The sequence below is a fragment of the Pteronotus mesoamericanus genome, unplaced genomic scaffold (genome assembly GCF_021234165.1).
Source record: "Pteronotus mesoamericanus isolate MK-2021 breed Mesoamerican mustached bat unplaced genomic scaffold, CSHL_Meso_final scaffold_128, whole genome shotgun sequence".
Classification (NCBI taxonomy): domain Eukaryota; kingdom Metazoa; phylum Chordata; class Mammalia; order Chiroptera; family Mormoopidae; genus Pteronotus; species Pteronotus mesoamericanus.
In genome coordinates this window covers 83,141-226,438 of record NW_026555305.1, presented here as the reverse complement: position 1 = coordinate 226,438, position 143,298 = coordinate 83,141, and the positions used below count along the sequence as shown (strand labels likewise).

Sequence of the window (143,298 nt, the reverse complement as noted above, 5' to 3'; positions counted from 1 at the left end):
CAGAGAACAGGGAAGCCCTAATTGGTAGTACATAAAGGACACTTAGTTCTAAGAATGACAGAACTAATTTGAGCTACTTCTCTTCTGGAAACGTGGCTACCCGGAATATCTTCTTTCTACAAAGCATCTACAAAGCATGGATCCTTTTCATTCAGGAGAACTTGAGGAAAAACAGGTGGGAAAGATATACTAAGGTGTGAGCCGAGAAACTTAGAAGAGGTAAAGGAAAACCATGACATCATGTTTCATTTCTTCAATAATCATTTAGTAATTATCTCAGCTGTTTCAGAGGCTCACCTAGGTCTCAGGGAAGTCTTGGCTAATGTAGTTTGACTCTATAGCTGGGTTGCAGGGCAAATTGAAGAAATTAGCCTTCATCCAGTAGGACTCCATGGCCCTCCCACTCAGTGTCAAGAGAGGTAAGACCTGACTGAATGGCAATGTCTGAGGAATACAGGGAGTGGATGCAGCTCATCAGTGAGGCCAGATTGCTCCTGATGGCCAAGGTATTGCTCTAGATACTCACCAGCTTTCGGATGACAGGGTCCTCTGTTGTGTTGAATGTGTGGAAGACACTCTTGAAGCTCCACAGAGACTTCTTGCTTCTCTTGAGTTAATCTCAATAGTTAACATAATATTCTGGCCACACATCATTTGATGTCCTGTGGCTCTGACACTTCCACGCAGAGCAACTTCATTAATTGAGTAGAGTCCATTTCTGTTTTCCCTCCCAGACCCAAAGAATTTCAGAGTCTCATTGTTTTTGTTACGTTTGGTCCCTTTTGTGCATCACCCTAAATTGCCTCAGGCCTTCTGGTCAAGATGGCGGCTCAGACAGACATGGCTCACCTCTTTGCACAACCACATCAAAATTACAACTAAAATATAGAACAACCATCACTGAGTACTGTGAAATACCAAGTTGAATGGAAGTCTGAGAGCAACAAAAGTAAAAAAACCACATCCATCCAGACTGTTAGGTGGTAACAGATAAGGAATGGGCTGCTGCCTCACCCACATATGGTATATAAAAACTCAGGGGAACAAGAAATCCAGCCCCACACCAGGCCCCCAGCCCAGGCTTTCAGTGCCAGGAATATAAATCCCCATAACTTCTGTCTATCAAAACAAGTGGGGATTCCTTTGGTGGAAGAAACTTTTGGTGTCCCAAGCAGTTTCTCTTAAAGACCCCACATACAGACTCACCTGCTAAGACTCATTCCCTCTGAGCTCCAGCACTGGCATAGCAGCTTGAAAGTCAATATTGGTGTACACGGAGAAACTGAAGTGTCTGTTATTAAGGTGAGCTGAGACCATGGTCCCTTTTCTACACCTTCCCACCCACATGCACCCCAGACCCAGCAAGCTGATGCGGTACCTGATACTCCATCAATCTGGCTGGCATTGTTTTACCTCCCTTACAGATCCCTAAAGACTAACCCATTCAACTTATGGTCCCAACCAAGCCGCTTTTCCATATGAATAGCTGGTCTTGACTCATGCTTCACAACTTTCTAAATTCTGTCAAACAAACAGCAGCTGCCCTCAGTTATCCCCAGGCCCAGTACTAGCAGTGTCCTGCCTCTATTCATAGCATGGCTTTGCCTGGAAATCTCCAAGCCTAGCACAAGCAGCAGCCATCTCAGAGATTCCTTTATAGTTCAGGCTGGGTGGCCGAGGCAAAAGACAGGTGGGAGCTAACCTTGGCCTGTAACACCTGGGAAACTCCAGGGACAAAGCACCCAGTGGACAGCTACAGTCCATGTCAGACCACCACCATGCTGCCCCTGCATCGCTCATCTTCCATATATGACTAAAATTGGTGGTCAGTGGTCACAGCCAACCTCACCTCTGATTGGCTGGGGTAAACCCCTCCTTTTGACCTACCACATCAACCAAGGATCAGCTACAACAGGAAGCTGTGAGTCCACATACAACGCAAACTCGAGTAGCCAACTTGGGTGATAGATGTTCTGCTTCTGGACCCTATAGGACAACTACTACATTAGGCCACACTATGAAGACACAGAGTCAGAGCAGCTCTACTTAATAACTGGAAACACTGGGAGGCTGCCAGAATGAGGAGACAAAGAAACATGGCACCAACGAAAGAACAGAGCAAAACTCCAGAAAAAGAGCTAAATGAAGTGGAGATTAGCAGTCAGTCAATGGAGATTTCACAACTCTTTATTCGGATGATCAAGGAACTTAGTGAGGACGTCAACAATATAAAAATGATCCAGTCAAAAACAAAGGATACACTACCTGAAATAAAGAATAGTTTATAGGGATCTTTAACACAGCCGAGAACATACTCAATGATAACGGTACACAGCCAAGAATATACTCAATGATATGGTACAGAAGGAAGCAAACAACAACCTATCAAAACAACAAGAAGAAAAAAGAATCCAAAAAAATGAGGATAGCATAAGCAGTCTCGGGGACAACTTCAAGAGGTCTGGCATTTGCATCATAAGGGTGCCAGAAGGAAAAGAGAAAAAACAAGAAGTTGGAAATCTATTTTTAAAACAGGAAAATTGCCCTGGAAGGTGTGGCTCAGCAGATTGTCAGCTACGAACCAACTGACGATTTAGGGTCGCTGGTTTGATTCTCAGCCAGGGCACATGCCTAGGTTGTGGGCCAGGTACCCAGTAGGCTGTGCACAAGAGGCAATCACACATTGATGTTTCTCTCCCTCTCTTAATCCTTCCCTTCCCCTCTCTCTAAAAAGAAAAATATAAAATCTTTAAAAAAAAGAGGAAGATGGAAATGGAAGTTTAAGATACAGGGAACAATATGTTATGTCACTGAGTTTGTGTTATATTCCATAATCCAAAGTTAGGAATGCAGGTCACCTCACAGAAGAGGAAGGTTAAGGGAGCGGGGGGAACCCAAAGGTTAAAGGTAAAGAGAGAATCTTAAACGCAGCATAGGAAAAAAAGTTAGTTACCTACGGGAGAATTCTCATAAGACTGTCAGGTGATATCTCAAAAGAAACTGAAGGCCAGAAGGGATTGGCAAGAAATATTCAAAGTTTTGAGAAGCAGTGACCTATGGCCAAGACTGCTCTCCCCAGCAAAGATATCGTTCAGAATCAAAGAGCAGAAAAAGAGCTCCCCAGGCAAGAAAATACTAAAGGAGTTCATCATGACCTAACCATTATTATATGAAATATTAAAGGGACTTATAGAAGAAAATGAAGAAGATGAAATTAATGAACAATAAAATGGCTAAAGAAATGACTATCAACAACTAAATCTAAAGAAAACTAAGCGACAAGAACAGAGATAGAGTCATGGATATGGAGAGCATTTTGATGGTTGCCATATGGGAGGAGGGGTGTGGGGGAATGGCTGAAGAGGTGAGGAGACTGAGTACAACTTGGTAGTTACAAAATAGCCATGGGGATATAAAGTACAGTGTAGGAAGTGAATTAGACAAAGAATTTATATGCATGATCCATAGACATGAAGAACTGTTGGGGGATTACCTGAGGGAGTGGGGGTTGCTGGGTGGAGGAGAGTAAAAAGGGAAAAGTAGGACAGCTGTAATAGCATAATCAATAAAATTTTTTTAATTAAATAAATAAATGAAGTAAATGAGGTCTATGAAAAATAACTTCTGGAATTTCTTTCCACAGGCATGTGCATTCACTAGCTCTATTCTTGGTGCTTTTAGGCAGCACCTGCAGCTTCAACTACTGTCTGTTTTTTCGATCTTTAGGCTGAGGATCTGCTGTGAAAGTTTCATCTCAATCAGATGGTAGTCTGTCTTCTGTGTGTTTACTGTGCCCATTATCTGGATACAGTTTCACCCTGCTCCTGGACATAAATGTGCTGACTTCACTACCAAACAGAGACGGCTACTGATGCCTGCCTTGGTATGTACGACCCATCCAGTCTGTAGCCTTTGTTAGTGGAGATCTCCTTAGCTGAATGACTGGTAGGGCTTATTTGGAATGTGCTCAGTATTTCCAAAGGGACTCCACGTAGCCTGAGGGAACATCCTCTTTGATCAAGGTGGACAAAAACTTTGCAGTGTTTTAAGACCTGCAGTGACCTCTTCTGGTCCAGATTTGAAAGATACTATGAGACAGAGACATCAACAGCTAGTGCAATCAGAAACTGGAAAAAAGGCACTTTAAATTTTTAAATAGGAAAAGAAACTCTTACAGATCTTCTATTGATTTTAAATTTTTATGACATGTGCACATACTCATTATTTTAAAAAATTTATTCATTTTAAGAAAGAGAGAAAAGGATAAAGAGAAACATTGATTTGTTGTTGTACTTGTTTGTGCATTCATTGGTTAATTGCTATAGGTGCCGTGATCAGTGATCAAACCGAGAACAGTGGTGTTAGTGTCAACCTCCAATCCACTGAGCTACCGGGCCAGGGCCCAAACTTTCCTGTGCATTATAACATTTCATGTAATGTAAAAGAATTCTCAGCTAAACATAGATCAACTTTCACTTGTAGATATGCATTTCTTTATTTACTCTAAATATAATTCTTGAATATGTTCCTAAGTTATTGAATTGACAATGCCATAGTAATCATCATCTCACTTATAAATCTTTATTTATGTGTGTTCCTCACAGGCTCTCTTTCATTATGATAATTACATTACCATTTTCACACTGACAAAAATACTAAGAACTTTGTCAGAATTTACTTCTCCCAATTTTCCAGCAATTAATTTACTTTAATTGATATTGACATTACAAGTAGGTTCCCATTTATGTTCATATCATTCTTTTCATTTCTCAAAGATTTGTCCTATGTTCCTGTGACATTTTTGTCATATGTATGATGGGGTAACTAGGTTATTAGTCTCTTTCCCGGGTTCAGTAATGTGGGCACAACCCCCTTTATTGCAATGTGCTGTCTTGAGCTTCAGAGTATTCACTTTCAACCACAGGAAGACAGACTCTCTACCAGCAAAATAATGCATGCAACTCAAGGAGGGCCGACATAATGGTTTTCATTTATTAATCAATATGATATTTTTAAATTAAGATATGTAGCCTTAGCCGGTATGGCACAGTGGATTGAGTGCCACCCTGTGAACCAAAGGGTCACCGGTTCTATTTTCCGTCAGGGTAACTGCCTGGGTTGTTTGCAAGATCCCCAGTAGTGGGCCTGTGAGAGGCAACCTCCCACTGATACTTTTCTCCTTCTCTTTCTCCCTCCCTTTCATTCTTCAAAAATAAATTTAAAAAATCATTTAAAAGAACAAATTAAGGTATGTATATTGTTATTTTTCACCGATGTTATTGCTTATTTCATAGACTACAATGTGCACTTTGTTACAAACAAGTTAGTGGCACTAACTTTAGTAGGATATTCAGTTGTTTGGTCTGGAACTTTACCTATACTTTATGGGCTAAATTCCTGTAATAGCATGTCTTTGATGTCTTCAATATGCACTCCATTGTTTGAAAAAAAAAATGTAATTTACATTAGAGGCATTAGCAGAACAAATCAGTGGGGAATCCAGTCACACTGCTGCCCAGGCAGAGCAGAGACTCCTGGCTGCATCAGGCAAAGATGTACGTAAGTATGAGTGTATTATTTATTGCAGTTATTTGCATTGTAGGTCCTACTGATGCAGGAGAGACAGCTTTAGGGACTACAGCTATGTCCCCCAACCACATTCAGCCTGAAGGAGGCACTTGTGCCATGGTAAGATTCAAAGCAGGTATACCAGGCACTTCCTTGTCCTACATATCGCGTCCACGGAGCGGCTATAAGGCGGGGTCACTAATCTTAGGGTATTGTCGGAGTGTAAACCTGTAAATTCACTCCTGGAGTCCGCTGGCGAAATGCAGTGTCGCACTGAGTTTACAGCCTACGTTACCCAGAAGGCAAGTGTGTATTATCGCAACTATGAGTCAACAAAGCCTCAGAAACTGCATTTCCGTTTGGGCCCTACTGCGGGGCGGGACTTCCTGCGTCTCCTGGCGGGCGTTTCCTCTTCGCAGTTCCCGTTCAGCCGGTCAGGGTGCTGTGGTCGCGGAATCGGTTGGAGACGGCGCCAGCGGGCTGCTCCCCGCAGGCGGTGCGAGGCCAAGTAAGCAGCCCAGGATTCCGGCTTCAGGGCCGGGACAGGCGCCTTTATACCAGGGACACGCTCCTCAAACCTCCGCTCGCTCCTCGATCTGCTCAGACAGACCGATGGCGGCGACCGCGCAGAGAAGCTCCGCAGAGGTGAGTGCCCGTCCCCGAACCCGTCCCTGTACCTTCCCTTCCCTTCATCCCGCTGACCCCTCAGCCCAGATGCCGGGCGCCCGGCACTTTCTGCAGCCCAGGTCCCGGCCTCCGGGATGGTTCGGCGCTCGGAGGTGGAAACGGTGTGACGCGGAGGGTGAGGGTGAGCGGCTGAGCTTCCTCCTCCTGAACACGTGCGGGAGTCGTGGACCCGGAAAGGCCCGCAGCCCTGCCTGGGCCTTCCGTCAGCCCCCAACGGTCTGAGGGGGACTCGCGTCCTGACTGGGAGCTGAGGGGTGGCACCTTCTTCCTGATGGTCTTGGGAGCCCTGGATGGTCGTGAGGCCTGAGAGACACAGAAAACCGACAGGAGTGGGGTGCTGAGGACAGAGAGGCACAGGAAGAGGAGCCCCTGTTCAAGGTCACGGGGCCGGTGAGCGGCAGCTCTGAGGAGACGCTTGTCCGGAGGTCACCAGACTCCGGGGCCGGGCGGAGATGCAGCTGAGACGTGCTTACCTGGAGCTGAAGGTGGTTGACTGCTTCTTCCCACAGGTTCTGACGTTGAACATCATTATGAAAGTAGACAAGGAAGGAAAGGGTGTCCCGGTGTCTATGGTGCGGTGACATTACCTTGTAGTGTCTAAAGACTTTTCCCCTGGTAATTTTCCAACTTCCAAATGAGACCTTGGGGATATGCCATTCCCGAGTGCAGGTCACAGGTGATACCAAGGTGCTCCCATTTGTGGTGTCAACGAAAGTAACATTCAGACTGTAGGGACTCTCGAAAATGTTTCTTTAAGCCAAACTGAGGACGATTTGCAGGAAACAAACTCGCAAGGGAGTGTGAGAATTCTTTGGGACGTGGTAATGTCACCACTTCTTTATTACATCAGGAAAAAAGAAAGAAAGGTTTGTAAGTTGGGAACTTGAAATCCATTGGTGATGGGTTAGGGAAGTGAGGGAAGATAAAGCGGGAAGCCCCTGATAATAAAGAAAAGGTGAAGATGAGTAGACACAATTCTTTTACATTACAGAAGATAAGATCGTTACTATTTAGTTAATTAGGACAATAATAACACTGAGGGGTTTTTTGGTCTCTGCTCTCCTGCGCTGTCTGTGTCCTGAAGGGTAAGACACAAGGAAATTACCCTGCCATTCCCAAGGTATGTTAACAAAGATGGGCTGGGTGAAGGTGAAAATGGACTCTCCTCAGGAATATAGAGGCCTAGGAAGTGGCTGCTAGCCATGACTCAATTTTGGTTACAAAGTTTTAATGTCAGACCGTACAGAGGGGTCCTTTCAGTCTCCAATGTGGGTGATAAACGGGACTGTGATAACACAGCAGGCAGCTCTGGCTCCAGGCATTGGTGTTGTCTGTGAACGAGGGGGGGCGGGGGGGGGGGGTGGGGACGCGGGAGGGAGGCTGCAAGGGGTTGGGCGTGGGGAAGAGTAGAACTCTGGGTCTCAGACTGTTCCAGATTCATTTTTATTATTTCTGACAGGTGGTTGTGACCTTTGAGGATGTTGCCGTGTATTTCTCTAGGAGAGAATGGCACCTCCTGGTGGAGGCTCAGAGACGCCTGTATCTCGATGTGATGCTGGAGAACTATGCTCTTCTGTCATCACTGGGTAAGACACCGACTCTCCCTGTACACTCTTTGGCTTGCCCTGTACTGCCTTTCCTCAGGGTTGCAGTTTGCTGCTTCTGTCCTAAGCTCTCAGGGTCCTGACCAGACTTGTTCCCAGGGAACGATGGGACGCAGCAACTGGTCTCAGTCTTACCCCTCATCATGCCTGCAGGGGTGTTTTTTCTGTTTTTGTTTTTGTTTTAATTTTCCAGTTCATTGCCCCAAATGTTAATAAACTAACTCACAGTCTCAAAACAAAAGACCTTCTGCCTCTCTGGTGACCTGGCCTAGTCTCTGCATTTCCCCCATACCCTTCATTCCTCTGGGGTTGCTCTTGTCCTGTGTGGATTGTGGGAGCTATTTGCTTCCCTAGTATTCTGGGTAGATCCTGGATTGGCAGAGCTGGTTTGCTTGCACTGCGCTTTTCTCTCCCTGCTGCCCCGGTACCTGCTGTACAGAACCCTCCTAGGGCAGGATTTGACCTCAGGAGTGTTGCCAGAAGGCTAACAGATTTCACATTGAGTAGTGAGAAAAAGCATGTTTTATAATCTGGAATGTTTCTACAGCTCTCTATAGTTTTTGTCCTCACTGTAAAACATCTCTCTAGATTGTTAGAGTAAGGAGGGAGGGAGAAGGGGAAGTATCAGTGTGAGCAAGAAGTATCCTTTGGTTTCCTCCCGTCCATACCCAAACCAGTATCGAGCCAACAGCCTATGTTTATGCCCAGATCAGGACTCAAAACGCACAACCTTTTGGTGCACGGGACAATGCTCTAATTCACTGAGCCACCTGGCCAGGGCTGGATAAAATACTGTGCGTGTATTTATTAGTTCTGTTTTCTAAGTAGTGTTTTCAATCTCCAATAATTCCGTACTGTTTTCAAAATGGAAGTTCTACCTATTGTTGGAAGGGGAATATTCAAGTTGTCTACTAGTGTTGTGTTGACTTTCCACTTTTGGATCTCATGCTGTTTGCTTATGTACTTAGGTGCTCTGTGGTTGGGCACATAATAATTGCAATTGTTGTCCTCCTGCTCTCTGTGTTATCTGCATGGAATATTTTTCACATCTTTTCATGTGCAGTGTATTTGTGTCCATAAAGTTTCATTGGGTCTCTCGGGCAGTGTATATTGTATCTGGGGGACTCATATTGGGGTTTTCTTGACATACACGTTAAGCCCAACCGGGCCTCAATTTATTTATTTATTTATTCCTTCATTTTTTTAAGTAAACTTTTGTATTTTTATATTCAATTTACATACATTATTATATTAGTTTCATGATGAGACATTGTATAACTTCCTAAGTGATTATCTCCGTAGACCTCACACCCATCTGGCACATACATTATTACTATGATGTTATTGATTCTGTTTCCTACTCTGTACTTGACATCCCCGTGACTATTCTGTAACTGTCATTTTGTACTTTTTAATCTCTTCGCTTTTGTCGCCCATCACGAGAGTTCTTATCAGTGTTTATTCGAGCAAAACTTATGACGATGGCCCGGACGCAAGATCTCAAATGCTTCTGTGTCTTGTGTTTGTTATCACTTCACCCACTCCATATCGTTGATTGGAGGATTCCTGAAGAACCTACTGTTGTCACCTTGTCATGTGTTCTGACTCTTTATAGTTCCTTTTTTGTTTGTTTGTTTTTCTATCTTGCTATTGGCGGGGCCGGGGGGCGTGTGTGGTGGGGTGTGTGTGTGTGTTGATTCCTTTCTCTGTGTGTGTGTGTGTGTGTGTGTGTGTGTGTGTGTTGATTCTTTTCTGTTTTGTGCCTGCACTCAGGATTGTGCTTGTGATTTGTTTTTATTAGATTACATCAAATCCACACTCTTAATAGTTTGTTGTAACCAGAAAAAAGGTTCATTGCATGTAAAAATTATATGCTTTGACCCAGACACACTACCCCTGTACGTGTATTGATGGCAAAGTTCACATCTTTCTATATTGTGCATCTATCTGCAAATATTCTCACCATTGTTATTCTTTTTTTAAAAAGATTTTATCTATCTATCTCAAATGCTTCTGTGTCTTGTGTTTGTTATCACTTCACCCACTCCATATCGTTGATTGGAGAATTCCTGAAGAACCTACTGTTGTCACCTTGTCATGTGTTCTGACTCTTTATAGTTCCTTTTTTGTTTGTTTGTTTTTCTATCTTGCTATTGGCGGGGCCTGGGGGCGTGTGTGGTGGGGTGTGTGTGTGTGTTGATTCCTCTCTCTGTGTGTGTGTGTGTGTGTGTGTGTGTGTGTGTGTGTGTTGATTCCTTTCTGTTTTGTGCCTGCACTCAGGATTGTGCTTGTGGTTTGTTTTTATTAGATTACATCAAATCCACACTCTTAATAGTTTGTTGTAACCAGAAAAAAGGTTCATTGCATGTAAAAATTATACGCTTTGACCCAGACACACTACCCCTGTACGTGTATTGATGGCAAAGTTCACATCTTTCTATATTGTGCATCTCTCTGCAAATATTCTCACCATTGTTATTCTTTTTTTAAAAAGATTTTATCTATCTATCTTTAGACAGAGGGAGAGGAAGGGAAAAATGGAGAGAAACATCAGTGTGTGACTGCCTATGTTGTGCCCCCTACTGGGGACCTGGCCCACAACTTAAGCATGTGTCCTGACTGGTAACCAGACTGGAAACCCTTGACTCAGAGGCCTGCGCTCAGTCCACTGCGCCACACAAGCCAGGGCTGTAATTCTTAGTACACTTAATTTTTGTCCTTTACAATAGAGTTTAGTAAAGTATACTCTGCGAATGAACTCTGTCAGTATTGTGAACCTGAAAGTATCCTGTCCTTACCAGACAGTTTGACAGTTTTACGTTTCTCTGTAGTATGCCTTTATTTCAGCTGAAAGATACACACACACACACACACACATTTCTTGGCATTTCTAGTAAGAGGGTGTGTAGAAATTAATTTCTTCAAAGTTTGCGTTTCAGGGAAAGTTTTTCTTCCTGTTATTTCTGAGGAGGAGGTTTGGGCATAAACTATTGTTCTTTGCAGATATTTTTTCTTAGTGCTTGGAATATATCATTTGATATTCTCCAGGCTGCAAGGTTTCTTTAGAGAACTCTATTGTTTTGGCCTTATGGGAATGTTGTCCTTACATGAGGAGTTTGTATTCCCTTTGATCTTCCAATGTTTTTCTCGGCTTTGATTTTTGGCACTTTTATTATAAAATGTCATGCTGAAATCCTGTTTGCATGAAATCTGTTCAGGGATCTGGGAGGATCTATTCACATTTGTTTGTCATATTTTGAAGGCAGTATTTAGTTTGTTTTTTAAAATAAAATTTTTACACTTCTCATTTCCCTGCCATTTCTTCCTTCTCATATTCTCTCTTTTTCTCCTCCTCTGGGACTCCCATGATGCAAATATAGGTTATTTATGGTGTTCCAAAATTCACCTTGGCTGTGCTCACATTTTTGTTCTTACGTGGAGGATTTTCAATCACCTGACTCCGAGGTGAAGTGTTCATTTTACTCCTTGATCTTGTCTGCTGTGGACTCTTTTGCCTTTTTCATTTTATTCATTGTTTTCTTCAACATCAAATTTTTGTTTCATCCTTTTTTACAATTTCCGTCTCACTGATCCTCATGTTTTATTCCCATTTTTGTTCATTATGTTGAGTTGCATGTATATTCGTTTATACCTCACTGAAGTTTTTAGAAATTATTATTTAAATTATATTTTGTCAATTGATAGGCAACCATACTTTGGCTTAATTCACTTTCACATTGTGAAGTTCCTTTTGATATTTTTCTTGTTCTCTTTGTCTTAGTGTGGATGTCTGATACTTAATGAAGCAATTACTTTTTGGACTCATGGAACCAATTCTCTTTAGAGGAGTAGTTGATGTGCATGTGCATACAAGGGTGCTTGCCAGGTGGTGTGTTGTGTTTTGGGCTGATGAGAAGCTTCACTTCCCATTCTTCTTGCTGCCCCATAACCAACATCAGCATTTTGAAGACTGAAGTGGCCCTCAGAGGCCAGGGCTGCACTTGTGCAAACAGTTAGCGATCTCTTGGAGCCTTTGGTGGCAGAGAGGCCACTAGAGTCAATGGTAGCATAAGCTCAGTGTCTCCTAGAAGTTCTTACCCTTGTGTTTTGAATCTAACCCTGTTTGCTGAGCCCGTCTTTCCTGCTAATCTTTTGTGTAGTTCTTTTTAATTACGCTTCACCTTGTAGCTGTTTGAAAGAACTGGTCTCTAAAGCCTCTTCCCCTTTCCTGAAGGGATGCTGTTTTTCATGGATAATTGTCTAATTATTCTTGAAGGGGGTTGAACACTTGCATTTCTAAACTGCCATCTTGCAGTGGTAACTCATTAGAACTTTTTCTTGGTTTTTTGGTGTAGAGGTATTCAATAACAGTGTTGGTTATTCATGTATCACGCTTTCTCTTTGGAGCTGCACTCTCAGCATTCCACATGATTTCTCTTAAGTGGAGGGAACGGAACAGTCCCTCGCATATTCCAAGAGGGACAGGCATCCAACCATGACAGGATGGGCTCACAGGGGGTCTGCCATTGCTGAATGGCAGTGGGGGAGAATCTGATTCCAAGTTTTGGTTAAAACAGAATGAGGAACCTGTTCTCTTGAACTGTGTTTTTGTCACCATCGCCAGTGGCCACACTTTAAAAATACCCTTATGGTTTCCCAGTGTTGGCAATTGCCAGTTTGTTACTTTTAATGATTTTCCTTTGCACTCTTGACTTCCAGCCATGGGTAATCTCTGCCTTCATAACATCTGCATCGCAACTTTTCTCCCGAGGTGTCTTCTTGATGTGCTCTCCCATTTTGACCAATGCCTGCTGGACATTGAAATGTACACATTTTGCTGTACAAGCCTAGCCCAGAATCTGCCCTGCTGTGGTTGATTTTCATGGTTTGGGGCACATTCATATCCTCTACACAAGCTGACATCACCAGCAGGAAGGGTTTTGGAGGGAGCCCGTATGGGAGGAATTACTTGTGAAGCCAGCCTCTCTTCCTGATGTCCCAGTGTGTGCTGATATCCTTCGATTAATGAGTTACTTATCATTACAACCCTGAGGGGCTTTTTTTGAGTCTCTCATTTGTCTTGGAAATCATCACATAGAATCGTGTCAGATGTTACAGATAGAAATTAATAATGAGGAAAAAAACGCTCCCTCTAGGTTGCTGTGTACTTCACTCATGTTCTTTTTTTGTTCAGGTTGCTGCTGTGGAGCAGAAGATGTGGAGGCACCCAGTGAACAGAATATCAGTGTGAGAATCTCAAAGGCTATGAATCTGAAGTCAGCTCTGCCTTCCCAGAATAGCCACCCCTGTGAGAGTTGTGGGCGTGTCTTGAGAGACATTTTCCTCTTAACTAACCAGCAGGGAACCCAACAGGGCCCAACACTGCTGAGGTGCGGGGCATGTGCAAAACCATTTCACTTCAGTGCACAGAGTCACCAGCACCAGGATCAGGACACAAGGCAGAATAGTTTCATAAGCAGTGTGGACAGGGTCTCACTTGCAGAGAGCTGCGATTACCATCTGACGTGGAATGCTTATACCTGTAGTCAGGTTGGAAAATGCTTTGTTATCAGCACCGGGCATCCTGAGCAGCAGGGTGCTAATGCCATGCATAGGGAAAATGAAATCTCCAAGTCAGGAATGACTTTTCAATGTGCACAGTATTATACCTCAAGAGAATGCAAGAATGCCATTGGCTGTGATGACACACTTGTTGAGGACCAGAGATTCCTTATTCGAAGAAAGTGCTTTTTGTGTTGTGAATGTGGGAAGTCTTTTACCAGAATTTCTGCCTTCCGTGTTCATCAGAGAGTTCATACTGGGGAAAGGCCTTATGAGTGCACTCTATGTGGGAAGTCTTTTAAACAAAAAGATACATTTACTTCTCATCAGAGAGTTCATACTGGAGAAAGGCCTTATAAGTGTGGTGAATGTGGGAAAGCTTTCAACAGGAGCTTTGTCCTTCGTATTCATCAGAGAGTTCACACTGGAGAAAGACCTCATAAGTGCACTGAATGTGGAAAATCTTACACCACTAGATCTACCCTCCATAAACATCACAGTGTACACACTGGGGTCAGGCCTTTCAAGTGTGGTGAATGTGGAAAATCTTTCAACAGGAGCTTTGTCCTCCGTATTCATCAGAGAGTTCACACTGGAGAAAGGCCTTATAAGTGCAATGTATGTGGAAAATCTTTCGTGTCAAGTGCAATCCTCTATATTCATCAGAGATTTCACACTGGAGAAAGACCTCATAAGTGCAGTGAATGTGGAAAATCTTACACCTATAGCTCTGAGCTCCGTGTTCACCAGAGAAGTCACACTGGAGAAAAGCCTTATACGTGCACTGAATGTGGGAAGTCTTTTAAGGAAAAAGATAGCTTTAATTGTCATCAGAGGGTTCACACTGGAGAAAGGCCTTATAAGTGTGATGAATGTGGAAAATCTTATACCCGTCACTCCAGTCTCCGTTATCATCAGAAGCTTCACTCTGGAGAATGGCCTTATGAGTGCACTGAATGTGGGAAATTATTTAAGCAAAAAGATATCTTTATTCGTCATCAGAGAGTTCACACTGCAGAAAGGCCTTTTGAGTGCAATGAATGTGGGAAATCATTTAAGCAAAAACATTCTTTGATTCGTCATCAGAGAGTTCACACTGGAGAAAGGCCGTATAAGTGTGGTGAATGTGGGAAATCTTACGCGTGTTCCTCTGGTCTCCTTCATCATCGGAAAGTTCACACTGGAGAAAGACCTTATGAGTGCACTGAATGTGGGAAATCATTTAAACAAAAAGAAAACTTTATTTGTCATCAGAGACTTCACACTGGAGAGAGGCCTTATAAGTGTGGTGAATGTGCGAAATCTTACACATGTTCCTCTAGTCTGCTTCATCATCAGAAAGTTCACACTGGAGAAAGGCCTCATGAGTGTGTTGAATGCGGAAAATCTTTTACCACTAGGTCTGAGCTTCGTAAACATCACAGAGTTCACACTGGAGAAAGGCCTTATGGGTGTACTGAATGTGGCAAATATTTCAGAACTAGCTCTAACCTCCAAAAACATAAGAGAGTTCACACAGTCTAAGGCCCAAGTGTGGTGAATGTAGAAAATCTTATACTAGTCACTCTGGGCTCCGTCATCAGTAGAAAGTGCACACTGTAGAAAGGCCTTATGAGTGCAGTGAACATGGGAAATCTTGTACCTGTAGCTCTTCCTTCTATTTTCATCAAAGTGTTCACACTGGATAAAATACTTCTGAGTGCACTAAATGGGGAAATCCTTTGTGTATATCAGTTACCTCCATTATCGTGATAGTTCACAGCAAAGGAACGCGTATGAGTGTGGTGAATGTGGGAAATCTCTTACCTGTTGCCTTAACTATCATGTTACAGAGGCTACACACAGGAACAAAGTTCTGTGGCAGCAGGGAATGTGGTAAATGTTTTATGAGTAACCTTTGTTATCCTTGGAGACTTCACTGGGGGAAAATGCCTCGGGTGCAGTGAAAGTGGGAAATCTTTCTGTAGCAGTCTACTCTGTTGTCATCGAAGAGTTCACCCTGGAGAATGGTCTTACACCTTCAGTGAATTTGTGAAATATTTTTCTTCTATCAGTGATTTCTCCTACTAAGACTTTATACTTCTGAAATGCAATTGGAGTGATGTGAATACCAGAAATGTTTTTATACTTTATCACTCTAGCAAAATGTTGATATGTTTAAATTTTATAGTTTTCTCTTTTCATATACTTGTCATGCTCTTTATGTTGTTTTAGTTGCATTTCTTAAAGGATTTATGATGAGCATTTTTCAGGAGTGTGTGTAATCGGTAGGTTCTTAGTACATTATGTGCTCAAATCCTATTCTAAAATTTTGGTCTACTTTAAAAAATAGGAGAGTGAAACAACCAAGATGTTGTAGTGTGTCACCCATTTTCACTCTTTGAATAAGTTCTTGTTTTGTGGAATTATTGTAAAAATAATGGAAAACATTCACATTATTTGGATTTTATTTTCTGTACACAATGTAGCCAGGTATATGTTATATACTTTAAAGAATAATCTGCCTCATTAATACATTTCATCGCTTTTGTAAATTCAAACACTAAGTAATATAATAGTTTTTGCTTTTTAGTTTTCACCCTCTCTGTACTGTTTCATCTGGGGTTTACTGGGCTACGGTGGGACTTGAAGGTGTTCAAGGTGCTAAGAGATGAATGGGTGTTACTTGAGTCTGAAAGCTCTCCAAGATTCTAAAGACAAGAGAATACTGATTAGCTTCCCCATGTCTTGGCCATGAAACCGGGATTTAAATCTGAGATTGTAGACCATAGTTACGGTTACAGGGAAGGTATTCACCTTATAGGCCTCAGTATTTTTGTGTTTAAATGTGGGTAAAAAACAACCTTTCCCTGGGTTGAGTAGCACACTGGGTTGAATGCTGTCCTGCAAACCAGAAGGTCACATGTCCATTTCCTAGTCAGGGCAGATACATGTGTTTTAGTCCAGTTTCCAAGACAGGAGAGTGAGAGAGGCAAACAATGAATGTTTTTGCACTTCAAATTTTCCTCCCTTTCTTGCTCCCTTACTCCCTCTAAAAACCAAAGAATAAAATATTTTCAGGAATGAGCAGCCTTTATCCCTGAATGAAAATTTTCAAAGGCTTGCTCTTTGATAATCTTTATTTTTTTTCAATCCTAACAGCACACTGGGAATTAGTAACAATGTATTTTTGGGGAAAATAGGATGGAGAAGGAGGGAGTGGTTTTTCCAAGGACACAGGAGAGATAAGTGGCCAGATTGGAACATGTGAGTCTGATTCCAGAGCTGGGGACAACCTCTACCATAACACATTAGACCCCCAGTGCAAGGCAGGACAGCAAAGGCCACAGACATAAACTCAGCTTGCTACTGTTTTCATTATTCTAATTATCCCGAGTTTTCCCCATTTTTCTGGCGTCTTCAGTCTTCATGGGAACCCTATCTGTCATTTCCAGCGGTCTATCCAGGGGAAATGACGTCCAGCTGTAGCCGCATTTTGTCTACCTCTTTTTTGAACTTAGCACATAGCTCAGCACTAATGAGACGCCAGTGATTCACAGCTGGGTCTTTTCTGGACATTCACTTATACTTTGCATGATGGAGTACGGTATTACCCACTGCTGTAAATATCATCCACTCCATTAGACCCTTCAAATGTTTTTTGTAAATGTTGCTAGCATCCTCCCTGCAGTACTGAGAACAGCTGTACATGATACCTGAGATGTATTCAGAACTGATGCTGGAGATGTGCAGTATTATTATCTTCCTAGCAGGGTGTTCACTTCACACAGGAAACTACTCTCGATCCTGTACTACACAGGTGTCCTGCCAGTGGACTGAGCCGCATGCAGCACAGGTGGCTATGAGTGCAACCCAACACAGAATCGTAAATTTTCTGAAATTATTGAGGTTTTTTGTGATTACCCATTGTAATGAATTTAATATGTGGCCCAACACAACTTTACTTCTCCCAGAGTGCCCAGAGACACCAAAAGATTAGACACCCCACCTCCTCTGTCAAGTAGTGGCTGGATGAGGACATGGGGCTCACCATGTTTTCTCTGCAGCCCTGAAAATGTTCAGCAACCACATCCCCCTTACAGCTTCCCCATGTCTGTGCCAGAGATGTTTCAGTGTGAAGGATTCCTTCTGAACAAACTGAGATTCCTAGTCCTGATTGCTCAAGATGGGCCAATCAGCCAAATCAGGTTGGGTCTATATCTTCACGGCCCTATTAGCAGTGTTATGGCTGATTGCTTTTTCAGAGAACAGGATGAGTCTGCAGCATCCCTGGTGATGTTTGCAATCTAGTCTTATGATAGGTTCCTAAAGAAAACAGGCCATTTAAAGACCCCAGGTGATATGTGTACACACTGAAAATCTGCCTCTCCCTGTGTTCTTTCCTCCTCACTGTCATTAGAATGCTTTGGATTAGTACTGAATCTCTAAAGCCCTTCTAAGGGTTTCTGATTATCCATTTTCAACACGGAGCACCCCTCAGCAGCCCTTGTAAGCATCTGGGACATGAATATTATTTTGATGCCATTGCTTTTTCATGGGAACCTATCACAAGTCATAAATCACACCAATTATCCCAGTTATTGGAGAGATTACAAGTACACTTTTTAGGATGCAGTGTTGACATGGAAACTTGAGTAGATCGTGTTAAAGAGAGCCCCCTGCATCCAGTACCCCTTTCAACAAGCAGTCCCTCCACCCTAGTTGATGTCTATGGGGCACGCATGTATGTTCTTTGGCTTCATTTTCTACACTGTTGTTAATCTTCTGTCTACTTTGTACCTACCAATTAATTTTTTAATCCCTGCATCTTTTCCCCCCATTTTCCCCTTCCCTGCCCCATTTGATAACCTTCCAAATTATCTCCATAGCTATGATTTTGGTTGTTTGCTTACTTTTTTTGTTTTAGCTTCAGTTGATGGTTCTGAATTTGTTGCCTTTTTAGTATTCATAGTTTTGGTCTTTATCTTAAATTCATTATCTTAAAGTGTCACTTTAACACTCCATGTAATCTGGGCTTATGGAAGAGGAACTCCTTAAGCCTTCCTCTTTCTGGGCAGCAATATATCAGACCTTGTATTCTGAATGACAGCTTTGCCGCTTGCACCAATCCTGGTTGTAGGTCCTTTTCATCACTTGGAATACTTCTTGCCAGTCTCTTCTTGCCTGCAAAGTGTGTTTTGAGAAATCAGCTTATTGTCTTATGGGTACTCCTTTGGAGGTAACACTTTGCTTTTCTCCTGCTGCTTTTAAGTGTCTCATTATCTTTTGACATTTTAATTATGATATGTCTTGGTATGGTCTGTGGGTCCAACTTGTTTTCGGACTCCATGTGATACCTGGACTTCTATGTCTATTTCCTTCACCAAACTAAGGAAATTTATAAGTTACTTGTAAGGTTTCAATTTCTTGCTCTTCCTCTTCTCTTTCTGGCATCCCTATTTTTCAAGTGTTGGCATGATTGAATATGTCTTAGAGACTTCTTATAGAATCCCTGTTTTTTTGAATTCTTGTTTCTTTTTATCCTGTTGGATATTTATTTCTTCCATGTGTTCTAAATCCTAGATTTCAACCCTGGCTTTCTTCCCTGCACTGTTGATTCCTTGTTGATTTTTCTTTATTTCACTTAGTATAGCCATCATTTCTTCCCTTATGTTGTTGCTGTACTCAGTGAGTTCTTTAGCATCCTGACTACCAATGTATTGAACTCTGTATCTGACGGGTCTGCTATCTCCTTTTCATTTAGTTATTTTTTCTGGTGTTTTGTTCTATTCTTTCATTTGGGCCATATTTCTTTGTCTCCTCAATTTGGCAGGTTCCTGATTTTGTTCCTGTGTATTAGATGGAGCTGCTTTGAATCCTTGTAAAAGGACCCCATTAGGATGAATATGGCTTCTTTAAACCCTTGGTTGTTGGACTTCCGTACAGCTCGATGTTCTGACAGTTGTGAGTTTTATTTGTTTTAATATATATTTGTAATTCTCTGTGTTTGCCTAAGAGGTGAGGCATGTCTACCTATGCCTGGATCTTTACCAGAAGCCTCATTAGTTCTTTATTGCTTTGAACCAGTACATGTATGTACCCATTGTTAAAGGGGGAATATTTAAGTTATTTACTGTCGTCGTGTTGCATTTTCTGTCTTCAAATCTTATATTGAAAATGCTACCTCACCAGTTCCGGAAATCTCGAGCAACTGGCTGCTTACTCCATGCAAAGAGCAAAGGAAATCTCTAAGTTAGAATGACTCTCCAAAGTATACAGTATTATTTTATCTCAAGAGAATGCAAGAAAGCCATAGGCAGTGATCATACCCAAGTTGAGGACATTGTTTTGTGTGCGGTGAATGTTGGAAATGTGTAACTAGGAAACTTCCCTTCACAATCGTCAAAAGATTCATATTGGAGAAAGGCCTTATGAGTGCAGTGACTGTGAGATATGCTTTATGCAAAGATCGCCCTACATCAACACTATGGAGTTAATTTTGCAGAAAAACAATATGAGTGCAGTCAATGTGGAAAAACTTATATGAGTAACTCTGCCTTTTTCTTCTTTGAATTGTTCAGAATGGGTGTAGGCTTTTTCACTGCAGTGGAACTGGGAAATTTTTCACAATGACCTCTACTCTGTTACTATCAGTTCAGAAAGGAGATAGGCTTCATGAGTGCAGTGAAAGTAGGAAGTCCCTTTTCTGCCTCCATCACCTCCTTTGTCATCAGAGTTCACCCTGGAGAGTGGCCTTAAGCCTGCTGTGAATGTGTGAAATCTTTTCCCTGTGTCAATACATTATTATGAGAGAGTTTACACTGTGGAAATGCCTTTTGTTTGCCTCACTATGGGAAATAATTGTCCCAGTAGCTATGGTTTTCATGTTAGGAGAATTCATGAGGATTAATTTCTTACAGGTTTAGAAAACTAGGGAAATCATTTGCTTCATGTGCCTGCACCTGGACTGGGTATAACCTGTCACCTGGGTATGTGCCCTGACCCAAAATCAAATTCTCATCCTTTTGGGTACTGGATGACTCTCCTCCCACAGATCGGCACTGGCCACGGTTCTCTCCCTCTTCCCTCCATTTCCCCTCTCTCTAGAAATAATTGAGAGAATAAATAAATAAGAAAATAAATAAATGAATAAATTTTTAAAAACATTTATTCAGTGTCTGAATCAGACTATTTCATTTAGCATTAAACAGCATGGGTACAAAAACGGCATTAAAACACTTTGTTGGAATGCTTTACACTTTCCTAAGAATAGGAATGAAAATACACACTAATCCAGTCCTCAAGTCTTTTGCACACTCACATTCTTTTTGCCTAAAATAGGTCTATTGTAGCATCCTGGCCCTGCAGCAACCATCCTTGGCTGAGTTCACAGATCTGTTGTAACTTGTAGCATGCCTGGTTTTCATCTCCGGCTAAGCTTTGTGGACAGTATTTATAGCCTCTGCCATGGTTGGCACTGCTGCTGCTGCTGCTAGAACCACCACACCAATTTAGATTCCTGGATTGGCCAAGAGTTGGCCTCCATCACCATAAGGCAAGAGCTTCTGCCTCCAAAGTTTCCTTCCTTCATGGGCCCAGAAGTTGACGATTGATTGTTGTAATTGCCAGTATCATCATGCCTTTCACCACCTCCACACTTGCTTCCTTCACTCCCAAATGCATTATAGCCATCCCTACTGCCACCCTGTTCAACAGCGCCACCGCAGCAGCCACCAAAATCACCTCAACCAATGAGGTTTCCTCCACGACCAGTGTTGTCATCTGCATCAAAATCACTTCTTCGTCTGGCTGAATAACACAGTAACCATCTCTTGCTTCAATAGGGCTTTTATCCCCTCACAGTTGTGGCCATTCACAGTGTGGGACTTGTAAGTGACAACCTTTTCCACTCAGGCACGGTCATTTAAGTTACAAAAGCAAAACCTCTTTTTGCCACTGCCTTGGTCAGTCACAACTTCGGTCACTTCAATTTTCCACATTGTCAAAATAATCTGTTACGTAAAGCTTTTCAGTGTCTCTAATACCGTCAATGAAAATTTCACAATTAAGTGGGCACCAGGTCTCTGAAAATCACTTTTAAATAAAGTTTCACTTAATTTGAGAGACAGGGTAAGGTAGGGAGAAAGGGAGAGAAACATAGATCTATTGCCTCTCACATGATCCCAACTGGGGACCTGGCACACAATCCAGACATGTGTCCTGACAGGAATCAAACCAGCAATATTTGGATTCCCAGACCAGCGTGCAGTTCACTGAGCCACACCTAATCAGGACTAGGGAATTTTCTCTTGAGAAGGCTCTTTGGTTCCACAACCTTTCCACCCACTTCATATGGCCATGCATACGTGGCTGCATCCCCCTCCTCTACAGTGGCATGTGTGACAAACCACAAGCCTCTGGAGCACTCGGTGTTTGGCTCTCTCATCACACTGTGTGCGTCCCCCATTGCTCAACATGGCTCCTCAGACGCTCATCACATGTTTCAAAGCTCAAACTTCCCATAAAGAGCTTCTTTCCCTGTCTGAGCTCTTTGGGAGACTGACTTAGGCATGACGAGTTCAGGAGGGAAACTTCAACAATGCTTACTGAGCAGTATCCACCAGCACAAAGGGTCAGCATTTGTTTTCCCGCTGCTGAAAGTAATTGTGTTATTTAAAATTTTATTTATTTTTTATGTAGAGGGGGAGGAAGAAAGTGAGGGAGAGAAAGAACCATGTGTAAGAACGTTGATCAATTGCCTCTCACACCATTAGAACTGGGGACCTGGCCCACAGCCCAGGTACATTCCCTGACAAGGAAGCGAACTGGTGACCTTTCAGTTCACAGGCTGGCATTCATTCCACTGAGCCCACCTGCCAGTGCCAAAAATAATTATTTTTGCACATGAAAATTCTCCCCGAGTTTTTGAGATAAGATGCACTTTTAACATCTGTGAAGAATTACATGTACCTGGAAATGGTGGTTATGTACAAAATTTACATATTGCCCCAAAATGGCTGCAATATTGCCATCCACGAAGGTTTGGAAAGTGAGCATGTGAATGTGAGAAAGATATTTTGGATTGTATTTGTCCACCTGGCTGGGAAATGATCATCACTTTACGTGTAAATGCAGTGACGTTTCTGCATGAGAACTGCAAATTATTTGCGTAAAAGAGTTATGGAGTGAATGAACTACAGAGAGGTATTGATGTTGATGAATGGAGTTATACAATGAGCATTACTTAAATAGCTGTAAGAGGAAATATTCCATAATGCACGAAACCAGGCAAGTCCCAATGGGTTGTCCATAAACGCCCCTTTGTTCTAATAATGAAAGAACTATCTTTAGCTACAGCTCTGCTAGAAACGTGGCTACCCTGATTTTCTTCTTTCTACAAAGCATGGGTCCTTTTCATTCCTGAGACCTTGAAGAAAAAAATGGTGAAGAGAGAAATATATAGTAAGATGTGAGCGGTGAAATTTAGAAGAGTAAAGGAAAGCCATGACATCACGTTTCATTTCTTCAATAATCATTTACTGATCATATGACATATTTCCAAGGCTCACCTAGGTCTCAGGGAAACTTTGGCTGATGTAGTTGGACTCCGTGGCCAGGTTGCAGGGTAATTTGAAGAAACTACCTTCATCCAGTTGGGCTCATTGGTTGCTCCTCTCAGCGTCAGGACGTCTGCGCCAGGATTGTACCTTTTGTCAAAGAAGAGGTCAGATCTGACTCTGGACGGCAACGTCCCAGGAATATAGGGTGTGGAGGCAGCTCATCAGTGTGGCCCGATTGCCGCCCATGGCCAACATACTGCTCTAGATGTTCACCAGCTTTCATAGGTCATGGTCATCTGCTGTGCTGATGTGTAGAAGATATTCATGAAGCTCTACAGGGGCTTGTCACTTTTCTGCAGATGACCTCAAAGGCTTTATCATCACATTCTAAGACCACATATCACTTGGTGTCCTGTGGCTCTGACATGTCCACATCAAGCAACTTCATTAACTGAGAAGAGTTGATTTCTGCTTTCCCTCCCGGCACCTAAGAATTTCAGAGTCTCATGGTTTTTATTATGTTTGGTACCATTTGTGCCTCACTCTAAATTGCCTCTGGACTTCTGGTCAAGATGGTGACATAGGTGGACATGGGTCACCTCCTTGTACAACCACATCAAAATTACAAGTAAAATATAGCACAGCCATCACTCAAAGTCATCAGGTACTGAGATGAATGGAAGTCTGAGAACAAAGAATTAATGAAACCATATCCATCCAGACTGGTTGGAGAGGCACAGATAAGGAACAGTTTAGTCCCTCACCTACATGTGGTAGATCAAAATTCAGGAGGGATAGCTAGGGAGCAGGGAGTGCAGCCCCACATCAGGCCCCCAGCCCAGGGTCTCAGTGAAAGGAGGATATGTCCCCATAGCTTCTGTCGGCAAAAGCAAGTGGGGATTCAGTTAGTGCAAGAAGATAATGGAGTCCGAAGCAGTTTCACATAAGGACCCCACACAGAGACTCACTTACTCAGACTCATTCCCGCTGAGGTTCAAGCACCGGCAGAGTAGCTTGAAAGGCACTGCTGGTGTACAGGGAGGGACTGACGTGTCTGGCATAAAGATGAGGTTAGGCCATCATCCCTTTTCTAAACCCTCCCAACTGCCCCCAAGAGACGGCAAGCAGGTGCCATATCTATGACTCCATCAACCTAACAGTGTTTGACCTCCCTTAGAGATCCTTGGAGACTCCTCCCCACCCAACTTCTGGGCCCAGCCAAGATGCTTTTCCATATGAATAGCTGGTTTTGCCTCTTGCTTCACCACTTAATAAATTCTATCAAACAAACAACAGTGAGCCACAGTGAGCCTCAGTGAGCCCTAGGCCGGACAGTTGCTGTGGCCTGCCTAGATTCATAACATGGCTTTGCCTGAGAACCTCAAGTTGCCATCTCAGGTTGTTTTATAGTTCAGGCAGGGTTGTTAAGGGAAAAAGACAGGTAGGAGCTGACCCTGGCCTGCACTACCTGGGAAACCCCAGGACAGGGCACCTAGTGGACAGTCACAGACCACATCAGAGCTCCACCAACCTGATCCTGCATAGCTGATCCTCCACAGATGGCGGTAGTTGGTGGTCAGTGGTCACAGCCAACTGTTGCCTCTGACTGGTCTAGGTTAATCCCTCCCAGTGATCTGCTAACAGCAACCAAGTCTCCACTACAAGAAGAGTGTGTACTCAGCCCACACAAAGGGCGCACCTCAAGTACCCAGCTTGGGTGATAGGGGATGTTGTGTCAGTGGACCATATAGGATACCTAGTACATTAGGCCACACTACCAAGGCACAGAGTAAAGCAGCCTTACATAACACATAGAATCCAACACAGGGAGGCTGCCAAAATGAGGAGAGAAAGAAACATGGCCCCAATAAAAGAACAGATCAAAACAGAAAAAGAGCCAAACAAAATGGAGATTAGCAATCAATCAGATGCAGACTTCAAAGCTCTATTTATTCAGATGCTCAAGAAAATTAGCAAGGACCTCAACAACATAAAAAGATCCAGCCAGAAACAAAGGATACAGTAATTGAAATAAAGAATAATTTATGGGGAATGAACAGTATAGCTGATAAAGCCAAGAATCAAATCAATGATATGAAAGAGAAGGAAGCAAACAACAAGCAATCAGAACAACAAAAAAGAATCCAAAACAAATGAGGATAGAATAAGCAGTCTTGGGGACAACTTCAAGGGGTACAACATTCACATAATAGAGGTACCAGGAGGAAAAAAAGAAGAATGAGAAGCTGGAAATCTATTTTTAAAATACAGTGAAAGAAAAGTGTTCTAATTTTGTTACGTTGACATGCAAGTGCAGGAAGCACAGAGAGTTTCAAACAACATGGAAGCAAACAACAGGGAAGAGGCCCACTCCCAGACACATCATAGTTACAATGCCTGGGTGCTGTGGCTCAGTGGATTGATTGCCACCCTGCGAACTGTAAGGTCACAAGTTCGGTTCCCAGTCAGGGCACATGCCTGGATTGGGGGTCCGGTCCCCAGTTTCAGGCAGCAAGAGGCAGCCAATCAATGTATCTTTCGCACACTGATGTTTCTCTCTGTCTCTCTGCTCTTTCCCTTCCCCTCTCTCTCAAAATAAATAAAATCTTTCAAAAAAGGAGGGGATGAAATAGAAGTTTAAGATGCAGGCAACAATATATTATCTCACTGAGTTTGTATTATATTCTATAATCCAGAGTGAAGAATGCAGATCACCTCTCAAAAGAGGGAGGTTAAGGTTAAGAAAAAAATAATAAAATGCCTAAGTTTAAAGATAAAAAGAGAATCTTAAAAGCAGAATAAGAAAAGGAGTTAGTAACCTACAGGAGAATTTCAATAAGACTGTCAGCTGATATTTCAAAAGAAACTTTGCAGGCTAGAAGAGATTTGCAAAAAATTCAAAGTCATGAACAGCAGACGCCTATTTCCAAGCTTGCTCTACCCAGCAAAGATGTCATTTAGAATCCAAAGGCAAATAAAGAGCTATCCAGACAAGGAAATGCTAGAGGAGTTCATCATGACCAAACCATTATTATACGAAATGTAAAGGGACTTATTTAAGAAAAAGATGATAACTATGAACAACAAAATGGCAAAAAAGGCAATCTATCAACAATTGAATCTAAAGAAGAAACTAAGCAACAAGAACAGAGGCAGAGTCATGAACATGGAGAGCATTTTGATGGGTGCCATATGAGATGAGGGGTGTGAGGGAATGGCTGAAGAGGTGAGATTAAGAAATACAACTTGGTAGTTACAGAATAGTTATGGGGATAGAAAGTACAGTGTAGGAACTGAATTAGACAAAGAATTTATATGCATGATCCATGGACATGAAAAACTGTTGGGGGAATGCCTGAGGGAGAGGGGGTTGTTGGGTGGAGGAGAGTAAAAGGAGGAAAAGTAGGACAACTGTAATAGCATAATCAATAAAATAAAATAAATAAATAAAAAAGAAGTAATAAGGTATATGAAAAAAATAACTTGTCTCTGGAATATTTCCCACAGGCATGTGCATTCACACTCTTTATCCTTGGTGCTTTTAGGCAGCACCTGCAGCTTCGACTACTGTCTGTTTTTTTCGACATTTGTCTGTGCTGAGGATCTGCTGTGAAAGTTTCATCTAAATCACTTAGTAGGCTGTCTGTATGTCTACTGTGCCCATTATCTGGAACTGTATCCAGATATTTCCAGTTTCATCCTGCTCCTGGACATAAATGTGCTGACTTCACTACCAAACAGAGACAGCTACTGATGCCCATCTCGGTATGTGCCATCCATCCAGCCTGTAGCCTTTGTTAGTGGAGATCTCCTTAGTTGAATGACTGGTTGGGCTTATTTGGAATGTGCTCAGTATTTCCAAAGGGATTCCAATTAGCCTGAGGGAATGATGTCTTGGATCAAGGTGGTCCAAGGTTTGCAATGTTTTAATTTGCAAAATTAAAAATTTTGCAATGTTTTAAGACCTGCAGTGACCTCAGCTGGTCCAGGTTTGAAAGATACTATGAGACAGAGACATCAACAACTAGTGCAATCAGAAACGGGGATAAAGCCACGTTAAATTTTTAAGTAGAAAAAGAAACTCTTACAGATCTTCTATTGATTTTTAAATTTTTATGACATGTACACATACCCGTTATTTTTAAATGCTTATTATTTATTTATTTTAAGAAAGAGATAGAAAGGGAGAGACAAACGTTGATTTGTTGTTCCACTGGTATATGCATTCATTGGTTAATTGCTATAGGTGCCCTGATTAGGGATCAAACCCCAAATCATGGTGTTAGTGTCGACCTCCAATCCACTGAGCTACCGGGCCAGGGCCCATACTTTCTTGTGTATTATAAAACTTTATTTAATGTAAAAGAATTCTCAGCTAAACATCAGTCAACTGTCATTTATAGATATGTATTTCTTTATTTACTCTAAATATAATTCTTGAATACGTTCCTACGTTATTGAATTGACAATGCCATAGTAATCATCATCTCACTTATAAATCTTTATTTATATGTGTCCCTCACAGGCTCTTTCATTATGATAATTACAATACCATTTTCACACTGACAAAAATACCAAGAACTTTGTCAGAATTGACTTCTCCCAATTTTCCAGCAATTAATTTACTTTAATTGATATTGACATTACAAGTAGGTTCCCATTTATGTTCATATCATTCTTTTCATTTCTCAAAGATTTGTCCTATGTTCCTGTGACATTTTTGTCATATGTATGATGGGGTAACTAGGTTATTAGTCTCTTTCCCGGGTTCAGTAATGTGGGCACAGCCCCCTTTATTGCAACGTGCTGTCTTGAGCTTCAGAGTATTCACTTTCAACCACAGGAAGACAGACTCTCTACCAGCAAAATAATGCATGCAACTCAAGGAGGGCCGACATAATGGTTTTCATTTATTAATCAATATGATATTTTTAAATTAAGGTATGTAGCCCTAGCCAGTATGGCACAGTGGATTGAGTGCCACCCTGTGAACCAAAGGGTCGCCGGTTCTATTCTGCGTCAGGGCAACTGCCTGGGTTATTTGCAAGATCCCCAGTAGTGGGCCTGTGAGAGTCAACCTCCCACTGATATTTTTCTCCTTCTCTTTCTCCCTCCCTTTCATTCTTCAAAAATAAATTTAAAAAATCATTTAAAAGAACAAATTAAGGTATGTATATTGTTATTTTTCACCCATGTTATTGCAAATTTCATAGACTACAATGTGCACTTTGTTAGAAGCAAGTTAGTGTCACTAGCTTTAGTAGGATATTCAGTTGTTTGGTCTGGAACTTTACCTGTACTTTCTGGGATAAATTCCTGTAATAGCATGTCTTTGATATTTTCAATATGGACTCCATTGTTTGGGGGAAAAAAAAAGTTGTTTACATTAGAGGCATCAGCAGATCAAATCAGTGAGGAATCCAGTCACACTGCTGCCCAGGCAGAGCAGACTCCTGGCTGCATCAGGCACAGATGTACATAAGTATGAGTGTATTAATTATTGCAGTTATTTGCATTGTGGGTCCTAGTGATGCAGGAGAGACAGCAGTAGGGACCAGAACAATGTCCCCCAACCTCATTCGGCCTGAAGGAGGCACGTGCCCCTGAATCCAAGGCCTGAATCCAAGGCCTAGCAGGCGTAACAGTCACTTCCTTGTCCAAGAAATCATGTCCCGGGGGGGCGGCTACAGGGCGGATTCACTATTCTCAGGGTATTGTCGGGGTGTAAACCATCAAATTCACTCCTGGAGTCCGCTGGCGAAATACAGGATCCCGGCCTTGGACTTTACAACCTACATTACTGAGAAGGCAGGTTTGGAATGTCACAGGGCTGAGGCAACAAAGCCTCAGAAAAGGCGTTTCCGTTCGGGCCCTACTGCGGGGTGGGACTTCCATGCGCCTCCTGGCGGGCAATTCCTCTGCTCTCCGTTCCCTTCTCACCTGGTCACCGTGTGTGGTCACAGAATCGAATGCAGACGGCGCCAGCGTGCTGCGCCCCCGAGGAGGTGCGAGGCCAGATACCTCCTGCCCGGGAGTCCGGCGTCAGGGTCGGCACAGGCGCCCCCGTGCCCAGGGACACGCTCCCCACTGGCAGCTCGACCCCCCGAGTCGACGGCGGCGGTCGCACGGGGGCGCCCGGCGAAGGTGAGTGCGCGTCCCCCGACCCTCCCTCTCAGCCCGGGTGCGGGGCGCCCGGCACGTCTTTCAGGCCAGGTCCGGGAGCCCGGATCGTGGGTGACACGTAGTGTGACGGGGTGAGCAATGGTGTCCGTCCGCCGTGCCACCTTCTAAACACGCGCAGGTGTCGTTGACCCGGAAAGACCTGCAAACCTCGCTTCCGATCAGCATCTGTTTTAAACAGTCAGAGTCGGACTCTCATCCTGACTGGGAGCTGAGGGGTTGCACTTTCTAATGGTCTTGGATGGTCGTGAACCCGGAGAGACACAGTTTGTGTCATGATTTTGAAAGCCTTTTAGGATCCTGCCGAGATAGAAAACCGACAGGAGCGGGGTGATGAGGACAGAGAGACACAGGAAGAGGAGCCCTTGTCCAAGGTCACGGGCCGATGAGCGGCAGCTCTGAGGAGACACTTGTCCCGAGGTCACCAGACCCCAGGGCTTGGCCGAGACCCAGCTGAGACGTGCTTACTGGGAGCTGAAGGTGGTTGGTTGCTTCTTCCCACAGGTTCTGACGTTGAACGTCATTATCAAGCTAGAGCAGGAAGTAAAGGATGTCCCAGTCCCTACCTGGCGATGATATTACCTTACAGGGTCAAAATGTCCCTTGGTAATTTTCCGGCTTTCTAATGAGGAGACCCTGGGGATCCCAATCCTGCGTTCAGGTCACAGGTGATACCAAGATGCTCTCTCTGCGCACTCTTCTTTGGCTGGCCCTCCACCCACTTTCCTCAGGTTTTTCTATCCTAAGCTCTATGAGTCCTGACCAGACTTGTACCCACGTAGACATGGACACCAGCAGGTGGTCTCCTGGCTTACCCCTATCATATCTCTTTTGTGTCTATTTCTGGCATCAATGTAAGAAACATTGAAACTGTGGTCACTTCTAAAAATGTTTATTTGTGCCAGACAAGGGATGATTTCCAGGAAAGAAAATTTCAATGGAATGTGAAAAAGGTTTGGAAAATGGCAGTTTTATGATTTATTTTATACATCAGAATAAAAAGTAAGATATATAAGTTGGGAACTTGAAATCCATTGGTGATGGGTTAGGGAGCTGGGAGAAAACAAAGCAGGAAAATCCCTGATATTAAATAAAAGGTAAAGATAAATAGACACACAGCTCTTTGACATTACTGGGCATAAGGTCATTAATATTTAACTAGTTAATACAATAATAACGCTGAGCGGTTTTGGGGGTTGTTTTTTTTCTTTTTTTTGGTCTCTAATGCAACATTTGTGCCCTGCGGGGTAAGAAAAAGGAAATTATCCTGATAGTACAAAGGTATGTTAATAAAGGAGCAAAAATATAAAGATGGGCTCAGTTAAGGAAAAATTGACCTTTCTCAGGGAAGATAAAGGCCTAAAACATTACTACTTGCCTTCACTCACTTTTAGTTGGAATGTTTTAATTTCAGACCATATATAGGGTTTTTTTCAGTCTTTCAGTTTGTAAAGCCATCAAGGACCCCCCCCCCTTAGCTGGTCAGTTTAATATGTGCCCCAAGTCTCTTTTTGGGGGGGACGGTCCACAGAGCCAGCTAGTGTAAGCATTTGAGGCAGGCCATCTGGGAAGGGACAGATACACTATATGATGCCTGGAGATGCCACAGACCTGGGAATAAATCCCGCAGGTCTCCTTTGTGTTAAAAACAGGGCTCAAGAATCAGACTTGTGAAGTGGCCAAATCGTACTTTGGGTGCGTATTAGGGAGATAGTGGGACATTTGCATAAGAGAAAGGAGTTGGTCTCTCCTGGGTGTAACAGGCTCCCTGTGGCTGCCATAGTGCAAGACAGGTTCTGGAGATTAATGGAGGCGAAGGGAGCACTGGACCAGGCGAGTTCTGTGACCCAGAGGAGAGCTGATGGACAGGAGTTGGGCCTCGGAGGAAGGAGAAAGGGTTGGATTCTTGGTCCATCTTTTATTTTTTTATTGTATTTTTTCCCATTACCATTTATCCCCCCCATACTTTCTTCCACCTCCATAGACCTGACTCTCCTTTACATTTTTGAAGAAGGGCAAGTATAGTTTCAGATTTTGTAGTTGCAGAATGAAAGGAAAGGGTTCAAAACACCCCAGCATTTTCGGTCCTAGTAGGTGAAGCAATGGAGGTTCCATCAACTGGGCTTGGGAAAATGGTAGAAGGTTAATTCTCTTTGGGAATCTCCGAAGGTTGTTTTGGTTCACACTTTATAAGTTACATATATTGCTGAGTGGAAACGTCTTATGAGCAGCTCACACGTGGGTCTGGAAATTTGTGGAAGGGCCAAGGATGGAGTCATACAAATGCAGTGGCTCTTTTGTGCCTGAGGGTGAAGGGGGCAGAGCTGAGGGAGTCACCTTGGGTGGAAGCTGTGAAGCAGGTAGAGATCACACCGAGGTGTGCACAGCTAGAGGAAGCGTGAGCTGATGGCCCTGGGTTTTTGGTGTTTGGATTTAAGGGTGAAGCATAAGCCCGTACATGGCTGTGTTTTGGAGGCATGATCAGGGAGACTCAGTGGAAGTGTTTAGCAGGAATAATGAGGCACTGCAGATACAACCCTGCGTTTAGATGGCATTTGTAGCCCCACTTCCTGTTGTTCTGCCTGCCTGTGCTGAAGGCGATGTGAGAGATTAATGGATCTGTGGTGAGAAAGCAGGCAGCTCTGGCACCAGGCACAGTGTCTTTTGTGCACAGGGGCCCTATAAGTGGTTTGGTGTGGGGAAGAGTAGGATATGAGGTCTCAGACAGTCTGTTCCAGATATATTTGTATTAATTCTGACAGGTGGTTGTGATCTTTGAGGATGTTGTCGTGTATCTGTCTAGGACAGAATGGCTCCTCCTGGATGAGGCTCAGAGATACCTGTACCTCAGTGTGATGCTGGAGAACTATGGTCTTATGTTATCACTGGGTAAGATACTGACTCTCCCTCCACACTCCTCTTTTGCTTCTCTGTGCCCCTCTTTCCTCAGGGTTGCAGTTTGCTGCTTCTATCCTAAGCTCTAAGTGTCCTGACCAGACTTGCACCTAAGCAGAAATGGATAGCAGCAGCTGGCCTTGGGTTTACCCCTGATGATATCTGAAGTGGTGTGTTGTTGTTGTCGTCGTCGTCGTCGTTGTCGTCGTCCATTGCCCCAAATTTTAATAAACTAACTCATAGCTTAAAAAAAAAAAAAAAAGACCCTCTGTCTCACCAGGGACCTGGCCTAGTCTCTGCATTTCCCCCCTACCCTTCATTCCTCAGGGGTTGCTCTCTCCTCCCATGTGGACTGTGGGAGCTCTTTGCTCCCCTAGTATTCTGGGTAGGTCCTGGATTGGCAGGGCTGGTTTGTTTACACTGCCCTAATACCTGCTGTACAGAACCCTCATAGGGAAGGATTTGACCCAGTTGTATTGCCAGAAGCCTAGTAGACTTCACATTGCTTAGTGGGAAAAAGCATTTTTTATATTCTCATACATTTCTATAGCTATATATATTTTTTTACCTCACTGCAAAATATTTTTATTGATCGTTAGAGAAAGAAGGGAAGGAGAAGGAGAAATATCAATGTGAGACAGTAGCATCTATTGATTTCCTCCTGTATGTGCGTATAACTTAGAATCAAACCCACACCTTACATTTCTGCTCTGACCAAGGAATCTAATCTGCAACCTGATGGTGCACAGGACAATACTCTAACTGAGCCATGTAGCCAGGGCTGGATAAAATACTGTAAATACTGTACATATATTTATGAGTTCTGTTTTCTCAGTAGTGTATTCAAACTTCAGTAATTCCTTACTGCTTTCAAACCCATTGTTGGAAGAGAAATATGCAAGTTGTATCCTCTGGCTCTCTTTGGTGTTATTTGCATGGAGTATTATTTACATCTCTTTTTTTTTTTTTTTAGTGTATTTGTATCCATAAAGATTTAGTGAGTCTCTTGGAAGCAGCATATGTTGTTTCATGGGGACTTTTTCTTTTTGGAACACAGGGTAAGCCCAACCTCGTCTCAGTTTATGTATTTATTCTATTATTTATTTATTTAAACAGGAAGAGTTTGCATGCAGCCCCTAAGAGAGGACTAACTTGTAAAGCCAGCGTCTCTCTCTACCTTGTGTCCTATTGGGTCCAGTCTTCTTCGATTAATGAGCTGCCCATTATTACAGACCTGTGGGACTTTTTTTGGGTCTCTTGTTTGTCTTGGAAATCATCACATAGAATCAGGCCAGATGTTACAGATGCAAATTTGTGGTGAGAAAACCCTCTCCCTTTAGGTCAGTATGTACTACAGTAGTGTTTGTTTTTGTTCAGCTTGCTGCTGTGGAGCAGAGGATGTGGTGCTGCCCACTGAACAGAATAGCACTGTAAGAGTCTCAAAGGCTATGAATCTGAAGTCAGCACTGTCTTCCCAGAAGGGCAACCCCTGTGAGAGTTGTGGGCGTGTCTTGAGAGACACTTTCCTCTTGGTTGACCAGCAGGGACCCCAACAGGGCCCAACACTGCTGAGGTGCGGGGCATGTGCAAAACTGTTTCACTTCAGTGCACAGAGTCACCAGCACCAGGAGCAGGAAACAATACAGAATAGTTTCATAAGCAGTGTGGACAGGGTCTCACTTGCAAAAAGCTGCAATTTCCAGATTTCATGGAATCCTTGTACCTCCAGTCAAGCTGGAAAATGCTTGCTCATCAGCTCGAGATATCCAGAGCAACTGGCTGCTTATACCATGCACAGGGGAAACAAAATCTCTAAGTCTGGAATGATTTTTTAAACTAAAAAATATTACACCCGAAAAGAATGCAAGAAAGCCATTGGCTGTATTGACACACATGTTGAAGACCAGAGATTCCTTACTGGACGACAGTGTTTTTCGTGTTGTGAATATGGGAAGTCTTTTACTATAATTTCTACCTCCGTGTTCATCAGAGAGTTCACACTGGAGAAAGACCTTATAAGTGTCATGAATGTGGCAAATCTTTTTCCACTAGCTCTGCCCTCTGTAAACATCAAAGAGTTCACACTGGAGAAAGGCCTTATGAGTGCAGTGAATGTGGGAAATCTTTTAAGCAAAAAGATAACTTTCATGTTCATCAGAGAGTGCATACTGAAGAAATGCCTTATAAGTGTGGTAAATGCGGAAAATCTTTCAGCAGTACCTCTGCTGTCCGTGTTCATCAGAGAGTTCACACTGGAGAAAAACCTCATAAGTGCGGTCAGTGTGGAAAATTTTTCACCAGTAGTTCTGCCCTCTGTTCATCTGAGAGTTCACACGGGCGAAAGGCTTCATGAGTGCAGGGAATGTGGGAAATCTTATACTAGTAGCTCTGTCCTCCGTAAACATCAGAGAATTCACACTGGAGAAAGACCTTATGAGTGCATTGAATGTGGAAAATCTTTTAAGCAAAAAGAAAACTTTAAATCGCACTACAGAGTTCACACTGGAGAGAGGCCTCATGAGTGCAGTGAATGTGGAAAATCTTTTACCAGTAGCTCTGTTCTCCGTGTTCATTACAGAGTTCACACTGGAGAAAGACCTCATAAGTGTGGTGAATGTGGGAAATCTTTCACTAGTAGGTCTGGTCTCCGTCATCATCTGAACGTTCACACTGTATAAAGATCCTATGAGTGCACTGAATGTGGAAAATCTTTTAAGCAGAAAGATAACTTTAATTATCATCAGACAGTTCACACCAGAGAAAGTCCTTAGACGTAGAGTAAATGTGTGAAATTTCATCAGTAGCTCTACCTTCCATCGTCATCAGAGAGTTTACACTGTAGAAAGAACTTATAAGTTCAGTGAATATGGGAAATCTTGTACCTATAGCTCTGCCCTCTGTTTTCATCAAACTCTTCTCACCAGGTAAAGTATTTATGAGTGCACGAAATGGGGAATTCTTTTACGTGTACCAGTTATGTCTGTTACCATCGAAGTGATCACATCCAAGAAACGGTTATGAGTGTGATCGATGTGGCCAATTTTTTATCTGTTGCATTAACCTATCATTGCTATCAGAGACTACACACAGGAGCAAATTTTTCTGGCTGCAGGGAATGTGGGAAATGTTTTCTTTCTGTCCGTGATTTACACTAGTACAATAGGGTTTATACTGTTGAAAGGCAGTTTGAGTGATGTGAATAAGAGAAATGTTTTAACTGTAGCCATTCCCTTCATGGTCATTAGAGAATTTACCATGTCTAAGTTCTTATGACGTAAGAAAATTTGGGAAATCTTTTATTATTTATCCATTGTGTTTGTTATCTTCTGAGAAGTCACACAGGAAAAATGGTTTTATATTTCGCATGCAATATGAGTTGGGTTTTTGGGTTTTTTGTTTTGTTTTGTTTTGTTTTTTTGTAGCACAATCCACCCTTTTATTCCCAGTTTCACTCTGGTGAAAGGGCCCATGAGTACAGGGAATGTGGGAAAATATTTTTTGATTCTCCTTTCTTATCAGAGAGTTTACAGAGGAGAGAATCCTTATGATGACATGAAATATGGGGAACCTTTCTCCTGGTTTCCATAGCCTCCTTAATCATAGTTCACACTGGTTGAAGGTTCAAGCATGAAAGGAACATGGGAAATCTTTAGCCATAAATCTGTAGCCTTTTGACATAGGAGGGTTCTCACTTTGTAAATGGTTAGGTGGTAAGAAATGAATTATCTTTTTTTACAAAAAACTAACCCTTCTAAAGTCCTTCTAAATGTTACTAATTTTCCATTTTCACATGGATCAGCCCTCAGCAGCCCTTGTAAGTTACCTGGAACTTGAGCACTATTTTGATGACATTGAATCTTCATGCTCACCTATCACTAGTCATAAGTCACACTGATTATCCCAGTTATTGGAGAGATACAAGTAACACTTTTTAGGATGTAGTGTTTACAAGAAAAATTGTGTAAGTCTTGTTAAAGAGAATAATAACCATGGGCACAATTGTGGTCCGCTAAGCAGAGATCAGGTATCAGGTCATTTGTAAGCACAGTTCAATTTCCTCCTACTGAACGCTAAGGTCATCCCCCGCACTTAGGTTTAAGTTTCTTTATATGGTTGTTTGTATTGCTAGTTGTATTTAACAATCTTTTATTGACATATTTTTCAAGTGTGTCCTAGTATCTTGCTAAATCCTACAGAAAGTTTGTATTTTTTTATTTTTTAATGTATATTTTATTGATTGTATTACTACAGTTGTTCCAATTATTCTACCTTTGCCCCGCTGAGTCCAGTACCCCTTCCATTGAGCAATGCCCCTACCCCCTTATTTCATATCCATGGGTCATACATATAAGTTTGGCTTCTCCATTTTCTATTCTTAATCTCCCCCTGTCTATTTTATACTTACCAATTTTGCTATTGAGTCCCTGCATCTTTTCCCCCTTTTTCCTCCTTCCTTCTCCCATCTGATAACCCTCCAAATGATCTCCATAGCTATGATCCTATTCCTGTTCTGGTTGTTTGCTTAGATTTGTGTTGTTTTGTTTTGTTTTAGATTTGGTTGTTGAGAATTCTGAATTTGTTGCCTTTTTAGTGTTCATAGTTTTTATCTTCTTTTTCTTAAATAAGTCCCTTTAACATTTCGTATAATAATGGCTCAGTGATGATGAACTCCTTTAGCTTTACTCTGGGAAGCACTTTTATCGGTCCTTCTATTCTAAACGATAGCTTTGCTAGATTGAGTAATGCAGGTTGTAGGTCATTGCTTTTCATCACTTTGAATACTTCTTGCCAGTCTCTTCGTGCCTGCATAGTGTGTTTTGAGAAATCAGCTCATTATCTTATGGGTACTCCTTTGTAGGTACCTCTTTGCTTTTCTCTTGCTGATTTTAAGTTTCTCTCCTTATCTTTACATTTTGCCATTTTAATTGTGATGTGTCTTGTTTTGGTCTGCTGCGGGTCCAACTTGGTTGGGACTCTTATGTGCTTCCTGGACTTGTATGTCTATTTCTTTCACCAAACCAAGGAAGTTTTCTTTCAATATTTTTTCCCCCAAAGTTTTCAAGTTCTTGCTCTTCTTCTCTTTCTAGCATCCCTATTATTCAGATGTTGACACATTTGGAGATGTCATAGAGACTTCTTATACTATCTTGTTTTTTTGAATTCTTGTTTCTTCTTTTTGTTCCAGTTGGATATTTATTTCTCCCTTGTGTTCCAAATCCTTGATTTGAATCCCAGCTTCCTTCCCTGCACTGTTGTCTCCCTGTTGATTTTTTTTTTAATTTCACTTAGTGTAGACACAGTTTCTTCCTTTATGTTGTTGCTGTACTCATTCAGTTTGTTAGCATCTTGATTAGCAATGTATTGAACACTGCATCAGACTGGTTGGCTATGTCCATTTCATTTAGTTCTTTTTCTGTTTGTTCATTTGGGCCATATTTCTTTGTCTCCTCAATTTGGCAGCCTCCCTGTGTTTGTTTCTCTGTATTAGGTGGAACTGTTTTGAATCCCCATAAAAGGCACTCATCGGGATGAATGTCGCTGCTTTAAATCTTTGGTTGTTGGACTTCCATACAGCTTGATTTTCTGACAGTTCTGGTTTTCATTTCTTTTGTGATATAGTTGTAATTCTCTTTGTGATTGCCTGAGAGGCAAAGTATGTCTATCTGTGCCTCTATCTTGACCAGAAGTCTCATTAGTTCTTTTTTGCTTTCAACCCGTTACATCTATTCATGGTTGAAAGGGGAATATTTAAGTTGTTTACTATCATTGTATTGCATTTTCTGGCTTGAGATCTTAAATTGTTTGCTCAACATACTTAGGTGTCTGTGGTTGGATGCACAGTAATTAAAATTGATATCTTCTTGATGAATCGACTCCTTTTTCATTTTTACCTTTTTCTCCTGTGACAGTGAGGTTGTGTTTTTGTTTAATAGAATTTTAGCTACTCCTGCTCTCTTAGTTTTGATCTGTATGGAATATGTTTTACATCTCAATATTTCAACTTATTAGTGTTCATAAACTTTTTTTTAAAACATATTTATTTTTAGTGAGGGGGAAAGGATGGAGAAACAGAAGGAAGGAAACATTGATGTACAAGAGAAGTATTGATTGGTTTCCTCGTGCATACCACCACCTAGAGATCTGGCCCATACCCAGGCATGTGCCAGGACTGAGTTTTGGTGCTCAACGTACTGATCCACACCAGTCAGGGTTAGAAGTAGTTTTATTTGCATGTGAATAGAAGAGTACTTGGTAGATGATGTGATTTGTCTTCAAAAAAAGTTTTAATTACCATTCTTCTTGCTGCTGCATGAGCTGCAGTCAGAATACTAAAGATTGTGGGGTTCAGTGGGCAGGGCAGGTGTTTTTAAAATATTTAGGGACCTGTATTGAAGTGTTTGATGGCAGATTGCTGGAGATATACTGATGTTATTCCGTTCCTACATGATGTTGTGGCCCAGGGCATTCCTCTTGGTATCCATGCAGACAAACTGTACAGATTCCTTTGAGATGAAATTATGGGAAGTTGCAGATATTACTGAAAATCCTGAAATTCTCAGAAGTTATGGTTGCCATGGTCATTCACAAACCAGGCCGCTAGAGTTCAATGTAGCACATGCACACTGGCTTGGAGTGGAAATTTTCATTCTTGTCTTTTGAATCTAACCATCTTTGATAAGGCATTCCCTCCTGCAATTCTTTTTGTGTAGTTCTTTTATAATCCACTTATAGCTCTTCGGAAAATGTGGTGTCCTAAGCATTTCCTCCTCTCCTCAAGGGATGTTTTTTATCATAGATAATTGTCTAATTATTTTGAAAGGGGGTTGAATAGTTGCATTTCTTTATTCTGCCAGCCCTCTGTCATCAGTCACAAATATCGTTTTTCTTTGGTCTCTTTGTGCTGAGTTGTATTGTGACAGTGCTGGTTTTTCACCTCCTCTGTATTCCTTTAAGAGTAGAATCATCAGAATTTCATGTAATTGCTTAATTGGGAAGGAATTGGAAGAGTCCTTTGGGTATCACAATAGGGACATTAGTCCAGCCATCACAGGATGAACTCACAGAGGGTGTGGTATTTCTGAATGGCACTTGGTGCCAAGGCTTTTCAAAACAATGACAAACACGTTCTCTTTAATTCTGTTACCATTGCCAGTGGCCACACCTTAAATTTGGGTCCCTTCCCAGTGTTGGCACTTTCCCAGTTCCTTAGCTCTAATAGGTGTCATTTCTAATCTGACTTCCAGCCAGGCCTAACCTCTGCCTCTCTAACCTCTACAACAGTTTTTCTGAGTAGCCCTTTAGGTGCGCTCTCCAACTTCGGTCAATGCCCGTGTTGCCTTGAAGTGTGAATGTGTTTGTATATGAACCTTGCACAGCATTTTCTCTGCTGCTGTTGACTTTCATGGTTTGGGGCACATTCACTGTCCTCTACATGGACTGACATCACCAGCAGGATGGCTTTTGCTGGCAGCCCTCAGCAGTGGGACAACGTCTGCGCCCTGCCAGTCTTCCTTGTGTCCCATCCTATCCTAGTGTCCTTTTTTTAATGAGATACCCATTATTTACAGTTGTTAGTGGCCTAGTAATGCACAACCACCACTTTTTCAGAGTCAATCTCAGTTTCATGAAAATTGTCACAGAGTATTCTGCCTTGATGTGACAGATGCGCATCTGTGATGAGAAAACCCGCTGCCCTGGCTGGTGCCGTTCAGTGGACTGAGTGGAGACATGCAAACCAAAAGGTCATTGGTTCACTTTCCTGTCTGGGGTCATGCCTGGTTGCAGGCTGACTCTCCAGTTGGGGGTGTCAGAGGCATCCGATTGATGTTTCTCTTGCACACGGATGTTTTTCTCATGACCTTCCCCTCTCTCTAAAAGCAAATTTAAAAAATCATTTTTAAAAAACCTACCCTGAGACCACTATGTATTTCACCAGCATTTGTTTGTGTTCAGGTTGCTGCTGTGGAGCAGAGGATGTGGTGGGACCCATTGAATAGGGTGTTTCTGTAAGAGTCTCACAGGCTGACACTCCCAGCTCAGCTTTGTCTTCCCAAAAGGGCCACCCTTGTGAGACTTGAGGACTGATCCTGAGCAACATTTTCCTGTTCTTTGAGCAGCAGAGAACAAAACATAGGCTGACCCTGCTGAGCTGTGGGGCACTTTCAAAACCATTTTATCTTAGAGCACAGTGTCACCAGCACCAGATGGGGACACAAGAAAGAACGGTTTCACAAGCACTGTGCTCAGGGTCTCACTTCAAAGAGCTGCAGTGTGCTTGTGTCCCGGAGTCCTTGTACCTCTAGTCAGGTGGAAGAAGGCTTCCTCTTCAGCTCAGGACACCTCGAGCAACTGGCTGCTCATACCACGCAAAAGGCAAAGGCAATGTGTAAGTTAGAATGACTAAAGTATAAAGTATTATTACACCCCAAGGGAATGAAAGAAAGCCATTGCCTGTAACTAGACACAAGTTGAGGAGAGTGTTTTGTGTGTGGTGCATGTTGTAAATCTTTAACCAAGGGCCCTTCCCTTCTTGATCACCAGAAGGTTGACACTGAGGAAAGGCCTTATGAGTGCAATGAATGTGGGAAATGCTTTATGCAAAGATCCACCCTTCTTCAACACTATCCAGTTCTTTCTGCCGAAAAGCCAAATGAGTGTGGTAAATGTGGAAAAACTTACATGAGTAGCTGTGCCTTTTTCATCTTTGAATTGTTCAGAATGAATGTAGGCTTTACCAGTGCAGTGAAATTGGGAAATTTTTCACAATGAGCTGTGCCCTGTGTTATTAACAGAGGGTTCACAAAGGAGACAGAGTTTGTGAGTGCAGTGAACGTGGGAAATCCCTTTTCTGTCTCAGTCACCTCCTTTGTCATCAGAGAGTTCACCCTGGAGAATGGCCTCATGCCTACTATCAATGAGGGAAGTCTTTGCCCTGTGTCAGTAATTTTCATTATTATGAGAAAGATTACACTGTAAAATGCCTTTTGAATGCTCTGAGCATGGGAAACCTTTTACAAGTAGCTATGAGTTTCATGTAAGAGAGAATTCACAAGGATTAATTTCTTAAAAACTTAGAATATTTGGGAAATCATTTGTTTCATGCACCTGCACCTGGATTGGGGATGACCAGTAACCTAGGTCTGTGCCCTGACCTGGAGTCAAATTCGCATTGTTTTGGGTACTGGATGACGCTCCTCGGTGATCCACACTGGCGACAGCCTCTCCCTCTTTTCCTCTCTCCCTTTCCCCTCTGTCTAGAAATAAATAAGCAAAAAATAGATAAATAATTTTTTAGGACCCCATTTATTCAGTATCAGACTCTATTTCATTTAGCATTCAACAGCATGGGTGCAAAAACAATGATGTTAAAACACTTTGTCGGAATGCTTTACATTTTCCACAGAAGAGGAACTAAAATACAAACACAGTCCTCGAGGGGTTTTTTTGCCCATTCACCTGAGTTTTGTCTCACTCATGTCTTCCTTGTCCCAGTCTAGCGCTGCCACCACTGTATCCAAGTCCACAAACCTGTTGTTGCCTGTTGCTTCTCTGGCTCTCCCCTCCTGCTAAGCTTTGTTTCCCGGGGGGGGGGGGGGCGCTTACAGCCTTGGCCGGCCATGGCCGCTGCTGCTGCTGGAACTGCCGCAGCCCCCGTGGATTCTCTAAATAAAGTCTTTAAAAAAGAAAAGATTGCCCTGTTCTTATTCAATACTGTCAAGTTCACTTTGGAGAAATGCCTTATAAGTGTGGCGAGGGTGAATGAATATATCAACCTTTCTTTATCCATTAATTTTCCCATGGTCATTGGGTTATTTCTAATCTTTGACTTTTGAAAATAAAGCTGGTAGAAGCATTAGTGTATAAGGATTTATATGGATATATGTTTCATTTACCTCTGTGAATACCTCTGTGTGTCGTCTGAGTCATAAACTAAGTGAATGTTTAACTTAAAGAGATTAGCAAGTTGTGATCTAACCTGATTGTACCTGTTTTCATTCTTCCAGCAGTGTATGAGACATTCACTTCCTCCACATCCTAGACACTATTTGCTTTAGTCAGTTGTTTTTCATTTAAACTTTTAAAAATAACTTTTCCTGCTACCTCGATATTGTTTGGTTGCATTTGCTTATGGCTTTATGGAAAGCGTTTCTCAGATGTGTATTTGCTATTTCTGTATCTTTCATAAAATGTCTGATGATATGTTCTGACAAATCTATTATGAATTTTTTCAATTTTCTTTAACAAAAGGACTGTAAAACAACAAAGATGCATGTTGGAATTTCAGTCCTTTTGTGGCTTTTTGTTTATGGAACAATCGTGTTTTCTTTCTTTTTTTTTTTTTTTTGATTTTGTAAAAGACTTTATTTAGTTTTAGAGAGATGGGAAGGGAGGGAGAAAGAGAGGGAGAGAAACATCGATGTATGAGAGATCCATTGATGGGTTGCCTCTCACAGCCCCCAAATGGGGACCCAGCCTGCAACCCAGGCAAGTGCCGTGATGGGTATTGAGCTTGCGACACTTTGGTTCTAGGCCGTCACTCAATCCACTGAGCCATACAGGCCAGGGTTGGTACAATTGTGTTTCATATTGGAATTACATGTTGTCATATTTTTCACTCTTTAAATACTATGCACAAAGTAATGGACACAAAATTTTGACCCGCATTGTTAACACTCTGCATCACATTTGGAAGATTAGACACTGGAAAATACAATAAGCTTTTGCTCTGTAATATTCTTCCATTTTCCTGAGGTGCTCTCCTGAGGAATACTGGGTTGGAACAAAACTCTCAGGATATGAGATGGCAAGCAGATGGGCAGGGTGTTTTGAAGTCCCAAAGGTCAGTGCAGTGGGAAAGGGAGGGCAGTTATTAGACTCCATGTGCCCTGAGTCAGGCACCCTGGGTTTGCATCTTTGATTTCTGAATTTTACAGGGACTCACAGGAATATGAACTCTTCCCATAACCTGGGAATCAGTTTTCTGCTTTGTCCAGTTTGTAAAAGGTTTGTTGTTGGGAGACACCCTGCCTGGTTTCAGGAGCTGTAACCCTGCTGACAGGCTGGAGGGCCCCAAGGCTGGAAATAATCAGGAGGCCTTGGAAAAACCGGCTCCTCAGATGTGGCCTGATCCCCCGGGCAGGGGCGTAGCTCCTGCCTCTCTGCTCTGCCTTTTGATGGTCCTTGTTAATGACAGGTAAGACCCCTCGGGGCAGGGACAACCTAAGCCAGGCATTGACCGATTATAGACAGCAGACAAGAAATTGGGGGGCACGGAGAAGGGGCAAAAAGGACCCCACACCGCTCAGCTTGGCTTGGACATGGCCCAAGGCCTCATTGCAGCCGAGAAGCAGTCTCCTTATCTCTTGGTGTTTCCCTCCCTCTTGCCTGGTTCAGGCTTGAAACAGTGCAGAACCAGCCCTGAATCAGGTCTGGCAGGTCCTGGGGAAATCAGGCCTAAAAGTAAATTCTTTAAAGTGTGCCTTGTTCTTTCCTCAAAACTCTGGTCAGCTCATGCTGTGAAGGACATTTACATTATTTATATTCCTTACCCTGTTTTGTTAGGCGCCTTTGTGTCTCTAACTTGTTTATTCTAGTCTCCTCTCGGACCCATGTAAATCAGTGTATTTCTATCACTTGTCTTCCTAAAAGCATCATATATTATTTGTGAAACTTAACATACTAATGTAATGAGATAACGTATGCATTCCTGTTACCTAGCCCCACTGATAAGATTTTCAATAAAAGCCTTGGAACAAAGGGCAGCGGGGCCTTCTCCACTACGGGAGAAGTGCCCCCTTCTGCTCTCCCAGCAAACAGAAAAGTGTTTGCCACCATTTGTGTTTTTTCCCCTCATCTGACAGCCCCGGGATGGGCTCTGCATGATTCAGAGCCCTGCTCCCATCTCAGCTGGCCCCCCGCCGCTTTCTCTCAGATTCAAGGAGCAGCTTCTCCCCACCCCCGCCCCCGGCACAGTGGTTGCTGCTGGGGTGGGGGAAGCTGTGACCCCAGCAGCCCCCTCCCCAGCAGCGGTGAGCCGCATCTAGCCGGGGCGCAGGGCCACAGTTTGTCTCCATCCCTGAGCTGTTGGAGGGGGTCAAGAGCTACGGTGCCCATTTGCTGCGCGGCAGCTGTGCCTATCGCCTGCCGGGACTCCAGCTACTCCGGCCTCTCAGTACAGAGACATTTCTGTGCCAGGAACTTCTTACTTCTTCCATGTGCACAAGGCCCTTGGGTTTGGGTGTTTTTGAGAAAAAAGTTGCATGAACCTGTTGAGTCACCTGTTGAAGGCAGGTGCTACTGGGCACTGGGGCCTCAGTGTGGGGTCTCCATCTGGATTTTTCTTTTTAAAAGATTTTATTTATTTATTTATTTTTTAGAGATGGGAAGGGAAGGAGAAAGAGTGAGGGAAACATTGTTTGGTTGCCTCTCGTGAGCCCCTACTGGGAACCTAGCTCAAAACCCATGTGCCCTGACTGGGAATCGAACTGGTCACCCCGTGGTTCACAGGCCCGTGCTCAATCCACTGAGCCACACCTGTCAGGGCTCCATCTGGAAATTTTTAAGTGACTCACTAAATCTCCCTGAATGTCAGTCGGCTCAACGTGACCTGCAAGTGGTGATGGCACTTACCTTGGCCTCCGAGGATCAATAAAAGTAACAAATGAGTACTTGTCAGTCCCAGCATTTTGAAACCTGGGAAGTGAAGTAAATTTTGAATTGCTGAGAAAATTCAGAATTAGAGAAATGAAGTAGGTTCTTTAACTTTACATAACAGAGAAGTGTCAGATACGAGAGGCTGGATTTTAATCCGGATTCTGACTCCTGAGCCAGGGACAATCCCCAGCACTGTTTTCGAAGCCCTCACTGAAGCAGCCACACTGTATAATAACCTGGACGCTCAGGTGAAGGTGCTGTTTGCATTGTTGCAGTTATGATTCTCCTCCCCCCGCCCATCTCTCTAGCACTCCAAAGCACTTACCTTATGCCCCCAGTCTTAATGGTAACTCCATCATCTGTCAGCTCTGGTGGTTTTTCAAAGAGAGCATTTGAATGTGAGCTGCAATTTGTCTGCCTCCTCTTTGAGCTGAGCATGGAGTGTGACCCTTAGGAGACTGGGGTAATTTGGGTTAGGTTTCTGCATTTTCACCCACCTTTTGGGTAATGGGCTATGATACCATTCATTGAGGTGAATCATACCTGAGTCTCTTAGGGTGATTTTGGTACATGGCTCTGACATTCACTCTGCAATATAGGGACAATAGGATGTGAATGTTGGAACCTCATGTTCAGAAGTGATGCTGGAGATCTCAGTATCTGCGTGAGTGGTCACCTCTCTCCATGCAAGTGTCCTCCTGCTTATGTTATTCTGTCCTCTAGGTTCAGAGTGGATTTATAGACAGTGGTGCTCACCATGTCTTCCATGAAGCCCTGACCATGTTAGGAGCCCACATCATCCTTTGTGGTCTCCCTCTGTTTGCACCAGAGATCTTTGTTTTGGGACATTGATTTTCTTGAACACAAACCCTGACCCCATCTCCCAACACCCTCTGGCCACAACTAAAATCCTTACTGCAGACTCCAGTTAGCAGAGAGATTCAAATACACTTTTCAGAATATAAAGTATCTAAGAAAAATTCCCTCTGGCCAGCGTGGTTCAGCTGGTCATAGAATCATGTTGTACATGCACAGGTTTCTTTTCTACTTAGGGCCCATTTCTGGCTGTGGGTTTGGTCCTCTCAGGGTACATGTGGGAGGCAGTGGATTGGTGTCTCTCAGTCTCTCATTCCTCTTCTTCAGACTCAATATTAAGAAATAGGAAAAATTAAATGTAGGTCACGTTAAAGAAAATAATAAGTATATTCACAGCACATAACTGGTGTCAGGTCAGTTGTAAACAGTTTAAGTTTCAGTCATTGAATTTTAATGTCACTCCCATTTATTACCTTTTGAGATTATTAACATGATTGATTATCTTGCTATTTGTTTTTACAAAGTCTCGTCCTGTTTAACTATGTCTTGGTGTCACTAAACCCAGTAGAAATTTTTAACACCCATGTTCATCATAGGCATGTAAGTAAAATAGTGTTACAGAATCCATTTGTTATTTATGCATTGAAAATGTCAGAAATGTACATGCAACTACTGCTACAAATACATTAAGGTTTACTCAAATGCTGAAAAAAGATAATCTTCCTAGTCTTCATGGGCAGCAAAGCTCTCTGAATGAATATCAGGAGGCTAGGTGTGTTAACCCAGAGGTGAGAGCAAAAATACTTTAGGCACATGTGGAGAAATTGTGGAGGGGAGATATTAGGCTGCTCTAAAACTGCTGAATTGTGTGACAACACACCTTGTGGGGGACCTCATCCTGCGAAGTCCCCCAGGGCCGCAGATGAAATCAATCTACCAACACATGATTTGCATGGGGAGAAAAGGCTGGCCAATCCCTCAGAGGAGAAGGGCTCTGATCTCCTTTTTCCCTGGACTTTTATTGAGTTCAGCAAGTAAGAGAGCACAGCATGCGCATATAGCTCATCAATCAATGTCACATAGCATTTGACCAAAGGAGAATAGACATTGTTCAGAAATAACAATTCCAAGAACATAGGGGTCTCTTTAAATCAGGGTCTGTTAGTGTGATGCTAGATGGTCAGAACAACCTTGTGCTTTGAACCTAAACATCCAGTGTACATTAACTCAATTCACTAGAAGACATTATTCTTAGCAGGAGAGGCTTCAAAGGAAACAATGCATTCTTCTTCAGGCCTGATTTCCCCCGGGGGCCACCTGTGCCCGCATCTGTTCATGCCTGCCGGCCAGCATTCCTGGTTTCCCAGTTGAGACTTAGAGGTCAGACCCTGCTCATGCAGGTCCCCGATACCAGGCAGGGCGGTTCCCTACAATACCTTTTACTTCCTCAGAATTTATATTTTCTGGCTCTCTGTCTTTGTGTTCCAATTGCAGAAATTTTTTTTTCACCATAACAATTCTTTAAAAACTTTCTGAGGCATTGTTTATTGTTTTCTAAGTATATGACATATATCTGGGAATATTGTTAAATAGCCAATTTACATTTTTTTGGACATCCACTAAGGTGTGGAAAAATGGGAATCTGAACCTGAGAAAAAGGTTTTAGATTCAAAGACCTAATCCCCTTGTCAGGGAATATTGACCAATTCACCTGTTCTTGTCCCATGATATTTTTTTTACGGAGTGTTTTCAGATATGGTCTATTCCAAACTTCTAAGAATGTGACATGTATCTGGGAATACTGGTTATGCCAATTTTATATTCGCTGCCAGAATGGGGGCAGTGTTGGCATCCATGATTATGTGGAAAGTGGGCACCTGGACCTCAGGTGAAGGTTTTGAATTTGAGATTTTATCACTATCCTGGACATGATGATCATTTCAGCTGTAAATGCCTTGACAGTGTCTGCACGGGGACTGCAGATTATTCCTGAAAGAGAATTAGATCAAACTAGAGCAAGGTATTCCTGTTGATTAATGGAGTTTTACAATGAGAATTGCCTATGTTGGTAGACAAGAAAAGGCTCTATTAAGCCTGAGAACATGTAAGACACAATGTGTGGCAAATAAAGGACACTGACTTCTAAGAAGGAAGAATTTAAGCTGAGCAGCGACTGTGCTGGAAACTTGGCTACCATCAAATTGTTGTTTCTACAAAGGGTGAGTCCTTTTAAATCATGAGAACTTGAGGAAAAAATAGGTGACAAAGATAGCAAGCTATAGCAGAAAAATTGAGTCAAAGAAAAGACATGGTATTGTATTTTCATTTCTTCAACAATCATTTAGTAATTATTATATTTCATCTGATTCAGAGGCTCTTCTAGTTCTATGGTATATACCAATGAGTAAATAATGGTACTTGCAATTTGGCTTCCTTAAAGCCTCTCTTGAAGGCTATCTAAGAAGTAAAAAAGAAAATATTTTGTCATAGTAAATTTTATTTATTTATTTATTTTTAGAGCGAGGGGAAGGGAGGGAGAAAGAGAGGGAGAGAAATATCAATGCATGGTTGCCTCTTGCTGCACTCCCCCCCAGAGATGCTGCCCACAACCCAGGCATGTGCCCTGACTGGGAATCGAACCAGAGACCCTTTGTTTCACAGGCCCATGCTCAATCCACTGAGCCACACCAGCCAGGGCTGTTACAGTAAATTTTAAAATGATAGGTGCTATTGAGACATGCAAGAAGCAGCACACCAAAGTGACAAGTATGTGGACTAGTTTTTTTTTTTTTAATATTTTATTTATTTATTTTTAGAGAAAGTGAAGGGAAGAAGAAAGAGAGGGGGAGAAACATCAGTGTATGGTTGCCTCTCACCACTCCCCTTACTGGGGACCTGGCCTGCAACCCAGGCATGTGCCTGCACTAGGAATGGAATCTGCAACCCTTTGTTAAGCAGGTTGACACTCAGTCCACTAAGCCACACCAGCCAGGGTAGATCCTGAGCATTTTAAGAGCTCTCATTGAAATAGGGAGAAGTGCTCCAGCTGGTGTGGATCACTGGATTGGGTGCAAGCCTGAGAAGCTAGCTGTCACTGGTTCAATTCCTAGTCAGGGCATATACCTGGGTTGCAGGCCTGGTTCCTGACTGGTGCGCTGGAGGCAATCATATGTTAATGTTTCTTTCCCTTACCAAAGATGAATCATAACTTTTTTAATAAAAGGGGAGAAGGATTTGTTTAGATCAGGATGCTGTTCAATGGACAATAAGCATGTAGTACAATTTTCCCGTATTTGCAACTTGGCTGGAGTGTCAGATCATTTCTAAGACCATTGTATCAGTTGCATGGTCCTGGAAATACTGTTTTTATTTTTTTTGAAAAGTGATTTTTAAATAATATCTGGTAAGTTTCTAGACTTTTTCAATTTCTCTCTTATGTTACTTAGTTTTAATGTATTTCAAGTCTTATGTTTTAGTGTGATTTGCTCTAAATTTTTAAATAACGGGCTTCTTACAGAATTATTGATTTTTGATATTATTACATATATGCCCTTATTTTGATTAATTCAAACATTTTATGTGCTTTTTAAGTTTCTGAGAAATACATATGTTGAGTATGAATATGTACTTAATTTATACTTAATATAATTTACAAATATGTTCTTTATTGTATTAATGCAAGAAACATGTGACTTCTTAAATATGTCTGGAGAGCACAAAATATATTTCCTTATGATAATTACAATGGCATTTAGAAATTAAAATAATGCGAATAGCAGTCAGAATTCAATTCTCCCACTTTGTCATAAATTTGTTTCTTAATTGATGTGTATAACTAAACAATTTACTTCCATTTGTTCATATCTTATATCATAGTTCTTTTTTATATTAAACGTTTATCTTACTTTCTTGTGTTATCTCTGTATATACGTGATGCTGTAAGGAGGTCATTTCTCTGATAAAATTTTCCAGACCCTGTGATGCAGGAGACCCTCCTTTTATTACGGTGACTGGCTGTGTGGAGTTGCAGCGATAATGCCTGTTCATCATTGTGCACGCGAGACCCGTCACCAGAAACAAATTTTTTATTATTTTCGAGATCTCCTTTGGACCAGGACGTGTTAGGTCTCAGTAGCTTTCCGGGTGAGTCTGGGTCTTTTCTCTCGGAACCAGGTGGGAAACCCCTTTTCACAGCCCTGGACCCCGGAAACCGCCGTACCCAGAAGGCTGGTCAGGCCCGAGCCAATGACGGCTCAGAAAAGGCTTTTCCCTTGGGCTCAACGCGTGTGGGCGGGACTTCCTCCTCCTGCTGGCGGGCATTTCACCCTCTTTGAATCGCTGGTTAGAGGAAGATGATGGCCGGGCCGCACGGGCGATGCGGTGACAAGGAATTGGAGAGACCTGGTCGCTGCATCAGAAACGCGACTGTGAGGCTCCGTGACTCCGCCCGGGTGACCCGCTCCTGGTCCGGGATGGGGCCCGGGGGGCCCAGCGCCCCCTCCTCGCTCTCCTTCCCGGCCCCGTTCCGCCCAGGGTCCTCCGGGGAGGGCTGCGCTGAGGCGCCCGCCCGTCTGAGGTGAGTACGCGGCCCCGGGCCCTCCCCCTGCGGCCCGGGTGCGGGGTGCCGGTCACGTCCCGCAGCCCAGACCCCGGTCTCTGGGACCGTGAGGCGCTCGTGGGTGACACACGATGTAGTGGAGGTGGGAGAGGGCGATAGGCTGCGGGGCAGCCGTGTGAACGTGCCCAGGTGCTGCTGACCCGGAAAGACCCCCAAACCTCGCCTCGGCCCTCCATCTGCTTCAGTCTGCGGCGGAGTCACGACCTGACTGGGAGGCAGGGGGGCCCCACCTCCATTGTAGTGGTTCTGGGAGCCCTGATGGCCGTGAATCCAGAGAGACACAGTTTGTGTCCTGGTTTTGAAAGCCTTTTAGGATCCTGCTGAGATAGAAAACCGGCGGGGGTGGGGTGACGAGGACCGAGAGGCACAGGAAGAGGAGCCCTAGTTCAAGGCCGCTGGGCCGGTGAGCGGCAGCTCTGAGGAGCCGCTTGCGCGGAGGTCACCAGACTCCGGGGCCGGGGCGGGATACAGCTGAGACCTTCTTACCTGGAGCTGTGAGGTAGTTGATGGCGTTCCCACAGGTTCTGAAGTTGAAAATAATTTTGTGAACCAGACAAGGAAAGACGGGGTGTCCCGGTCCTACCATGGTAGTGACACTACGTTAAAGTGTCTGAAGACTCTTCGCTGGTTTTTTCCCCTGCTCTTGGGTGTTCGAACCCTAGGGATACCACAATCCTGAGTGCAGGTCACAGGAAATATCCAGGTGCTGCCATTTCTGGTGTCCATTAAAATTTTAAATCTTTAGAGAATTGTTTTTAACTTTTATTATCTATTTCCCATTACCATTTAGTTCCCTTATACCCCTTAGAGACTTTTTTAAGTATTTATTTTAGTCAAACTGACAATGAAACAAAATCTCAACAGTGAGAAAAATGCTTCGGAAAGTGGCGTTTTTACCACTTCTTTTATACATCAGAAAGAAAAGAGAAGACGTAAGTGGGGAACTTGACCTCCATTAGTGATAGGTTAGAGAGGCAGGGGTATACAAAGAAGGAAACTCTCTGATATTAGATAAAAAGTAAAAATGTCTATTTACATTGGTGTGTATAAGACAGTTAATATTTAATTAACGGTAATAACACTGAAGGGTTTTTTGGTCTCTTTTTTTGGTGAAGTTTTGTGTTTTGAGGGGTAAGAAAAAAGGAAATTATCCTGATATTCCAAAGGTATGTTAACATAGGTGCAAATATAAAAAGATAAGCTCAGTTAAGGTAAAAATTGACCTACCCCAGGAAAGATACTGACTACTTACCATGACTGTGACTCTCTTTTAGTGAGAAAGTTTTAATTTCAGACCATATATAGAGGTATTTTCAATCTCTCAGTTTGTAACTCCTCTAAGCTGGTCAGGTTTAGTTTGTGCCCTCCTTTTTTCTTTTTTCTTTCAGTCCACGCAGGCAGCCAGTGTAAGCAGTTAAGGCAGGATGTCCAGGAACGGACACCTGCACCTGCAAATGCTTGGAGATGCCAAGTGCTGGGAATAGGTACTCAGGTCTCCTTTGTGTAAAAAACAAGGAGCAAGGGGGTTAAGAATTAGACTTGTAAACTGGCCAAATTAGAATTAGGGTATCCATTATGGAGATATTGGGACATTTGCATAAGAGAAAGGAGTTGGTCTCTCCTGGATTTAGTAGGCTCCTTGTGGGTGCATACTGGAAGTACATTTTATGGGGGTTAATGGAGGAGGCAGGGAGCGCTGATTTAGGCAAGTTCTGTGATCCAGAGAGGAGTTGATGGACCCAAAGGAGAGCTAATTAACCAGATATTGGCCTCAGATGTAGGAGAAAAGGTTGGATTCTTGGTCCTTTTTTTTTTTTATTGTATTTTTTTCTCCATTACCCTTTATCGCCCTCATACCCTCTTCCCCCTCAATCCACACCCTCCCCCTTCCATTTTTTAAGAAGGGCAAGTATAGTTTCAGATTTCGCAGTTGCAGGAAGAAAGGAAGTGGTTCAAAACCACCCAAGCGTTTTTGATCCTAGCAGCTGAAGCAGTGGAGGCTCCATCAGCTGGGCTGGGGAGGATGGTGGTAGGTTAATTTTCTTTGAGTATATCAGAAGACTGTTTTGGTTCACACTTTATAAGTTACAAAGAACAGTGAATGGAAACATCTAGTGTGCAGCTGAACATATGGGTCTGGGAGTCTGTGGAAGGGACAGGGTAGGAGTCATTCAAAACTGGTGGCTCTTTTCTGGTGAGGACTAAGTTGGTAGAGCTGGTGGGGAACCCCGTCCTATGAAGTCCTGCGGTTGGCCACGGATGAAATAACAAGTCGTTCCAGACATCTTTGCCTGTCAAGGGGCTGGTGATTTCCTCTAGTGGTGAATGCCCCAAGCCCTTCCCTGAAATGGCTTTTATTGACAATGATGTGCAGGGGTATACAGCATACGTACAAAACGTATCAGTCCTCATCAGAGACCATAGAGAGCAATACAAGGAATACATAGATCAGTCAGTCTTGGGTTAGGGTCTGTTAGACATACTAACATCACATGATCATTAAGCTAAGGTTCTGGGGCTCAGGAATCCTTCTCCTACTTTGAGACTAAACACTTGGTTTTTCCTTACCAAGGCAGTGCAAAGCAGAGCAAGCTTCAGTGAATATAATGCACTCTTTAGGCTAGATTTCCCATGGGAACCCTCAGTGCTTTATCTGTCTGGTTGAGACTTAAAGCCACTTTCAAGCTCTGGCTCACATGGGGCTACAGTTCCTGATACCACACAAAGTGGTCCCCAACAAGACCTGAGGGTGTGAACCTGGGAGTGAAGATGTGAAGGAGATGGAGATGATCACACAGTGGTGCGTACAGCTAGCGGTAGTGTGAGCTCATGGCCCTGGGTACCTGGTGTTGGGACTTAAGGATAAAGCATAACCCATGTTTGGCTGTGTCTTGGAGGTATGATCTGGGAGACTCAGTGGAATTGCTTGTTGGTAGGATGTGGCCCTACAGGCATGACCCTAAGTTTAGATGGCATTTATCTGCCCCACTTCTATTATCCTGCCTGTATTTTTTTAGGGCAATGTGAGTGATTAATGCAACTTCGATGAGACAGTAGTCATCCATGGCACCAGGGGCTGGTGTCTTTCCCCAACTAAGGTCCCTGCAGAGGGTTGAGCATGGGTAAGAGTAGGATTGTGAGGTCTCAGACACACTTTTTCAGATTTATTCTGTTAATTCTGACAGGTAGTTGTGATCATTGAGGATGTTGCCGTGTACTTCTCCAGGACAGAGTGGCACCTCCTTGGTGAGGCTCAGAGATGCCTGTACCTCGATGCGATGCTGGAGAACTGTACTCTTATATCATCACTGGGTAAGACACTCACTCTCCCAGTTCGCTCTTCTTTGGCTTGCCTTCGACCCCCTTTCTTCAAGGTTGCAATTTGGTTCTATTCTTAGGGTCCTGACCAAACTTATACCCAGGGAGGAATGGAAAGCAGCAGCTGGTCTTTGGCATGTTACAGGAAACTCAGTTCTTTCCAACACAGTAAAGAATTGCAGATTAGCAAAAGTCTACTAGCATGTAAGCAGAATTTATTAATGATACCTTTCCTTGGAAGAGAATGGGTCTTCCCAAGTTGGAGTTGGGGGTGAAAGGCATAGGTTCAGGACAGTTCGAGGCAAGGGCGGCAAAAATCATCAGGTCTTTGTCCTTAGGACTTACGTAGTTGGTGGGTTGGAGGTGAAGGAGTTATATATTGATTGATGGGTAGAGGTGGTACCAGCTTTCCCTGGGGGGACGTGACTACCCAAAAGTCGGTATGTGATCAGGGGTTGTTAGCCTGAATTCTTGTCTTGATCTAGACCTTATTTGGTGATCTTGTTATAAAACAAATACATGCAAGGAGACACTTCGTTAAAGTTGATGTGGTTACCCAAAGTTATTTATGGGCTCTTTCTGTAAGCACTAGGGACTCCCTCATAAAACAGATAGTGACCAGAGACAGGAAATTAACCAAAGTTGTTTTATGAACCTTCTTTGGGCACTGTGAACCCCCTCCCACCTTCCAGGCCTTGGGATGAAAGCAGTTTCAAAGGCCTTCTTTGCAAGATAGTGGAAATAGTACATAGAATTTCAAGGACTGCCCCCGTCCCATCCTAGCATGGTGTTTTTTGTGATATTTGGAACACCTGGCAGTATTATTCGACCAGGCTTAGGACTGCTAAGATACCTGGTGAGACATACCTCCCTCCTCCTCCTTCCTGCCTTTACTATCTATTCTGCCTGACAGGCCCACCTTTAATACTGTTTCCAGGGGCCCTTCTTTTTGCTTCATTGCCCCTAACTTAAATAAACTAACTCACATTTTCAAAAGACAATAAAAACCCTCTCGTCCCTGTGCCCTCTGTCCTCATATGTGGACTGTGGGCACTACTTGCTTCCCCAGTGTTTTAGGTAAATACTGGGCTTGGCAGGGCTGGTTTGCTTTGCTGCCCCCTTCTCTTTCTGCAGTCCCAATGCCTTCTGTACCGAACCCTCATAGGGAAGGATTCGAGGTCAGTAGTGTTGCCAGACGCCTAATGGATTTCTCATTGGTTAATGAAGAAATGCATTTTTTATATTTCTTTTGATCATTTCTACAACTATATATTTTTCTATCCTCACTGGAAAGTATTTTTATTAATTGTTAGAAGAATGAAGGGAGAAGCAGAAACATCAATGTGAAAAAAAAGCATGGATAAGTTTGCCTCCCTAAATGCCTTTTGAAAGGGGGTTCAAATGCGCAATCTATTTGTGCATGGACCAGTGCTCTAACTCAGCCATTGGACCAATGCTGGATAAAATACTATGCATGTAATATTAGTTCTGTTTTCTCAATAGTGTTTTCAAACTTCCATAATTCCTTATTGATTTCAGACGGGATGATCTACCCATTGTCGAAAGGGTGATACTTAAGTTGTCTGTAGTGTTGCATTGCATTTTCTGCCTTCAGATCTCTTGCTGTCTTAATGTACTTAGGTGCTCTGTGGTTGGGTGCATAGTAATTACAATTGTTATCCTCCTGATCTCTTTGGTGTTATTTACATGGGATATTTTTTTACATCTCTGTATTTTCAGTGTTTTTGTGTCCATAAATATTTAGTGAGCCTCTTAGAAGCAGCATATAATGTGTTTTAGGGGGAATTTTTCTTTTTCTTTTTCTTTTCTTTTTTTTTTTTTTTTTTTTGAATACAAGGAAAGCCAGCCAGGCCTCAATTAATTAATTAATTTATTTCTATAAAATTTTTTATTTTTAATATAGTTAACATACATTATTATATTAGTTTCATGATTAGACATTGCATTACTTACTAAGTGATCATCTCAATAATCTTACACCCATCCTAATGTGTCTTGCTGAAGTCCTGTTGGCATTGAATCTGTACAGGGACCTGGGAGGATCTTGAACATGGCTATTCCCACTTCTTTTTCATATTTTGAAGTCAATATGTAGCTCATTTAAAAAAAATACTATGTTTCTCCTTCCCCTTCCATTTTTCTATCTCTCATTTTCTCTCTTTTTCCCCTCCTCTGGGACTCCCATTATGGAAATATAAGTTATCTCTACGGTGATCCAAAATTCACACAGGCTCTTTACATTTTTTGTTACATGAATGTTTTTAAATCACCTGTCTTTGAGGTAATGTACTCATTTCAGTCCTTGTCTGCTTAAGAAACTCTTTTGCATTTTTCATTTTAATCATTGTATTCTTCAACTCCCAAACTTATGTTGTTACATTCTTTCTTACGATTTTTGTCTCTCTGAATCCCATGTTTTTGTTCCCATATTTGTTTGTTCATTATGTTGAGTTCCATGTGTATTCGCTTGTACCACACTGAAGTTTTTAGAAATGATTATTTAAATTATTTTTTGTCAATTTATATGTCTCTGTACTTTGGCTTAATTCACTTTCACATTGTGAAGTTCCTTTTGTGATTTTTTTCTTACTTCCTTTTGTATTAGTGTCTATGTCTAATACTTGATGAAGCAGTTACTTTTTGGGACTTCAGGAACCAATTCTGCTTAGAGCAGTAGTTGATGTGCATATGCATACAAGGGTGCTTGCCAGGTGGTGTGTTTGTTTTGGGCTGATGGGAAGCTTCACTTCCCATTCTTCTTGCTGCCCTATAAGATAGGTCAGTGTAGTGAAGATTGAAGGGGCCCTCAGTGGCCAGGGCTCTGGTTTTCCAAGTATTTAACGATCTCTTTTGGAGTGTTTGGTGGCACAAAGCAGACCACTAGAGTCAATGATAGCACAAGCACAGTGTCTCAGAGAAGTACTTAACCCTTGTGTTTTGAATCTTACCATTTTTGCTAAGCCATTCTTTCGTGCTATTCCTTTGTGTAGCTCTTTTTATTAATCCTGCACTTTGTAGTTCCTTGGATTAACTGATCTCTTAAGCCTCTCCCTGCTTTCTGAAGGGATCTGTTTATTATGGGTAATTATCTAATAATTCTTGAAGTGGCTTGAATATTTGTATTTTTTCTTTTGCCATCTTGCTGTCGTCACTCACAGAGATCGTTTTCTTTTGGTTTTTTGGTGCAGAGCCATTCTGCGACACTGTTGGTTATTCATCTCTTCCACTTTCTCTTTGGAGTTGCATCATCAGTATTCCACATAATTGTTCAGTGAAGAGGGGCGGGGGGCGAGTCCATTCTGTATCACAATAGGGACAGAGTTCAGCCATGACAGATTGGGCTCACAGGGGGTCTGGCACTGGGGTAGAATTTGATTCCAAGGCTTTGTTAAAGCATAATGAGGAACCTGTTCTCTTTAACAGTATTTTGTCACCATTGCCAGTGGCCACACCTTAATCTACTTATCCTTTCCTAGTGTTGGCACATTGCCAGTTTGTTACTGTTAATAGTTTTTATTTCTACTCTTACTTCCTGCCAAGGATAATCTCTGCCTGTCTAACCTCTACACCACAAATATCTCTGAGGAGTCTTTTTGGTGTGCTTTCCCATTTTGAGTAATGCCTGTTGCACCTTGAAGTGTGTGTATTTCCATACAAACCTAGCATAGCATCTGCTCTGCTTTGGTTCATTTTCATAATTTTGCACACATTCACATCATCTACACAACCTTATATCACAGAAACAACTAGTATACCCAGCCTCTCTTACTTGTGTCCATCATGTCCTAGTGTCCTTCAATTAATGAGGTAGCCAGTATTACTTACCTGAGGGGCTGCTTCACTCTCTATCTCATTTGTCTTGGAAATCATCACATAAATCATGTCAGATGTTACAGATGCAAATTTGTGATGAGAAAACCCTCTCCCTGTAGTTCAGTATATACTTCACTAGCATTTGTTTTTCTTCAGGTTGCTGCTGTGGACCAGAGGATGTGGTGGCACCCACTGAACAGAATATCTCTATAAGAGTCCCGAAGGCTAAGAATCGTATGTTAGCACCATCTTTCCAGAACAGCCACCCCTGTGAGATTTGTGGGCCTGCCTTCAAAAACAGTTTCCTCTTCGTTGACCAGCAGGAAACACAACAGAGGCTGACAGTGCTAAGCTGTGAGGCATGTGCAAAACCATTTTATTTCAGTGCACAGTCACTAGCACCAGGAGCAGGACACAACACAGAATTTTTTCATCAGCAGTGTGGACAGGGTCTCATTTGCAAAGAGCTGCCATTTCCATGTGTCATGGAATCCTTGTACCTCCAGTCAGGTTGGAAAACGCTTCCTCTTCAGCTTCAGGCATTGTGAGCAACTGGCTGCTCACACCATGTACAAGGGAAACAAAATCTCTAAGTCTGTAATGACTTTTCAAAGAACAAAATATTACACTGCAAGAGAATGCAAAAAGCCATTGGCTGTGATGAGTCACTTGTTGAGGACCAGGGATTCCTTACAGGAAGACAATATTTATTTCTTGTGAATGTGGAAAATCTTTTTCCAGTGGCTTGTCCCTCCATTATCATCTGAGAGTTCACACTGGAGAAAGGCTTTAAAAGTGTAGTGAATGCAAAAATCTTTTACTGATAGCTATGACCTTTGTAAACATTGCAGAGTTCACACTGGATAAAGGCCTTATTTGTGCACTGAATGTGGGAAGTCTTTTATGAGAAAAGATCATTTTAATTCTCATCAGAGACTTCACACTGGAGAAAGGCTTTATGAGTGTAGAGACTGTGGGCATTCTTACCTATTCCTCTACTGTATGTATTCATCAGAAAGTTCATACAGGAGAAAGGCCTTTGAGTGCAGTGAATGTGGAGAATCTTTTACCCGTAGCTCTGCCCTCCATTTTCATCATAGAGTTCACACTAGAGGAGGACCTTATGAGTACGATGAGTGTAGGAAATCTTACGCCTGGATCCCTGTCCTTCATTGTATTCACAGTGGTCACATTGGATAAAGGCCTTAAGAGTTTACTCAACATGGGAAAGCCTTTACCTGTGGCAGTCACCTCCATTACCATCAAAGAGTTCACACCAAAGAAACACCTATGATTCTGGTGAACATGGGAAGTCTTTTTTCTGTAGCTTTAACCTTCATTATTATCAGAGACTACACACAGGAGAAAATTTTTATGGTTGCAAGGAATGTGAAAAATTTCATTTAATCAGTAACCTTCATTATCCTAAGAGACTTCACACTGGAGGGATGCATTGTGCCTGCAATGAATATGGGAAATGTTTTTCTTGTATCAGTGATTTCCACTATTATGATAGTTTATACTGTAGAAAACTGCAATTTGACTTCTGCAAATATGGGATATCTTTTAACTGTAGCCATTCCTTTTGTTGTTGTTGGAGAGTTCACAATGTCTAAGTTCTTATAACTTAAAGTCTGAGAAATTTCTGTCCATTGCCTTTCTTATTTTTTGACAAGTCATACAGGAAAAAGCTTTTATATATATACATGCATTGTGGGAAATGTTTTTTTCTAGCACTAACCTCCATTATATTGAGTTTTACTCAGTAAAGACCTAGTGAGTACAGTGAATGTGGGAAATTCTTTTCTGATCTTTTCTTTTTTTATATCATCAGGAGTTTATGCAGGAGATAGGCCTTACAGGGGCATCAAATGTGGGAAATCTTTTACCTCATAGTCACAGCTGCCTTAAACATAGTTCGCACTGGTTAAAGGCTTCAAGTATGAAGTGAACATGGGAAATATTTAGCTATAAGTCTGTACCCTTTTGACTTCGGAGAGTTCTCACTATGTAAATGGTTAGATTTTAGGAACTATATTGTAATCTTGCAGTGTAATGAAACTGTTGAAAACATTCTGAGGAAACGTCTGAGTTAAATTTTATATGTTCACATGTCACAGGAGGTTAATGTTTAAATTTTGAAGATTCTAACAAATATGATCAAAACTGATTATGCCTTGAGTCTGTGAGGATTGCATTTCTCTACTCTTTAACAAAATCTTGATTTGTTTAATTTTTATAATTTTACCACTTTTTGTGTGTTTGTCATATTCTCTCTGTTCTTTTGGTTGCATTTCCCTAAGGCTTTATGATGAGAATTTTTATAGGAGTGTATGTACTAGTGATATGTTTTTACAAAATGTGTGCCCACATAATTTACCTATTCTTTTATTAATTTGGGCTACTTTCCTTTACAAATAGACAGTGAAAGACTGAAGATCTATGTTGTAATGTCACCTATTTTCACACCTTGAATAACGTAATTTTAATTTTATGGAATTTTTTTTGGAATACTTGTTCTTAATAGTAGGAAACATAGCCAAATTGTTTGGATTTAACTAGCTGCACACAGTGTGCTGTAAGTACATATACACTTCAAAGACTAATCTGCATTATTAACACACTTCACCACTGTTGTAAATTCAAACATTTAGTAATATAATAAAAAGCCTTGCTTTTTAGTTTTCACCCATTTTTATGGCCTGTCATCTGGGGTTTGCTGACCTCTGCAGGACCTGAAAGTGTGCAAGGTGATATGAGTATAAACAGGTATTTGTTGAGCCTCATAGCCTCCCAGAATTCCAAAGAAGAGATCAGTGATTAGACTCCTCCTACCCTGGGCCATGCCACCTGGCTTTAAATCTTAGATTATTGACCATAGTTATGATTACAGAAAAGTGGTGCATTGTGCTATGGCCTCAGTATTTTCTTGTGTACAATAGGGATTAAAAGGAACCTTGCCCTGGCTGGAATGGCACAGTGGGTTGAGTCTTGTCACAGACCAAAAGGCTGCAGGTTCAGTTCCTGGTCAGGGTATGCGTGGAACAGGTCCCCAGTTAGGGGAGTGCTAAAGCCAAAGAATTGATGTTTCTCTTGCACATTGATTTTTCTCTCCTTTTTCTCCCTCCCTTACCCCCTCTAAAAATAAGTGAATAAAATGCTTTTTAAAAAGAGTAGACTTCATCCGTGAAAGGACAAAATGGCTGTGACTGTTTGGAAGATAGTCTTGATTCTCCACAGGCACTTGTCACTTACTGTGGGGATGTCATCAAAGGCTTTATCATAGTATTTCAGGGCCACACATCACTGGGTGTCCAGTGGCTTCTACACTTACAAGTAGAGCATTTTCATTAACTGAGGAACATCCATTTCTGTATGCTCACAATTCTTATGAACTTCAGAGTCTTGTGGACTTTGTTAAATTCAGGTCCATACATGTTTTACTTCAAAATGATTCTGAAATTTATTCCACATGCATGTATGTTCACTCTACTTGGTGCTCTTAGGCAGTGTCTGCAGGTTCAGCTGTGTCCTGTTCCTTGCTTATTTCACTCGGCAGAGGGTCTGCTGTGAAAATGTCATCTGATTTTGCTGGTAGGCATTCTGTATGCACACTGTCCACCAGTTGGACACAGTTTCATTCTTCTTGTGAACAGAAACATACTTTACACCACCGAACTGAGAGGGGTAGTAATGCGTGTCCCTTGTATTTTGGTACATGGCATGTGTTCAGTCTGAAAATTTTATCAGCTGGGATCTCCTTTGCTGAAGGGCTGGTAGGGCATATCCTGAAAGTGCTTGGGAATCCCATAGGGAGCCCACCCTGCTTGAAGGGTTGTGTTGGATCAAGGGTGTCATAAACTTTGCAATCTCTGTAACCTGTATATGCCTCAGCTGGTCTGGATGGTGAAAGGTGAGTTGACACAGAGGCCTCAACACCTACTGCAATCTGAGAGAGGAAAAAAGCCTTTTAAATTTTTGAATAGGAAAAAGTTCTTCCAAATTACTATGGATTTTAAACTTTTATTTCATGTATGCATACTCGTTTTAAATTTGTGTTGATTTTATAGAGAGGAAGTGAGAGAGAGAGAGCGAGATATTTATTTGTTCCATTTATTTACACATTTAATGTTTTTTTCTTATATGTGCCCTGACCGGGAATCAAACCTATGACCTTGGTGTGTTGGATCGATGCTCTGATGATCTGAGCTGCCTGTCCAAGTCAGGGTATAATTTTTTGTTTATTATATTTCATGTCATGATGTAAAAGATTTCCCAGCTAAACATAGGTCAACTTTCATTATGCATATGTACTACTTTATTTAAATACAAGTCCTGAATATGTTTCTAACATTATTGCTTTGACAATGCCATACTTACTATCTCAGCTAGAAATCTTTCACTATGTAACTCACAAGTTGTATTTCATTATGACAACTACAGTCCCAATTTCACACTGACAAAAATACCTATAACGTCAAAATTCAGTTCTCAGTTTTCCAACCAGTAATTTTTCCTAGTTAATATTTAAGTTACAAATAAATTGGCTTCAGTCAAGATCAGCTCATCTGGCCAGTGGTTCTAGAGCACTGGGTCGAGGCGGAGTTGAAGGAGGGAGAAGGCAGGAGAGTCCTGATGGGCTTCTGAGCAGCAGGGAGGTGCCCGGCCAGGACCAGAACCAAGGTATCGGGGCGCCCCCTCCTTCCTCACCAATCCCGCCCCGCCCGCCCACAGAGTCCTGTGGCAGCAGCATCGCTGAGGGGCTTGGTTGAGGTGAGTGTGCACCCTTGGGGACCTCCCTCCTCAGCCCACGGAGCCCTGCAGCCCAGGCCTGGGCAGAACATCAACAGCGAGGCGGTCGCGAGGTTCTGCGAAAGGGAGACTTGCAGGGGCGCCTGAGGCAGCAGGACCCGGGCACCTGAGGTCCTTCTTGTGTCTGCATTAAATTCTGAATCGGAGTCGCATCTTGACTGGGACCCAGAAGGGTTGTCCAGTCTGAACAGGGGGCAGGTTGAATGTGCGGCGAAGTTTTGTGGAGACTACGATTGCGGCGTCTCAGACAGACTGTTCCGGATTTATTTGCGCTAATTCCAACGGGTGTCGTGACCTTTGAGGATGTGCTGTATATTTTTCCACGGCACAGTGGCGCCTCCTTGATGAGGCTCAGAGACGCCTGTACGTCCACGTGATGCTGGAGAACTTTGCTCTTGCATCCACACTGGGTAAGACCCTCCCTCCCTCCCCGTACCCCCCATGACCGTGGCGAGGGTTTGCTTTTCCTGCCTGCCCTCTGTTCTCGAGGGTGAGCTCTGTCCTCACAGTGGACTGTGGGCCCTGCTTGCTTAGCCAGTGTTGTGGGCAGATCCTGGACTTGGCAGGGCTGGTTTGTTTGCTTTGCCCTCTTTTCTTCCTGTAGCCCCAATACCTGCAAGACCACCAACACAAATCCTTTTTAAAGAGAGAGAGATACATTGATTTGCTGTTCCACTTACTTATGCATTTAGCGATTTATTCTGTGTGTCCTGACCGGTGATTAAACCCTCAATCTTGGGGATTAGAATGTCACTAACGAACTGAGCTACGCAGGCAGGGTACCCTGTATATTTTATGAATTAATTTCTTACCTGACTTAGGTACATGTCCTTTTGCACTTTGCTCTTTTGTACTTAGCAGATATTGTGTCTTTTTACAAATTCAATATTTTAGGAAACAATTTCGTCAGCAAATCAACTGCCCATTTTAATAGGAGGCTGAGATGCTGGTTAGCAATTTTCAGCAATGAAGATTTTTAATTATGAGATTTTTTTCTTTTTTGACAACGCTATTGCGTTAACAGACTGCAGTGTACTGTAAATATAACTTTTTTATTCACTTGGGAATCAAAAAATTTGTGTAACATTTTTTCAGTATTGCAATATTTGCTTTATTGTGATGCTCTGAACTGAATCAAAAATATTTCCAGAGAATACCTTTACATGGTTTCTAAGTATTTTCTCCCACCCTGTAGATGTGCTTTTCGTTTTGTTAATTGCTGTTGCTGTTCTGTGCAGAAGGTTACTCATTTGTTGTAGTATAGGTTGTTTATTTTTGCTTTTTTGCCTGGTTGTTAGTGTCACATCCAGTAACACCCAGTAAATTACTGCCAATACAAAGCTCTGAAGCCTTTTCTCTAGGTTGTCTTGAAGGAGTTTTAAGGTTTTAGGACGGAGATTTAATTTTCTAATCATTTGAGACCTCATTTTAATTAGTGGAGTCCAGTTTTGTTGTTTTACATGTTAATATCCAATTATCCCAGCACCATCCATTGAAGAAACTCTTTTCCCTCATATGTTTCTTTCGGTTTTTGTCAAAGATTAATGAAATGGATGTGCCTTGGTTTATTTTTTGGTTATCTATTCTGTCCTATTGGTCTGTCTCTGTTTATGCCTATAACAACACACTGTTCGGTTGCTTGGGCTTTGTAAAACCCTGAAATCAGGAAGTGTGATGCCTCTATATCTGTTTTTGCTCTAGATCGCTTTGTTATTCCAAGTCTTCTGAGATTTCCTATTTCCTACGTTTCAGGATTCCTTTTTTTAAAAAATTTGTTTAAAATACTATAGAAATTGTGGTTGGGATTGCATTTAATCTGTACATTGCTTTCAGGAGTATAACATTTTAAGAATATTAAATCTTGAAATCCAAGAACACGAGATGTCTTTTCATTTATTTGTGTTTTCTTCCACCTCTTCCATCACTGACTTGTAGTGTTCAAAGTACAGACCTTTTACCTGAATGGTTGAATTTATATTCTTGAGTCTTTTGATGGTTTTGATGCTGTTGTAAATTTGTTTACTTTCCTACTATCCCATTCAAAGATTTTATTGTTAGTGTACAAATATCGAACTGATGTTTCTATGTTCATTCTGCATCCTATATCTTTATTTATTTATTAATTTCAGAAATTTATAGCAGAATGTTGACAATTTTTTGTATGTTGTGTCATGTCATCTGCAAATATCTCCTGTTGCTTTGTGGTTCCTCGTGTCAGGTGTAATTTCTAGAAAAGAGCTCTTTTTTATGATACTCTTTTTTTGTTTGTTTCTTGTCCTTATTTCATTTATGTCTTTTCTAATATTTATTATTTTTTTAATTTTAGATTTTATTTATTTATTTTTAGACAGAGGGAAAGGGAGGGAGCAAGAGAGGGAGACAAACATCAATGTGTGGTTGCACTCATGCAGCCCTTACTGGGGACCTGGCCCACATGTGTCCTGACTGGGAACCCAGGCATGTGTCCTGACTGGGAATCCAACGTGTGACCCTCTGCTTTGCAGGCTGGCACTCAAGCCACTGAGCCATACCATCCAGGGCAATTGTTTTTTCTTCTGCTAACTTTGGGTTTAGTGTCGTCTTGTTTTTCCGGTTCCTGAGATGCAAATAGAGGCTGTTTGTTTGAGATCTTTTGTCTTTCTGTAAGCATTTATCACTATGAACTTTGCTGTTAGAATTGCATTTTTTCAAGGAACATGTATGAATGACCCATGGACATAGACAACAGGATGTGGAATGACCCTGTGAGCAGGGGTGGCCTTGGCAGAAGAGAGCAAAAGGGGAAAAATTGGGACAATTGTGATAAAATGATAGTAAAATATTTAATTAAAAAATTTTCTTTTTCTGCTCCACATACATAAGCTTTGGTTGTGTTTTTATCACCTTTTGCCCCTAGATGTTTTTTGAGTTCTCTCTCATTTTTTTCTTTGATTCTCTGGTTTTTCAGCAGTGCTGTGTTTAATTTCATCATATTTGTGGATACTCTAGTTTAAATTGATTTTTAAAACTAAAATCAATTTCTAGTTTTATATTATTACAATCAGATAAGACACTTGACATAATTTCTGCTGAAAGTTTGAGACTGTATTTTGACCTGCACATGACCTACATAGAGATTATTTCCTGTGTCCTTGCTAGGAATGCGTCTTCTGTGTTTAGATGGAATGTTCTGTATATATTTATTACATTCTAAGGTGTAGTCAAACTTCAGGGTTTCCTTAGGCCTTTCAGAAGTGATGATCTAGTTATTGTTGAAAGCAGAATATTAAAGTTCCCTAATAATGTTAGACTAATACTGAGATTCTTTTTTTGCCTTCAGTTCTGATATTTGCTTAATATAGTTACTGATGCTCTTGGGTGCTTAATACTTAACATTGTTGTCCTCTTGATGAATTGACTCCTTTATCATTCTAAGATGACCCCTGTTTGAGGTTGTGTATTTTGTCTGATAGAATTTTAGCTACTCCTGCACTCTTCTGGATTTATTTCCAAGCAACAAATTTTCCCTATTTTTATTTTTAGGCTACTTGTGTCCATAAAGATTTAGGGAATCTCTTGTAGGTGGCACATAATGTGTGTTCTGTTTTTGTTTTATCTCGTCATCCACTCTATGTCTTCTGATTGAAGAATTTGTCAAAGAACCTCCTACTGTCACTTCACTGGTTTCTAACTTTTTTGGTAGTTGTTTTGTTTGTATTTTTGTCTCACTGTCTTCCTTTCTGATTTCATCATTCTCTACAGTGCTATGCTTAAATTCTTTTCTTTTTTGTTTGTCTATTACATTAGTATTTGCTTGTGGTTTCCAAGAGACTGACATAATACAACAGATTCACTCAACACTTTTATCCTGATGGCAGCTTCAGCTGCATACAAAAATTCTACCCTTTGACTCTACCACACTGATGGGGGCTCAAATGTTGGAAAAATTTTAGTTTCAGGTAATAGCTGATAAGCTTTTATCAGTGTACGTAAAGAGCTCTTGTTTCAGGAATTTAAGGTATGATGCACCTTGGCTCCAGGAGGCCATAAGCAGTTCCACCTTTGTGCCTCAGGAAGTCTCTAGCAATCAAGATGGTATCTGAGCCATTGTACCCCAGAGTGAGATGACCACCGCCCCAGTCAGGAATGCTGCAGTTTTTTAAATCCAATTAACTTTTCCTTGAATTTCAACCCCCTTACAATTTGTTCTCCTTATTAAAAGGGCCATTTTGAAATGCAATTTAAGACGGTCTGTTAGGGTACAAACTTGCAGTGTTAGGGTACAAACTTGCAGTCTTCTCAGGTCGCTGGCCATCTGAATAAAGCACTCATAAAGATTCAGTCCATGTCTCTACTTATTGGGTCTGGTAGGTGACAGGCGGCATGAACACTGGCTTTTCCGGTTACAACACTCCCCTTTATATGTTTTTGATGTCATAATTCACATCTTTTATATATGTATACCTATTAAGGTACACGTTCTGCCCTAGCTGGTATGGCTCAGTGGGTTGAGCTCCAGCCTGTGAACCAAGGGGTCGCCAGTTCAATTCCCACTCAGGGCACATGCCTGGGTTGCAGGCCGAGTCCCCAGTAGGGGGCACGTGAGATGCAATCACACATTGATGTTTCTCCTGCTCTCTTTCTCCCTTCCCTTCTCTAAAAATAAATTTTTTTAAAGGTACACATTATTAGCTTTATTGTTTTCACTAGTGTTAATTTTTTAAATTATATTTTATTGATTATGATATTATGGTTGTCCTGATTTTGCCCCCTTTGCCCCCCTCCACCCAGCACCCTCCACTTCCTCAGGCAACCCCTCCAACCTTGTTCATATCCACAGGACATGCATAGTTTTTTGGCTACTCCCTTTCTTATACTGTATTTTACAAACCCCATGGCTATTTTTTAACTACCTCTTTGTACTTTTTAATCCCCTACCCTCTCATCCAGTTTCCCACATCCCCCTCATCTCTTTATCTTTAACCTTTGGCATTTTAATTATGATGTGTCTTAAGGTGGGCTTTTTGCTCTCCATCTTGTTCGGGACTCTATGCTTCCTGGACTTGCATGTCTATTTCCTTCACCAAATTAGAGAAGTTTTATTTCATTATTTTTTTTAACACATTTACAATTGCTTGCTCTTCCTCATCTCTTTCTGGCAAACCTATGATGTGAATGTTGGACCTCTTGAAGTTGTGCCAGGGACTGCTTATACTATCTTTTTTTTTTTCTTGGATTCTTTTTTCTTGTTCTGACTGGTGGTGGGTGCTTTCTTATGTTCTATATCATTGATTTGCTTCTCAGCCTCATCCATTCTGTTGTTTCCCTGTAAATTGTTCTTAATTTTAATTAGTGTATCCTTCATTTCTGACTGGATCTCTTTTTATGCTGTTGAGGTCCTCACTAAGTTCCTTGAGCATCCTTATAACTAGTGTTTTGAACTCTGCATCTGATAGATTGCTTATCTCCATTTTGTCTAGCTCTTTTTCTGGAGTTTGGATCTGTTCTCTCATTTAGGCCTTGTTTCTTTGTTTCCTCACTTTGGCAGCCTCCCAGTGTTTGTTTTTATGTATTAGGTAGAGCTGCTTTGATTCCTTGTCTTGGTAGCATGGCCTAATGTAGTTGGTGTCCAATCGGGTCCAGTGGCACAGTCTCCCCTATCACCCAAGCTGTGTACTTGAGGTGTGCCCTTCATGTGGGCTGAGTACATCTTCCTCTTGTAGTTTAGCCTTGGTTGCTGTTGGCAGATCAATAGGAGGTATTTACCCAGGCCAGTCAGAGGCAAGGATTGGCTGTGACCACTTACCACCAATCTCTGCCCTCCGTGGAGGATCAGCTATGCAAGGGCAGGGTGGTGGTGCTCTGACGTAGTCTGTAGCTGTCTACTGGGTGCCCTGTCCCTGGTGTTTCCCAGGTGGTACAAGCCAAGGTCAACTCACAAGCTGTCTTTTTCCCTCAGCCACCCTGCCTGAGTTATAATGCAGTCTGAGATGGCTGCTACTTGTGTTGGGCTTGGAGATTTCCAGGGGAAACCAAGCTTTGAATCCTGGCTGCCAGTTCTGGGCCTGGGGCTCACTGAAACCAACTGCTACTTGTTTGAGAGGATTTAGGAAGTTGTGAAGCGTAAGCCAAGACCAGCCATTCATATAATAAAGCATCTGGGGTGGGCTCATTAAGTGGGGTGGGGCAGAGTCTCTGCTTGGGAGATCTCTAAGCTAGGTCAAACAGTGTTAGCCAGTTGATGGAATCTTTGGTATGGCACCAGTCTACGGCTGTGTCATGGGAGGGCTTAGGAAAAGGACAACAGCACCTGCTCACCTTGACGCCAAACACCTTAGCCTCCCCCTGCACACCACTGGTGCCCCTCAAGCCACCACCCTGGCACGGAGTCCAGAGGGAGTGATTCTGAGTAGGTCAGTCCATGTGTCGGTTCTTTAAGAGGAACTGCTTGGGGTTCCAGAAGTTTCGTCCACCAACCCAACCCTCATGGGTTTTTATAGCCAGAAATTGTAGGGACTTATCTTCCTGGAACCTGAATCATGGGCTGCGGCCCTGGTGTGGAACTGTGACTCGGTCCCAATATATCCCTCCCAAATTTTTATCCACTACATGTGGGTTTGGGCCCAGCCTGTTCCTCATTTGCGTCCCTCCTACCAGTCCGGATGGATGTGGTGTATTTAATTCTGTTGTTGTCAGACTTCCATTCAGCTCAATTTCTGTTGGTTCTGAGTGATATTTGTTTTATATTTTAGTTGTAATTTGATTGTGGTGTGGGAGCAGGTGAGCCTTGTCTGCCTATGCTGCCGTCTTCACTGGAGGTCTGATGACTAGTGTTTCTTTTTAACCTTTAGAATAGTGTTTAGTAATGTACATTCCATCAATGGAATGTTGAAATATTGTGAATTTGATTCCACTCTCAGATTGGCAGTGAGTTTTACACTTTTTTTATTGTATTCATTTTTTTGTTAAGTATTCTTTCATATCAACTTGAAGAACTTCCTTTGGCTTTTCTAATGAGTCAGGCTGAGGGGCAGTGACCTTCCTTAGCTTTTGTTTTCCTGGGAATGTCTTTCTTCTTTCTGAAGGACAGGTTTTCTGGATGAATGATGTTGGTTTTCAGATTTTTTTTTTTTTTTTTTTAGTGTTTTCAATATATAATTTGATTTTCTTCTAGCCTTCAAGGTTTTTCCACTGAGGTTTACTTCTATGGGTGTATGGGTGTGTTCTTTCTGTGAGAACTGATCCTATTCTCTTTATGCTTTCAAAATTTTCTTTGCTTTGCATTTTTGACGCTTTATTGTAATGTGTCTTGGTGAAGTCCTGCTTTCATTGAATCTGTACAGGGACCTGTGAGAAACCATAAAGTTGATTGTTGCCCCCCTTTTTTCTTCAGATTTGGGAAGTCAGTCTTCAGATTATTTTTTTACATAAACTTTCTAACCATTTTTCTCACATTTTTCTTTCTACCTTTTGGGGGCTCCTATGCTTCCTGACTGGGAATCCAATTGGTGATCTTCCAGTTTGTAGGATGATGCCCAGAGCACCTGGCCACACACCTTGGTGCTAGGACTGTTTTTATTTGTGGATCACAGTCTACTTCTTCTTGGGAAGGAGATAAATTCTCATATCTCCTATTCTGGTATTTTTTCGAAGTCAACTCACAGAGATCATTTCACTGGATTCTGTTTGTACTGTCTTGTTCTATCATAGTTCTTGCCATCTATGTCTTTAGTTTCTCTCTTAGGACTTTTTTTTTTTTTTAATCCAAATCTCATGAAATGGCTCAACTGAGAGTTAAGAGGACTAGTCATTTTGGTATCACAGGAAGGACATGACTAGATCCATGGCTGGGTGGGCTCAGAGGGCGTTTTCACTTGGTGAATGGCAACTGCTGAAGACTTGACACCAGGTCTTTGTCAAGGTCATAATTAGAAACTCATTTATTTAATAGTGTTTGTTACCATTGTCTATCCCACACCTTAATCTACTTGTCCTTGCTTATTATTGACACTTTTCCAACTTTTCGGTTCTGACAGTTATCATTTCTCCTAGGATTCCCAGTCCAAAAATAATCTCCATTTTTCTAAACCCTTCATCTCAAGCATTTCTCTCACACTTTTCTCCTAACTTGTCTCCAACCTTGATCCATGCCTACAGATCCTCATAATGTGCCCATATTCTTTTTTTTAACATTATTTTTTAATGCTCACCTGAGAATATGTTTATTGATTTTAGAATGAGAAAGGAAGAATGAGAGATATGAGAGAGAAACATCAATTGGTTGCCCTCTCAACACCCCAGCTGGGGTCAGGGTTCGAACTTGGAACCTAGGTATGTGTCCTGACCAGGAATGGAATCCACAACCTTTTGCTCTACATGATGGTGCTCCAGACAACTCAGTCACATCAGACAGGGCTCTTGTTTTCTTATACTGACTTTGAACATTATGTGCTTCTGTGCAATTGATTTTTATGTGTTTGGGCACATTCAGATTTTTCTACATAGACTCTCACCACCTGAAGTAAAAGGTCCTACTTTTTTCAAGAAGAGGTCCTACAGGAAACCATTTGTGGAGGAACAACTAGTAGGCCTTGGCTCTCTTCTTTGTTTCCCATTCTATGCTTGTGTCTTTTTTGGTGAGGTCTCCACCATTTACTGACTTTTGGGACCCGATACTAAGTAACACATTTTTCCTGAGAGTCTGGCTGTCTTGAAAATCATCCCATGGAATAATGGCTAACAGTGCAAGATGGACATTTGTGATGGGAATATTTTTTTCCTATTGTCAATATAACATCTTCCTGCGTTTCCTTTTGTTCAGGTTGCTGCTGTGGAGTAGCAGATGTGGAGGCACCCACTGAACAGAACCTTTCTGTACAAGTGTCACAGGCAAAGGATTCTAAGACACCTTTGTCTTCCCAGGAAAGCCAGCCCTGTGAGAGCTGTGGACCGATATTCAGAGGCATTTTCCTCTTGGTTGACTGGCAGGTAACACAATATAGCCAGAACCTTCTCAGGTGTGGTACACATGCAAAATCATTTAATTTCAGAGTGAAGCTGCACCAGGAGCAGCAGATGAAAGAGAATCCTTCCATATGATGTGTAGACAGGGCCTCACTTGTGGGGGGCTGCAATATCAATGTGTCCCAAAAGCTTTTTACCTGCAGGAAGCTTGGGCAGAATGTTTTTACCAGCTCAGAACATATCCAACAATAAATAGACTGTTCACACCAGGGAAAGAGCAAATGAAATATTGCCATCTGGGGTGGGTTTTCAAAGGAGAAAACGTTATCACACAAGGAAAGAATGTAAGAAACCCTCACAGATTAATTTCAAAACAAGGTAGGGGTGACAACTTCAATTGCATCTAGGATCGGCAGACTTGTTTTCTCTGTCAGGATCATGCACTGCTTTTCAAGAGAATCGCTCAGGAAGTCTTACAAGGAAGGCTGTGTCCTAATGTATACAGTACAATTGGTGTTGGTCACTGGTCGTAGGACCATCAGAGTATGGAAAAGCATGATTGCTACACAATTGCTGGCCTAATAGAGATTGGAGGAAATTGCAGCCAACTAGGTGAAATGTGCCTCTTCTAAATGTGTGTCCAGGAATGTTTTTGAGAAAAAGACTGCCGGATCAGTGTGTTCACAAATCTGAGGATCTCCAGGCAAGTTTATTTTTATGGCCAAAGTCATTGTCATTGAAAATCATCAGAAGACTTTGCAGATTTCTTTGCCTTCTCAGATGTTTATCTGAAGATTATTGATGTCCAGGCAGGAAATCAGTGTTACAAAAAAGTGTTATCTATTGGCCATGACTGTGATTCTTTTGACCTAGTCAACATTCCTGTTAAGTGAAAGATGTTCATTGTTTGCCATAGTGTCACTGAGAGGTACTACCCCCACAGTGCAGGTGAACGTGGATTGAATAGTTTCCAAACCTATTTTTAAAAACTGTTAGGCTTATAGATATTTTATGTTGAGCCATTTATTAAAAAGGTTTTAAATAGTGAACAATATATTTCATGTATAGAATTTGAAGAGTCTTGACTGAGGCATGATTTCACTGTTTTTATCACATGACATTTTTTATGGAATTTTCTCAGATATGGTTTATCTCAACCTACTAAGAATATGACATATATCTGGGAATATTGGTTATATACCAATTTTATATTTGCTGCCAGAAGCGGTATGATGTAGGCATCCATGTTTGTGTGGTGAATTGTATCAAAAAATTAGGTCAGAGTACAGAAAGGTATTCCTGTTGATTAATGGAGTTATACAATGAGAATTACCTATATTGGTAGACAAGAAAAGGCTCTATTAAGGCTGAGAAGAGGTAAGACCCAATGTGTGGCCAATAAAGGACACTGACTTCTAAGAAGGAGAGATTTAACCTGAGCCATGACTCTGCTGGAAACCTGGCTACCATGAAATTGTTGTTTCTACAAGTAGTGTGAGTCCTTTTAATTCACGAGAACTTAGAAACAACTCTTAGGTGACAAAGATAGCAAGTTGTTAGCAGAAAAAACAAAATAGAGTTGAAGAAAAGACGCGGCATCATGTTTTACTTCTTCAACAATCATTTAGTAATTATTATACTTAATCTGATTCAGAAGCTCTTCTATTTCTGTTTTACATATCAATGAATAAATAAATGTGTTTGCAACCTGGCTTTTTCAAAGCCTTAATTGAAGGCTAGCCAAGAAGTAAAAAAAAAAATACATATATATATATATAAATATTTTTTATCTTACTATAAACTTTAAGGTGATAGGTACTGTCGAAACATGAAAAAAGCAGCACACCAAAATGACAAGTACGCGGATCCTGAGTATTTTAAGAGCTCTCATTGAAAACAGGGAGAAGGATGTGATTAGATCAGGGTGCTGTTCCAAGGACTATAAAAATATAGTACAATTTTCCCATGTTTGGACTTGGCTGGAGTGTCCAACCATTTCTATGACCATTATGCCAGTTGCATGGTGCTGGAAATACTGTTTTTGTTTTTTTTTCTGAAAAGTGATTTTTAAATAATACCTGATAAGTTTTTAGATTTTTTTCACCTCTCTTATGTTACTTAGTTTTAATGTTTTTCACGTTCTGGTTTATATTTTAATGTGATATTTGCTCCAAACTTTTAAGTGACGGGCTTTTTACAGTATTATTGATGTTCGATAGTATTGCACATATATATGCCCATATTTTTGTTAATTCTAACATTTTATGTGCTTTTTAAGTTTCTGAGGCATATATAGATTGACTATGAATATGTGATTTGTTTAAATATAATTTATAAATAGGTTCATCTTATTCCATTAGGAATGTGAGAAACATGTCACTTCTGCTCTTAAATATGCATGCACAGTAGATCTCATGATAATTGCAATTATCATTTTGAAATTAAAATAACACGAATGTATCAGAATTCAATTCTCACTTTTCAAAAAATTATTTTTCTTAATGTTTATAACTAAACACCTGACTTCCATTTAAGTTTATATTTTGTACCTTAGACCTTTTTTATATCAAACGTTTGAGTTACATTCTTGTGTTATCTCTGTCATGTATGTGATGCTGTGAATAGGCCATTTCTCTGATAAAATTTTCCAGACCCTGTGATGCTGCAGAATCTCCTTTTATTACTATGACTGGCTGTGTGGAGTCGCAGCGATAATGCACGTTCATCATCCTGCACACGAGACCCGTCACCAGAAACAGAGGACATCTTTCTTTTATCATTTTCGAGATCTCTTTTGGACCAGGATAGGTATCTCCTAGTAGTTCTCCCAAATAGTCTGGGTTTTTCTCTCGGAATCAGGTGGGAAACCCCTTTTCACCGTCTAGGACTCTAGAAACCGCAGTACCCAGAAGGCTGTTCAGGCCTGAGCCAATAAAGGCTCAGAAAAGGGTTTTCCGTTGGGGCCAAACGCATGTGGGTGGGACTTCCGTCGCCCTGCTGGCGGGCATTTTGCCTTCTCTCCAGAACACCTCAGCGGTCAAGGGAAGCTGAGCGCTGGGCCGCAGTAAAGGTGTTCGTGAGCGGAGACCTGGTTGCAGTGTTGCAAAGGCGACTGTGAGGCTCCGGGGCCTGGTCCAGGATGGGGACCGCGGTGCACGGCGCCCCCGCCTGGCCCGCCACTATGGCCCCGCTCCGCCCACAGAGTCCGCTGGCGGCGGCCACGCTGAGGCGCCCGGCTGAGGTGAGTGCGCGTCCCCAGGCCCTCCCCCCTCAGGTCACCGCGCCCTGCCGCGGGGGTACGGGGCACTCGTCACGTCCTGCAGCCCCGGTCTCGGGACCGTGAGGCGCTCGTGGGTGACACACAGTGTGGTGGGGGTAGGAGTGGGTGACGGGCTGAGGGGCTGCGGTCTAACGACGCAGAGGTGCCACTGATTCTGAAGGACCCGCAAACCTGGCCTCTGCCTAACGTTTGCTTTAAACAGTCTGAGGCGGAGTCATGTTCCGACTGGGTGGCAGAGGGGCTGTGCCTTCTTTCTCACGGTCCTGGGAGCCCTGGATGGTCGTGAACCCAGAGAGACACAGGCTGTGTCATGGTTATGAAAGCCTTTTAAATCCTGCTGAGATAGAAAACCGACTCTAATGAGGTGATGAGGACAGAGAGGCACAGGAAAAGGAGCAGTGTTCAAGGTCACAGGGATGGTAAGTGGTTGCTCTGAGGAGACACTTGTCCTGAGGTCACCTGACTCCAGGACTCGGCCGGGAGGGTGATTGATTGCATCTTCCCACAGGTTCTGAAGTTGAAAATCATTATCAAACTAGACAAGAAAGGAAAGCATGTCCCAGTCCCTCCTTGGTGGTGACATAATTGTATAGTGTCCAAAGACTGTTCCCTTCATTGTTTCCCAGCTCAGGTGAGGGGATCTTACGGATACCTCAATCCTGAGTGTGGGTCTCAGATAATATCGAAGTGCTCGCATTTCTGCTGTCAATGTAAGAAACATTCAAATTTTTAGAGTTTTTAAAAGTTTATTTTACCGAACTGATGATGATTACCACGAAACAAAATCTCAATAGAGAGAGATCCTCTTGAATATGGCAGTTGTACTTACTTTATACATCAGAATCAAAAGGGAAGACACAAGTGGGGAACTTGAAATCAATCGATGATATGTTAGGGAGGCAGGAGAAAACAAAGAAGGAAACTCTGATAGTAGATAAAAAGTGAAAGTGTTCTTTTACATTGATGGATTTAGGATAGTCAGTTGATTAGTAATAAGAAGAACAATGCGGGATTTTATGGTCTCTGTTCTCATGCCCTGAGGGATAAGAAACAAAATTACCCTGACATTCCAAAGGTATGCTAACAGAGGTGCAACAATACAAAAATAGGCTCAGTGAAGGTAATAATTGACCTTCTTCGGATAAGATACAGGCTTAGGACAAAACTTACTATTACTCATTTTTAGTTAGAAAGTTTTAATTTCAGATCATCTTTGCAGGTATTGTCTGTCAGCCTCTCAGTTTGTAAAACCATCATGATGGACTTTCATAAGCTGGTCAGTTTTGGCATGTGGTTCCCCCTTTCTTTCCGTCCATTCTGGCAGCCCATGGAAGCATTCATGGGAAGTTATCCAGGGAGAGACACTTGCACATGCAGATACTTGGAGGTGCCACAGAGCTGGGAATGGGTACCTCAGGTCTCCTTTCCTTGTATTAAAAATGAGATTGGCCATTTGCATAAGAAAATGAGTTGGTCTCTCCTGAGTTTAACAGGCTATGTCTGGCTGCATAGTAGAAAATATGGGGGTTAAAAAAGGACGTAGGGAGTCCACAACCAGGAAAGTTCTGTGATGCAAGGACAGATTATGAAACAGCGTTAGGCTTAGAGGTAGAAGGAAAGGTTAGATTGTTGGTCCGTTTTTTTATTGCATTTTTTTCCATTACTATTTATCCCCCTTATACCCTCTTCCATCTCTCCTCACTCCTTTTTTTTATAAATAAGTACAAGTAAAGTTTCAGAATTTGCAGCTACAGGAGAGAAAGGAAAGTGTTCAAAACCACCCCAGCATTTTTAGTCATAGCAGCTGAAGCAGTGGAGGCTGAATAAGTTGGGCAGGGGACAATGGTGATAGGTTAATTCTCTTTGGGAATATCAGAGGGTTGTTTTGGTTTGCACTTTTAAAAGTTTCAAAGAGCAGTGAGTGCAAATATCCAGTGAGCAGCAGAACACATGGGTCTGGAATGAAGAAGAGTCAAGGATGGAGTCAAGGGAAAGTGGTGGCTGTTGAGCATGAGGGCAAAGTTGGTGTAGCTGAGGACATGTACCTGGGAGTGAAGGTTTGGAGGTATGAAGGAGACAGAGATCACACAGTGGTGTGCACAACTAGAGGAAGTGTGAGCTGATGGCCCTTGGTACCTGGTGTGGGGACATAAGGGTAAAGCATAAACCCATGTTTGGCTGTGCCTCAGAGGCATGATCTGGGAGACTCAGTGAAATTGCTAAACAGAAAAAATGGGGTCCTGCAGGCATAGCCCCAAAATATATGGTATTTATCTGCCCTACTTTCTCTTACCCTGCCTGCCTTTGCTGAGGGCAATGAGAGTGATTAATGAGATTGTGATGAGACAGTAGGCATCCCTGGCACTAAGGACTGGTGTCTTTTCCAACTTGGGGGCCCTGCAAAGGGTTGGTTATGGGGAAGAGTAGGATTGTGGGGTCTCAGATAAACTTTTCCAGAGTTATTTGTGTTAATTCTGACAGGTTGTTGTGACCTTTGAGGATGTCGCTGTGTATTTCTCCAGGACCGAATGGCGCCTCCTTGATGAGGCTCAGAGATGCCTGTACGTCAATGTGATGCTGGAAAACTATGCTCTTGTATCTTCGCTGGGTAAGACACTCACTCTCTCTGCATGCCCCTCTTTCACTTGCCTTCACCCACCCTTCCCACAAGATGTAATAAAGAATTAGATTAGCAGTCTTCTAGCATTTAAGCATAGTGTATTAGTGATGCATTCTCAGGGAAGATAGCAGGCCTTGCTGAGGTGGGAGTGAAAGACGTAGGTTCAGGGCATGGCAAGGTAAGGGCAGCAAAAAAACATCAGGTTCTTTGTCCTGAGAACTTACATAGTTGGCGGAATGGGGATGTGGGAGTTACATATTGATTGACAGCAAAAGGTGATGCCAGCTTCCCCTGGGGAAATGAGACCATCCAAAACTATGTATGTGCAGGTGGGTTTTTAGCCCGATTGCCATCTTGTTTCAGACCACATTTGGTCATCTTGGTGTATACAAATACATAACAGGATGCAGAACATTAAAGTTGAGGCACCTACCCAAAGCTATGTATGGGGACCCCCTCATAAATCAGATAGTGACCAGAGACAGGCAATTAACCACGCTTTTTATGAACCTTCTTCTTTGGGCACTGTGGACCCGCCTCTGCTTTTCTTCCAGACCTTGGGATGAAAGCACAGTTTCAAAGGCTTTCTTTCCAAGATAGTGGAAACAGTACATAGACTTTCAAGGGCTTCCCCCCTCCCATGTTAGCATGGTGGGGGTTTTTTTGCTTCATTGCCCGAAACTTTAATAAACTAATGGACATTTTCATAAAAAAATAAAAACCCTCTCTCTCTTCAGGTGACCATGACTAGGGTTTACAATTCCCCTGTGCCCTATGTTCCCAGGGTTCCCTCTGTCCTCACGTGTGAACTGTGAGCACTATTTTCTTCCCCAGTTTTTTGGCTAAATCCTTGAATTGGCGGGGATAGTTTGCTTGCATTGCACCCTTGTTTCCTGCAGCCCCATACCTGTTGTGCTGAACCCTTATAGGGAAGGATTTGAGGTCAGTAGTGTTGACAGAAGCATAATGGATTTCTCATGGGTTAAAGAAAAAAAGTATTTTTTATATTCTGGTTGATATTTCTACAACTCTACATTTTTTAAAGATTTTTTTTGTATTTATTTATTTTTAGAGAGGAAGGGAAGGAGAAAGAAAGGGAGAGAAACATCAGTGTGTGTTTATCCCTTACGTGGCTCCCACTGGACACCCAGCCTGCAAACTAGGCATGTGCCCTGATCAGGAATTGAACCAGTGACCCTTTGGTTCGCAGGCTGTCATGGAATCCATTGAGCTACACCAGCCAGGGCACTACAACTATATATGTTTTTCATCCTCACTGGAAAATATTTTCCTTGGTTGTTAGAGAAAGAAGAGAGGGAGAAGGAGAAACATCAATGAGAGAAAGAGAGGCATCTAAGTGTGCCTCCCATATACACCTTAAACAGGGGCTCAAATAAACAACCTATTCCTGAAACAGGACAGTGCTCTAAGTAACTGAACCACTTGGCTAGGGCTGGGTAAAATACTATGCATATATGTAGTAGTTTTGTTTTCTTAATAGTGGTTTGAAACTGCTGTAATTCCTAAATTGCTTCAAACAGGATGATCTACCCATTGTTGGAAGGGGAATACTTAAATTGTCTAGTACTATTACATTGCATTTTCTGCCTTCAGATCTCATGTTGTTTCATTAATGTATTTAGGTGCTCTGTGGTTGGGTGCATAGTAATTAAAATTGTTATCCTCCTGATCTCTTTGGTGTTACTGGCATGGAATATTTTTTACATCTCTTTATTTTCAATGTATTTGTGTCCATAAAGATTTAGTGAGTCTCTTAGAAGCAGCATATATTGTGTCTTGTGAGGATTTTTTTTTTTTTTTAATACAAGGGAAGCCAGCCAGGCCTCAATTTATTTCTATAGTTTTTTTTGTTTTTAAATACAGTTGACATACATTTTTATATTAGTTTCACGATTACACATTGTATAACTTACTAAGTGATCATCTCGATAAATCTCACAACTGTGTGACACCATACATAATTAGTAGAGTGTTACTGACTATATTCCCTGTTTGGGTGGTCTGTGCTATGGGCTATGAAAGAATTCACAAAGAGAAGAAAGTCTAGGGAATACAGTTTGTATTCACTCTCCAAGAAAGGTTAGAGGCATGGTGTGGAGAGATGCACCAGTACTGAGGGGTGAGGGTGTCACCTTTTTTTGGATTATAATTGGATTAAAAGGGGCGGGAAGGGTTTTGTGGCCTCTGGGCTGTTGGGGCTCTAGTTTGTTCCAGTGTTATCTTCTGCCTATGGCTGTAGGAAACAGTTACTCAGGGTGTGTTCTTGCTTTCCAGTAATTTCCAGTCTTGGAGAACTAAGCTCAGAACAGTAAAATGACAGTCATGTTTAACATGGTCATAGGCCTGCTCAGCAAATGGTGCTACCATAGCAAATGGCACTGACTTTATGCTGCACTTTACATCCCCATGACTATTCTGTAACTCCAGTTTTGTACTATTTAATCCCTTCACCTTTTTTACCCATCATGAGAATTTGTTAAGCACTTATTTGAGCCAAACTGATGACAGAAGCTAGGAAGCAAGATCTCAAATGCTTTTTATCCCTTCCACCCCTGTGTGTTTTGATTGGAGAATTTCTTGAAGGACCTACAGTTTCCACCTTGTCATTGTTTTCTCCCTCTTTTGTAGTTCCTTTTTTGTCTTCCTCTCTTGCTTTTTTAAAATTTGATCCTTTTCTCTAGTGGTGTGCTTTGATTCCTTCTTATGTGTATGCATTACACAGGATTGTGTTGGTGGTTTCCAGTTTCCTTTTCACTCCCATAAAGCAACTCATACTCTAAACAGTTTTTAATATAATCATTATTATATTTTTCCCATTACCATTTGGTCCCCTTATACCACCATCCCTGCCTCTAACAGTTTATTGTAATCTGAACACAGCTTCCACTGAATGTAAAAATTCTACTCTCACTCTGATAAATCACCCTGGTATACATTTTGTGTCACAGTTCACATCTTTCTATATTATATATCTATTCACAAATTATTGTCACCATTATTATTCTTAATACACTTCATTTTTATCTTCTACAAAATAAAGTATACTTCACCAATGAACTGTTTTAGTATTGTGAATTTGATGACTTTCCTGGCCTTATCAGAGTTTTACACTTTGGTATGTTTCATGTTTCTATAGAGTATGCCTTTATTTCAGCTCAAAGATCTTATTTCTGAGGAAGAGTTTTTCTGGTTTGCAGTTGTTTTCTTTTCGTGCTTTGAATATACCATTTGGTATTCTCCAAGCCTGCAAGGTTTCTTCGGGGAAACCTGTTGATAGCCTTTTGGTAATATTGTCCTTAGATGAGGAGTTTCTATCATCTTTGGTCTTTCAAAATTTTTCTTCTTCTGATTTTTGACACTTTTATTATAATGTGCCTTGCGTAAGTTCTGTTTGCATTGAATCTATACAGGGACCTGGGAGGATCTTGAACATGGCTATTCACATTTCTTTTTCATATTTTTAAGTCAATCTTTAGCTTATTTTTTAAAATAAAATTTTTATGCTTTTGCTCCTGTTTATCTCTCTCTCATTTTCACTTCCTTTTACCTCCTCTGGGACACCCACAATGCAAATATAGGGTTATCTGTATGGTGTTCAGTATTCACACAGGCCGTCGTTAATTTTTTTTTCTTCATGGATGATTTTAAAAACCTGCCTCAGAGGTAACATACTCATTTTACTTAATCTTGTCTACTTTTGAAACTCTTTGGAATATCAAGATGGCGGAGGAATGAATGGAAGTCACACTGACCTCCTCCCGGGACCAATCTGGAATTACAACTAAATTGTGGAGAAAATCACCGGGAACAAACAACTGAAACAATAGTGAAAGAGAAGCCTTGCAACCTCAGACAGACAGGAGACTCAGCTTTAGCACAACCTAAGAAGTGCGGTAGCAATTCGAGAAGGCAGGTGGGGTACCCACAGAAGGCAGCACCAGAAGGATATTTGAAATGGCCAGTTGGATCCCTGTGGGAAGAGCGGTGTCTAAACCATAAGTGGGGATCTCCAGCCTACAGCACCAGAGCCCAAAAAGCACACAGATAACAACTAGCTGCAAAAAGTGTCAGGGTTGCTCTTTGCCAGAGACGGGTGGCTGGAGACACAGAGTCTTTTAAAGGGCCAACACATAAATTTTTATTTGCAGCCATCTACCCTAGTCTCTGGCAAAGATGGGGGCAGAGTGAGCTAGAGACACCAAAGAAGAGACTAGGGAAGGAGGCTTTGGGGAGAGAACTGAGAAAGTAACGGGTGGGATCCCGGTGCTGACTCATCCCCGTATGGCAGCAGCCATCTTGCTCAGGTGGACCCGCCCCTGAGCAGCAGCAGTATGAGAGGACCCAATAACCCCATCCCCAGAAGGGACTTTCTGTGTTGTGCCCCCACCACCCCGCATGGTGTCTAAGCCTGACTGCTGAGTGCAGAGTGACTAGATTAGCAACTGAAGGTGACAGCCACAGACAGATTCCTACAAGTCTTGAACAGACTGCCTAAGGTCAGATAGGGTCAACATCTGACATCATCAGAGGCAGATCCAGAAAGAAAAAGCAACGGTCTCCTACCGTAGAAGTTCACACCACAAAGTCAGGAAATCAAGGCAGATCAATTTAAGAAGCAGAAGCAAAAAAGAAGAGTCTCACAAATAATGGGAAGACAAAGAAACACCTCCTAGTTGAAGGGAATGGAGGAATCCCCAGAAAGAGAACTAAATGAAATAGAAGCAATTAAACTATCAGATACTGAGTTCAAAACAGTGGTTCTAAGGAAGCTCAGTGAGCACAGAGAGAATTACAAAAAACTACAGGGAAACTACAAGGAACTTACTGCAAACTATATCATCATGAAAAAAGACATAGAAACTACCAACAAGAGACAAGAGGAAATGAGGGATACAATTTTCGGGTTGAAGAACACAGTAGAAGGAATCAAACACAGTCTAGATGAAGCGGGATCGAATCAGCAAGTCAGCAAGCTGGAGGATAAGGTAGAAAAAAGCTCCCAGAAAGAGCAAGAAAATGCAAAAAGACTCAAAAAGAATGAAGAGGCAGTTAGGGAAATGCAGGACAACCTGAAACATAATAATACCTCTATAATAGAGATAACAGAAGGAGAAGTGGAGGAAGCGTTAGAGAATCTGTTTAAAAAAGTAGTAATTGAAAACTTCCCTAATTGGAGGAGGGGGAAAGTCGCCCAAGTCCAGGAAGCACAGAAAGTCCTGTTCAAGAGGAACCCAGTGAGGCCCACTCCAAGACACATCATAAATAAAATGGCAAATATCAAAGACAAACAGAATTGTAAAGTCAGTAAGGGAGATACAGTAACATACAAGGGAGCCCCAGTACAGCTAGCCGCTGACTTCTCAACAGAAGCACTATAAGCCAGAAGGGAGTGGCAAGAAATATTCCAAGTCATGAAAAACAAAGGCCTGCAATGAAGACTGCTCTATACCCAGCAAGGCTTTCAATTAAAATTGAAGGTAAAATAAGGAGTTTCCCCGACATAAGAAGGCTAAAATAATACACCTCCGCCAAACCAGCATTCCAAGATATGCTAAAGGGACTTCTTTAAGATGATGAAGAAAAAAAGTCTATGAATACCCAGTTCCTTGCACAGTCACCAATACTCGAAATTACCAATACTTTTAATACTTACTAATTTGATTGTGACAATGATGTGTCATTTTGTTACTTATTTGTTGAAACTAAACCTGTTTTTGTGTATTTCTTGCCTATTTCTACTATTTTTAAAAAGCTTTAAATGACTTTTTTGGTATTCTTCATCCATTTTTTTTTATTAAATGTTTATAGAATTTTTTTCCCTAAGAAAGAAACAACTATTAACCCTTTTTTAGATGTGTTGCAAATACTTTCCTATTCTATTACTTGTCCTTTAACTTTTTTTATATGTATATTACTCTGTAGTCTTAAATGTTTAATATAGTCATATTGTCAATATTTTTATAGTTTCTGAGTTTGAATATTTTACTTCATGGTAATAAAAATAATATTTTATATATTCTCCTAAAATTCCTTAGATTTTACATATCGATTTTTAACTCACCTGGATATTTTTTTTTATAATGTATAACATAGGGCTCTATATTTGTTTTATTTCAAGTAATGGTAGTCCATGCACGTTATTTGTTGAATAAGCCTTATTTTCCCCATTGATTTGAAATATCAGTTTAATCATATATTACATTGTTAGATATATGCATTTGTTTCTAGAATCCTCGTTTTATTTCATTCATCTACTTGATTATTGTTGTGCTGGTGTTATGTTGTTTTCATGGCTGAGACTTTATAATGGATTTAAATTTTTTAATATTTTATAATGGATGTTTACATTGAAAAAATAAAATCAATCTGCATTTTAAAACAAAAAGAAACTCTTTTGCATATTTCATTTTATTCATTGTATTCTTCAATTCCCAAATATCTGTTCCATTCTTTTTTATGTCATCTCTTTCTCTGACCCTGTGTTTTGTTCCCATATTATGTTCAATTCCATGTGTATTTGCTTGTACCTCACTGATGTTTTTAAAAATGATTATTTGAATTACTTTTCTGGCAATTTACATACCTCCATTTTTTGGGTTCAATTCACTTTAAAATTGTGATGTTCCTTTGTGATTTTTTTTCATGTTTTCTTTTGTCTTAGTGTTGGTGTCTGATATTTGATGAAGCAGTTACCTTTTTGGACTTCAGGAACTAATTCTTTTTAGAGGAGTAGTTTTTCCTGTATATGCATACAGGAGTACTTGCTAGGTGGTGTGTTGTATTTGGGGCTAGTGGGAAGTTTCACTTCCCATTCTTTTTGCTGTGCCATGAGACAGGTCAGCTAGTGATGATTTAATGGATCCTCAGTGGCCAGGACTGCAGTGTTTCAAATATTTAGTGATCTCTTTTGGAGTCTTTGGTGGCACAAAACAGGCCACTAAAGTCAATGGTAGCACAAGTGCAGTGTCTCCGAGTTCTTGCCCCTGTTTTGACTCTAACCCTGTTTGTTAAGCTGTTTATCTTCCTATTGTTTTTCTTTTTTTAAGATTTTATTTATTTATTTTTGGAGAGAAGGAAAGAGAGGAAGAAAGAAAAGGAGTGAAAAAGTCGAAGTGTGAGAGATGCATAGATCTCATGCCTCTTGTATACATCCATCTGGGGACCTGGCCTGCAAACCAGCCATGTGCCATGGGAATCGAACATGCAGGCTTTCGGTTCATAGGCTGACACTCAATCCACTGAGCCACAAAAACCAGGGCTTTCCTGCTATTATTTTGCATAGCTCTTTGTATTATGCTCCACCTTGTAACTCTTTGGAATAGCTGGTCTCTGTAGCCTCTCCTCTTTTCCTGAAGGGATGTTGTTTTATGTGGATAATTGTCTAATTATTCTTGAAGAGGGTTAAATACTTGTATTTTTTATTCTGCCATCTTGCTGTTGTCATACCCACATAGATCTTTTCTTTTTTGCGTGTGCAGAATTTTATGACAAGTGTTGGTTATTCATCTCTTCTGCTTTCTTTAGATTTGCATCATCAGTAGTCCACATAATTGATCAATGGTGAGTCAAGTGGAAGAGTCCTTTGTGTAACACAAGAGGGACTGGAATCCATCCAAGACAGGATGGACTCAGAGGTGGTCTGGAGTCGGTGAATGGCACTTGGGGAGAATTTGGCTCCAAGGCTTTATTAAAGCATAGTGAGGAACCTATTCCCTTTAACTGTACTTTGTCACCATTACTGGTGCTACAGTTTAATCTGCTTGTCCTTTCCCAATGGTGACATATTGCTGTTAGTTACTTTGCATAATTTTCATTTCTACCCTGACTTCCAGCCATGGATATTCTCTGCCTCTCTAACCTCTACACCACAACCATTTCCCAGAGGGGTCTTTCAGGTATGTTCTCCAACTTCGATCAATGTCTGTTGCACCTTGTAGTGTGTACACATTTCTGTACTAACCTGGAACAACACCTGATTTGCTATTGTTGATTTTCATGGATTTACATACATTAATATTCCTCTACACAGCCTTACATCACAAGAAGGAAGGATTTTGCAGGCAGCCCACATTAGGGGAACTTCTTATAAGACCCAGCCTCTCTTCCTTGTGTCCCTTCCTATGCTAGTGTCTTTCATTTAATGAGTTGCCCATTATTTACTAAACTAAGGGGCTTTTTTTCAGTGCCTGTCTCACTTGTTTTGGAAATCATCACATAGAATTATGCCAGGCATTGCAGATGCATATTTGTGAGGAGAAAACCCCCCTTCATAGGTCAGTATGTACTTCAGTAATGTTTGTTTTTGTTCAGGTTGTTGCTGTGGAACAGAAGAGGTGGAGGCAGCCATTCAAGAGAATATTTCTGCAGGAGTCTCAAGGGCTAAGAATATTAAGTCAGCACTGTCTTCCCGGAAGAGCCACCCCTGTGAGAGTTGTGGGTTCATCTTGAGAGAAATTTTCCTCTTGGTTGAACAGCAGGGAATACAAGAGAAACCAATGGTGCTGAGCTGTGGGGCATGTGCAAAACCATATTATTTCAGTGCACAGAGTTACCAGGACCAGAAGGAACAGAAAGCGAAGAATTGTTTCATCAGTAGTGTTGACAGGGTCTCACTTGCGAAGAGCTGCAATTTCCATGTGTCTTGGAATCCTTGTACCTCTCGTCAGTTTGAAAAGTGCTTCCTCATCAGCTCAAGACACCTTGAGCAAATGGCTGCTCACACCAGGCCCAGGGCAAATGACATCTCTAAGTCTGTAATGACTTTTCAGACTACAAAATATCACATCCAAAAAGAATGCAAAAAAGCCATTGGCTGTGATGACACACTTGTTGAGGACCAGAGATTCCTTACAGAAAGACAATGTATTTTGTGTTGTGAATGTGGGAAATCCTTTACCACCAGCTCTTCCCTCCGTGTTCATCAGAGAATTCACACTGGAGAAAGGCCTTATGAATGCAGTGAATGTGGAAGATCTTTTAATTTTAGCTCTGCCCTCCGGTATCATCAGAGAGTTCACACTGGAGAAAGGCCTTACGAGTGCGGTGAATGTGGGAAATCTTTTACTGGTAGCTCTGGCCTCCGTAATCATCAGAGTGTTCACACTGGAGAACGACCTTATGATTGCAGTGAATGTGGGAAATCTTTTGCTGGAAGCTCTGGCCTCCGATACCATCAGAGAATTCATACTGGAGAAAGGCCTTATGAGTGCAGTGAATGTGGGAAATCTTTTACCGGTAGCTCTGGCCTCCGTAATCATCAGAGTGTCCACAATGGAGAAAGGCCTTATAAGTGCACTAAATGTAAAAAATCTTTTACCAGAAGCTCTACACTCCGTCATCATCAGAATGTTCACAATGGAGAAAGGCCTTATGAGTGCAGTGAATGTGGAAAATCTTTTACCTATAGCTTTTCCCTCCAGTATCATCAGAGAGTTCACACTGGAGAAAGGCCTTATGAATCCAGTGACCATGGAATATCTTTCACCAGTAGCTCTGAACTTTGTAAACATCACAGAGTTCACACTGGAGAAAGGCCTTACGAGTGCAGTGAATGTGGAAAATGTTTTACCATTAGCTCGTCTCTCCGTTATCATTACCGAGTTCACACTGGAGAGAGGCCTTACAAATGTGGTGAATGTGGGAAATCTTTTACTAGTAGCTCTGCCCTCCGTAATCATCAGAGTGTCCACACTGGAGAAAGGCCTTATGAGTGCAGTATATGTGAAAAATCTTTTACCAGGAGCTTTTCCCTTCGTCATCATCAGAAAATTCACACTGGAGAAAAGCCTTATGAGTGCAGTGAATGTGGAAAATCTTTTACCATTAGCTCATCCCTCCGTTATCATCACAGAGTTCACACTGGAGAAAGGCCTTACAAGTGTGGTGAATGTGGGAAATCTTTTACCTGTAAATCTGGCCTCATTCGTCATCAGAGAGTTCACACTGGAGAAAGGCCTTATGAGTGTGGTGAATGTGGGAAATCTTTTAAGAAAAAAGATTACTTTCATTCTCATCAGATTTCACACTGGAGAAAAGGCTTATGAGTTTGGTGAGAATGGGAAATGTTTTACCCATTGCTTTACCTTCTGTCATCAGAAAGTTTAAACTAGAGAAAGGCCTTTTGCATGCAGTGAATGTGGGAAATCTTTTACCAGTAATTCTGCCCTCTGTTATGACACAGAGTTCACAATAAAGAATTGCTTTTTAAGTGTGGTGAATATGGAAAATATTTTACCAGTCTCTCAGAACTTTGTAAACATCACAGAGTTCACAGTGGAGAAAGTTGTTATGAGTTGAGTGAATGTGAGTAATCTTATACCAGTAGCTCTGCCCTCTAAACAAGAGTTCACACTTAAAAAAGGCCTTATGAGTGTACTGAACGTGGGAAATCCTTTATCTGTAGCAGTCATCTCCATTACTATCAGAAGTTCACTCCAGAGAAATACCGATGAGGGCAGGGAATGCAGGAAATCTTTTATCTGTAGCATTAATCATTGTAATCAGACAACACACAGGAGCAAAGTTTTATGAATGCAGAGAATGTGGAAAATTTCGTTTCATTGGTAACCTTCCTTTAGAGATTTCACTTTGGAAAAAGGCCTTATGAGTGCATGAAAGTGGGAAACCCTTTTTCTGTAGCAGTCTCCTCTGTTGTCATCAGAGAGATGACCCTGGAAAAGAGCCTTATGCCTGCAGTGAATTTAGGAAGTGTTTTTCTTGCATCAGTGATTTCCACTAGTATGATAGAATTTAAATTGCAGAAATGTAATTTAAGTGATGTGAATATGAGAAATCTGTTAACTGTATTCATTCTCTTCATTGTCATTAGAGAATTCACAATGTCTTAATTCTTATAACTAAAGAAAACTTGGGAAATCTTGTATTTTCTATCCATTGCCTTTGTTATCTTCTGAGAAGTCACACAGGAGAAACATTTTTATGTACATTCAAGATGAGAGTTTTATTTCGTAGCACTATCCTCCATTATATTCAGACATTTCAATCTGGTAAAAGGCGTGAGTACAGGGAATGTGGGATGTTCTTTTCTATCCTTTCTCCTTTCTTAATCATCAGATTACACAGGAGATAGGTCTTATAGGGGCATCATATATGGGACATCTTTTGCCTCATAGTCATAGATGCCTTAATCATAGTTCACACAGGTTAAAGGCTTCAAGCAAGAAGTGAATATAGGCAATCTTTAGGCATAAGTCCATACCCTTTTGACATTGGAGAGGTCTCCCTACGTAAATGGTTAAATTTTAGGAAATTTTGTTTTCTTCAGTGTAATGACACTGAAGAAAACAAAACGTGAGTTTAAACTTAAATGCTCACAGTGTGGACATGTCTCAGAAGTTTAATGTTTATATTTTGAAGTATCTAACAAGGTACGATCTAAACTAATTGTATCTTTATACATTCATACTTATAGTGTATGAGGGTTGCCTCTTACCACTCTATAACAAAATCTTGATTTGTTTAATTTTTATAATTTTAGCTCTGTTATGCTCTATTGTTTTAGTTGCACTTCCCTAAGGATTTATAATGAGCATTTTTGCAGAAGTGTATGTACTAGTGATGTGTTTTTAGTAAAATGTGTGCTTACATAATTTACCTATTCTTTTATTAAATTGAGCTACTCTCCTTTAACAAGTTAGAATGAAACAACAGGTATCAAGATCTATGTTGTAATGTCAGCCATTTTCATTCCTTGAAATAACGTTTTTGATTTATGGAATAACTTTTTTGTATAACTGTTTTTAATAGTGAAAGACATACAAATTGCTTGGATTTTCCTTCTTTTTCTTTTTTTCTGTACAAAATGTGGTAAGTACGTATTATATACTTTAAAGAATAAACTGCATTAACACACTTCATTGTTTTGTAAATTCAAACATTTAATAATATAATAAAGCCTTGCTTTTTAGTCTTCAGCTCTTTCTGTGTTCTTATCATCTGGGGTTTGCTGGGCTGCAGCAGAACATGAAGGTACAGCAGGTGGTATGAAGATGAACAGGTAGGTATTTGTTGCGCTTCTTAGCCCTCCCAGAAGCTAAAGGCAAGAGAGCAATGATTGGAATCCTCGTACCTTGGCCATACAACTTGGGTTTAAATCTTAGATTATAGACCATCATTATGATTGCAGGAAATTGATGCACTCTATGGGCCTCAGGATTTGCTATGTAAAATAGGGATAAAAAGCACCCTTGCCCTGGGTTGAATGGCGTAGTGAGTTAAGTGTTCTGCAAACGAAATGGTCTCAGGTTCAATCCCTGGTCAGGGGACATGCCTGGGTTTTGCACTAGGTCCCTAGTTAGGGGAATGCAAAAAGCACAAAATTGATGTTTCTTACACATCAATATTTCTCTCACCGTCTCTCTGAAAATAAGTGAATGTAAATAAAAATTTTTTTTAAAGAACAGCCATCATCCCTCAAAGGACAAACCCCAATTTTTAGGCACTGTAAACCAGAGCTACATATCCATTCCTTGACCCTGTCAGGTCAAATTAACTTGTTTTCTTGAGCCTCTCCTGTCAGCACTGGAGATGTTACAGAACTCATCATCCCCCATTTGGATATTTTAGATACTTATTCAGAAAGCACATGCTAGATGCAAACTCCTGGACCCTAAACCCAAAGCTAACAGAAGACCAAACTGAAGCCTGTACAATCTGTTGGAAACCTGTTTTATAAGTAACTACCATAACTACCCAGCTGCAAAGCTGCCCTTTATCACCCCCAAAAAACCCTCAAAGCCACAACCTTTCACCACCAGTGCTACTTCTCATGCATTTAGGCCCCTTTCCTCTCTTGGGAAGTGAATGAAACTTTGCTTTCTGCATTTTCTTCTCTGAATTCTTTCACAGCCCGTGTCATTGGCCATGCAAACAATCCCAGCCTTGGTATTTATTTCCAAAATAGTGGCTATACCACCAGTTATCACTGGTGGGTGCTAGCCACAAGCCAGTCACTCCTGGGACGTTCTGACCCAAGTCCTTGTGAAAATAAATGGAGCTTCTCAGATCCCCCATATTTGCTGCAGTCCACACAGACTCCTCCCCGTGGGGAAGGTGGCTTCAGTGCTCCTTGGTCTCAGTATGAATGCCCCACTACAGCATCCCTAGGAGACAATAAAACTACACAAAACTCACTTCATTGATAAATTTATGAAACCACTGACTGGCTCTTGGAAGAACCAATGAAGGTAAGGAAACTCACTGAACACTTAACAGGTATTAATATTCCAGGGTTTGCTTTTTGATCGTTACTATTCTTTTTATTCTAACAGAACCCTGGGATTCGTAGATGTTATTGTATTCCTGGGGAAAATACAAATGGGGAGAGGAAGGGGTTTTTCCAAGTCACACAGCAGCCAGAGGTCAGATTGAAGACCCTAGATTCGATCTAGTGAGCCTGGCTCTAGAGCTGGGAACAATCTCAACCATACCATATTAGGCCCTTAGCACAAGGCAGGAGGACAGCAAAGGCCAGGAAAATGAGGAACTCATCTGGCTGCTGTTTTCATTGTTGCAATTGTCGTGCTTTTCCACATTTTACTGATAGAGAGCTTAACATCTGCCTCACTGTCTTCATAGGAACCCTATGTGTCATTTCCAGTTTTTCTCCAAGGGGAAATTACTTTGAGCCTTAGCTTTATTTTGTCTACTCTTTATGGAGCTTAGTACACATCTCAGCACTAAAGAGATCCTGGTAAATCAGAGCCAGGTCCTTCTGCACATCTGCTTATTTTTTGCATGACAGACTAGAATATAATCCATAATGGTGAATGTGGTGCCTTAGTTTGACACTACGAGTGTTTTTCGTACATGTTGCTGATCCACTCTGCAATATTGAAGACAGCTGGACATGATACCTAGGATATATTCAGAAGTGATGGTGGAGACCTATAGTGTTATATCCTTGGTGGACTGTTCACCTTTTCATACAGGAAACTCAGTGCCCACTTGATATTATATTTTGTCAAATACTGGCTGGAGGAAACAATGGTGCGCACCATCTATTCTCTGCAGCCCTGCCCATCACCAGCAACCACATCCTCCTTTCCAACCTCCCAATGTATGCACCGGAGTTACTTGGGTAGGAATAAGTTATTCTGAACATAAACTTTCATTCCATTGCTCAGTGCACTCTGGCCACAACTAAGATTCTATTCTTGATTGTTCCAGAGAGGGGCCAATCAGCCAAATCAGATTCGGTGTATGTCTGCATTTTCCAATGGACATTGCTATGGCTGATGGCTTTTTCAGAGTACAGGTTGAGTCTGCAGCAATCTTGGTGATATTTCCAAACTGATCTTATGATATCATGGATGTGTATACAACACAATCCATTTAAAGTCAACAAGTGGCATGCACGGACATTCTGAAAATTGACCCTCTTCTCCTTGTTTTCTCCTCACTGCTGTCAGTAGAATGTCTTGGGTTAGTGCTGACTCTCTAAAGCCCTTCTAAGTGTTACAGATTGTCCATTTTCAACATATGGAGCAGCCCTGAGCAGCACTCGTAAGTGGGACTTGAGCATTGTTTTGATGTCATCGCATTTTCATGGTAACCTATAAGTAGTTGTAAGCCAAAACAATTTTCCCAGTTATTGAAGAGATACAAGTACACTTTTTAGGATCTAATCTATACAAGAAAAATTATGTAAGTCATGTTAAAGAAAATCATACCATGGCACAGGTAAGGTCCCTTAAGCATAGATCAGGTATCAGACCATCTGCAGGCACAGTTCAATCTCCTCCTATTGAATTCTAAGATCATCCCCACCCTTTAGCTTTAAGTTTCTTTACATGCTTGTTTATATTGCTACTTGTATTTTACAAGCTGTTATTGGCATGTTTTTCAAGTGGATCTTGATGTCTCACTAAATCCTCCAGAAAGTTTTTACACTCACACTCATACAGACATGTTTTTAAAATACTGCTACAGAATCCGTTTGCAAATCATGTTCTGAAAAGGTCAACAATACATATCCAACAATTGCTTAACAGACTAATATTCACTCAAAAAATTAACACACCTTTTTTATTGGGAAGTAAAAGATATTACAATGAACATGAAGTGGTTTGGTGTATTCACTCAGCAATGATAGGAACCATACTCGACACGGTTTGTAGAAGAATCCTAGAGGGGATGTCCTAGGCAGCCCTAAAGCAAGTGAATGAGTTGGCACCATGGCTGACAGACTGTCAGAATACAAGGTGGACCCAAAAAACTTGAATTATCTTCTGGAGTGTGGGTCCCTTGTAGTAGATTCCCCCACTAGGGAGATTCCCCCACTAGGAGAGTGTTCTAAAAATCCATCAATATCAGTGTACCAGCTGGCATTGTTGTGAGAGGCTGCATTCATGTTCAGTGAAATTTTTTACATACAATTTTATTTTTTTTATCTTTTTAAATTTTGAAATAATTTTGACTTTATGGAACAGTTGCAAACATAGCACTAATCTATATTCCTTTATTCCCTTCCTATATGTCTATAAAGGAGTTCCTATACAGCCTTTACATAGGTGCCTATAATGTTAACATGTAGCCATGAATTAATCAAAACTAGGAAAATACTATTGGTACAATACTATCAACTAAAACACAGACTTTGTTTGGATATCACCAGTTTTCCACTAATGTCCATTTTTCTGTTCCAGCATCTGACCTAGGTTCTACATTGCATTTATACATTATTCATTTTTTTATTCTATTATACTTGGTCCAATTTCTTTTTCTTTCCCATGTTGTCCCCTACACCCAGCCCACCCCTCTTGCCCACATTCAATTCCTTCTTTGTTGTCCATGTCTGTAAATCATTCATACATATTCCTTGACTAGTCCTTTCCTCTTCCTTCCACCATTGCCCACCTCACTTCTCCCATCCTACACATATCAGTCTGTTCCATGTTTCCGTGTCTCTGGTTGTATTTTTCTCATCAGTTTGTTTTGTGCATTAGGTTCCAGTTACAGGTGACATCATATGGTATTTGTCTTTTGCTGATTGGATCATTTCACTTAGAATAATAGTCCCCAGTTCTGTCCATGCTATCACAAAATATAGAACTTACTTCTTTCTGCTGTGTAGTATTTCTTTGTGTAAATGTACCACAGTTTTTTAATCCACTCACCTACTGATGGGCACTTGGGCTGTTTCCAACACTTAGCTATTGTAAATAGTGCTGCTATAACATAAGGGTGCATAAGTTCTTTTGAACTGGTGTTTCAGAATTCTTAGGGTATATTTCCAATGGCGGAATTGCTGGGTCATAAGGAATTTCCAGTTTTAATTTTTTGAGGAAATTCCATATTGTTTTCTACAATGGCTGCACCATTCTGCATTCCCACCAACAGTACACTCAGGTTCCTTGTTCTCCACAGCCTCACCAGCACTTGTTTGTTGATTTATTAATGATGTCCATTCCGATAGGTGTGACATGACATCTCATTGAGGTTTTCATTTGCATCTCTCTGATGGCTAGTGATGCTGAGCATTCTTTCATGTGCCTATTGGCCATCTGTATGTCCTCCTAGGATAAGTGTCTGTCCAGTTCCTTTGCCCATTTTTTAATTGGGTTGTTTGTCTTCCTGGTATAGAGTTGTATGAGTTCTTTATATATTTTGGAGATCAAACCCTTGTCCACTGTATCATTGGCAAACACGTCCTCCCATCTAGTCAGTTCCCTTTTCACTTTGATGATGGTTTCTTCAGCCATGCAGGAACTTTTTAATTTGATGTAGTCCCATCTGTCTATTTTTTCCTTTTTTTCCCTTGCCCTAAATTCATTGAATTTTTTTTTGAAGAGTCAACATGTTTGCTCATTTTATGATGGATAATTTACGCATTCACCTGCCCACACTGTGCTGAGTATTCACCAGCTTTTGACCAAAAATGGCATAACCATTTGCCCCGCCCCTTGCTCCCTATTCACCAAATCTTGCCCTGAGTGACTTATTTTTGTTTTTGTTTCCCCAAATGAAAAAAAGTCCTCAAAGAGAAACATTTTGCCCTGGTGGAAGACATGAAACAAACATGGCAAAAACACTAAAAGCCATAAAAATCAATTATTTCAAAAACCATTTGAGCAGTGGAAAAAAAGATCTTGATAGGTGTATTGCATCAAACGGAGAGTACTTTGGAGTTTAAACATGTAAGAATAAATACACAATTTTTTATAAATAAATTCTGGAGGTTTTTTGGGGGATCCCTACTCATATATCCCTCTGCCTCCCTTTCAGTATTTGTTTTTTTTTAAAGAGAATATTAAATCACTTAATGATTACACATGATAATGGGCACTACTACAAATGTCATTCCCATTAGTGATTTTATCTGGTACCATAATTGAATTTAGAAGTATTGGATATGTAAACAATCATTAATAACCAAATTAACTCTGTGACTCTGCTTAATAGTGACCTCAAGGTCACAACACAGTGACTATCAGTTCGAATACACCAATACACATCTTTGAAGATGGTGGCTTATGTACCCAAGCAGATTATAAATGTACTTCAAATGGAACCTGGCATCACGCTGAAGGAATTCTACATAATTTCACACTGTTGGTGTTATTTACCAAGATGGCTTCAGAGTAGACTACCTTTACACAGAACATATAAAACACACACACCACACACACACCCTGGCTGGTGTGGCTCAGTGAACTGAGTGCCAGCCAGTGAACCAAGAGGTCACCAGTTCCATTCATGCACACACCTGAGTCACAGGCCAGATCCCTGGTTGGGGGTGTGTGAGAGGCAATTAATCAATGTATCTCTTACACATTGATGTTTCTCTCCATCTCTTTCTCTCTTCCTTCCCCTCTCTCAAAATAAATAAATAACATATTTAAACACACACACACATGCACGTACACACATACTTAGCTATGATTTGGTGCGGTTCAGTGGGGTGGGCCACTACTATCTTGCTAAGTAAAAGGTTGCAAGTTAGAGTCTCAGGGCACTTATTGAGGTTTCAGATTCCATTCCTTGTCAAGGCGTGAGCGAGAGGCAATCAATTAATGATTCTCTATGGCATTATACAATGAGCATTATTTAAAGAGCTGTAAGAGAAAATGCTCTATGAAGCCCAAGAACAGGTAACTTTCAAAGGGTGGTAAAGAAGGAACACTGAGTTCTAAGAAATGAGAGAATTAACTTGAGCTATGGCTTTACTGGAAATTTGGCTACCATGAAATTCTGGTTTCTACAAAGTGTGGGTCCTTTTTATTCATGAGAGCTTGAGGAAAATCAGTGAGCTGAGAAAGATACAGTTAAGTTGTGAGCTGAGAAATCTAGAAGCATTGAAGGAAGGCCATTACATCATGTTTCATTTTTTCAACCGTCATTTACTAATTATCTCATCTGCTTCAGGGGATATTTAGGTCTTAGGGAAAGTGTGGTTGACGTAGTTTGACTCCATGGCCAGGTTGCAGGGCAAACTGAAGAAATTACCTTCATCCTGAGGGGTTCATCAGCTCTCTCGCTCACTGTTAGAAGGCCAAAGTCAGAGGTGTGCCTCTTGTCAAAGAAGACCTTGGACTGGACTCTCTCGACAATAAAGAATTGGAATTAAGGAATTAAGAGAGTGGCACAGGTCATTAGTGTGGCCAGATTGGCTTTGGCGGGCAACATATTCCCCTAGGTATTTGCCAGCTTTCACCTGAGAGCGTTGTCTGTGGTTGTCTGGAAGTGTCTGGAAGATGCTCCTGATGCTCCGCAGGGACTTGCCTTTTTTGTTGTTGTTTTGTTTTGTTTTTTTTGTGGGGATGCTTTCAAAGGCTTTATCATAGTATTCTAGGGCCACACATCACTGGGTGTCCTGCAGCTGTTACAAGTAGAGCGTCTTTATTAACTGAGGAACACCCATTTCTGTGTATGCTCCCAATTCCTATGAACTTCAGAGTCTCATTGATTTTGTTAAATACGGGCCCACATGTGTCTTACTCCAAATTGATTCTGGAATTTATTCTGCAGGCGTGTGCATTCACTCTCTCTCAACTTGGTGCTCTTAGGCAGAGTCTGCAGGTTCAACTGTGTCCTGTTCCTTGGTTATTTGTCCTGCAAGAGGTTCTGCTGTGATAAGGTCATCTGATTTTGCTGGTAGGCGGTCTCCTGTATGCACTGTGTCCACCAGCTCGGAAAACGTTTCATTCTCCTTGTAGACACAAGCACACTTCTCTCTCCCACCAAACTGAGAGTGGTAGTAACGTGTGTTCCTTGTATTTTGGTATGTGGCACATGTTCAATCTGAAAACTTTGTCAGCTGGGATCTCCTTTGCTGGAGGACCGGTAGGGCATAATCTGGACGTACTCAGAAATCCCACAGGGAGCCCATGCAGTTTGAAGGGTTGTCTTGAATCAAGGGTGTCATAAACTTTGCAATCTCTAGAACCTGCAAACGTCTCAGCTTGTCCGGGTGGTGAAAGGTGAGTTGAGACAGACCTCAACACCCATTGCAATCTGAGAGATAGGAAAAAAGCCCTTGAAATTTTTACATAGGAAAATATATCTTAAAAATTACTATTGATTTTTAATTTTTTATTTCATGTATGCATACTCATAATACTGTTTTAAATTTATGTATTGATTTTATAGAGAGAGAGAGAGAGGGAGAGAAACATCAATATGTTGTTCTACTTATTTATGCATTCATTAGTTGATTCTTATATTTGTACTGACTGGGGATCAAACCCACAACCTTGGTGTGTTGGGTCAGTGTTCGGACCAACTGAGCTACCTGTCCAGGGAAGCCCAAAATTTCTTGTTTATTATATTTCATGTCATGATATAAAAGAATTCTGAGCTAAAGATAGGTCAGCTTTCATTATACTTATGTACATCTTCATTTACTTTAAATATAATTCCCGAATATGTTTCTAATGTTATTGCATTGACAATGCCACACTTATCATCATCTCAGCTATAAATCTTTTACTATGTCTGTAACTCACAAGTTCTGTTTAATTATGACAATTACAATCCCATTTTCACACTAACAAAAATACCAATTACTTTGTCAAAATTCAATTCTCCCAGTTCATCAACAATTAACTTTTCCTAATTACTATTTAAATTACAAATAGACTTTCATTTATATTTATATTATGCATCTTTTTTATTTTCAAAGATTTCCCCTACTTTTTGCTGTATATTCATCATATATATGATGGGGTAACTAGGTTATTTCTCTGGTAAAATTTCTCAGAGTCTTCAATGTGGGCATACCCTTTTTTTATTTTTCAAAAATTTTTATTTTATAAATTTATTGATTCTAAAGAGGGAAATGAAGAAAGAGAGTGCAAGAGAAACATTAAATTGTTGTTCCACTTTTTAGGCATTCATTGGTTGATTTTTTTCTTTTTTTAATTATATTTTACTGATTATGCTATTACAGTTGTCCTGATTTTCCCCCTTTGCCTCCCTCTACCCCAGCATACCCTGCTCCCTCAGGCAATCCCCCCACCATTGTTCATGTCCATGGGTCATGCGTTTAAATTCTTTGGCTACTCCACTTCTTATACTGTACTTTACATCCTCGTGGGCATACCCTTCTTTATTGCGGTGTGCTTTATTGAGGTTCAGAGATAATGCATTTTCATCAACAGGAAGGCAAAAAGAGTGCGCATGCAACTCAATGAAGGCTTAGAGGATTTTTTGCATTTTTTAATTAGTGAAGTATTTTTAAATTATGGTATGTTTATTGTTATTTCTGACGTAGAGCTATTGCATATTTAATAAACTACAATATGCACTAAGGCACCAACAAATTAGTGTTACTAGCTTGGCTGTCATATTCAGTTGGTTTGTCTGGAACTCTACATGCAATTTCTGGACTGAATTCCTGTAATTGCATGTTTTCGAGGTCTTCAATATGTACTTCATTTTTTCTTTTTTGCAAAAATGTATAATTTAAGCAAGAGGCATCAGATCAAATTTGCCTCGACTCTAGTCACACTGCTCCACCAAAAGAGCTGAGATTTCTAATTGCGTCAGGCACAGATGTGCTTAAGAATTAGTGTATGTTTTATTACATTGACTTTCCCAAGTGGGTACAACTGGGGCAGAAGTGATAGTGTTAGGAACTGGAGCAACCTCCCCCAACCACATTCTGCATGAAGGAGGCCTGAATCAGGAAGAGACAGGATGCCTGGAGGTCAGAAATGGCAGATCCTGAAGAAAGATAGGCAAAAGCTGCAGCTCAACACAAAACAAAAAAACAAAACAAAACAAAACAAAACAAAAACACTGTGCAAGCGCACCACAGACGGCCTCGCCCAAGAAATGAAGACATGATGTTCACTGAGGCGCCACAGAGCGCACCTTTGCCCTGCACGCTGGTTTAGGGTGTCTGTCCGCGAATCCCCTCCCGGAGCCCCATGAGGAAAGAGAGGATGCCGGCCTTGGAGTGTAGGAACTACACTACCCAGAAGGCAGGCACAGAATATTGCGGCTCAGACCAAAAAAGCCTCAGAAAGCCCGTTTCCTTTCGGGCCCTACTGTAGGGCGGGACTTCCGTCCCTTCTCGTGGCGGGCATTTCCTCTTTTCTTAGTTTCGTTATTACCCGGTCAGGATGTGATAGCCACGAAAGCGAACGGAGAACGCGTGAGAGTAGCGGTCGCCGCAGCAGCTGGGAGGCCCAGCGACGCTGCTCTGGTGACCGGCATCAGGGCCAGGACAGGGACCCCAACACCGGGGACACCGTTCTCGACTCTCCGCTCCGCCCACGGAGCCCGATGGCAGCGGCCGCACTGAGGCGCCCGGCCGAGGTGAGGGTGTGTCCCCGGCTCCTCGCGGCTCACCCCGCCGAGCCCTGTGGCCCCGGTCCCGGTGTCCTGGACCGAGAGGCGCTCGTGGGTGACACCCGGCGTGACGCGGTGGGACGGGGTGACGGGCTGAGGGGCCGACTGCGGTTTTGTTACGGAACCTCCAACACGCCGGGAGCTGCTTCTGCCCCGGCACGTTCCTAAAACTTTGACGTGTCAGTCAACCTTGAGATTCTTGACTGGTCCAGGAACAACTTAAATAACAAATCAGTGTGAGATGAAAGCTAGTTTATTCAGGTAGAAATAAAGAAAGAGGCCAGTGTGGGCGCCTCTGTGACGGAAGCAAAACGAGTGCCTCCGAGTGGACGCGGGGCCACTGGGGAGGCAGGAGCGAGTGTTCGGGTAGTTCTTGCTGTTTTATGCGTTTCCAAGGGTGGGGGCTTTGTCTCCCAGTTTTGGGGTGCCAAGTTCTGAGTGGGCCTTCTGGTTGGGAGGGGAATTTCCATTTCCGTCATTGCCACAGAGGCTTCCTGCCTTTAACTGTTTCCCTCTGTTCGTGCCCAGAGCTTGGGGCTCTGATGAGAGGACGTGGGCTTCTGCATCCACTTGTCAGGACTTTTCCGGAACTTCTTTCTGTCCTGTCTCAGTTGTACTAGATCATTCTGACGTATCTGAGCACCCTCTGGAAGCCGTGCGCTAAGTTCCCCGGGTGATTTCTGAGCGATGCCTGTGGTGTGGAGCAGGAGGTGGCAGAGCTGAGGAAGTGAACCTGGGTGTGAAGCTGTGGAGGCGGATGAGATCACAGAATGGTGTGCGCAGCTACCGTCAGTGGGAGCTGATGGTCCTGAGGACCTGGTGTGGGGATTTAAGGGTTAAGCAAAAGCCCACGTTTGGCAGTGTCTTGGAGGCTTGAGCTGGGAGACTCGGAGGAATTGCTTGGCCCGATGGAAGGGGCCCGGAGCTTTGATTCTATTTATCGAGGGCACATCCTATTCCTGCTTCCCTTGCTGAGCCTTGTAAGGGACCGGGGCGAAGGAGACAGCAGGCAGCACTGGGGCCAAGGTCTGGTGTCTTCTCTGAGCTCGGGGCCCTGGAGTGGGTTGGGCATGGGAAAGGATAGGTTTGCAGCGTCCAAGAACACAGACTATTCCAGATTCATTTGTATTAATTCTGACAGGATGTTGTGACCTTTGAGGATGTCGCGGTGTATTTCTCCAGGACAGAATGGCGCCTCCTTGATGAGGCTCAGAGACATCTGTACCTCGATGTGATGATGGAGAACTTTGCTCTTATATCCTCGCAGGGTAAGACCCTCATCCTCTCCTGGTGATCGTGACTAGGGTTTGTATTTCCCCTGTGCCCTCTCTTCCCTAGGCTGCGCTCTGTCCTTACACTTGAGCTGTGGGCCCTGCTTGCTTACCCAGTGTTCTGGGAAGAACCTGGACTTGGCAGGGCTGGTTTGCTTGCACTGCCTCTTTCTCTCCCTGTTTCCCCAATACCTGCTCTACTGAACCCTCATACGGAAGGATTTGAGGTGCATAGTGTTGCTAGAAGCCTAATGGATTCCACCTTCATTAGTGAGGAATAGCATTTTTTATATTCCTGTTCGTCATTTTTACATGTTTTTTGGAAAATGTGTACACCATTGACATTGCTTTTAACCATATTTTTGGGCTAATGCTTAGTCTTTTTCTTTTCATTTTTCTTTATTGATTTTTAGAGAGACAGAAAAATGTTGATTATTATTCCACTTATTTATGCATTTACTGATCAGTTCTTGTATGTGTTCTGACCAGGGATCAAACCCTCAACCTTGGGGTATCAGAAAGTTACTCTAAGCAACTGAGCTACCTGGCCAGGGTAGGCTGAGTCTTTTGAATACCTTGTATATTTTATAAATTCTTATGTGATTAAGGTGCACATCTTTTTGCGCTTTGCTTTGTTGTACTTCACAGATACTGTGTTTTTTAATGAATTCAGTATTTTCGTCAGCAAATCTACTGCTGCCATTTTAATAGCAGGCTGAGATACTGGTTAGCAGTTTTCAGCATTGAAGTATTTTAATTGTTATGTAGTTCTATATACAAAGCTATTGCGTTAATACTTTGCAGTGTAGTGTATACATAACCTTTTTACTCACTGAGAAATCAAAAAATTTGTGTAACCTTTTTCTGTATTGCAATATTCATTTTATTGTGGATATCTGAACTGAACCAATGATATTTCTAGAAAATACCTTTACATAGATTCCAAGTATTTTTTCCCATCGTGTAGATGTGCTTTTCATTTTGTTAATTGCTGTTGTACCGTGCAAAAGGTTATTAGTTTGTTGTAGTTCAGATTGTATATTTTTGCTTTTTTGCCTGGAGGTTAATGTCACATCCAGTAAATTATTGCCAATACAAATCTCCAAAGCTTTTTCTCTAGATTGTTTTGAAGGAGTTTTAAGGTTTTTGGACTGACCCTTGATTTTTAATCATTTCGGAACTACTTTTTATCATTGGTGTTCAGTTTCGTTGTTTCACATGTGAATATCCTGTTACCCTGGCATAATTCATTGAAGAAGCTATCTTTTCCGTCCTTTTTACACTTCAGTTTTTGTCAAATTTTAATGGAAATGTGTGCCTGGGTTTATTTTTGCATTTTTGCATTCTCTGTTTCTATCCAATTGGTCTGTCTCTGTGCCAATAACACACAGTTTGATTGCTTGGGCTTTGTAATAACCTGAAGCCAGGAAGTGGGATTCCTCTAGATCTCTTTTTGCTCTAGATCACTTTGCTATTCCAAGTCTTTTGAGGTTTCTTACATTTCAGGATTCTTTTTAAAAATTTTTTGTTTAAAATGCCACTGGAAATGTGATCAAAATTGCATTTAACCTATACATTGCTTTGGGGAGTATAACATTTGAACAATATTAAGTCTTGAAATCGAAGAACACAAGATGTCGTTTCATTTATTTTTGTTTTCTTCCACCTCTTTTATCAATGTCTTGTAGTATCCAATGTATAGACCTTTCACCTGAATGGTTGAATTTATTCCTGAGTCTTTTATTGGTTTTGATGCTGTTGTAAATTTGTTTACTTTCTTAATATCCCATTCAAAGATGTTGTTGTTAGTGGATAAGTACTGAACTGATGTTAATATGTTCATTGTCTATCCTGTGTCTTTATGGAATTTATTAATTTCAGAAGTTTATAGTAAAATGTTGACAATTTTCTGTATGTTAGGTCATGTCATCTGCAAATATCTTTTAATGTTGTTTGTGTTTCCTAGTATCGAGGTGTAATGTCTCAAAAAAGAGCTGTTTATTTTCTTTGCTAACTTTGGGTTTAGTTTCTTCTTGTTTTTCTAGGTTCCTGAGGTACAAGTTTAGGTTGTTTATTGGAGCTCTTTTATCTTAAGGTGGGCGTTTATCCCTACAAAATATGGTGTTAGAATTGTATTTTCTGCTCTACATACATAAGTTTTGGTATGTTGTGTTTTTATTTCCTTTTGCTCCTAGATATTTTTTGAGTTATCTCATTCTTTTCTTTGACCCTCTCTTTGTTCAGGAGTATGGTGTTTAATTTCATCAACTGTGAGTACAAGATGTGAATACTCCATCTTTCTCAACACTAAAATTGACTTCTACTTTCATACCATTGCAACCAGATAAGACACTTAATGTAATTTCTACTGAAATTTCCAGACTTGTTTTATGACCTAACATATGACCTACATAAGAGATTGTTTCTTGTGCCCTTGACGAGAATGCATCCTCTGCTGTGTTTGGATGGAATGTTGTGTAAAGTGTAGTCAAACTTCAGTGACTCCTTTATGCTTTCAGATGGGATAATCTGGTTATTGTTGAAATGGGAATATAAAGTTCCCTACTAATGTTGGACTAATACTAGGTTTCTTTTTACCTTTAGTTCTCATATTATTTCCTTAATAATATATTTTTAAAGATTTTATTTATTTATTTTTAGAGGAGATGGGAGGGCAAAGGAGGGCAAAGGAGAGGGAGAGAAACATCAATGTGTGGTTGCCTGATGTGTGCTTCTGACTGGGCACATGGCTGGTTCACAACCCAGGTATGTGCCCTGACTGGGAATTGAACCAGGGACCCCTTGCTTCGCAGGCTGGCACTCAATCTACTGAGCTACACCAGCCAGGGCTAGCTCCTTAATAATCTTAATATATGTTGTGGGATGATGCTTAATACTTAAAACCATTGTCCTCTTTATTGTCATCATTCTGTGATGACCTTTATCTTTTGTGTCAGTGTTTGAGGTTGTCTATTTTGTCTGATAAAATTTTAGTTACTTATGTCCTCTTTTGGTTTTATTTCCAAGGAATATGTTCGCCTTGTTTTTCTTTTAGGCTATTTATGTCCATAAAGGTTTAAGGAGTCTCTTGCACACTGCATATATTGTGTCCTCCTTTTTTATCCCTTCAGCTATTCTGTCTTTTAGTTAGAGAATTTGTTTAAGAACCTATTACTGCCATTTCTTCATTGGTTTCTGGCATTTTTGTAGCTTGTCTGTCTTTTTGTCTTACTGTCTTCATTTGTGATTGCACCATTTTCTATAGTGGAGTCCTTTATCTTTTGTGTATCTACGACATAGGTGTGTGCTTGTGGTTTCTGAGAGACATAGCAACTAATACACTTAACATTGTATTTTCTCTTGATGGCAGCTTCAATTGCATACAAAAATTCTACCCTTTGACTCTTCACCACACCACCCCTGTGGGGGACGATGAAGGCTGACATCAAAAGCCAGGTTAAGCGCTTGGCAAGGCCATGCTTGACTGCTTGTATCTGCAAGGCAGAGGAAGGTGGCACTGGCTACAGCTGGAGCCTGGTGGGATTGAGATGAGAGTAGATAACCGCAACCTTTGCAGAAGAAAGTTTTATCATGCAGATAGCCTGGGAACAAAACAATCTGTGCCCACCGGGTTCCTCTAAGTCTGCAAAACTCCCTTGAGCTTTATCTAACCAACCCCTATAAAATAAACACGGAGACCGTGGCCATTGTCATTGTCTTTGTCTCTCCAACAGGGGACAGTGCCCCACCTGGCTCCCGCTTTTCTCTAAACTGTCTTGTGTTGTGTTGTCCTTTCTCAATCTCCCATCGCTCCCACTCAGGGACCACCACTCCATGCGGGTCGCAGCACACCCCTTTATATGTTTTTGATGTCACGAATCACATCTTTTATATTGTATATCTGTTAACGTACACAATGTTAGCTTTGTCGTTTTTACTAGTTTTAAGTTTTAACCTTTATAATAGTGTTAAGTAATGTACATTGCATCCATAGCAGTCTTGCTGTACAGTGAATTTAATTCCACTCTCAGATTTAGTTACACTTTTTTATGTGTTCATATTTCTGTTACGTATTCTTTCATTTCAACATGAAGAACTTGCTTTGGGATTTCTGGGTTTTTTTAAAAATTACATCTTATTGATCATGCTATTACAGTTATCATTCTATTTCCCCTTTCCCCTCTCCACCAAGCACCACCAAGTCACTCAGGCAATCTCCCCACCATTGGTCATGCCCATTGGTCATGCATATAAGTTATTTGGCTACTCCATTTCCTGTACTATACTTTACATCTCCATGGCTGTTCTATAACTACCTATTTGTACTTCTTAATCCCCTCACTTCTTCACCTATTACTATCCCCGTCCTTCCCCCCGACCCACCGTTTTCTGCCAACCATCAAAAAGTTCTCCGTATCCATGATTTTGTCTCTAGTCTTGTTTGCTTCGTTTGTTTTTTTTATTCAACTTTTGATAGATAAGTATTTTTGTCATTTTATTGTTCATAGTTTTGATCTTCTTTTTCTTAAGTTCCTTTAACGTTTCATATAATAATGGTTTGGTGATTATGAAATCCTTTAGTTTTTTTCTTGTTTGAGAAGCTCTTTATCAGCCCTTTGATTCTAAATGATATCTTTGCTGGGTAAAGCAATCTTGGCCATAGGTCCCTTCTTTTCATGACTTTGAATATTTCTTGTGAATCTCTTCTAGCCTGCAAAGTTTCTTTTGAGGAGTTAGCTGGCAGTCTTATAGGAACTCCCCTGTATGTAACTAACTGCATTTTTCTTGCTGCTTTTTAAAATTTCTCTCTTTATCTTTAATCTTTGGTGTTTTCATTATGGTGTGTCTTGGAGTGGGCCTCCTTACATCCATCTTGCTTGGAACTGGCTGTGCTTCCTGGACTTGCATATCGACTTTCTTCACTAAATTAGGGAAGTTTTATTTCATCATTTTTTTGAATAGATTTACAATTGCTTGCACTTTCTCTTCTCTTTCTGGCAAACCTATGATGTGAATGTTGGACCTCTTGTAGTTGTGCCAGAGACTGCTTACACTATCATTTTTTTTTTTTTACTATCTTTTTTTTTTCTTGGATTCTTTTTTCTTCTTGTTCTGACTGTTGTTTGCTTCCTTATGTTCCATATCATTGATTTGCTTCTCGTCTTCATCCTTCTGCTGTGGTTTCCCTGTAAATTGTTCTTAATTTTAATTAGTGTATCCTTCATTTCTGACTAGGTCTTTTTTATGCTCTTAAGGTCCTCGCTAAGTTCCTTGAGTGTCCTTATAACTAGTGTTTTGAACTCTGCATCTGATAGATTGCTTATCTCCATTTTGTCTAGCTCTTTCTCTGGAATTTTGATCTGTTCTTTCATTTAGGGCCCAGGGATGTCCAACCTTATGGCATCTCTGGGCTACATGAGAAGAAGAAGAGCTGTCTTGGGCCACACATTCAATACACAAACACTAATGAAAACTGATGAGCCAAAAAAAAAAAAAAAAAATTCAGAGATATGACAAAGGCTTTATGTTGGGCCACATTCACAGCCACCCTGGGCCTCATGCAGCCCACAGGCTGTGGGTTGGATGACTCTGAATTTCAGGCCGTATTTCTTTGTCTCTTTGTTTTGGCAGCCTCCCTGCATTTGTTTCTAGTATTAGGTAGAGCTGCTTTGACTCTCTGTCTCAGTAGTATGGCCTAATGTAGGAGGTGTCCTGTCCTGTAGGGTCCAGTTGTACAGCCTCCCCTGTCATCAAAGCTGGATACTCAAGGTGCACCCTCTCCATGGTTTGAGTACAACCTCTTTTTGTAATTGAGCCTTGGTTGCTGTTGGCAGATCAATGGGAGGCATTTACCCAAACCAGTCAGCTGCAAGGATTGGTTGTGATCACTGGCCGCCAATGGCTGCCCTTCGTGGGGGATCACCTGTGCAGGGGCAGGGTAGCGGTCCTCTGGGTGTGCAGGCCCTGGGGTTTCCCAGGTGGTGCAGACCAAGGTCAGCCTCCACCTGGTTTTACCCAGGGCTGCCCTTCCTGAGCTATAAAGCAATCTGAGATGACTGCTACTTGTGCTGGGCTTGGAGATTCTGAGGTGAAGCCAAGTTGTGAAACTAGGCTGGCTACTGCTAGTACCTGGCCTGGGTCTCACTGAGGCCAGCTGTTGCTTTTTGATAGGCTTTTCAGTTGTAAAGCTTGAGCCAAGACGAGCCATTCATATGGTAAACTTTCTTGACTGGGCCCATAAGTTGGGTGGATCTCTGAGGATCTCCAAGTGAGGTTAAACAGTGTTAGCCAGGTTGATGGGATCTTAGATATGGCACCAACTTGCTGGCTCTGTGGCAGGAGGGGTTAGCAACGGGACAGTGGCTTGTGATTGCTTTAATGCCAGACACTTCAGTTTCTCCCTTTATACCAATGGTGCCTTTGAAGCTGCTACCCTGGTGCTGGAGCTCAGAAGGACTGAATAGGTGAGCCCGTGTGTGGGGTCTTTAAGGGGACCAGCTTGGGGATCCAGCATTTTCTTCCACTGACTCAGTTCCCGCTGGTTTTTGCAGCCAGAAGCTGTGGGAACTTACCTTCCTGGCACTGGCACCCTGGGCTGGAGCCCTGGTATATTGCTGGGACCCCTTGCTCCTGAGATACCCCTCCCAAGTTTTATCTATTGCATGTGGGTGTGGGACAGGCCCGTTCTGTGTCTGTACCTCTCCTACCAGTCTGGATGGATGTGATTTCTTTAATTCTGTAGTTGTTAGACTTCCATTCAGCTCAATTTCTGACCATTCACTGTGATGGCTGTTGTATATTTTAGTTGTAATTTTCATGTGGTTACCTGAAGTGGCAAGCCATGTCTGCCTATGCTGTCTTCTTGTCCAGAAGTCCCTCCTTTGGGAATTTCTACTGAGTCAGGGTGAGTGTCAGTGAACTTCCTCAGCCTTTCCTTGTCTGGGGATGTCTTTCTTATTTCTGAATAACAGGTTTTCTGGATAAATACTGTTTGTTTGCAGGTTTTTTCTTTTAGTGTTTTCAATATTTCAGTTCATTTTCTTATAGCTTTCAAGGTTTTTTCACAGAAGTTTACTCATAGCATATGGGTGTGTTTTTTTCTCTGAGAAGTATTTCTACTCTTGTGCTTTTAAAACTTTCTTTGTTTTTCTTTTTTGACACTTTTATTATAATGTGTCTTGGTGAAGTCGTACTCTGATTAACCTATACAGTTACCTGTGGGAAACCACAAACCTTATTATTCCCATGTCTTTTCAGATTTGGAAAGTCAGCCTTCAGATTATTATTTGAAATAAACTTTCTAATTTTTTCTCGTTCTCTCACCTTTTTTCCAGTGTTCCCAGGGTTACTGTGGTTCATAATAACACAGTATCTTAGTGGTTTTCACCAAACAGCCTACTAAGTTCAATGCTACCACAAGCACAGTGGCTGACAAAGGTAATTCAGACCCGTCTTTTGTCCCTTGCTGACTGCACATAGCTTTACTCACCTAGTCTTCTTATTCTTTTTTTTCTGAGCAGTTCTGTTTTTTGCTTTCTTCCATTCTTGATTCTTGGTTAAACTCTTTTACCCATCCCCCAGGACTGTTATTATTTATGGATAGCTGTGCACTTGTTCATGGAATGGGGATAAATTCTCCTATCTCCTATTCTTTTATTTTGCTGATATAACCCACAGAGATCTTTTTACTGTAGTCTGTTTTGTGCTGTCTTGTTCTATCATAGTGCTTACCATCCATCTTTTCAGTTTCTCTCTTAGGATTTCTTTATTCATAGAATGGCTCAACTGAGAGTGAAGGGAAAGAGTCATTTGTGCGTCACAGGAGGAGTATCACTCCATCCATTTGGATGGGATCAGAAAGGGTTATGCCTTGGTGAATGGCAGTTGGTGAGGGTTTGATACCAGAGATTTGTTAAGGTCATTACTAGGGTTTTGTTACCATTGCTTTTCCACACCTTAATCTACTTGCCCTTGCATATTGTTCACACTTTTCAAACTACTGTGTTCTGACAGTTACATCTTCTAGGATTCCCAGCATATGAATAATTTCCCTTTTTCTAAACCCTTCACCTCAACTATTTCTCTCCTTACTGCTCTCCATCCTTGATCTATGCCTGTAGATCCTCAGAATGTGCACGTATTGTTTTTTATATTACTATTTTTAAATTTTCACCTGAGTAAATGTTTGTTGATTTTAGAGACAGGCAGAGAGAGAGAGAGAGAGAGAGAGAGAGAGAAACAACAATCAGTTAATCAGTTGGCTCCTGGACATGCCCCACCGGGGGATGGAGACCAGTCTGCAACCTTTTGGTCTATGCTCCAACCAAGTGAGCCATTTCAGCTAGGACTCAGGTATTCTGCCCCCCTTCTTTGGAAGATTTTAATAAATTTTTTTAATTGTATTTTTTCCCATTACCATTTACTCCCTTTATACTCCCCACTCCCTACCACACTATTGTCCATGTCCAAAAGGAGAACTCCTTTTTTCTTTCTGCTCATTTTGCTACCCCCTAACCAACCCACCCCAAAACTGTCAGCCTGCTCTCTATCTATGAGACTGTCTCTATTTTGCTTGTTAGTTCTTTTTGTTCATTAGATTCCATGTGATTGAAATCATACGGTATTTGTCTTTGACTATCTTATTTCACTTAATATAGTGTTCTCCAGGTCCATCTATGCTGTCACAAGGGATAAAATTTTCTTATTTTTTTATGGCTGGGTAGTATTCCATTGTGTATATGTACCATTTTTTTTTAAACTTTGTTTTGTGTGTGTTTGTTTTTTTTTTGAAAAGGAAAAGGAACTATTTATTCAAAAGTTATACAGGTTTGTTTAATGGCTAAATGTCACCCTCAAACCTCAAAATCCCTTCAAAACAACCACCAGCACACACACCGTGCTGCCTTCCCCCCTTTGCCCAGTCAGGCCAGTCAGGGTACCATCCTTCAGAAGAAAAAGAACAGAAGTCTGGGGCTCGGCTGGGCAGGCCTCTCGCAGGTCTCAGCACCATCCACTGCGTCGCCACGGTCTCCAGCTCTTAATCCATAACCATGTGGCACCTTCTCATGGCCCACAAGCAAGAGTCCTTTCTCCCCTCTTTCTTCCTGTGTGGTGTTCACACTGTTCCCCAGAGTCTGTGTCCCCTTGTCTCTCCTGCGGGTCCCTGTCTCTCCTCTTTCTCAGTTACATTCTCTAAACTTTGTTTTTTAAAAAGATTTTTTATTAATATTTAGAGAGAGGGGATGGGAGGGAGAAAGACACCCGACCTACTCACCCACACCAGCCAGGGCAGCACTCGCATATTTTTCTTCTTCTTTTTTAAGATTTTATTTATTTATTTTTAGAGAGAGGGTAAGAGATGGAGAAAGAAAGGGAAAGAAACAGCAATGTGTGATTGCCTCTCGTGTGCCCCCGACTGGGGACCTGGTCCGTAACCCAAGCGTGTGCCCTGATAGGGAATCGAACTGGCGACCCCCTGCTTCTCAGTCTAGCACTCAATCCACTGAGCCACACCAGCCAGGGCACATAGTCTTACATTGACATTGAATATCATGTGCTCTGATGAAATTAATTTTTTTTTGAAGGCAGATTACCTCTGAAGATTGTATGTATGTATTTTTAGAGAGAGGAAGGGAGAGAAAAAGAGAGGGAGAGAGGAACATCAATGTGTGTGGTAGAAAATCAGTTGGATGCCTTTTGTATGTGTCCCACCTGGGGACTGGGTCTGCAACCCAGACATGCCCTGAGCGGGAATGGAACTGGCAACATTTTGCTGTGCACAATGATACCAAACTAAATGAGCCAGACCAGACTGGGCTGGAGTTGATTTTTATGGGTTCATGCACGTTCAAATTTTTCTACACAGCCTCTCATCACCAGAAGGAAAGGTCCTACAGGAAGCCATTTATGGAGAAAACACTGGTAGGCTCTGCCTCCTTTCTTTGTTTCACATTCTATGCTTGTATCTTTTTTGGTGAGGTCTCCACCATTTACTGACCTTTGGGACCAACCATATAACAGCCCTTTCCTCAGTGTAACTCATTGTCTTTAAAATCATTCCATAGGATTGTGCATAGCTGTGACAATGAACATTTGTAACTATAAAATTCCTTCACTATATGGTTAGCACGCATTTCAAAAGCATTTTCTTTTTGTCAGGTTGCTGCTGTGGAGCAGAGGATGTGGAGGCACCTACAGAACGGAACCTTTCTATACAAGCATCACAGAAAAAGAATTCCAAGATAACTTTGTCTTTCCAGAACAGCCACCCCTGTGACAGTTGTGGGCCAGTCCTGAAAGACATTTTCCTCTTGGTTGACCATCAGGGAACGCAACACAGCCAGAAACTGTTGAGATGTGGGGCATGTAAAAAACGATTTTATTTCAGAGCTAAACATCACCAGGAACAGCAAATGAGAGAGAAGTCTTTCATACAAGATGAGGACAGGGCCTCGCTTGTGAAGAGCTGCAATTTCAATGTGTCCCGAAAACTTTTTACCTGTGGGGAGCTTGGGCAGAATGTTTTTACCAGCTCAGGACATATCCAACAACAGGCTACTTACACCAAGAACAAGCCAAATAAGATGTCAACATCTGAGGTGGGTTTTCAAAGGAGAAAACATCGCACAAGGAAAGAATGTAAGAAAGCCACTGACCGCAAACACACACTTGTTCCAGATCAAGCTGTCCAAACTGGAAGACAGTGTTTTGTCTGCCACGAATGTAAAAAATGTTTTCTAGGAATCTCTGGGCTTGATTTTCATCAGAAAGTTCACACAGGGGGAAAGCCATATAAGTGCAGTAAATGTGGTAGAAACTTAAAACATCACTATTTCCATATTCAACATTATCAAGTTCACTCTGGAGAAAAGCCTTATAGATGTGGTGAATGCGGGAAATGTTTTAAACATAGCTCAAACCTCATTATACACCAGAGAGTCCACACTGGAGAAAAGCCTTATGAATGTGACAGATGTGGGAAATCCTTTAGCCAATTGGGAAGCCTCATTCAACACCGAAGGGTTCATACTGGAGAAAAGCCATATGAGTGCAATGAATGTGGAAAATCTTTTACCAGAATCTCTGGCCTTCATCGTCATCAGAGACTTCACACCGGAGAAAGGCCTTATGAATGCAGTGAATGTGGAAAATCTTTTAAAAGGAAATGGCACTTTCTTTGTCATCAGAGAAGTCACACTGGAGAAAGGCCTTATGAGTGCAGTGAATGTGGAAAGTGTTTTAAGAGTAAATGTCACTTCCGTGATCATCAGAAACTTCACACTGGAGAAAAACCTTATCAGTGCAGTGAATGTGGGAAATCTTTCATTGTAAACTCTGCCCTCCGTCATCATCAGAGAGTTCACACTGGAGAAAAGCCTTACAAGTGCAATGAATGTGGAAAATCTTTTACCTGGAGCTCTAGTCTTCTTTATCATCAGAGAGTTCACTCTGGAGAAAGGCCTTATGAGTGCAATGAATGTGGGAAATCTTTTAATAGGAAATACCAGTTGCGTTGTCATCAAAGAGTTCACAGTGGACAAAGGCCTTATGAATGCAGTTAAGTAGAACACTTTATACCACTAGCCGTGGCCTCTGTTACTGTCAGAGGTTTTACACTGGAGAAAAACATTAAAAGTGCAGTGAATATGAGAAATCTTTTTTCATTAGCATCAGAGTTCACTGTTCTCAGAAAGCTCCCAGAGGACAAAGGTCATATCAGTTCAGTGAATGTGGGAAATCTTTTTTCAGAATCTCTGACCTTCATTGTCATTAGACAGTTCACACCGAAGGAATTTTAAAAACAAAGTGTTCGCCCTTCGGTATGTTTATTCCTTTCAGAGAGAGTGGAAGGGAGAGGAAGACAGAGAAAATGATGTGAGAAAGAAAGATTGGTTGCCTCTCCTACGTGCTCCGGTGGGGGGCTGAACCTACAGCCTGCGCACCAGGCATGTGCCATGACTCACTATCAAAACACTGACCTTTTGCTTTACATGACAACAGCCAACCAATTGAGCAATAATGGTCACAAGAACCTCAAGTACTTGTGACAGCAGCCTGAATTTTTCCCTTGTTCATGGAGTATGCCAATAATTTTGAAGGGAATCACTTTCAAGAGTTGTTCAAAGGTTCATGTGTTATAACATCAGTAATTACATAAGTAAGTGATGGTCTCTTAGTTGTATGACCAAAGAAGTTCGATAATCAATAACCATGATTATTACAGAATCACCTACATCATAAAGATTTGCGAAGACTGCAGCCAGCCATGTGGAATGTGCTGCTTCTAATCGTGTCCAGAAAAATTTCTGAAAATGACTGCAGAATCTGTGTGTACAGAAATCTGAGGATCTCCAGGCATGTGTGTCTTTTGTGGTTCAAGTCATTGTCAGTGAAAATTAACAATTTTATGAATTTATATACCCTCTCAGAAGTTTACCTGAAGATCACTAATGTCTACACAGAAAAGTCAAAGATAAGGAAAAGTGGTATCTATCATCCAGTGGTGTGGCTTTTGTGTATCTAACATTTCTGCTGATTTGTTAAAGGTCATTCATTACTTGGCATATTTGCTGTAAATAAGGCAAGAGTGACTCTGGAGGGCATGAGAACATGGATCGAATATAGAGTTGTCAAACCTATTTTCCAAAATGTTGGGCATGGAGTGGGGTTTTTTTATGCTGAAGCATTTTTGAAATGTTTTAATTAGCATACAGTATATTTGAATGAGAGTATCATCTGGAATTTTACATATGTATTAAGCTGAAACCCTCACCATAATTATAGTACCATATCTGACCCTGTGTATTTACCTCACATGCTTTTATAATCTCTCTCCCTGCCCTTTACAATTCTCTAATTAACCATTACTTTATTTTTTACTTTAATAGATAACTTGGCATTTCCTAGAATTTATATGATGAGAGTAGAAGTAGTTTTTGTACTTTAATTTATGTCGCATAAATACTTGAAGATTCATTTATGATATATTTGTAGTTCTTTTTCTTTTGGAAATATTCTTTGAGTTTATCAACATTTGTTAATGTACATTGGGCTATTTCTAAGTTTTGATGACTGAAAATAAAGCTGGGACAAATATTTGTGTATAATTCTTGCTCCTCTTCTTCTGGAATCCCTATGATTTGGATATTGGCATGTTTAGAGATGTCCCAGAGTCGTACTCTCCTCCTTTTTTTGAATTCTCGTTTCTTTCTGTTCTAGTTGAATGTTTATTTCATCCTTGTGTTCAAAGTCATTTATTTGAATCCCAGCTTCCTTCCCTTTACTGTCGGTTCCTTGTGGATTTTTTTTTCACTTAGTGTAGCCTTTGTTTCTTCCCTTATGCTTTTGCCATACTCAGTGAGTTCTGTGAACATCCTGATCAGTAGTGTTTTGAATTCTGCATCTGATAGGTTGGCTATCTCTGTTTTGTTTAGTTGTTTTTCTGCAGTTTTTTCTGTTCTTTCATTTGAGTCATATTTCTTTGTCTCCTCAATTTGGTGGCCTCCCTGTGTTTGTTTCTGTGTGTTCAGTAGGGCTGCTTTGATGCTGTCTTACCACACCTGTTAAGTTGTATGGAGCAGAGCCTTAGGTGCCGCGACCTGCGCAGAGTGGTGGAAGGACAACACAACACAAAGACACAACACAAGGCAGTTTAGAGAAAAGCGGGGGCCAGGTGTGGCATTGCCCTCTGATGGAGAGACAATGACAATGGCCATGGTCTCTGTGTTTATTTTATAGGGGTTGGTTAGATAAAGCTCAAGGGAGTTTTGCAGACTTAGGGGAACGCTGTGGGCACAGATTGTTCTGTTTCCAGGCTATCTACATGATAAAACTTTCTTCTGCAAAGGTTGCAGTCTTCAGCTGAAGCTTGCTATTATCTACTCCTTTTCCACCCACCCTGGGCTCGGGCTGTCGCCAGTTGCCGGCCTCCTCTGCCTTGCATATACAAGTGGTCGAGCATGGCCTTGCCAAGCGCTTAACCTGGCTTTTGACGTCAGCCTTCACCATCCTCCACACTTAGGTATTCACAGGAATGGGGTAACCCACTTGACCACTTCGTGGTTCTGTGTGTGGAGGATGGGTCCGGGAGGAGCAATGCTGCTGCCTGGCTTCTGGAAGCTTGCCTGACACTCACTTCTCCAGCCACTTAACCCACTTCCCATATGCGACTGATGCACTTTTAGCTGTTGTCCTGGTGGTGGTTCCCAGGGTGGGTGGGCTTGCATAGTTCTAAGTCTGTGGGCCCTTGAAATGAACTCTCCTGAGCAACCAACAGTTTCTTCCACCACCCCAACCCCCAGTGGTTTTTAAAGCCAGAAATTAGGTTTTATTTTGCTGGCACTGGAACCCTGGGCTGCACTGTCTGGCCTGGGGTTGGGATCACTTGCTCCCAAGGTATCCTTTCCAATTTTTACCAACCACACGTGAATGTGGGACTGCCCATTCGGCCTCTGCTGCTGCCTCTCCCTCGCCATATCACATCCTTTCTGCCCCTCTTACCTATGTGGATGAATATGGCCTCTTTAAATCCTTGGTTGTTGACTTACATACAGTTTGATATTCTGGCAGTTCTGGGTGATTTTTTTGTTTTGAGGTGGTGATTCTTTCTGTGGTGGTGTGAAGAGGCAAAGTGTCTACGTACAACTCTATCTTGACAGGAAGCCCCAGGCTGCATGGATTAAAAAACTGAAGCTCCATGCCATCGTCGGGCTTAAGTTTATTTTACTTCCTCTTTTTCCTTGTCCGAGGAAAATCTGCCATCAGGCAGGGTGTTGATTACTATGACCTGCTTGTTGGGGTCATTGAGGATGAGGTAATTGCCCTCTTGTAATTAATGCAAATGTCCATGATGCAGAGCAAAATGTGCCAGGTGTTCTCTATGCTCGGGGTGATCTGGTTGGGAAACTCATTGGGCTTGAACTGCTGTGTGCCCAGGATGGCATGGTACAAGGGGCCTTTCACATGGTTTTGGGACAGGTAAGCAAGCCTGCTGACTCAGGTCCAGCCAGCAAACCACAGAAAGTCCATCAGGCCAACTTGCAGCTATTGTTCTTCAGCTTCATGGCAATGACAGCACCTGATTAAGAGTCCAGCTTCTGAGTCCACTCAACACCACACAGTGCATGGAGTGTCACTTGATGAAGGTGTGGTGTTGATGAAGGATACTTCCCTATGGGCTATGCAACAGTGGAAAATCAGGACACAATTGTTTCCAAGCTTTCACCTACTAGACCAGTTTTCAATAGATTTCTTATCCATGTCGTTCTCCACAAATGGGTTTGGGTTGGTGAAGTTGTATATTTCATTCCCCATCTTCAGGCACTGCTGGGAGAAGTTGTGTTTGATGCAGGTTGGCTCCATGGCCAGGTTTCAATCCCCCAAAGGGGCTTCTTGGTGGTCTCATTGTCAGGAGATCAAAGTCAAGGTTGTGGCTACTGTCAAATAAGAGCTTGGACCTGACTCTCTGGATGGCAATGTCCCCTGAGTACACGTAGTGGGCACAGCTCTTAAGTGTGCCCAAGATGGTTGGTGGCCAACACATTGCTTTAGATGTTCCAGGTTTCAGATGACAGGGTCAACTGTGATAGTGTGTGGAAGATGCTCTTGATGCTTAACAGAGGTTGTTGCTCTTTGTGGGGATGCGATTAAAGGCTTTATCATAGTATTCTAGAGCCGTGCATCACTGGATGTCCTGTGGCTCTGATACTTTCAAGTAAAGCATCTTCATTAACTGAGGAAAGTCCATTTCTCCTTCTGCTCCCAGTCTCCACCAACTTCAGAGTCTCATGGTCTCTCTTAAGTTTATTTTCATTTGGTTCTCAATCTAAATTGTTTCTGGAACTTTTTTTTTCACAGGTGTATGCATTCACTCTCTCTGCTTGGCCCTCTCAGGCAAGGTATGCAGATTTTTGAATCCGTGGAGGTTCAGCCATGCAAATCACATCAGATTCTGCTGGTAGGCTGTCTTCTGTGTGTACATTGTGCCCACCAGGTGGAAACAGCTTCATCTTCCTCAAAAATATAAGTGTACTGACTTCCACAACCAAAGTGGGAAGAATACTTATACATGTCTCTTTGAATTTGGTATGTGGCCCCCATTCAAACTGCAAACTTTGTCAGCCTTTCTCCTTTGCTGAATGGGTAGTAGGGCATATTTTAGAAATGCTAAGGAACTTCACAGGGTCCCTAGCCCAAGGGGCTGTCCTGAATCAAGGCTGTCATAAATTTTCCATCTTGTAAAACCTGCAAGGATCTTGGCCCATCCATATTGCAAAGATGATTGGAGACAGAGACCTCAACATCAGCTGTTATCTAATGAATGGGGAAAAAAGAACTTGAAAATTTTAAGTAGGAGAGAGCTTCTGGCAGGATTACTATTGATTTTTAATTTTTAAAAATTTTATTGATTTTATAGTGAGATGATGGGACAGAGAAATAGGGAAACATCAATTTGTTGTTCCACTTCTGCATGCATTCATTGGTTAATTCTTCTATGTGCCCTAACTGGATCAGATCCACAACCTTGGAGTATATAGACAATGCTTTAAGCACCTGAGCTACCCGGCCAATACTGGTTTTTAATTTTTATTGCATGTACACATACCCATAAGTTAGATCATTAAAATATCTCATGTGTTGTAAAAAATCCTGATCTATATATAGGTCAAATTTCAGTATAACTTTGTACTTCTTCATTTACTATGAATGTAATTTGTGAATAGGTTTCTAACCTTAATGCATTGACAATGCCATACTCTATTATTATCTCTACTATAAATCTTTAAATATGTCTGTTTCTCAGAAGGTCTCTATTATGATAATTATATCTCTTATCTCTACAATAAACCTTTATGTCTATTACTCAGAAGGTCTCTATTATTATAATCATTATAATAGCATTGTCACACTAACAAAAATACCAATAAGTTTGTCAGAATTCAATTTTTTCAGTTTTTAAAAATTTATTTTTCTCAATTGAAATTTAAATAATAAACAGTTTATGTTTATGTTATGCATTTTACATTTTTTATTTCAAAAGTCTCTCCTACATTCTTGTTACGTTTTTCATATGTATGATGGTGTAACTAGATCATTTGTCTAGTAATAGCTCCCAGATTCTTCCATTCGAGCATACCACCCTTTATTGTGATGTGCTTTAGTGAGCTTCACAGACAGTACACTTTCATCAGTGCGAAGGCAAGACCCTCCACCTGCAAAAAGACTGCATGCAATTCTATGAAGGCTAAGATGATGGTTTGCATTTTTTAGCCATAAGTATTCTAATTGAGGTATATACATTACTGTTTTTGAGATAATGCTATGGCACATTTAGTATATTACAGTAGTGCACAGAGTAACCATAAATTTTGTATGCACCGTGAAACAAACAAATTCGTTTGAGTAGCTTTATTGGCAAATTCAATTGAATGGTCTGGAATCGAACCTGCATTGTTTTAGAGGAATGCTTGTAGTTACATGTCTTTGATGTCCACAATATGTTCTCCATTGTTGACATTAAATGTATAATTTGAACCAAAAGAATCAGATCAAATCCACACTGTTTTACAGGCAGAGCTGAGGGACTTCTGATTACATCAGGAATACATGCTGTTAAGTATTAGTGTCTGTTTTGTGACATTAACTGCATAGTGAGCCCATGTGGTGCAGGATAAACAGCCTAAGGGACATCAGCCACTTCCCCCCAAAGACATTCTGCCTGAAGGAACTGGATGCTAGGTGACCTGATCAACAAAAAAAAAAAAGGATGCCTGAAGGTTAGAAAGAAGATATGCAAAAGCAGCAGCTAAAGGAAATCATCCATGTGCACTGTAGACAACCTTGCCCTAGAAATGGACCTCCACTGGGGGTACTAGATTGCACTTAATATTTTCACTGTATTCTTGCGATATATGCACCCACATTGGGCAAGCTTCGAAACAGAACTAGGCCGGCCCATCCACCAGGCTGGAAGCCAGACTTGGTCGTAACCTTCTATATCAATCTCTTTCTTACCTTTCTCTACCTGGAAACAAACCCAAATAAATAACCCCCTCCTCTAGCCATCACTTCGTCTTGGGTGAGCCACACTCCCTTTATCCAAAATGTATTTCTAATAAGCTTTTGTTCCGCATGCTTCTGCAATGGTCTTATCTGTCAGTTCTTTCTCCCTAAGTAGACGAGAAGCTGGAGGCTGGGGACTGAGATCCACTTTTGGAAATTCACTAGCGACAGTCGTCCAACAGTACAACTCGTTTTTCGTTCAGTGTCATAGTTACGAGACTTGAACCTACTGTGCCAGCTGTCCTTGAAGTTATTTGGCTGAACTAATTGGTTGACGATCATGATATAAATCCACTGTTTTCTATACTGTTGACACAGGCCTGTGTTCTACCTAATTTTATCAGGACATCTACATTTGTTACATAGAAACCATCTGTAAAGGAGAGAAGTTTTTACTTTAAATTTTGTTTACCCTTAAGTGCAGCCTTTATGTCAAAGGAAGGAAAGAGCCTGATAAACTCTCTCTGGCCCTTTTCAAACGTCTTTTGGACAGAGATTCCGTTTCCGGGCGCCACTGGCGGGGCGACTGACCTTTGTCCTGGCGTCAGTTGCGGAAACGCCGGATCCCTGTGGAGACAGGAGACGTCTATTACCCGGAAAGGGAAAGAAGGGAGGACTACTTCCACGTTAGGCTCCCGAGGGCTCCGAAAAGGCCACAAAGGCGTTTCCCCGCGTTGGGTGCGAGGAATGGGGGCGGGACTTCCGCCTGCCTCCCAGCCGCCGGCTTGTCTGGTCGCCGGCCATAGAGATGCTGGAGGAACGAACGGCGGGAGGGCGAGAGAACTCCGGTCCCCGCGGCACAGCGCCGCGGGGGTGAAGCTCGGGGACGCCGCCTGGGTGACCCGCACCTGGACCGGGGGAGAGGCTGCTGTTCCTGGGGAGCCTCCCTGGGCCCCTGCCCCGGCCCTGCTCCGCCCTGCTCCGCACACAGAGTCCGGGGCGGCAGCGGCTACGCCAAAGCTCCCAGCAGGGGCGAGAGCGCGTCCCCTGGGCCTGCTCCTTCCCACCTCCCCCCACCCGGCCCTGGGACCCTGAGGCGTTAGTGGGTGACACACGGTGTGACGGGGGGGGGGGGAGAGGGTGACCGGCTGAGGGGCCGCCATACAAACATGCAGGGGCGGCCCAGCCGGGAGGACCCCGGAATCTGGGGCGCTTCCTCTGTCTGTATTAAACAGTCACACAGAGGCGCATCTTTTCTGGGAGGCAGAAGGGTTGTACCATCGTTCTGAGGGTCCTCGTGAGACTGGCCAGTAAACCAGGACGAAGGGAACAGGGAAACAGACAAAGAGCTGAACAAACTGGCTGAGCAGTTGCCATCTCCGTAGAGGTAACATCTAGGTCTCAGTTTAGATTTTGCAGCTGCCTGAGAAAAAGGAAAGAATTCAAAATAATCCCAGGATGTTTGGTCCTAGCACCTAAAGCGATGGGGGCTCTATCAGCGGAGCTTGGGAAGATGGTGGTAGGCTAGTTTTCTTTGAAAAAAGCAGCTTTTGTATTGTGGGTTTTTTTTTTTGGTTAAGAGTCAGACATTTTGCTCTTAACTGGTGCAGCTCAGTAGGTTGGGCTTCTCTCCGCAAAGAAAAAGGCTGCCGGTTCAATTCCAGGTCAGAACACCTTCCTGGGGTGTGGGCCAAGTGTGCAGATAGAGGCATTTGAGAGGCAACTGATCAGTGTTTCTCTCCCTCCCGTTCTCCCTCCCTTCTCTCTAAAAATAAATAAAATCATTAATAAAAATTGTCTTAGACATTTCAAAGAACAGGGAGTGGTGACATCAATACAGTAGCTGAACCCATAAGTCTGGAAATCAGGGGAGGAGTCCAGGATGGAAATGTGCAGAGGTGGTGGCTCTTCGGTGCACTTCTGCAAAGGTGGCAGAGCTGAGGGAGTGAACCTGGGTGTGAAGATGTGAAGCAGGTAGAGATCACACAATGGTGTGCACAGCTAGAGGAAGTGTGAGCTGATGGTCCTGGGTACCTGGTGTGGGGACTTACGGGTTAAGCATAAACCCATATTTGGCTTTGTTTTGGAGGCCTGAGCTGGAAGACTCAGTGGAATTCCTGGTCAGGAGGGAAGGAGCCCCGCAGGCCTGGCCTCTACTTCAGATGGCATTTATCTGCCCCTCTCCCACCTTCCTCTTACCCTACCTGCTGTTGCTGAGGTGATAAGAGTGATTAAATGAGACTGTGATGAGGCAGCAGGCAGCTGTGGCGCCAAGGGTTGGTGTCTTCTTTGAACTGAGGTCCCTGAAGGGAGCAGACACAGGTAAACTTTGTATGGAGTACGATTGCAGGTACTTGGACTGTTCTGGATTCACTTGTATTAATTATGACAGGTTGTTGTGACCTTTGAGGTTGTCAGCCTGTATCTCTCCAGGACAGAAGGGCGCCTCCTTGATGAGGTTCAGAGATGCCTGTACCTCGATGGGACGCTGAAGAACTTCACTGTTCTATCTTTACTGGGTAAGACTCTCTGCCCGCGCACTCTCCTTTGGGCATGCCTGCGCACCCCACCCCCCTTTCCTCAGGCTTGCAGTTTGCTGCTTCTGTCCTAAACTCTAAGGGTCCCAACCAGACTTGAACCCCGGAAGCAATGGACAGCAGCAGCTGGCATTCGACTCATCCCAGATCCTGTCTCCAACGGTCCTTCTTTTCTTCTCATTGCCCCAAACTATAATAAATTAATTCTTATTTAAAAAAACAAAAACAAACCCTCACACTCATCAGTGACCTGGACTAGGGTTTGTATTTCCCCTTTGCCCTTTATTCCTCAGGGGTTGCTCTGTCCGCACATGTGGACTGTGTGCCATTTGCTTCCCCAGGTTTCTATGTAGGTCTTGTACTTGGCAGGGCTGGTTTGCTTGCACTGCCCTCTTCTCTCCCTGCTGTCCTGATACCTGCTGTACAGAACCCTTAGGGAAGGACTTCACTTCAGTAGTATTGCCAGAAGCCTAATAAAGTTCACATTGATTATCAGTGAGGAAAACCATTTTTTATATTTCTCTTGATCATTTCTACACCAGAGCGTATGTTTATTGATTGTTAGAGAAAAAAGGGGAAGGACAGAGTGTGAGAATGAGAGAGGGAGAAAAATGTCCATGTGAGAGAGGAATATCTATCAGTTGTCCGCCATCTGCACCCTGACTGGGGATCGAACCCTCAACCTAGGTATGTGCCCTGACTAGGAAGCAGACGCACAGCCTTAGGGTGCACAGGACAATGATCTAAATAACTGAGTCACCTGGCCAAGGTGGGATAAAATATTTTGGTTATGTTTATTAGTTTTATTTTGTCTAATATGTAGTCAAACTTCAATAATTCCCTATTACTTTTGAACAAGATGAACTACCCATTGTTGAAAGAGGAATGTTTAAGTTGTCTAGTACTGTTGCATTGATTTTTCTGCCTTCAGATCTCATATTGTTTGCTTACTGTACTGAGGTGCTCTGTGGTGGGGTGCATAGTAATTAAAATTGTTATCCTCTTGACAAATTCACTCCTTTATCATTTTAGGATGACCTTTTCCTCTTGTGACAGTGTTTGAAGTTGTCTGTTTTGTATGATAAATTTTAGCTACTCCTGTTCTCTTTGGTTATATTTGCATGGAAAATTTATTACATCTCTTTGTTTTCAGCCTATTTGTGCTTATGAAGATTTAGTGAGTCTCTTGGAGGCAGCATATATTGTGTCTTGTGGGGATTTTGATGGAGGCTGGGGAGAGGGAGATAAAAGCAAAGCCTAAGCAGTCTTCATCAGGAGTTCTGCCCTCAACTTACCTATTTATTTTATAAATAAATTTTTTTCAATTACAGTTGACATGCATTATTAGTTTCATGTGTACACCCCAGTGATTAGAAATTATAATATAACTTACTAAGTGATCATCCCGATAAATCTCTCCATACACAGTTATTAGAATGTTATTGACTGTATTCCCTAGGCTATACTTTACATCCCTGTGATTATTCTGTAACTGCCAATATGTACTTCTTAATCTCTTCACCTTTTTCACCCACCATGAAAATTTTTTAAGCATTTATTTGAGCCAGACTGATGTCAATGACCCGGAAGCAAGATCTCAGATCCTTTTGTGTCTTGTATTTTTTATCCCTTCAGCCACTCTGTGTCTCTTAATTGAAGAACTTGTTGAAAGGCCTACTACTGCCACTTTGTCATTGTTTTCTGCCTCTTTTGTTGTTTCATTTTTGTGTTCTTTGCTTGCTGTCTTTTTTTTGGTGATTTGATCCTTTTCTATAGTGGTATGCTTTGATTCCTTCCTTTTTTGTGTATTATTATATAGGATTGTGCTTGTGGTTTACATAAAAGAACTCATCCTCCTAATAGTTTATTTTAACCTGAAAACAGCTTCAGTTGTATTAAAAAAAAAATCTACCCTTTGATACGCCACTCCATTATATGTTTTGATGTCACAATTTATATCATAATATATATTGTGTATCTATAAGAAACTATAATGACCATTGTTACTCTCTTTTTTTTATTGTTAAAATGCATTTGTCTCCATTTTCCCGCCACCACTTTCCCCTTGTCCATTGTTGTTCTTAATATACTTTATTTTTATCCTATAGAATAGAGTCTTTTTGGTGTGCTCTCCAATTTTGGTCAGTCCCTGTTTCACCTTGAAGTGTGCACACATTTCTGTACAAACCTTGCACAGCATCTGCTTTGCTGCAGGTGATTTTCATGGTTTTTGGAACATTCACATTCCTCTACACCACCTTATATCACCTGCAGGAAGTGTTTTGCAAGCAGCCATTGGCAGAGGAACAACTCTTAAAACCTGTCTCTCTTTCTTGTGTCCCATCCTATCCTCGTGTTTTTTGTTTAATGAGGTGCCCATGACTTACTGACCTTAGAGGACTGTAATGCATAGCAACCACGTTTTCAGAGTCTATCTCAGTTGTTTTGACAATCATCACATAGAATCATGCCTAGATGTGACAGATAAAAATTTGTCATGAGAATATCCCTTCCCAGTAGGTCACTATGTACTTCACCTGGGTTTTCTTTTGTTCGGGTTGCTGCCGTGGAGAAGACATGGAGGCATCCGTTGAACAGAACATTCCTCTAAGTGTCTCTCAGGCAAAGAATGTTAAGGCACCTGTGTCTTCCCAGAAGTCCCACCCCTGTAAGAATTGTGGACCAGTCTTGAGAGACATTTTCTTGTTGGTTGACCAGAAGGGAACGCAACAGAGGCCCAAGCTGCTGAGGTGTGGGGCACGTGGCAAAACATTTTTATTTCAGTGCAAAGTGTCACTAGCGCCAGGAGTAGCACGCAACAAAGAATTGTGTCATAGCAATGTGCACTACCCATAATTTCTTGTTTATTATAATATATACTGTGATATAAAGAAATTCTCAGCCTAGCATACCTCGATTTTCAGTATGAATATGTACTTCTTCATTTACTTTAAATGTAATTCCTGAATATGTTCCTAATCTTACTGATTTGACAGTGCTATCCTTATCATCATCTCACCTATAAATCATTAACTATGTCTGTAACAAGTTCTATTTCATTATGAAAATGAAAATAGCATTTTCATACTAACAAAAATACAAATTACTTTGTCAGAATTCAGTCTTCAAAAAATGATTTTTAAATTGATATTTAAATTATAAATGAAGAGTTTTTCATTTGTTTATATTATGCATCTTTATTTCAACAGTTCTACATTCTTGTGTTATATTTGTCATATGTGTGATTGTGTAACTCATTTGTTTAAAATTTTTCAGATTCTCTACAGTTTTAGTTTTTGATAAGCTGCTGAATTTTAAAGAGTTTTTGGGGCCACCAAATATTTTGGATCATGCAGAGAATATATATTGTACTATAGTAATTTTGTATTTACATTTCCATGATGTGACATAATAGATGTGAATGTTAATCACTGCCTGACTATGTTAATGTTACCAAACAAATGGACCCATGGGGGGTGGTGCCCAGATGCTATTACCAAAACAACGACCCGCCCTTCCCCGGGGTCCCTTGGTTGTAGGTCCTTTGCCCGCCGCCCTTGGAATTACGGCTCTGAATGGCAGAGTTTGGTGAAAAGGAAAGGAACTATTTATTCAAAAGTTATACAGATTTGTTTAATGGCTAAATGTCGCTCTTCAACGTCAAAATCCCGTTAAATCAATCACCAGCACATACACAGTCCTGCTTTTCCCCCTTTGCCCAGTTAGGCCTGTCAGGGGCACCGTCCTTCAGAAGACAAAGAACAGAAGTCTGGGGCTTTGCTAGGCAGGCCCCTCGCAGGTCTCAGCACCATCAGCTCTGTTGTCTTGATCTCCAGCTCTTAATCCATAACCATGTGGCACCTTTTCATGGCCCACTAGCAAGAGTCCTTTCTCCCCTCTTTCTTCCGACGTGGTCTTCACGTTGTTTCCCAGAGTCTGTGTCCCTTGTTCTCTCCTACAGGCCCCTGTCTCTCCGCTTTCCTTTCCCCTAGTTACATTCTGTATTAAGTCTTTTAATCCTTCCTGATTAGCCGTGGTGAAATGCAAAATAACCCTTTTTGCATATGAGGAACGAAGCTATCCTGTTATTGATATGCAAAATGACTCTCAATGGCCTTGCTCAAGGCTCCCATCTCCCATGGCGGCCCACCCTGGGGTGGGGAGAATATATTTTTCTTGGACACCCTAATCTTTGGATCCTGTCGCAAATACCATTTTGGGGGGCCCTGGCTGTGCCCCGTTACATTAATAAAGTTGTTTATAAAATTTTCAGATTCTCCAATGGGAATATATCTCCCTTTCTTGTGATGTGCTTTATTGGGCTTCAGAGATAATGCGCATTCACCAATACAAAGGGAAGACCCTACAATTGCAAAAAAGATTGTATGCAACTCAATTGAAGGCTCAGTTGATGGTTTGCATTTTTAATCAATAAAACATTTTAAAATTAAGGTGTGAATATTGTTACTTTTTACAGTGCTATAGCACAGTTAAGAGGCCACCGTAGTATTTAGTGTAAACATGAATTTTAAGTTTTTAGAAATTTGGTAATTAAAAAATTCTCATTCAACCTGTTCAATGATTTTTTAAAGAGAGCGGACGGGAGAGAAACAGCGATGTGAGAAATAGCCATTGGCTGCCTCCAGTAGGTGCCCTTACTGAGGATCAAACGCACGCTCTAGGTGTGCGCCCTCACCTGAAACTGAAATGTCCATGTTTCGGTGCTTGGGGCCAGGCTCCAACCGACAGGGCCACTGACCAGGCTCTCCGTGTATTCTTGGGGTATGGATCCCATCACCCCCTTCTGGAGCCAGCTGGGGAGACGCAGCATCCGGGCCTCGGAGTGTGGGAACTACATTTCCCAGAAGGCCGGGGGCGGACTACGGCCGCCGCGAGCCAATGAAGACTCAGAGGAAGGCAGTTCCACTCGGGCCCCGCCGTGGGGCGGGACTTCCGTCCCTCTCCCGGCGGGCAGTTCCTCTTCTCTCAGTAGCTTTCTGACCCGGTGAGGATCTTGTGGTCACAGAAGCGAGCGGAGGAGGCGTGAGGATGGTGGTCACAGTAGGTGTGAAGCTCGGCCACTCCGCTTTGGTGACCAGCGCCAGGGCGGGGACAGAGTCTGTTGTGCTCCGGGGACCACTGTTTTCCGCGGCTCCGGCCCTTCTGCGCTCGCGGAGTTTGATGGCGGCGGCGGCGGCGGCGCTGAGGCGCCCGGCTGAGGTGAGTGCGCGCCGCCCTCCTCGCGCAGCCCACCGCGCCCTGCAGCCCAGGGGCGGGGCGCCCGTCTCGTCCTGCGGCCCAGGCCCCGGCGTGCGGGACGGGAGGCGCTCGTGGGTGACACGGCGTGGCCGGGTGGGAGAGGGTGACGGGCTGCGGGGCCGACTGCGGTTTTGTTACTGAACCTCCAACACACCGGCGTCTGCTCCTGCCCCGGCACGTTCCTAAAAGTTCGTTTGTCAGACAACGTTCAGGTCCTTGCCTGGCCCAGGAAAAGATTTGAAGGACACATCGGTGTGAGACTAAAGCAAGTTTTATTCAGGTAGAAAAAAGGCCACTCTGGGCGCCTCTGTGAAGGAAGCAAAACGTGTGCCTCCGAGTGGACGCGCTGGAGAGACAGGAGCGAGTGCTGAGCTAGGTCTTGGGATTTGATTTGCTTCCAAGGCTGGAGGCTTTGTCTCCAAGCGTTGGGGCGCCACATTCTGAGCCTCCTGGTTGAGAGTGGTGCTTGTTGTGGAGATTTCCGTGATTGCCACGGGGCTTCCTGCCTTTAACTGGTTCCCTTTGATCGTGCCCAGAGTTTGGGGCTCTGATGAGAGGACGTGGGTTTTTATTATCACTTGTCAGGATTTTCCCCTAAGTTCTTTCTGTCTTGCGTCAGTTGTACTAGATCATTCTGACGTATCTGAGCACCCTCTGGAAGCCGTGCGCTAAGTTCATGGGTGATTTCTGAGAGATGCCTGTGGTGTGGAGCAGGAGCAGAGCTCAGGGAGTGAATCTGTGTGTGAAGCTGTGAAGGAGAAAGAGATCACACAGTGTGTGCGCTGCCAGAGGAAGGGTGAGCTCGTGGGCCTGGCTAGCAGGTGTAGGGACTTAAGGGTGAAGTATGAGCCCATGTTTGGCTTGGAGGCATGAGTGGACAGACAGTGGAATTGCCGGGCAGGGAGCCTGGAACCCTGCAGGCATGGCCTGGAGCTTAGATGCTATTTATCTGCTGCACATTGCGTCCCTGCTGCTGTTGCTGAGGGCGATCACAGTGATTCTTGGGACCGTGAGCAGATAGCATCCCTGGACCCGGCCTGGCCCTGAGCGGGTTTGCGTAGGACTGGCTGGTAGTGTATGAGTTCTTCACTTCGTGTAGGAAAGATTTCACAACACCTGTTCAGGTGACTATGAGGACACACTTATTAAAGCAGGAGACAGTAAAACAAGGAGGGGCTTAGCATAGAGAAAAGCAACAGGACAGCCTAACTGGGCTGCCGTAACTCACTAGGAAGTCAGAGAAGAGGGGGCTTTGGGGATAGGTTCAGGGAATTAGCCTGGGACGAACTGTGGGCTTCCCTTGCCTTATAGTTTAGGAGATGTTTGCCTTGAAGAGAAAAGTTGTTGGGGGGGGGGGGGCAGACAGGAAGGAAAAGGAAATGGTGCTGGCTGCTCCCCAGAGGGAGAGGGCACACTCTTGTCACTTGTCTTGAGGCTTTTATCTTTTTATTGGAGGAGGAAATCTTAGTGGAGGTCTTGGCAGAGGGCTTCAGTAAAATAGTCACCAGTTTTCCAGGTGTGCCCGCTCAGGGTCGTGGTTACTGCTGATTGGTCAGTGACAGGGCTTGGGGTCATTAGTCACTGCAGTTGGTCCTGGCATCGTCCACCTGGTTTTGCTGCTTTTCTGGGCCTGGAGTTGGAAAATGACTGAAGGCTAGATGTTATCTGCAGGGACAATGGAGGAAGAGGTTACCCTGGGGGTGAGGTCCTTGTCTTCCCAGTTTTGTCCCCTGTCAGGCGCTCCTGGTGACAGTCTTCAGTGGCTGTAAATTGCTTGGCCTTTATGTTCAGCTGTCTGTCTCAATTTCTCTGTTCTTTGTGCCAAGAAACTTTCCTAGCTTCTCACTATCCTTTCTCAGTATCTCCTCTTGGGGCAGGGGGAGCACTGGAGGATGGTGGATATGGGGAAGATGTGTGACTAGTAAAATTGTGGGTTCTCAGAGACACAATGTTTGTCTTTCATTTGTATTCATCCTGATAGGTTGGTTTTACCTTTGAGGATGTGGCCGTGCACTTCTCCCAGGAGGAATGGCACCTCCTTGATGAGGCTCAGAGACGCCTGTACCTGGATGTGATGCTGGAGAACTTTGCTCTTATATCCTCGCTGGGTAAGACCCCCAGGCTACACAGTGACTTGGAGTAGACTTTGCAGTTTCCATGCCTCCTTTCTTTAGGGTGTGTTCTGTCCTTACATATGGACTGTGGGTACTACTTGCTTCCCCACTTTTGGGGGTAGATGTTTTGTTTTTTGTTTTTGGCAGGGCTGGTTTGTTAGCATTGCCCCCTGTTCTCTCCCTGTAGCCCTAATACCTCCTGTACTGAACCTTCATAGGGAAGGATTTGTGGTTGGTCTTTCAAGGAGCTGGATGGATTCTACCTGGTTAATGAGGAAAAGAATATTTTATATTCCTCATGGTCATTTTTTAAAAAAGGTTTCTAGTGATTTATTTTTAGAGAGAGGGGAAGGGAGAGGGGAAAGGAGGGAGAGAAACAGCAATGTGTGGTTGCCTTTTGTGCTTACCCTGCCTGGGACCTGGCCTGCAATCCAGGCATGTGCCCTGACTGGGAATCAAACCAGCAACACTTTAGTTCACAGGCTGGCATTCACTCCGGTGAGCCACACCAGCCACGGTTCCTCATGGTCATTTTTATATGTCCTTTTGAAAAGTATCTGTACATTCTAAGTCCTTTTCTTATTGTACTTTTTTTTGATAATGAGTCTTTTGAATATCTTGCATATTTTATATATTCCTTATCAGATACATCATTTTGCATTTGTTTAATTGTACTTTGCAATTTTAGTTTTTGGAAACTCCAGCAAGTTTATTAATGCCATTTTTTGAGCAGTCATAGTATATGGTTAGCATTTTTTCACAATATTTTACATTTTTATGTACATTTTTAAAGGCATAATGCTGTTAAGCTATTAGGAGACTAGAGTATAATGTAAAGAGAAGTTAATTAATCACTGAAAGTAAAAAATTGTATGTGACTCCTTATATTGTGATACTCGTTTTATTGTGGAGGGCTTACCTGAACCTACAACATTTCCAAGGGACAGTTGTATATAATTTGCAAGTGCTTTTTACTGTCTCGTAGATTGCATTTTTATTTCATGAATTTTTTGTTTTGCTCTGCAGTAACTTTTTCATGAGGTGTAGTTTAGATGTTGTGTTTTATTTTTGTTTCCTGTGTTTAGCGTCATATCCAGAAAATCATTGCTGTCATGAATCTCACAGAGCTTTTTCTCTAGATTGTCTGCCATGAGTGAGGTTTATATTTTCAGCTCCTATATTTAATTTTTAATCCACTTGGAGTTAGTTTTTATGAGTGATGTAAGATCCAGTTTTCCTAACAACATGCATTATAGTGACTCTGCTTTTTCTCATATATGTTCTTCCAGTTTTTGTCAAAGATTACTTGATTATATGTGCCTAGGTGTATTTCTCTGTTCTGTCCTATTGGTTTATCCTTTTGTCTTCTTGCTAGTAATACACTGTTTGGTTGCTATAGCATCGTTATAGAATGAAAGAAGAAAACGTGATGCCACCAACTTTGTTCTTCCTGCTGGAGATTGCTGTGGCTGCTGAAGGTCTTGTGAGATTCCATATATTTCAGGATTTATTTTTTACTTCTGTGTGAAATACCATTGCAGTTCTGACCAGATTGCATTAAATCAGTAGTAAATACATTTTAACAATATTAGTTCTTGGAATTTAAGAACAAATAACGTCTTCTGATTTATTTGTATTTTCTTTCATCTCTTTTATCATTCTTAACAGTGTCAATGTACAGATCTCTCACCTTTTTGGGTAAATTTATTCCTGGGTATTTTATGGTTTTTCAAGCTATTGTAATAGTGATTGCTTTCTTAATTTCTCTTTCAGGTCTTATTGTTATGTCTTTTATATTGTATAGAATTGGAAGTGATTTGCATGTTGATTGTGTATCCTGTAAGTTTATTGAATTTGTTCATTAATTTTGGAAGTTCATGGTGGAATCTCAATGATATTATGTATGTGAGGTTATATCACCTACAAACATCTCTTAGGATTTTTCATGGTTTGTAGTATCAGGTGTAATGTATAATCTTTCATTAAGGTTTGCCGATTTTCTGTGTCTTTTTTTAAAAATGGGTAATCATTTTGTTATTTTCTTTTTATTTTCTGTATTTTAGTCTATTTTAATATGTATTGTTTCCTTCATTTAGTAATTTTGGCCTTAGTTTCTTCTTGTTTTTCAGTTTTTGGCACAACGTTAGGTTGTGTTTATTTGAAGACTTTCTTAAATGTAGGCATTCATCTTTATAAAATTTGTTTTTAGAACTGTTTTTTCTGCACCCCATACGTTATTGATGGTAGCTTGTATCTCCATTCACATTTGCCTCTAGATGAATTTGAATTCTTCTTTCTCTTTTACCTTGACTTGTTAATTTTTCAGGAGTCTGTTGTTTAATTTCTACACATTTTTTAATTTTTCACCTTTTTTGGAACTAAAATTTATTTCCACATTAATATCATTGCAACCAGAAACGTTCCTTGACCTAATGTCATCTACATAGAGAATATTCTCTAGATACTTGAAAAGAATGTGTATTCTGCTGCATTTCGATGGAATGCTTTATATATTTCTATTGCCTTTGTTTTCTCTAAAGTGTAGTTAAATTTTACTAGTTTCTTACTTGCTTTTCATTTGGTATGATTTACCTACTGTTGAAAATGGAGTTATAAAGTTCTTTACTACTTTGGGTTGCATTTTCTGCCATCAATATTTTTATTTTTAAACATGTTTAAAAATATTTTTTAGTTTTTAAATATTTTTAATAATATTTATTAGTTTTTAAATATTTTTAATATTTATTTTAATATATAATATTATAATATTATTATAAATAAATAATATTTATTTATTTTAATAAATAAAAATATTTTTTATTTTTAAACATGTTTAAAAATATTTTTTATTTTTAAACATGTTTAAAAATATTTTTTATTTTTAAAAAGTAAAAAAAATTTTTAAAACAACATTTAAAAAAATTTTTAGGCGCTCTGATCTTGGGTGCATAATATTTATTTTTTTAATTTATTGATTTTACAGAGAGTGAGAAAAGAGAAACATCAGTTTGTTGTTCCACTCATTTATGTACTTATTGGTTGATTCTTACATGTGTCCTGACTGGGGATCAAACCTACAACCTTGGCATATTAGGACAATGCTCTAAACATTGGGTACATAGTATCTGAAGTTGTTCTATCCTCTTGATGAATTAACTTTTGTATCATTCTATGATGACCATTGTCTCTTGAAAGAGTTTTTTGTCTGATAGAAATTTAGCTGCTCCTGCTCTCTCTTGGTGTCCATTTGCATGTATTATTTTTTCCATTTTTATACTTTCAGCCTATTCATTTCCTAAAGATGAAGTAAGTCTCTTGTAGGCTACATATATTTGGTCTTTTGTTTTTATCCCTTCAGCTCCTTTGTGTCTTTTGACTGGAGAATTTGTTTACAGTCCTACTATTGAGATCTTGTTTTCTGGCTCTGTTGTAGTTTCTTTGTTTCTTGATTTGATAATTTTTTCTAGTGGAATGCTTTGGTTCCTTTCTCTTTTGTGAATTATGGTAGTTTTTGTTTGTCATTTCTATGAGGAGTATGTAAAACAACTCAAAGTCTATTTTAATGTAATAAAAGCTTCAATTGCATATAAATATACTGTATCTCTCATAGAACACGGCATATTAAGTTTTTAATGTCATAATTCACATCTTTTATATTGTGCTACAATTATCAAATTAATGTGGGGGTAAATGGTAATGGAAAAAATACAATAAAATAAATAATATAAAAATTAAAAACAAATTATTGTAGCCATTGTCATTTTTAATACTTTTAACTTTTAACCTTTATAATAGAGTTATATAATGCACACTTGACCAATATAGTATTGTGAACTTTATTACATTCTCAGCTTTTCTGGTGAGTTTTACAGTTTCCTGTGTTTTGATTTAGTAACGTTTCATTTTAGCTTGAATAACATTATTTGGCATTTCTTTTTTTTTAATTGATTTTAGAGTGACAGAAACAATCAGTTTGTTTTTCCACTTATCTGTGCATTCATTGGTTGGTTATTGTGTGTACCCTGACTATGAATCAGACCTACAACTTCAGCATGTCGGGATGACACTCTATCCAGTTGACCTGGCCAGAGATTGTTGGCTTTTCTAATAAGTCAGGTTGAGTGGCAGTAAACTCCCCCAGCTTTTGTTTGTCTGAAAAACTATTTGTTTCTGAGGGACTAGTTTTCTGGGTATAGTATTGTTGGATGGCAGTTGTTTTCTTTAGAGTTTCGAATATATCACCTGGTTTTCTTCTAGCCTGCTGATAATACTTTTTTATTCTTTTTCCTTGTGGGGTTTTCTTTTGTTTTGTTTTGTTTTTGAGAATATGTATTTTATTGGTATGGGGTTGTTTTCTTGTGTGAGAGAAGTTTATTTTCTCTTTATGCTTTATAGGTACTCTTTTGCTTTTATTTTTGATATGCATTATATTGTGTTTTGGTGAGATCCTGTTTGCATTGAATTTGTACAGGGACCTGTGAGAATAATGAACTTGGATGACCACATTTTCAATTAGATATTGAAAGTCAGTCTTCAGCCTCTTTCTTCCTCTATCCTCTCTTTCTATCTTTCTCTTTCTCTCTCTCTTTCTTTCTTCCTTTCATTTATTGGGGTGACACTGATTAACAAAATAATACAGGTTACAGATGCACAATTCTACGGTACATCGTCTGTAGAATGTATTGTGTGTTCACCAAACCAAGTCCAGTTTCTATCACCGTTTATGCCCCCTATACCTTCCTATGCTGTTCTTTACCACCCCTCCCCTGGCATTCATCACAATGTTGTCATTGTCCGTGCGTTCTTTCTCTCTCTCTCTTTTTTTCTTATTTCTTTCAATAAATTTTCTATCCTTCTCTCTTCCTTTGTGATTTTCCATTCTGCTCCCTTTCTTTCTCTTTCTTCTCTCTACCTCCCCCTTTCTCCCCTACTTTTGGGTCTTCCATTATGCAAATATAAATTATCTCAGTGGTGCTCAATCACTCCTTTGTTCCTTTTCTACAATGAGCTGTCTCAGTATCACCTATTCTTTCTGCTGCTTCAACAAGTGTGATTTTGAAACTTTTTGTTGCATTTTTTCACTTTTGTATCCTCCAACTTGAAAATTTCTGTTTGAATTTTTTAAAATGATTTCTACCTTTCTGAACTTCTTTTGTTTCTGTATTGATTGTTTATTATGTTAAGTTTCATCTGTGTTCTCCTGTAGCTCACTGAGGTTATTAAAATATTTTGAATTTTTCGTCTGGCACTTTGTAGAGTCCCCTCCCTCCTTTTTTTTTTTCTTAGTAGTTCATTTTTTATTGTAATTTTTCCATTATCATTTGTCACTCCTATATCTGCTTTCATCTCTACCCAACCCCCCCCCCACACTCTTACTTTTTTTTATATAGCTATTCATTTTATGAACAGTATGGGTTTTTGTGTGGCATCTTTGTTTTTTTGTATTTTATAGTCTAATGATGATGTCTATACACTTAATGAACCAGATACTCTATTCAACCATATGGACTAATTTTGGTTGGGGATAAAGCTCCAGCCTTTGCCGGGTGGCTCAGTTAGGTAAAACATCATCCTGACACATCAAGGTTATGGTTTTGATCCCTGGTCTGGGCAGATATAAGAATCAACCAAAGAATACATACCATAAGTGGTGCAACAAATTGTTTTTCTCCCCCTACCTTTCTTTGTTTAAAATCAATAAACAGAAATTGTAAAAAAAAAAGAAAAAACTATCTGCATATAGATGCAAGTCTTCTTTCTGACTGGGTGATCTCTTGTGTTTTAGACTCTAGAGAAGTCCTAGCCATCTAGTCACTTTGCTGCTCCATAAGACGAGAACAAAGAATTAGGGGTCATCACTGGCTTTGGCAGCATTTTTTCTCAATGGCAGCATTGGGTTTTGGAGTTGTAGGTTGCAGACACTCCTAGGGGAATACTGATCTCTTTTGCAGTTTTGGGGAAGGTTGTGGGCAAGGGAATCTCTTTTGGAATCCATGCCTGTGTGTCCTCTGAGGTGTAAACTCTTGAGAGTTTTCAGATGTTGCAGAGGCTTTGGAGGATTTCATCAACAAAGTTTTCCCGTGTCTTTCACTGAACAGGCCGTTAGCCCAAGCAAACTGGCTAAAAGAACTAAACTTTATTCTTGTCTTTTGACCCCAGCCACCTTTACGCATCTTTGTACACTCAACCTTACCAGTGTTTCCTTCTGTGCAGTTTCTTTTTGCTCCTCTGCATTGCTTTTTGTCTCAGTTGAACTCTTATTCCCCTCCGCCAGGTCTGTTTTTGTTCTTGTATAACTGTCTACTTGTAGTAGGAAGGGTAATGAATTTTGGTAACTCCTAATCTGCCATCTTGCTGGTGTCACTCATATAGATCTTTTTCCTGTGGTTTGTTTTGTGCTGTTTTTTGGGTTTCTTTTCTACTACAGTGCTGGCCATCCATCTCTTGTTTCTCTCTTGAAAGTGTATTTAATCTGCCTCATATGTAACGAATCATATGGAAGTTAAGGGCAAGAGTCCTTTGTTCATCACAGGAGGGACATGACATTTATCCATGGTGGGGGGTGAGATCAGAAAGGGTCTCATCTTGGTCAGTGGCAATTGGTGAAGGTTTCATGTTAGGGCTTTGTTAAGGTCATAAGTGGGGACCCAGGCTGTACAACAGTGTTTTATAACCATTTCCAGTGCTCACACCCAAATCTACTTGTTTTTGCCCATTGTTGACACTTTGCCAACTAGTCAGTTCTAGCCATTATTATTTCTAATCAGACTTCCTGTTTATGGATGATCTTCATTTCTGTAAACTCTACACCTCAACCATTTCTCTCACAGGTCTCTCTGTACTGCTCTTCAACTGTGGTACAAGATTGTAGCACATTACAGTCTGCACATATCCTTGAATTGAATGTGAACAGCATCTGGTCTGCTGCAATTGATTTTCATGGCTCTGGGCACTTTTACCTTCTTCTGCAAAGCCTCATGACACCAGTGAGAATGGTTCTAAAAGAAGCCATTGGCAGAGGAACTACTTGTAAACCTTGTCTCTCTTTTGCCTCATTCTGTGGTTCTGTCCTACCACTGGTGAGGTTTTTACCACTTTGCCATTAAGGGTTGAGTAATGTACAACAGCCATCTTCGCAGAGTCTAACTCACATGTATTGAAATCTTTCTATACTGCCTGCCCAGATGTGACATATGGACATTTATGATGAGATTATCGTTTTCATAAGATCAAAATGTATTTCATTAACATTTCTTTGTGTTCAGGATGCTGCTGTGGAACAGAGAATATGGAGGCACCCAGTGAACACAATGCTTCTGTACGAGTGTCACAGGCAAAGAATTCCAAGGCAGCTTTGTCTTCCCAGAAGAGCCACCCCTGTGAGAGTTGTAGGCTGGTCTTGAGAGACATTTTCCTCTTGGTTGAGCAGCAGAAAACACAGCATAGTCTAACACTGCTGAGGTGTGGGGCCTGTGCAAAACGATTTTATTTCAGTGCAAATTATGACCAGCACCAAGAGCAGCATATGAAAGAGAAGCCTGTTATATATGGAGTAGACAGGGTCTCTCTTGTGAACAGCTGCAATTTCCATATATCAAAAACTGTTATTGCTGAGGAGGTTGGGAAGAATTTTCTGACTGTCTCAGGGAACCTCCAGCAAAGTGCCACTGAAATCGGGGAAATGCCAAATAAAATGTCTGTATCTGGAATGATGTTTGAAAGAAGAAAAAATCATACCTGGAGATTATGCAAGAACACCACTGGCCGCAAGCACACTGTTGGACAAGACAAGGGCGTTCGTAATGGAAAACAGTGTTTTTTGTGCCATGAATGTGGAAAATATTTTACCAGCAGCTATGGCCTCCATTGTCATGAGAGACTTCACAAAGGAGAAAGGCCTTATGAGTGCAGTGAATGTGGAAAGTCTTTTGCCACAGGCAGTAGCCTAGGAAAACATCGGAGAGTTCATCCTGGAGAAAGGCCTTATGAGTGTAGTGAATGTGGGAAATCTTTCACAAGCAGCCTTGGCCTCCATTGTCATCAGAGAGCTCACACACGGGAAAGGCGTTATAAGTGCAGTGAATGTGACAAATCTTTTACCAGTAGCAGTAAGCTCTGTTATCATGAGAGAGTTCACACTACAGAAAGGCCTTATGTGTGCCATGAATGTGGGAAATCTTTTTTCTTTAGAAGTCGCCTCCGTTTTCATGAGAGAGTTCATACTAGAGAAAGGCCTTATGAGTGCCGTGAATGTGGGAAATCTTATACCTGGAGCAGTAACCTCTATGCTCATAAGAGAGTTCACACTGGAGAAAGGCCCTATGCATGCAGTCAATGTGGGAAAGCTTTTCAGAGAAATTCTGACCTTCGTTTACATCAGATAGTTCACACCGGAGAAAGGCCTTATGAGTGCAGTAAATGTGGGAAATCTTTCACCAGTAACAATGGCCTTCGTTATCACCAGAGATTTCACACTGGAGAAAGGCCTTATGAGTGCAGTGAATGTGGGAAATATCTCGCAAGTAACAATGGCCTCCGTTATCATCAGAGAGTTCATAAGGGAGAAAGGCCTTATGACTGCAATAAATGTGGGAGGTCTTTTACCAGTAGCAGTGACCTCCGTTGTCATCAGAAAGTCCATACAAGAAAAAGGCCTTACGCCTGTAGCGATTGTGGGAAATCTTTTGTTCGTGTTAGTAACCTTCACTATCATGAGAGATTTCACACTGTGGAAAGGCCTTGTGAGTGTCCTAAATAGAAAAATCTTTTAACAGTAGTCATGGCCTTTATTGTCATCAGATAGTTCACACACTAAGGCCTTTTTGAGTGCAAAAATGTGAAAAAATATTTACCATGCTGCCATATTCTTTTGTTTTGTTTTGGTTACTAGGTCACACAAGAGAAAGGCCTTATGTGGCAGCAAATGTGGGAAATCTTTTACCAGTAGCTGTGACCTCTGTTATCAGAGAACTCAAGCTGGTTAAAGGCTTCAAGCATAAAGTAAATGTGGGAAATTATTTAGCCACATAATTATGCCCTCTTGACATTGGGTAGTTCATGCTCTGGAAATGCTTAGATTTTTGGGTGTTTTATTTTCTTGTTCATTGTAACGGCACTAAAGAAAACTGAGTATCCATCTGGGTTAAACTTTATACACATATTCATAGAGTGGACATTTCTCATAAGTTTAATGTTTAAGTTTTAAAGGCTAACAAATTATGATATAAAAACCAATTGTCACTTTTTGGATTCTTACCAGCAGTGCAGGAGAATTACATTTCTGCCACCCTAACAAGCTTGTTGATTTGTTTAAACTTTATCTTAGCTTTTTCAATAGGTTGTTGTGCACTCTTACTGCTGTTATACTTTCATTTTTATAAGGATTCACAACAAGCATTTCTGCAGATGTGTATTTAATAATTATACATTTTTAGTAAAATGTGTGCTCATGTGATTTACCTGTTTTATGAATTTAAGCTACTTCTTTAACAAATAGGACAGTGAAACAACACAAATATATTACAGGGCATTGTCAAACATTTTCACTCCTTGAACAGGTGTAACTCTTGCTTTATGGTATAATTGTTTTCAATTCAGGGAAAATATTTCCCGTCTTTAAAAAAGTTTTTTGGTGTACATACTATGATAGTCACATACCATACACTTTAAAGAATTTGCCAAGAAAAAAAAGGAAAAAAAATGATCTGCACTATTAATGCACTTCATTACTTTTGCAAATTCAAACATTTAGTAATATAAAAAGCCAACCTTTTTAGTGTTAACCAATTTTTGTGGTCTCTCACCTGGGGTGTGCTGGGATGGAACAAAATGTGAAGGCACACTGGGTGGTGTTCAGGGTGAGGGTATTTGTTGATTTCCAAACCCCTTCTGAAAATGAAAGAGATCAGTGACCCAACTCTTCATACCTTTGTCCATGCAACCTGAGTTTAAATCTCAGAACTCCCAAAACCATCGCAATAACAAAGGATCCACTCTCGGGGTCTCATGTTTGGTAAAATGGGGGCAATGACCTGCCCTTCTCCAGGTGTTAGTGCTATTCCTGGTAGTAGAGCCAATATGCACAAAATGTCTGGTACCATCATGTGTGGATGCCATCCACAGGCCAGATGCCCCTGGGACCCTCTGCCCAACAGTGCTTGTGGAAACTAAATGGCACTTCTCAGGACCCTTGGTATGGTCCACACACACCCCACCACATGGAGGGGTCTTCACGGCACTCAGGGTGACTGGAGCTCTACAAAACTTGCATTACTGATGATAGGAAAGTAATGAAGGTGTGAAGCGTGCCCTTGAGGATCAATAGAGGTAGCAAAACACTGAATATGTACTGTTGCCAGTATTCCAGCGTTTTGGCTTTTTGAGCCTTGTTTTTCCCTTACAAGACCACGGAAATATGTGGGAAATCAAGAGTCAGAAAAATAAAATACCCCGAACCAGGGCCCTGGCCGGCAACCCAGGCGTGTACCCTAACCAGGAATTAAACTGGTAATCTTTTTTTTCCAAGTTCATACAACAAAGTGTCAGATTGAAGAGGCCGCACAAACCAGTGTTCTTATAACAGGGTGTGGGCTGAGAGTGAGAGCCCCGCCGCCCCAAACAAGCCTGGCTGGAGGATGGGAGACCTGGAGCAGGGCCATTGAGTTACTTAGCATATCAACAGCAAGCTAGCTTCATACCTATATGCAAAAATGGTTATTTTGCATATCAAGAGCAGACTAGTCTGCCTGAGTGGAGCCAGGAAGGTATGTCTGACTTGAACCCATGACATAGCTGCCAGGCAACTTCCCCAGTTACAGCACCTGCACAGAAGCTTGTAAAAGGTTTGCTCCACCCCACAGGGCCACGCCTACCCAGGCAGCCAAGCAAGGCAGAGAATAGGGGAGTACTGGCTGGTGTTGCTGATTGTGGGAGGAGTGGAAATGAGGTTATAGGGGAGGTTTCAGGCTGGGATTTAAACTAAAAGACGGGCCTCCACGAGGGACAGGAAGCAATGTGAGACCATGCGGGAAGGAAAGGGGTGGAAGGACTGGCTGGTGAGCCATGAGGAGGTGCCACATGGTTTCGGATTAAGAACGAGATTGCGATGACACAACTAATGGTGTTGTGGACCTGATTTTCTTCTGGAGGACGGTATTTCTAATTGGCATGTTCTGAGACTCGCCTGACTGGGCAAAGGGGAGAAGGCAGGACTGTTTGCATGTGCGGGTGTTGAGATTTGATGGCAACATTCCACCATTACTCTAAACCTGTATAACTTTCGAATAAATAGTTCCTTTCCTTTTTACCAAACGCTGGCATTGAGAGCCACAATTCCCAACACCTGGCAGTGGGCAAGACAAACCTTGAACAGAAAGATTCCAGGAGTGTAACAGTATCTCGGTCCCCAAACGGGTCCATTTTTGTAACATTCTGGCTCCAGACCTGGGGACAATTTCTCCAGGACTTGTGAAGCCCTACATTTAGAGCAGATGGCTGGGAGGTGTAAGGAGGCTCAGGTGCTGTTGCTGTTTTAATTGTTGGAATTACTATCATGATTTTCTTATTCCTCTGATGTGTTAGAGCACTCATTGTCTGCCCCACAGTCTTCATGGGAACGCCATCTGTGTCATCTCCCATGGTGGCTCTGGGGGAATCTTTTTTCAGTTTGAGTTGCAATTTGTCTGCCTCCTCTGAGTTCAGCATGGAGTGTGACCCTCAGGAGACCAGGGTAGTTTGGGCTGGGTCTCTGTACCTTCACCCACTTTTTGGGTGACAGGGTGTGATACCATCCCCTGAGATGAATTCGATATCTCTATTTGTCTCTTAGAATATTGACATTATGTGGCTCTACATTCACCCTGCAGGATAGGGTGCAACAGGATGTAAATTTTAGGGCTTCATATTCAAAAGTGATGCTGGAGACCTGCAGGATGCTTGTCTCATTGGATGAGTCCTCCCTTCTCCATGCAAGGTCCCCTCCACCTATGTCATTTGTTGTCTGTATCCAGAGTGGCTTTATGAGATAATGATGCTTACCATGTCTTTCCTGTAGCCCTGACCATGTTCTGAACCCAAGTCATTCTTTGCAGCCTCTCTGCCTGCACCAAGGACCTTTTCATTTGTACATAGTTTTTTAATATATATAAACCCTGACTCCAGCGTCCAGCATACGCTATCCACAATGCATATTCTTCTACTCCAGATTTCAGTTAGGACAGAGATGCAAATACACTTAAAAAAAAAAATTTCTTTTTAGAGAGGGGAAGGAAGAATGAGGGGGAGAGAAACATTGATGTGCAAAAGAAACATTAATTGGTTGCCTCTCACATACCCCGAACCAGGGCCCTGGCCGGCAACCCAGGCGTGTACCCTAACCAGGAATTAAACTGGTAATCTTTTCGTTTGCGGGACAGCGCCTAACACACTGAGCTGCACCAGTCAGGGTGCAAACACACTTCTTAGAATACAATCTATATAAGAAAATTTAATGCAGGTCATTTTAATTTATTGATTGAAGTAGAAATGAGAGACAGAAGCATCAATTTGTTTTCCCACTTATTTATAATTGATTGGTTGAATGAATTGGTATGTGCTTTGATCTGGGATGGAGCCCACAACCTTGACATATGGGGATGACCCTCTAACCAATCATCCAACCGATCTACCCAGCCAGACTGATTTAAAGTGTTATAAACACAATTTCAGCTAGTAAATTTAAAGATAATTGGCTCTAAGTAATCCATAAACCTGGCAGCATCCTATCTAGCAACATGAGGGTGCTCAGATTTGCATGGAGGAGGGAAGAAACTTAGACGTTTGGAGAGTGGATTTGATGCGGGAACTCAAAAAGTTACAAATTTTTAGCTTTATCCCTGGCTGATGTGGCTCACTGGATTGAGTGCTGGCCTGCAAACCAGAAGGTTGCCAGTTTGATCCCCACTCACGGTACATGCCTGGGTTGCAGACCAGGTCCCCAGTTGAGGGTGTGCGAAAGGCTACCGATGGATGTTTCTCTCCCTTTCTCCCTCCCTACTCTTCTCTCTAAAACTAAATAAATACATTTTTAAAAAGTGTTTTAAAATCTTCTTAGCTTTAGTTATAGTTAATAGGCTTAGTGATTAATGCATGTAGAAAGCTGTTGTTCCAGGAACTGGAATGTATGACCAGTTATAACCTTACTTCAGAAGGCCAAGAAGCCAGACCACCTTTGTGTCCCAGGAGGATGGCAAGTAACCAAGATGGTATCTGAGCCATTGTGCTCCAGAGAGAGAACATCTTGACCAGGACACACATAAGGAATCGCTGGTCAGCAGATAGAGATGCTGGAAAAATCACTGGACTGCAGTTTTTTTTAAAAGATTTTATTTACTTTTAGAGAGGGGAAAGGAGTGAGAGAGGAAGAGAAATATCAATGTGTGGTTGTCTCTCCTACGCCCTCAAGTGGGAATCTGACTCACATGTGCCCTGACTGGGAATTGAACCAGCAATCCTTTGATTCACAGGCCAGTGCTCAATCCACTGAGCCACACCAGTCAGTGCTGGACAGCAATTTGTATCTGATTAACCTTTTTCCTTGAATTCCAAACCCCTTACCTACCTTTTACTTCTTATTATCAAAAGGTAGGCCTGAGAGGAGATGTTAAGACATTTTTAGGGTACATAACCTGCCATCTTCTTTATTCAGACTGTTGGCATCTGAATAAAGCACCTAGAAAAATTCAATTTTTTTTTTGTCCAAACCTGTAGAGAATTTTTGTAAGAATTTATTTGAGCCCAAACTGTCAACAATGCCAGGAAGCAAGATCTCAAATGCTCTCAGATTCAATCCTTGTCTGTACTTACTAGTTCTGGGAGCGACAGGCAGCACAAATGCCAGATTTTCTAGTTACAGATTATTTTGGGCAAAGTCACTTTCCCTTACTGAAAAGGGTCTTATCTAAAACATATGCTACAAAGCTTTCCCTGACTGGCGTGGCACGGTGGCTGGAGAGTCTACCTGCAAATTGAAAGGTTAGAGATTCAGTTCCATCAGGGCACATGCCTGGGTTCCTGACCAGGTCCTTGCTGGTCAGGACCTGGTCAGACCAGCAAGAAATCAAGCAATTGATTTCTTTCTTCTTTGTCCCTCATTTCCCCTCTCTCTAAAAATATATAAAATCTTTTTAAAAGGTTTTATAGGAAGCAGGATAGGGCAAGGAAGATATTAGAAAGGGCAGGATACTTATGAGCCAGGGCATCCTTTCATAAGGTGGAAAGATCAGGAAGGGTTTTTGTCATGCAGATGGACCCCTTCTAACCAAGGGGGATGGAGAGGGTTTATGAGATAGATCACCTTACCAGTGCTTGGACAGAAAATGTCACACTGGATAAGATTAAGTTTCCAGGGGAGGTTGAACCTGCAATTTTATCACGAATTAAACCGGGTTGCGTATCATGGGCTGTCAGTGTCAGCGATGCCATTTCGGGCCTGTTCTGAAGAACAGGTAACACCTGGACTTAGCAGTCGGCATCTGGATTGGGGGCCCGTCTTCCGAACCTGACCCCTGAACCTCTCTTTCGGTAGAGAGTGTCACCACTGCAAGGTAACAGAAAGCAAAGTCCGTCCCTCGAGGTAGGAGGAGCATCAGTTTACAGGATCCTTCCAGTAGCAAGCGTTCCAGGGCCTCAGGACGGAAAACTCCATTTCTTAGGCAGTTCTCCGAGTCTGGGCGGAGAACTACGTTACCCAGAAGAAGGTCCGCTGAGTCGAGCCAATCACAAGCCGAGGAGAAAGCATTTCCGCGAGATTTCACCAACTCTGGGCGGGACTTCCGGCATCCTCCTCCTGGCGGCCATTCTTGCTGCTCTTCTCGTGGATCTTTTCGGCTTTGGGTGGCTCTCCCTGTTGTAAGGTGACAGCACGGGGAAAGCGCGAAAGAGTCGTGGGCCCTGCCGCACAGACGGGAGTCAGGCGTTCGGTGGCGCTGCCCGTGAGCCCCGCGACGCGGAGATCGGAGCCGCGGTCCCGGCGACCCTCCGCGCCCGCCGTTCGCGCCGCGCTCCGCCCACACAGTCCGATGGCGGCGGCCGTCGGGAGGCGCGCGGCTGCGGTGAGTGCGTGGCCTCCCGGGCCTTCCCCTCAGCCCCCCTCAGCCCCCCTCAGCCCCCCTCAGCCCCCCTCAGCCTGGGAGCGGAGCGCCCCTCCCGTCCTGCCACCCAGGCCCCGGCGGGCGGCGTTCGGGTGGCGGATGCAGGTCCTCCTGCCGGTGCCGCTATTTGGTGAGAAAGAACAGGGCGCGGGATGAGTTTCTCTTGCTCTGCCCCTGAGGAGGGTGCCGCGCACAGAAATACAGGTGAGGGAGGGAGGCGGTCAC

General features: G+C 41.7%; 6 protein-coding genes and 1 pseudogene across 7 annotated transcripts in view; 6 read left to right on the top strand and 1 right to left on the bottom strand.

Annotated features, from left to right (window-relative positions):
- Positions 1-5,427: 5,427 nt before the first annotated feature.
- LOC129082530 (zinc finger protein 256-like) lies at positions 5,428-15,278 on the top strand. Its single transcript, XM_054588227.1, has 4 exons — positions 5,428-5,559; positions 5,988-6,213; positions 7,715-7,841; positions 13,054-15,278. Exons 2-4 carry the CDS (start codon positions 6,181-6,183, stop codon positions 14,943-14,945), a joined length of 2,052 nt encoding a protein of 683 aa, XP_054444202.1. The 5' UTR covers positions 5,428-5,559; positions 5,988-6,180; the 3' UTR covers positions 14,946-15,278.
- Positions 15,279-53,320: 38,042 nt separating this feature from the next.
- On the top strand, positions 53,321-73,771 carry LOC129082535 (zinc finger protein 547-like). Its single transcript, XM_054588233.1, has 3 exons — positions 53,321-53,435; positions 70,888-71,083; positions 73,682-73,771. The coding sequence occupies exons 1-3, from the start codon at positions 53,402-53,404 to the stop codon at positions 73,743-73,745; spliced, it is 294 nt and encodes a 97-aa protein (XP_054444208.1). The 5' UTR covers positions 53,321-53,401; the 3' UTR covers positions 73,746-73,771.
- A 140-nt stretch (positions 73,772-73,911) lies between these two features.
- On the top strand, positions 73,912-88,759 carry LOC129082531 (zinc finger protein 883-like). 2 transcript variants are annotated; one of them, XM_054588228.1, is made up of 3 exons: positions 73,912-74,271; positions 76,792-76,918; positions 85,262-88,759. In XM_054588228.1, exons 1-3 carry the CDS (start codon positions 74,170-74,172, stop codon positions 86,992-86,994), a joined length of 1,962 nt encoding a protein of 653 aa, XP_054444203.1. In that variant the 5' UTR covers positions 73,912-74,169; the 3' UTR covers positions 86,995-88,759. The 2 variants fall into 2 exon arrangements, with proteins under 2 accessions (XP_054444203.1, XP_054444204.1); XM_054588229.1 differs by lacking the exon at positions 73,912-74,271 and adding an exon at positions 74,723-74,729.
- Positions 88,760-98,631: 9,872 nt separating this feature from the next.
- LOC129082534 (zinc finger protein 239-like) lies at positions 98,632-113,116 on the top strand. Its single transcript, XM_054588232.1, has 2 exons — positions 98,632-98,731; positions 110,194-113,116. The coding sequence occupies exon 2, from the start codon at positions 110,448-110,450 to the stop codon at positions 111,594-111,596; it is 1,149 nt and encodes a 382-aa protein (XP_054444207.1). The 5' UTR covers positions 98,632-98,731; positions 110,194-110,447; the 3' UTR covers positions 111,597-113,116.
- Positions 113,117-114,751: 1,635 nt separating this feature from the next.
- LOC129082402 (eukaryotic translation initiation factor 3 subunit D-like) lies at positions 114,752-116,301 on the bottom strand (annotated as a pseudogene).
- A 9,251-nt stretch (positions 116,302-125,552) lies between these two features.
- On the top strand, positions 125,553-137,438 carry LOC129082533 (zinc finger protein 211-like). Its single transcript, XM_054588231.1, has 3 exons — positions 125,553-125,792; positions 127,813-127,939; positions 135,211-137,438. The coding sequence occupies exons 1-3, from the start codon at positions 125,622-125,624 to the stop codon at positions 136,701-136,703; spliced, it is 1,791 nt and encodes a 596-aa protein (XP_054444206.1). The 5' UTR covers positions 125,553-125,621; the 3' UTR covers positions 136,704-137,438.
- A 5,355-nt stretch (positions 137,439-142,793) lies between these two features.
- Positions 142,794-143,298, top strand: part of LOC129082529 (zinc finger protein 271-like) — a 13,369-nt gene continuing 12,864 nt past the window's right edge. The window contains exon 1 of the mRNA XM_054588225.1: positions 142,794-143,034. Coding sequence (XP_054444200.1) covers positions 143,002-143,034 — 33 coding nt within the window. The 5' untranslated portion in view covers positions 142,794-143,001. The remainder of the gene's footprint in view (positions 143,035-143,298) is intronic.

What these genes read in the sequence shown, in the direction of transcription:
- LOC129082530 (XM_054588227.1), top strand. Translation starts at nt 6,181, where the DNA reads ATGGCGGCGACCGCGCAGAGAAGCTCCGCAGAG. An exon ending in CGCAGAGAAGCTCCGCAGAG is followed by an intron (nt 6,214 to 7,714) that starts GTGAGTGCCCGT and finishes TATTTCTGACAG; the next exon opens with GTGGTTGTGACCTTTGAGGA. An exon ending in TGCTCTTCTGTCATCACTGG is followed by an intron (nt 7,842 to 13,053) that starts GTAAGACACCGA and finishes TTTTTTGTTCAG; the next exon opens with GTTGCTGCTGTGGAGCAGAA.
- LOC129082535 (XM_054588233.1), top strand. Translation starts at nt 53,402, where the DNA reads ATGCTGGAGAACTGTACTCTTATATCATCACTGG. An exon ending in TACTCTTATATCATCACTGG is followed by an intron (nt 53,436 to 70,887) that starts GTAAGACACTCA and finishes CCTTTTGTTCAG; the next exon opens with GTTGCTGCTGTGGAGTAGCA. An exon ending in TATAGCCAGAACCTTCTCAG is followed by an intron (nt 71,084 to 73,681) that starts GTGTGGTACACA and finishes AAAATTTTCCAG; the next exon opens with ACCCTGTGATGCTGCAGAAT.
- LOC129082531 (XM_054588228.1), top strand. Translation starts at nt 74,170, where the DNA reads ATGGGGACCGCGGTGCACGGCGCCCCCGCCTGGCCCGCCACTATGGCC. An exon ending in CGCTGAGGCGCCCGGCTGAG is followed by an intron (nt 74,272 to 76,791) that starts GTGAGTGCGCGT and finishes TAATTCTGACAG; the next exon opens with GTTGTTGTGACCTTTGAGGA. An exon ending in TGCTCTTGTATCTTCGCTGG is followed by an intron (nt 76,919 to 85,261) that starts GTAAGACACTCA and finishes GTTTTTGTTCAG; the next exon opens with GTTGTTGCTGTGGAACAGAA.
- LOC129082534 (XM_054588232.1), top strand. Translation starts at nt 110,448, where the DNA reads ATGAGAGAGAAGTCTTTCATACAAGATGAGGACAGGGCCTCGCTTGTG.
- LOC129082533 (XM_054588231.1), top strand. Translation starts at nt 125,622, where the DNA reads ATGGTGGTCACAGTAGGTGTGAAGCTCGGCCACTCCGCTTTGGTGACC. An exon ending in CGCTGAGGCGCCCGGCTGAG is followed by an intron (nt 125,793 to 127,812) that starts GTGAGTGCGCGC and finishes TCATCCTGATAG; the next exon opens with GTTGGTTTTACCTTTGAGGA. An exon ending in TGCTCTTATATCCTCGCTGG is followed by an intron (nt 127,940 to 135,210) that starts GTAAGACCCCCA and finishes CTTTGTGTTCAG; the next exon opens with GATGCTGCTGTGGAACAGAG.